This window comes from Cibotium barometz, chromosome 56 (genome assembly GCF_041138505.1).
Source record: "Cibotium barometz isolate CiBa-2024 chromosome 56, ASM4113850v1, whole genome shotgun sequence".
NCBI classification, from domain to species: domain Eukaryota; kingdom Viridiplantae; phylum Streptophyta; class Polypodiopsida; order Cyatheales; family Cibotiaceae; genus Cibotium; species Cibotium barometz.
The window spans coordinates 22,924,039-23,068,217 of NC_141101.1; the positions used below are offsets into that span (position 1 = coordinate 22,924,039).

A 144,179-nucleotide genomic window follows, 5' to 3' on the forward strand; every position below is an offset into this window, starting at 1 on the left:
TGTGCGCAGCCTATGGGCATGGAAGAGCGCTGCTATGTTTTTTATAGTGAGGGAGGGAGAGCGTAGCTCTAAGGTTTTCATAAGAGCTGCATTGCATTCTCTATTAGTGTGTATAAGGCTCTCAGTGTTTTCAAAGTTTGTAAGGGAGAGCTGCGCAGTACATGTGCGCCGCTCATTGAGTAGGGAAGTGGTAGTGTAGCTGTAGCGCCAGAGTGGGTGTGGGGGAGAATACATTATTCTAAGTTCAGAGAGGTTGCTTAACAAGTGGTAAGGGAGAGCAATTGTTCTGGTTTCTCTCGAAAAGCTGCGCTGCACTCTTTCTTGGTGTATAGGAGGGGAGCTGTAACCTTCAGAATGAGTAAAGGGAGAATTCGCCATTCTTATGCGCAGTCCATGTGCGCAGCCAGGTGTGTAGATAGCTTATATAGCCAGTGTGATAGCGAGAGCTCGACTCTCTGATGCTCTCAGGGGGTGCGCAGCCCATGTAAGTAAGGAAGGGCGTAGATACACATAGCTGGGCGCAGCAGAGGGCGTGAGAAAAGCGCTGCACTCTCCACGAGTGTAAAAAGGAGCACTCTCCACGTGTGTAGAGGGGGAGCTGCAGTCCACGTATGCAGAGGAGGATTGCGTAATTGTGAGGTTCTAAAAAAGCTGCGCAATCCAGGTTTATAAGGGTGTGAGAGAGCTCGTGTGTGAAAGGGAGCTGTAATTCTAATGTTCTTTGATGGCAGCCCATGTGGGTAAGGGGACACGTGCAGCCATTGTGTGAGAAGGCACCGTCTTCAAGGTGTGAAAGCCCGGGTGTTTTTTCCTTGTATGTGAGAAGCTGCTCTCTTTGTGTTTAAGGGAGGAAGGAGATAAGCTCGTTTCCTTTGAAGAGAAGTATCCTCAGGACAGCACACGGCACTCCAGTCTTGGTGGGGAGGAGAAGCTGCAACGCTACTTGTATGAATCAAGAGAAGGTGCCACGCCTTGAGAGTGCGGATCTCTGTCATGATGACAGCCCATGCAATGTAAGTGACGGCTGGCCAGCTCTTGTGTTCCCTTTTCTTTTGTGAAATAACTCCTATATATATGAGGAATCACCAGTTTGTGGCATTGGAAAACCATGTACATGATAACCAAGTCTCTGATTTTGTGGAAAGCTCATGTGTATGAGAAATACAGCCTTCTGGTTTTGTTTGAGAGAACATGTATGAACGGTGGTGTGCTTCTTCAACAAACAGACTGAAGACCATAAAGTGATTGTGTCTCCAGCCACACACTACTTGCCAGGTTGGGAGAATTGAAGTTACTTACTGATGTTGTCTTTTCTTGGGAAACTGAAGTATTGCAGAAAGCTCATACTTGATGGAATGTAACCTTGTCATGTCAAGTGGTTCTCTCATCATTTCTCTGTGGTGTTCATTTTGTTTATGGCTGTGAGCCTATTTCATAATAAGGGTGCACCCCTATATGCATATGTATCAATTGAGTAAAGGGTGGCAGATGTTGATGTGCCCATCTCCCCTTGCATGTCTTGATCAAATGTATATAGGCTTCCCCCAGTTGCTTGAAAAAAATTGAATGAGGGTAGAGACAAAGTCTCATGCTTGAAGTGTAAATGTTGTGTCAGCTCATTGAGAAGTTGACTGGTGCCCCTTTCTCTTGATGTTGGTGTGTATTCCAAACTGTGGAAAGGCATTGCTATAGAGGTGTTCCGTGTTTCTCCGCCTCCCTTCACAACGCGTGTATAGACACAGGTATAAACGCGTCTGAGACATTTGAACTGAACAGGACGCGGCTATACACCCGTGTATAAGCGCGTCTAAAATAAGAAAAAGCGTGTATAGCCGCATGTATCAACGCGTCTGTAAAAAGAACGCGGCTACACACCCGTGTATACGCGCGTCTGAGAGGTGCTATACACGCGCTTTTATACGCATGTCTCTGGCCGCACTGATACACGGGCCCGCTACTTTTTTTCACAAGTCATTTTTAGCGGCTAGGAGCGCGGGTATGAGCCCGATCCCTTGTAGTGTAAAAAATGATGTGGGAGTTTCTCCATGTAGTTGGTCGCCTTTTATAGGATGATGGTGAGGTTAAGAAAAAACCTCCTACAAAAAAATCCAAATCTAGGATATCTTTTCATAGAAGAAGTAGTGACAATATGTAGGCTCATAAATCCTTGAAAGATGACGAGTGAGATGGTTGGAAGTAAGGGTCCTACTTTTATAGGTTATAGAACTCTAAACTAGATCATATTATTTCATGTGTGGCATATAAGTTGGTTCAATTATAAAAGAAAGAGATGCATTGGCATATAAATTTGAGTAATGTGGTTTGGTCAACCACATAATCCTCCATTCACGTTGTTCCCTCACTCTGGACAACTCTATCTTGCTTGATGATTTTGTACCCTCCTCTATTCTTTGGGTGGTGTTCTCTTCTCAATCTTTTATAGAATCTTTGAATAATGAAAGTTACCATCCATATCTCAAGGAGATCCGCAAGATCAAGGTTGGAGACATTAGTGTTAAATGCTACTATGTCGCAGAGTGCCTTTTCTCTTGATGATGGCCATAATTCCATTGTGTCACTTGGTAACTTGGGCATGCTGCACAAGCCAAGAGAATCCATTGGACATCATCCTTTGGGAGGACTAGTTTTCTTAGAGGATCATATAGAGAAGAATCTACCTTGCCACCTTATACCAAAGATTTGGTCTTGTGTGGATTTTTCCTTTGATGATAAAGACATATTCCCATGACTCAATGCTATCAAAGATATCTACATTACTATGTTGAAGCACTACTTTTCATCTCTGTGACATATGTCTTTTTGGCTTGTGGAATCCGACTTAGTTTTTTCTAAAGATTCATCTATAGTATCACAGGAAGGGGTTTCTAGAACATCCTAAGTGTCCTTCCAAGTGTTATCATCGATTTCATCATCTTCCTTTGAGTATTCTTGTTCATCCTATAGCTTGTGATCCTTATATGCAATGTCCTGTGAAATCAAGAAAGGAAAGATTAATGAGAATAAGTTAGTTGGTGTAGCCTTCTTTCTAATTATGTCAAGTTTCACTCTTTCAATCATCCAAAAATATAGGTTTTCCTCTATGCTTTTTCTTTCTCTTGAACTTGTGGGGTAGTTGACATGGTCTTCATTGAAGTTGCAGCTTGAGCTTTGTATTACCTGGAAGGAAACACTGAATAATAATGTAGTGAGGCTTTAAAATTCCTAGTGATAGATATAGTGGGGAATCCCTTGAATCAAGATAAAAGTGTGTAGAACACCATATTCGTGAGTTTGGGAATCTCCCAAGTCCCATTTTTGTAATACTAAAAAGGTGAGACCCGATTAACATGTCTATAAGTTTCTCAAAACCCTATCATGTGACCTATCATTGGAAAGCGCTTGAAAAGAGGGATCTATTAAGCTCTAAAGCGCACAATTTGGAGTAATGGTGTTCAAGTTATGGCAAATCCAAAGTTTTAACCATGAAATTCCCATATTCCCCAATATGGTGTTGTAGCCTATGCTTCTAAGGTTCCTAAAGTCCACATACATGCTAAGTTGTTCTACTATTATGGTATAGTAAGTTTACGCATCTCCTCATCATTTAAGAATACATTCAATTTCATAAGCAATAGAGCACATGCTAAAAAATTCAACACTCTGAGATGTGGGTCAAGAGTGGCCACCACCAGGTCATGTGGATTTTACAAGAATATCTCATCATGTACAAAGGTAGGGTAAGCATACCAAGTGAGTACATGAGTCAGTTTGGGAAAGTCGGTGGAACATTAGTGTATTTTGAAGAGCAACCTTTTGTTGAATGAGTGAGAGTTTCAGAGTTGAGGTCATTATAATCCATGGGGTGGTTAGGGAATGGGATCAAATCGGGAAGAGAAGCAGCATGATCATTGATTGCATCTAAGGCTAAATCGTTGATCTTCCTATTTTGTATCTATTCTTTCATTTCTTTAGGTCACCCTTACGTAAGGTCCTTCCTTTCTTATGCCAATGTGCATGTTGTTTTGTATTGGTCCCTCTCCTCTATCAAGTGGTGTATGGAGTCGCATTTCATGTTGTTCTTTGAGTGATCTACCTTTCAACTCTTGATACTTTGCCTCTAATTTTTGTATAGTGATGTTTCAATCTCTTCTATCAGCTTTTGATTTCTACTAAGTAGATCTTCTCCTTATCCTCTAGGGTCTTTAAGTCTTCAGTAGTTCACCTTTCAATTCTCATGTGAGTGAGAAAACCATCTTGATTTGTGAGCTTATTTTTAAGAGATCCTTCCTTTTTTTGGTGATCCTATTTCATAGTCTCTAGTTTTTTCTGGAGGTTGGTGGGATACTCTCTCCATTTCAACTCCTTTTTCAGCTTCCTTTTGTACAATGGTTGCCTTGCTATTGGCCTCATGGATATTGTTCAAGAGTTGAAGTGAATTTGTCACCTCCAATAAGAGTTTTTTATAGTTGGGAAAGAGGTACTTTATGAGGCATGAGAGAATTCATCTTGTGGAACTTAAGAATTGGCATGTCTAGATGGAGTTCTTAATTGATAGAGCCGAATCTAGGCCACTTTCTCTTTTAGATGTAGGACTCCATGGTAGGATCTATGGTGGTAGAGGGTCTGGCAGAAGAGGTGAGTTGTGTGGAATGAGTGGTAGGAGATGTGCATAAGGGAGTCAGAGTAGAAAGATATGGTGGTGAAGTGGATAGTGGGGTGGAAAATGTGGGTAGGGATTTGGGTGAAGAGAGTGGTGTGAGGTTGCTAATAGGGGGTGGCATGGCTACCAAGGACGAAGTCTGTAGCACCAAGTTTGGAACCACATTTTGTTGACATGTTTCATCATGGAGAAAGATTTTTTTGATTAACAATGTAAGATTCCTCCCTCCAACGTTTGAGGTGTAAAGGTGGATAGTGGGGTGGAAAATGTGGGTAGGGATTTGGGTGAAGAGAGTGGTGTGAGGTTGCTAATAGGGGGTGGCATGGCTACCAAGGACGAAGTCTGTAGCACCAAGTTTGGAACCACATTTTGTTGACATGTTTCATCATGGAGAAAGATTTTTTTGATTAACAATGTAAGATTCCTCCCTCCAACGTTTGAGGTGTAAAGGTGTAAGAACCTCCCCTTCTAATCTTGTAATTATTCCCCTCTCTGAAGTAGAAGAAAGATCTTGTTTTACCCTATTTTGGCCTAGAGAGAGAAAAAGTCTAAAGAGAGATAATCCTAAATTAAGATATCTTTGGATATAAAAAATCCTCATAGGGTCTAAAATGGATTACTCTGAAACAAAAATTCAAAAAGAACTTTTCAATGTGCATTTGGAATTAATTGAAAATGTGTATAAAGGACCTTAGCCTAAGGGTCTACATTTTTAAAAAATTTCACCCACCATAGTGCTCCCCCGAGGCTGATGCTGTCAGCCTCAGACAATTGAATAATAGGTAGCATTGCCAGATCGAATTGATCAGGTCTGTTAGGAACAAAGTGAAAACCTCTCGGTCTGTTAGGAACTCAATCCTCGGCATGAACCCTCATGCCGAGGAAGGGAGAAGCAAAAAAGGTTTTGTTCTCATCAAGCAATTCTGCAAGCGGAAAAAGGGACCGGGGTATTGAGGCAACCTTGACTCCTTGTTGACTAATTAAGGCTCCAATGGGGTCAATTGGATTAATCCAAGTGTTGGGATGAGATAAATATAAAGAATAAAAGAAAACACCCAAAAATGAGTAAATGCTCACATAAGATGAAGAGTTCACTGAGTACAAGGTTTATTAGTTAAAAACTATGAGATATTACTAAAAAAACGAGATATTTTGGATTAATGATGCATTTCTAACACCTTGGTAAGGAGAGGGGGACTCTTGAGGTAGGAACCTAATTCACACATGTGAATGAGTTTTTAATTTAAAAAAATTATGATATTTTTATCTCTCCTCTCTCCTGGATCAAACCAAATAAAAAAGGGAGCCAAAGTTATCCAATTCTTGTCCAAAAATTGAGCCAAACTGAACTTAGAAAATTCTAGAACCCAGTTGGACTTGGTTAGTGGACTCCCTCACCTACTATAAATAGATCCTTAGTCTTTTGTAAAAAAATACGTGAACTATACCATGCCAGTATTACATGAAAATAATGATATTTTCTATTATCTCTTAAAAATCCTCTTCTTTTGGAGAGATTGGAGCTTCTCTCTCTTTTCAACAATCCTTGGAGCTTCTTCTCAACATAATAAACCAATTGATTGGTTGGGGGCTTCCTTTTAAGATAAGGAAGCAAGCCAAATCAAGAAGTAAGACGTAATTTTATGGTTTTTGATTATATTGTCAATGATTTCACTTCGCAACCCCTCTCAAGCTTGAGAAGTTTCAAATTAATTGTTTTCAATGCAAATCAAACTCTCTATAAGAATTCTAATGATTAATCACAAAAAAGTTAGTTTTTATACTTGATTAGGATGCTTTTTATGTATATCTCTCTCTCCCCAAAAGAATAGTCATTCCTATGACTAAGTCTTCATCAAATGGATGCTTCTCATTTATAAATTCTCAGTTCAAAAATCAAACTCTATGCTAGTTAAGCTAGAGGTTAAGAAAATGGCTTTTTATACTTTTATGCTAATAACATTATGGTAAACTTATGATTTAATTTCATAAATTGGATTTTAGTCTAAAAGATAGTTATTCTATCATAATTGTATTACAAACTCTTATTCTTTCTAGAAATATTTAAAACTATTAGTAATAGCAGCGAAGCTATGGAAAAAAAATTAAAAACTAATACATAACTCATTTTTATGCATAATGTGAAAAGAGGACTTCCTACCATATTCTAGGATTGCTCATCCTATGCTAAAAGAACGATTTTCATCAAATTTATGGGAAACTATTTTTAATTAAAGAAAAGAGAATTTTTTGGTATTTTTATGTATATGCAAAAAGAGAAATTCCCATGATAATGGAGATCCATGTAATTAAATGGAAAAATAAAAATTTTGGTATATTAAAATAATGATTTTTTTTAAAATTTTATGCATGAGAAAATTTGAAAGATAAAAGAGGAATTTCCATGACATTTGGAATTCAATCATTAAAATAGAAAAAGTGAAATTCTTGGCACAATTGAAATAATGGATATTTTAATTAAAGAAAAGAGGAATTTTAGATAAATTTATTTTATGATAAAAGAGGAATTCCCATGACATTTGGAATTCAATCATTTCAATGCAAAAAGAGGAATTCCCATTATAATTGAGAACCAAGATATTAAATGGAAAAAGAGAAATTTTTAGCATAATTTGAATTATGAGTATTTATCAAAAGTAGAATTTGGAGCATTATTAACTTTATTGGGAAATATGGGTAGAATTGATTTTTGTAAATACCATGAATCTTTTACTCAAAATAAGAATATTGAATATATTTCACTTGAGAAATTTGAGAAAGAATATGAAAATATGCATCGAGAAAAAGTATAATTGGCAGAGATTTAGAAAAAGTCCCATCATCGGTATATCGAAGTAGAAAAAGCTACTAAATATGAGTAGATGTGATAAGATGTGAGTAAATGTGATAAGATGTGAATGAAATGTGATAAGATGTGAGTAGATGGGATAAGATGTGAGTGGATGCAATGAGAAGTGGATGGGATGTGATGTGATGTAAATGGATGTGGATGTGGATGTGAAGAGATGAGGATGAGATGTGATGTGATGTAAATGGATATGGATGTGGATGTGAAGAGATGTGGATGAGATGTGATGTTATGTAAAGGGATGTGGATGTGATGAGATGTGGATGGGATGTGATGTAATGTAAATGGATGTGGATGTGAAGAGATGGGGATGGGATGTGATGTAATGTAAATGGATGTGGATGTGAAGAGATGGGGATGGGATGTGATGTGATGTAAATAGATGAAAATGAGATGTGGACGTGATGTAATGTGGATGGGATGTATGTGATGTGATGTGGATGTAATGAATGAGATGGATCTGAATCGATGCGATGAGATGTGAATTCATGACATGTGGATGTAATGTAAATAGATGTGAATGGATGTGAATGTGATGTGATGAAAGTAGATGTGAATGGATGTGATGTGAAGTGAATGGATGTGATGTAATGTGAAATGGATGTGATGTGAATCGGGATAGATGAGAATGAATGAGATGTGAAGTGAATTGGATGTGATGTGATGTAATGTGAATCGGGATAGATGTGAATGAATGAGATGTGATGTGAAATGGATGTGATGTGATGTGATGTGAATTGGGATAGATGTGAATGGGTGAGATGTGATGTGATGTGGATCGGGATAGATGTGAATGGATGAGATGTGATGTGAATGGATGTGATGTGATGTGATATGGGTAGATGTGAATGAATGAGATGTGATGAGATGTAATATGATGTGATGAGATGTAATATGATGTGATTGGATGAGAATGGATGAAGACGTGTAGAATACGTATGATTGGATGTGGAAAAAACAATGTGACTTGATGTAGAAGAACGTGGAATAATGAGAAATGATGTGGAACAGTGTGGAAAGATGAGAGTTCAGTAGAAATTGTATTTATGACCTATTTTTAAATGACTTTTTTATGTCAAGAATGCGGGGGAAGAATTTTGACCATCTCGTGAAGAATGAGGTTGTGGAGACCTAAGTGATAAAGTTGCAAACAGCTGATAGAGAGTCAACGGAGGATGTCTCGCATAGCACAATCGGCTAAGGTCAGCCTCGGTTTGATTGAAATGGTGAGCTTCTGGTACGGTTGATGAGGGACCAAGGAAGCAGCCTATGAGTGAATCGCTGGGTAACCTAGTAAGGATCCTAGAGGGTGCTATACGGTGCTCGGGCTTTGGGTCATCGAAGGTACCCACGCGTGTGTCGGGGAAGAAAATAGAACAAGGTGTTAGAGTTGTTTTCTGAACTCGGGCATGGATCTCGTTGTTTGACCTTGCTGGTCCTCAACAACAGATGAGTCCATGGCTCTTTTATATGGATGTGTTGGTTGATCTTATACTGATCGTTTGACGGAGAGTCCATCTAGATTTTCATAAGTGAATATATTTCTGGGTACTATGAGCTAGGAACTATTGAAAAGGCCCCTGAGTGGATAGGTGGTGAGCGTTCTCATTGCCAATGATGCCATAGGTACACCATTGAACATAATGATTAGAAATTAGAATTCCATCGGATATTTTGAGGGATTATGATCAGTCATACTATGATTTCATTAAAAGATTATTTTAAAGTCAACTGAATCTGTGAAACAGGCAATTTCATATTGGGTGTGTAAGTGGTGTGACTATCTTGAAGTTTGCATGAAGCACTGGCCAGGCGGCCTAGGAACTCTTTTGCCTCATACTTGGGGCAAAACATAACCAAATTCCCAAAATGGATCCTATCACTATAGTGGTTGGGGGCGGTTGGCTAACCCATGGGACTGGATGGGGTTAGGCTAGACTAATGGATCCCTATAATGAGACTCAATTCTGTTATGGTATGACAGATGAAGTAAATTCTTGATAGTTCTTGTTCTATGAAAAAGAATCAACGACTGTGCCTCTCCATGAGGAAAAAAGCATTGGTCTCTATGATCCAAGTGCAAGTATCTTCCCTGATCTGACCATGTGACTTACAGTCTCGGTCAGATTAGTTTGGTTAGTTAAGGCTCTTGACTACGTTAGAATAAAAATATCCTAAAGGAATCGCTCGTGCTTTATGGGAGAGGGAAGTTTTTCCAGGTTCGGTTTTGGGAAACAACCGAGGGATTAGTCCCTTGTCCGGGTCCGGATATCCATGGGTGAGGCCCCAAGTGAGAGGCTCTACCCTACGCAAGAAATGCTACTTCCACTAACTAGCACCCCATAATTCGTTGCGCGGAGGGGGCAGAGATCTTTTAGCTGGTATGAGAGCAAATTGGCTAAAGTGGATCAACCGAGAATCAAGAAATGTCAAAAATTTATGAAGTACCATTAAAAAGATTGTATTTATGTGATGAAATTCATACAAATTGATATTCAAAATAAAAATTCATAAATTGGTAATTGGGTGTTCATATGGAAGTACCATAATTGTATGGAATCCCTGACTTGCTTGAGGCCTAGATATGATGGTATTTACCTTATAGTTCCAAGGACCGTGACTACGTGTATATACTGATGGTATAAGTGTAGCTCTTTATTGATAATATATACGAGTAAATCCAAGATCTTGAAATGATAAAGCAAAAATGCTATCCAGATGATGAATTCGAATGCTGGATGATATGATTTTAGAATTTTCGTTGACAATTGATGAGTTGATTTGGATTCTGATTGAAAGAAGATGATTCCTGAACTCTGGTTGAAAGAAGATAAGTTTAACAAAGCCATAATGAGGATGAATGGAACAAATCCCAGTGATGATATTGGTAACTAGAATGACGATTATGAGATCAGCAAATCACTATGATATTAGTGGATTGTGCTGATAGATTGTTGCTGTTAACCCTTGACCCAGTGGATCTAATTAAGGGACGACAAATTAAAAACCTGCATAACTAAAATTCCCGTGGAGGAATAATCAGATGGAATTTTTGGTCTGATGGACCATTACTGTGTTAAGAAGATGAAGGATTTATTCTCTGATAATGAGTTCTGTATGTTCTTGTGTTAGAAGGGATCTTTATCTCATGACCAATCTAAAGAACCCCATAATCAGTTGGATCTAAAGTCGGATTTGAACTATGAATAAAGGAACTTAACAAGAATTTTCATATTAATAGGATCATGGATCGAGGTCGTCGTGGTAGGATTGATAAACCCCAACTCGATGAGGAAGAGCTTGACTCGGATGTTCGTAAAACTCTTCATAGATCGTAGCCTGGACCTTTCAAGGGGGTGAAGGGGAAAACTTGGGCAAGGCTATGGAGAAGTGGATCGAAGTAATGGAAGAATACTTCGATGTCACTAGGTATAATGAGAAGAGTAAAATGGAAGAATACTTCGATGTCACTAGGTATAATGAGAAGAGTAAAATGGCTCCTGTAAGGCTGAAGATAGTAAATGGCTCTTGCAAAGCTGTGGAGAAGTGGATCGAAGCAATGGAGGAATACTTCGATGTCACTAGGTATAATGAGAAGAGTAAAATGGCTCTTGCAAGGCTGAAGATAGTAGAAATAGCCAGAGTGGCATGGAGAAACCACTGCGAGACAAACCGTCTGGATCGGAACACCCAAACATGGAATGATCTCAAAATTTACCTAAGGAAGAGATTCTATCCTCTTGGCTTTTTGGAAACTAAGATGAACTAATTCTTAGAGTTAACCCAGGGGAGCAGAACTATTGAAGTGTATCACCAAGCGTTTGCTCTCCTCCTCAAGTACTCGCCACCACACTCGATGAAGATTAGCTGATGGCTAGGTTCATTCACGGATTGAATGAACCTTTGAATATCCTAGTGAAGAATGCCAAGCCAGTTTTCATGGCCAAAGCAGTGTGGATAGCAAAGGATTTCGCCAAGGCCTTTGATGTCAAGGTCGTGCCAAAGCCAGCACCATCATCTTTCAAAAGATTTCTAGCTCTAGAAGGTGATTCCAACCTTCCACCACTTAAGAGACAAAAAGGTCAAGCTCAAGATATGGGAAGTTCCAGAATGGAAGAAAGGTCCTTTTCCCAAAACCAATCCCCTGGAATTAAATTTCAGAAGATCCACCCTTGAACAAAGAAGTGAAATGCTGTAACTCTCGAGGATTTGGACATCGCATTATGGATTGCCCAACTCACTACAAGGGATTGGGCTCATACCCGCGCTCCTAGCCGCTAAAAATGACTTGTGAAAAAAAGTAGCGGACCCGTGTATCAGCGCGTGTATCATCGCGGCCACAGACATGTGTGTAAAAGCGCGTGTATAGGACTGCGCAGACGCGCTCATACACGGGCGTACAGACGCGTTCTATCAGTTCAGATGCATTTAGACGCGTTGATACAAGCGTCTATACACGCGTTTTGGGAATTTAGATGCGCTTATACACGCGTATTTCTCAGGTTTGACGCGTTTATACACGCGTGCTTTACAGATTTTTCGCGTATCACGCGAGTTTTAGGAGTTCTGACGCGTTTATACACGCGAACAGAGAGCAAAAAAAAAAACCCAGAGAGTGCTATTTGGTGCCTAAATGCTATTCCAGCATTCCAGCACCCAATAACACTCTCTGGATTTTTTTTTTTGTGCATTAGACCATCCACGAAGAACATATCCACGAGGAAGATTAAGACAAGAACGACATGAATGCATACATTGTCAATACACGATTCAAGACAGACATGAATGTAATACTATTGATTCACGATTCAATATTACTATCAAAATTTCACACATATATACAAGGGAGTCCATATCTCGAAGTAGCCCATGGCTTCAGTTTACAAAAAAAAATATACAACCACATCCTCAATATGGAATGTGATACTATAAGTCTGAGTACTACTCAGACCCAGATGATGACTCGGTGCTCCCTCCATGCTCAGATGAGCTCACATCGGTCAGAATGTCTGATGAGTAGTGCTCACGTCCACCCTCTGCAGTGGCGGCGGGTGGATCATCAGCAGCTTGTGCCTGTTCAAGTAATATATAGTATATAAGTATATATATATATGTAATTCAATAAACCAAAATCATTCGTTTAGAATTTTCAAGTACCTGTCGACCGTATGGTCTCATGGCTATCTCAAACTACGCATCCGTAATACGTCCCTCGGCTCTGAAGATGGCCCACGTGTCACGTCTGCTATGCCGGCGAGCATACGCAGTATCGTGGGTTGTGGGCTTCCTCCCCGTAACCCGTCTCGCTGTATCATAATCAACACAATTTGTAAGATTAAAACAATCATAGAATCAATGAATTAAGTAAACAATCAAATAAAGTGGCAAGATACTTACGAACTCTGCCTCCCATGACTCGACGCCGCCAGATCCAAAATGCAAAGATCCAATGGTCTCCATCTGGATCCGTCGTGCCTCCACATGCTGCCTGCTCTTCACGCCACCCTCTGCTCGTTTCTTTGCCTCCTTCCACTCACGTTTGTGCGCAGTGGTGGCAGGTTTCTCGGCAAGATAGCCACCCGCAGCTACATTTAGCCGGTCATCGTACGCGAGTTTTTTAAGGTGAGATCTTTTATTACTTAAGATCTCCCTTATTCACGTCCTTCCCCATACACCTGAGAATGTAGCATGTGGGGGATTGGGGTACCGACTATGTACAGCCTCTATCACCTCCCCAACTAATCGGCTATTTTGATCTTTAAATTTAATAAAACAATTTCTATACAAGTTTGATACTACCCCACGCATGTACTCCATCACTATCCCCCCCCCTCGCATCCATCACTATCCCGCTCCTATCTGTCACATCATAGCAGATCACTCTCTCTACCTCTCTCATCTCCTCCTCTTCCGAACTGTCTCCTCTAACTCTTCTCCCTCTATCTCCTCTCTCACCCCGTGCCCTACTACCTCCCCCACCACCTCCCCCACCACCTCCCCCGCCGCATCCTCCACTCCCACTCTTCCTACTGCTGCGGGTGGAGTCACGACTGGGGGATTGTCTACGTGACGGTGGCTGTGAGCCCTGACGTGACGGTGGCTCTGAGGGAGCACGTGATGGTGGCTGTGAGGGTGTGCGTGAGTGTGTCTGGGACGAGGTATGTCTCCTCGGTGGACGTGGAAGAGGAGAAGCTGCATGCCGTCTCGTTGGACTCATAGGCATAGACGGCACTGGAGTGCCCTGGATACTCACGGTAGGGGTATAGACACCAGGCATGGAAGGAGGGGGATGGGCATACATGTACTCTGTAAGCTCAACTAGACCAGGATGGCGCCCAAAATGATTTAGCATCTCCATCAGCCAATTGCTGTATGCAAATGGATCGGATGAAGAACCTGGAATATCCATAAAGAATCTGCAAAAATAATCCTCATGTACATCATGGGCTGTCTCTTGACTCACACAAATATCATCATTCAAGTCACCTATCAGCCTGCAAACCATAGAAACAGGAAACGCAGCGTCCAGAATTGCGTGTATACACCAGTCAAAAAACGCATGTATACACCCGTCCAGAAACGCGTGTATATCCACGTGAACAGACTGTGCAGACAGGATACACGCGCTTTTACACGCGTTTCTACATGCGACCTACGCAAAAAAAATTTTGAAAGGGACCGACTCTGACAATGTGTCCTTATAAAAGGTCCACTGTCGCCCCTGTCAGAATCGTTCACCCAAAATTGTGTGCACAGAAGCAAAAGGACGGAGACAAACCCAAAAAGCAAAGAGAAAATAGCATAAACAAATCTGAGGAAGGAGACAAGGCAAAGGACAAACTGACTCACCTCTGAAAAAGTGAGTCTTCTTTCTTGGTCGGCTTCCTCCCGTGTGTGCTCCTTCTCTTCTCCCTCCTTGCACTTAGGTTTCGTTTCTGTTGGAAGAGGCGAAAAAGAAAAAGAACAGTATTGTTAGTTCAAAATCTTTATTTGGGGAAGGCGGACAATTTTTAGTTTAAACAGAGCATCGCGTTTATAAACGCGTTTATAAACGCGTGTATGTTCGTGTGTATGAGAATTTAGCTGCGTTTATACACGCGTTTATACAAGAGTTACCCGCGTTAATACACGCAATTTTTAGGAAATAGCCATGTTAATTAATACACATAATGTTTAGGAAACAGCCGCGTTAATACACGCGATTTTTATACTTTCATTAAAAACATATTATGATTTTGTGTTTTCTGGTTTGTACATAGGATGTCATCAACCTCCTCAAGCAGTTCTGGGGAAGATGAGACAATGCGTCATCGTAATTGCGATGTGTGGTTGGGACAACGGATCAAATGTATGTGTAATCGATGTCAAGGATGCATTGTACGAGCACGTCAAATTACCTTGAATCACATCTCCATGTATGGAGAATGGAATCAAACAGGTTTAGAGGTGAGTAGATGTAAATTGATGGTATTCAAATGACTCATGGTATCCAAATTAAATTAATAGAGTTGTAATATATAAACTCTAATTGAAGTAGGATACAGTACCACACCCTAACATGGTGCCCTACGCACGACGAGAGCACGCAAAGCGTCAACGAGATGATACTGGAGCGTCGGGATCTATTGTCAGAGATGAGTGGGAAAGGAATGACAATAGCCCTGCACCCCATGAAGTTGTGGAAGAGGAAGTACTTGATGATATGGTGCGGAATCTTTTTAAGGATGATCCCAAAGGTATGGACGACGATGATATGGAACAAGAGCATCTTTACAAGGCTTCATCGACACCGGTTTTTGAAGGGTGCACATTCTCTATTTTACGTGCTTCACTTGAACTACTCAATATACAAACAGTTTATGGATGGAGCAATGCAAGTCTTGACGCATTATTGAAGTAAGCATTCTAACTTACAAATTTGAATTAGTGGTTTAAGGTTTAGGATTTAAGACTAATTATAATTGATGATATTGGATGCAGGCTATTATCAAACATGCTTCCAAACGGAAATAGACTACCCACCTCAAGAGACATAGCGAGGCGCTATGTGACATCTCTTGGAGGATTGGATTATGATCACATACATGCATGCGTCAATGATTGCATTCTCTTTCGTGGGACGCATAAGGAGGCTCGACATTGTCCCACTTGCGTTAATACACGCGATTTTTATACTTTCATTAAAAACATATTATGATTTTGTGTTTTCTGGTTTGTACATAGGATGTCATCAACCTCCTCAAGCAGTTCTGGGGAAGGTGAGACAATGCGTCATCGTAATCGCGATGTGTTGTTGGGACAACGGATCAAATGTATGTGTAATCGATGTCAAGGATGCATTGTACGAGCACGTCGAATTACCTTGAATCACATCTCCATGTATGGAGAATGGAATCAAACAGGTTTAGAGGTGAGTAGATGTAAATTGATGGTATTCAAATGACTCATGGTATCCAAATTAAATTAATAGAGTTGTAATATATAAACTCTAATTGAAGCAGGATGCAGTACCACACCCTAACATGGTGCCCTACGCGCGACGAGAGCACGCAAAGCATCAACGAGATGATGCTGGAGCTTCGGGATCTATTGTCAGAGATGAGTGGGAAAGGGATGACAATAGCCCTGCACCCCACGAAGTTGTGGAAGAGGAAGTGCTGATGATATGGTGCAGAATCTTTTTAAGGATGATCCCAAAGATATGGACGACGATGATATGCAACAAGAGCATCTTTACAAGGCTTCATCGACACCGGTTTTTGAAGGGTGCACATTCTCTATTTTACGTGCTTCACTTGAACTACTCAATATACAAACAGTTTATGGATGGAGCAATGCAAGTCTTGACGCATTATTGAAGTAAGCATTCTAACTTACAAATTTGAATTAGTGGTTTAAGGTTTAGGATTTAAGACTAATTATAATTGATGATATTGGATGTAGGCTATTATCAAACATGCTTCCAAATGGAAATAGACTACCCACCTCAAGAGACATAGCGAGGCGCTATGTGACATCTCTTGGAGGATTGGATTATGATCGCATACATGCATGTGTCAATGATTGCATTCTCTTTCGTGGGACGCATAAGGAGGCTCGACATTGTCCCACTTGTGGTGAAGCAAGGTATAGAACAGATCTGAAGAGTTTTGATGTACCTCGTAAAGTCTTGCGACACTTTCCTATAATTCCTTGCATCAAACACATGTTCAAGTGCAAATCCATAGCAGAGCTCATGTCATGGCATTCCTCACATCGATCGGATGATGGCATGTGGAGAATTCCTGCAGACACTCCTGCTTGGAAGCATATTGAAGATGAGTGGCCCAGCTTTAAAACAGAGCCCAGAAACTTGAGACTTGGCCTAGGTATGGATGGAGTGAATCCATTTGGTTTCAAAAGCACCGCATACAGCGTGTGGCCAGTTGTGTTGGTGAATTACAACCTTCCACCATCAATGGCGATCAAGAAGGGACATCTTATGTTATCCCTTCTAATTCCAGGGAAACATAAAGTCAAGCATATGGATGTTTATCTTGAACCGTTGATTGATGAGTTGGAGGAACTATGGAGAGGTGTTGCGGTGGTGGACATTAGTAGGCCTCCCTCCTCTCGACACTTCGACTTAAAAGCAGTGTTGATGTGGACAATGCATGACTTTCCAGGATACAGCGATTGTTCTGGTAAGAATTCTAATTACCTCCCTACTCTAATACTATTGGCTATATATATTAATTATACATATTGACTTTATTATTCTAACTTTTATTTATATTTTAACAGGTTTGAAAACATCGGGTAAACATGCATGTCCTGTTTGTGGCCCTTCGTTAGTACATGAGTATGCTGACGGTTTATGTAAGACCATATTCGATAATCATCATCGATTTCTTCCCTCAAATCATCCTAAATATGTTGCTAGTAAGAGTAACATTCCTCCACAAACACTTCGTGCAAAAGATTGGAAGCGTATTTGGGAGTCTACAAATATTCTTCCTCCAGATGGCATGAACAGGTATAGTAATGTTTTTTCAATCTTGTTTTGTGTAGTCTCTAATTGGATTAAAGGTCACATAGAACAATCCCTTGTGTAGGTACTCCATTTTTTTTCAGCTACCATATTGGACCCATCTTAAGATCAACCATCTTCTTGATCCCATGCACATCTTCAAGAATGTGGGATCTGGTATTTGGGAACATATTATTGGTAAACGAGACAATGTTAGCGTACGTGAGGACTTGCGGGTTGCAGGACGTATGCGTCAAGCTTGGCCACGAGAGATGGGTGGGCACGTTTGTCTTCCGCCTGCACCATGGATTATATCAAAGAAAGAGGAGAAGCAGGTAAAGCAGGCCATCACCACTTTGCGTACTCCCACTGGATGCATGAGATCATTGAAGGGAGCCTTTACAACCACTAAGAAAAGAGGCGTTGAGTAACTATATGGGTTGAAGTCCCACGATTGGCACAAGATGCTTCAAGTAAGTGTTTTCCAAGTCTTGTACGTTGAAATTAAATTTTGTAATGCTATAAACCATACATACATGTGCTCTTATGTGTGCAGTTTATACTACCTACTAGCATCGACCATTGTGCAAATAAGAGTTTGAAAAAATGTATTTATAAGATGGGCGAGCTTGTGAGGTATGTAAAACCCATGTCAGATCACCCTTCACTATACCTTGCAAAATGAACGTGCATGAGGTATAACGTACTATTTATTTATTTTTCACATATGTTAGTTCCAAAGCAATTGATCCAGCCACGTTGGATGATGCGCGTGTTATGGCAGTGGAGGTGGTTTGTTTGGTAGAGGAGACTTTTCCGCGAACCATTCTCACAAGTCAACTACATCTCATTGTGCATTTAGTGGACGAAATCGCTTTATGTGGTACTGTGCATGCACGTTGGATGTTCTTCCTAGAGCGCTTCATGAAGACCTTAAAAGACTTTGTGAGGCAAAGTGCAAGACCTGAAGGAAGCATGGCCGAGGGTTGGTTGATACAAGAGTCTCTTGTATATATTTCAGAATTTCTTGGTCAAGTGGACAGCTCTTTGCCACGACTATGGAGCAATGAAGAGGACTTGAGGATGACCTCTATTGTGCCTCAAGGAAAAGGATAGAGTAAAGTAATTGACAGAACATTCATTAGGAACTCAATGGAGTCTTCTTGGGCCCTTTTATTTGGCAGTTTAAGGGAGTCAAACCTTTTCTCTTAATAAGAAACGTTTTCTAATTTGAATTTTGGGGGAAAAATGGAATTTAAAATCTAGCGGATAAAACCATACCATGTAACATATCTATGGAAAGCTCTTGATGCGTAGATCACGGATCTGTAATCTCCGCTCAAATCGGAGCTTGTATGTAGAAGTTATGGAGGTCCGAAAATTGTAAAATTGTCCCCCCCTTTTTGGGGAGAAAAGTGTACCCTTTGACCACTCTTACACCTCTCTTAATCACCAATGGTTTTTGCTTACATGGCGGGCTCCTATTTGTCAAAAAGTTAAACGTTTCCATAACCTCATGGCAAATTAAAGGGCCCAAAAAGACTCCATTGAGTTCCTAATGGATTGATGATCTCAATTTCACTTGCATCCTTAATAGTGATGTGATGAGCAGATGGGTTACAAGATATGAGGATGCAAAGACAAAAAGGCAAGCAGAAAGAGCTCTCTTTTGGAGGCAACATGGCTCTCGTAAGGCGTACCCTAAGCATCTAGCAACACTTCCGAATGATATCCATGTTGATTGGTTGCATGAGGAAATGGAGAGAGTAGAGAGCAATGAGGGGCTGCATATCACGACGGAAGAATGGGAGTATGCACGAGGATGCATGTTAAAGGTACATAGAACTAATGTTTTGCATTAGTTGTAAGTGATTTGCTTTTAATATTTATTCACATTGCTTACACAAATATTGCTTCTATTTTGGTCCAGTGCACTATGTTCAATGCTATATGGTGTGAAGGCAAGCATTTTCGAACACAAAGAATTGATGAAAAGAGGAATACACAAGATTGCGGTGTCATTAGTAGCTTTGAGGGAGCTAATGGAAAAATGGATGATTATTGTGGCATAATCCAAGACATATTTAGGCTTGACTTTCGTCGCTTCTTTGTGTATGTTTTGGATGTCAAATAGCAAATGAACGTGGTGAAAAAAGGGCCTGATGCAATGATAAAACGCCATGCAAGTGGCTATGTAACTATTGACTCTACAAAGTTTTGGCAAACAAAGAAAGATAGGCTCGTATTGCCACAACAATGTGAGCAGGTATGCATTTTTTTACTAATGTGTTTCATGTATATATATATCTAAGCTCGCGTACCCCTTGACTTTTGATATGCTAATTAATTACTATGGTATGTGTATTTGAGTAGGTTATCTATCTACCAATGGTGCATGACATTAAATGGTGGTACGTCATCCCTATTGCACCACGTTCCAAAGTGATGTATAATACATTCACTGATATGGAGCATATGGAGGATGTAACAAGCCGCAATGAAGATGATGTCGAACATGCCATTGAAGATGTTGTGATCGATGATCAAGAAATAAGAGATGATCATGATAATGAGGATGAGCATGCCATTTCTCATGATCATGAGAATGACCCTACCATTGAGGATGATGGTGATGTTGATGAGGATGATCAGGACATCGATACCATTATCAATGGAGTACAGAATATCGATAGTGGAATAAATTTAATCGTAGCCTTACAAATTGATCAAATGGATATTGATGTTGATCGTTTGGCAAGGATGGATCTTATTGAAGATGAGATCGAACCCTAACCAATCCGTCACTGTATCGTTCTAAATTGATGACATTTCTATTGTATGTGTTGTCTTTTAATTATCATCTCATATGCATGATTTATTTTTGAATATATTTCATTGTTGTAAATGCATGTAGTGGGATTATGTAATGATATATACTGTAATGTACTATGAGATGGTTTAAAGAAAATAGTTCTTAATTTTGTAAAGAATTTCAGTTTTTCTTTGCCAAGCGTGCATTAATGCGTGTATGGCAGCGTGTATTATTGCGTGTATTTGAACGCGCTCGAATGTGGGACCCCTGTCCCGCGCGAGAAGTGCTACTTCCGCTGCTAGCACCCTGAAACTGTTGCTCGGTGGGAACAGGGATAGTGTTTATGCATCGTTACTCTACTCCACCTAAGCCAAGAACTGTGAATTCATTTAATAATTCACTAGTTTTTGGAGCTTCCCTCTTTCTTCAATCCCCATTAGTGGCTCCATCAGCATACTTAACCAATTGATTGGTTGGGGGCCTCTACCATGAACAAAGAATCAAGCAAGTTGTAAGGTAATTAGTGAATATTGATCTTTCTATAATTTCTCAATGTTTCTCTCTTCTCAACCCCTCTCAAGCTTGACAAGTTTAATTGGTATGGTTTTTTTAAATGCTCTTGAAGTTTGAATAGTAGTGAAGAGTTACATAATTTAATAAATGCTATTGAAGTTAATTTTCATTTATGTTTAAATTCTAATGATTTTTATGTAAATTCTCTCTCTCACTCAAGAAATGGTCATACTCATGACCCGTTCTCAACCCAAATGAAGCTTTTCATAAAGCTTTTCCTTAACCCAAGATTAAGCTATGCTCGAGGCCAAATTAATGGCTTTTTTCTATGCTTTTAGTTTATGTATATTGATGATTCAATCCATTATGGATTAATAATCCAATTAGAGATCATTTTAATTATTTCCTTAATGATAAACATTATCCCTTAGAAAAATTGAGATTTATCAGTCATAGCAGCGGAGCTATGGCAAAAATTTTATAAAAATTATGCATAAAATAATCTCATTCAAAGCATAAAAAGAGGACTTCCTACCATATTCTAGGAATTATCATCCTAGATTAATTGAAAGAATTTCATTACAATCATGGAGAAATTGAATTTTAATATCATGCATAAAGGATAAGTTTTTATATCAAAAGTGTTATTTTTACCATTTTTATTTCATGCATAGAAGTATGCATAATGGATAAATTTTTATATCAAAAGTGTTATTTTTACCATTTTTATTTCATGCATAGAAGTATGCTCTTTTGATATAAATTATTTTTTTAATGCATACTTCTATGCATGGAAATTAAAAATGATAAAAGTAACACTTTTGATATAAAAAATTTTCTTTTATGCATACTTCTATGCATGAAAATTAAAAATGATAAAAGTAACACTTTTGATATAAAAAATTTTCCTTTATGCATACTTCTATGCATGAAAATTAAAAATTATAAAAATAACACTTTTGATATAAAAATTTATCCATTATGCATACTTCTATGCATGAAATAAAAATGGTAAAAATAACACTTTTGATATAAAAATTTATCCATTATGCATACTTCTATGCATGAAATAAAAATGGTAAAAATAACACTTTTGATATAAAAATTTATCCATTATGCATACTTCTATGCATGAAATAAAAATGGTAAAAATAACACTTTTGATATAAAAACTTATCCTTTATGCATGATATTAAAATTCAATTTCTCCATGATTGTAATGAAATTCTTTCAATTAATCTAGGATGATAATTCCTAGAATATGGTAGGAAGTCCTCTTTTTATGCTTTGAATGAGATTATTTTATGCATAATTTTTATAAAAATTTTGCCATAGCTCCGCTGCTATGACTGATAAATCTCAATTTTTCTAAGGGATAATGCTTATCATTAAGGAAATAATTAAAATGATCTCTAATTGGATTATTAATCCATAATGAATTGAATCATCAATATACATAAACTAAAAGCATAGAAAAAAGCCATTAATTTGGCCTCAAGCATAGCTTAATCTTGGGTTAAGGAAAAGCTTTATGAAAAGCTTGATTTGGGTTGAGAACGGGTCATGAGTATGACCATTTCTTGAGTGAGAGAGAGAATTTACATAAAAATCATTAGAATTTAAACATAAATGAAAATTAACTTCAATAGCATTTATTAAATTATGTAACTCTTCACTACTATTCAAACTTCAATAGCATTTAAAAAACCCATACCAATTAAACTTCTCAAGCTTGAGAGGGGTTGAGAAGAGAGAAACATTGAGAAATTATAGAAAGATCAATATTCACTAATTACCTTACAACTTGCTTGATTCTTTGTTCACGGTAGAGGCCCCCAACCAATCAATTGGTTAAGTATGTTGATGGAGCCACTAATGGGGATTGAAGAAAGAGGGAAGCTCCAAAAACTAGTGAATTATTAAATGAATTCACAGTTCTTGGCTTAGGTGGAGTAGAGTAACGATGCATAAACACTATCTATTTTTCAACAAGGGGGAGGCTTCTATTTATAGGAAAAATTGAGCTCCTAACCAAACAAACTGATTCTAGAATTTTCTAAATCAGTTTGGTCAATATTTGACTATTTTTAGGTCAGTTAAGCTAACTTTTTGGAACTAGACTTGAATTAGGAGAGAGGAGAGATGAAATATCTCAATTTTTATGAGTTTAAAACTCATTCAAGCATGTGAAATATGCACCTCCTTTAAAAAACTCCCCTTCCTTACATATGTGTCATAATGGAATCATTTTAATATTGCTCATAGTTTTTTTACTAATAAATCTTGTACATTTTCAACTCTTCATCTTATGTGAAATATGCACCTCCTTTAAAGAACTCCCCTTTCTTACATATGTGTCATAATGGAATCATTTTAATATTGCTCATAGTTTTTTTTACTAATAAACCTTGTACATTTTCAACTCTTCATCTTATGTGAAATATGCACCTCCTTTAAAGAACTCCCCTTCCTTACATATGTGTCATAATGGAATCATTTTAATATTGCTCATAGTTTTTTTACTAATAAACCTTGTACATTTTCAACTCTTCATCTTATGTGAAATATGCACCTCCTTTAAAGAACTCCCCTTCCTTACATATGTGTCATAATGGAATCATTTTAATATTGCTCATAGTTTTTTTACTAATAAACCTTGTACATTTTCAACTCTTCATCTTATGTGAGCATTTACTCATTTTTGGGTATCTTCTTTTACAAATTGGATTTATCTCCTCCCTACACATGGATTGATGCTATTGGTCCATAGGAACCTTAATTGGACCATAATCCAAAGATTTATGAAAATCTAGACCCTTAGACTAAGGTTCTTTATACCTATTTCTCATTAATTCCAATCGCACATTGGAAAATTCTTTTTGGATTTCTGTTTCAGGGGAATTCATCTTAATTATATGAGATATTTTTCTATCCAAAAATATTCAAAATCTGAATATTCTCTCTCTAGAATATTTTCTCTCTCTAGGTTAAAACAGTTAGAAACAAGGTCTTTATATTTCTGAAGAGGGATTGATTACAGGGGAAGATACTAGACATCAAAAAGGGGTTGGGAGAGGAATCTTACATTCTACCCCACTTAAAAAACGTGAGATGTCCTCATCTCGCAGTTGGAGTATGATTTCTTTCATCATCTTCTTCTTCTTCAATCACATTCAACTTTACGCCTTGGAAGTGAACGGTCGATTTTTCACTGGTATTTTGCTGGAGTATGAATGACTTGAGAACTGTCGGTTAAGCCCTTGGTTTTTCAATTGCAGTAAAGATCTGCCCTCCTTTCCTCTTCTACTTCTTCTGAAATTGTGACTGCTCTGGCTGCTGCAGTCTGAGGTGGAATTCTTTCTCTTTGATTGCCCTTGTTCCGGAAAGGAGTTCTGAGGTTACTTTGGGTAGAGGCAGATGGTTGATTTAGAGTTCTTCTGGGGTTACCCTGGCTTGGGTGAGACGGACCCTGATTAGACTGGTATGAAGGAATTGGTCCATGAATTCGGGGTCCTAGACTTCCCTGTCCCCTTGACATGGCAGGAGTTGGGCAGTCTTTTAACTGATGACCAAAACCTTGGCATCCAAAACACCGGTTCTCACTTCTGGGCTCATTGTTCTGCATCCTTAAAATAGATGGTCCTCCTGAGAAAGTATTTTGGGGGAAGGATCTTCCTTCACTTTGGAGTCTTCCTGCATCTTGATTCTGAATCGGTCCTTGCTGCCTCTTTGGAGGTGGAAAGTTTGAAGTACCTTCCTGGGCTTGGAATCTTTTAAAGTTAGAGGGTGCAGGTTTTGGCGGGACCTTTACTACAAAGGCTTTGGCAAAATCCTTTGCCATTTTTACTGCTTCAGCCATGGACACTGGTTTGGCATTTTTGACCAGTGTGTCCAAAGGTTCGTTCATTGCCCGAATGAACCTGGCCATGAGCTGTTCTTCATCTAGAGGTGGTGAGTATTTGAGTAGAAGAGCAAAGGCCTGGTGATATTCTTCAATGGTTTTGTTCTCCTGCTTTAGTTCTAAAAATTCGTTCATTTTGGTTTCCAAAAATCCAGGGGGACAAAATCTCTTTCTCAAATAGGTTTTTAGGTCATTCCAAGATTGGGTATTTCTATTTAGACGGTTGGTGTCACAGTGGTTCCTCCATGCTACCCTGGCTGTTTCCACTATTTTGAACCGGCCAAGAGCTATTTTGCTCAGCTCATTATAACCTGTGACGTCAAAATACTCTTCCATGGCTTCCACCCATTTCTCCACAGTCTCACCCAGGTTCTCCCCTTCTCCTTTGAAGGGTCCTGGTTGAGTCCTATGAAGAGCCTTGCGAACATCAGGATCAAGTTCGTTATCTTCAGTGAGACAGGGTCTGGCTGCTGAACGGCTACGATTTCCTCGTCTCATGATTCTGTCAAAAATTTATATATTAGAGAGAGAATAGTTATAAGATTAGAGAGGAGATTCTTACTTTTGAATACCTCAAAAACTGGGGAGAATTCTTACATTCTACCCCACTTAAAAAAAGCGTGATTATTTTATTATAAAAGTTGATTATTTTATTATAAAAGTGTGACTTTTATCATAATTGAATTTCATGCATAGAGGTATGCATAAAAGTTGATTATTTTATTGTAAGAGTGTTACTTTTATCATATTGGATTTCATGCATATAGGTATGCATAAAAGATATTCTTTTTATACTAAAAGTGTGATTTTCCTCATAAATGGATTTTATGCTTAACTTAGATGCATAAGAGAAATTCTTTTATTCTAAAAGTGTAATTTCCTACCAAATTGAATTTATGCATAAGAAGATGCATAAAAGATTGATTTTAATTTCGAAAGTGTTAGTCTCCTTAAATGGAATTTATGTATAAATAAATGTGTAGAGAAATCTTATATCAAATATAAGAATTCTCTTTTTTTTTTTTTAAGATATGAAATGTGATAAGATGTGATAAGAGGTGTATGAGATGTGATAAGAATTGATAAGATGCGTATGGAAAGTGATAGGATGTGATAAGAGGTGTATGAGATGTGATAAGAATTGATAAGATGCGTATGGAAAGTGATAGGATGTGATAAGAGGTGTATGAGATGTGATAAGAATTGATAAGATGCGTATGGAAAGTGATAGGATGTGATAAGAGGTGTATGAGATGTAAAAAGATGTGATAAGATGTGCATGAGATGTGATAAGATTTGATAAGATGCATATGGAAAGTGATAGGATGTGATAAGAGGTGTATGAGATGTAAAAAGATGTGATAAGATGTGTATGAGATGTGATAGAATGTGTTAAGATGAGTTAGGATATGTTAAGATGTATATGGGATGTGTTAGGACGAGAATGAATGTAATATGGTTGTATGAATGTGATGTGGATGTATACATGTAGATGTATATGTATGAATGTGAATGTTGATGTGAATGTGGATGTGGATGTGGATGAGGATGTGGATGTGGATGTATGGATGTGGATATGGATGTGAATATATGATATGTGATGTGAAGGAATCTGAAGTGAAGAGATGGAAAATGATGCGATTGGATGAGTACACATATAAAGGGAATGTGGAATAAGTAATGTGGATTATATGAGGGATAATGTGGAAAAATGAGAGTTAATATAGAAATTGTATTTGTAAACTGTTTGTAAATGCTGTTTGTAAATGGCTGTTTTATGTCAAGAATGCTGGGAAAGCATTTTGACCGTCTTGGGATTAAGGTCGTGGAGACCTAACTGATAAAGTTGCAACTGCTGACGGAGAGTCAATGGAGGACGTCTCGCGTAGCAAGGTCGGCCGAGGTCTTGACCAGCCTCGGTTCGATTAAAATGGTGAGCTTCCGGTACGGTGGATGAGGGACCAAGGAAGCGGCCTATGAGTGAAGCGCTAGGTCACCTGCGAAGGATCCTAGAGGGTGCTGACCATACGGTGCTCGGGCTCTGGGTCGCCCAGGATACCCACGCGTGCGTCGAGGAAGATATTGGAACAAGGAGTAAGAGTTGTTTTGTGAAACCGGGCATGGATCTGGTTGATTGACCTTGCTGGTCTTCAATGGATGAGTCCATGGCTCTTTATATGGATCTGTTGGTTGATCTTGCTGATCTTCAACGAGAGTCCATCTTGATTTTTATAAGTGATTATATTGCCAAGTATTATGGGCTAGGAACTATTGAAAAGGCCCCTGTGTGGACAGGTGGTGAGCGTTCTAGTTGCCAATGATGCCATAGATACTCTGATGAAGGAATGATGGGAAATTATGAATCAACTGGATAAATTGGAAGATCGTGATCAGTGGTACTATGGTTTCATTAAAGGATTGTTTTAAAGTTAGCTGATGCTAAGAAAAAGGCAATTTCATATTGGGTGTGTAAGTGGTGTGGCTAGTTTTATGTTTGCATGAACTTCCGGCTAGGGGGCCTTGGAACTCTTTTCCTTGGTACCCGGAACAAAACCTAACCAAATTCCAAATTGGATCCCATCACTACAGTGGTTGGGCGGTTGGCTAACCCATGGGATCGGATGGGGTTAGGCTGGACTGATGGATCCGTAAATCGAGACTCAAAAATTAAGTGGTGTGGCTAGTTTTATGTTTGCATGAACTTCCGGCTAGGGGGCCTTGGAACTCTTTTCCTTGGTACCCGGGACAAAACCTAACCAAATTCCAAATTGGATCCCATCACTAGAGTGGTTGGGCGGTTGGCTAACCCATGGGATCGGCGGATGGGGTTAGGCTGGACTGATGGATCCGTAAATCGAGATTTAATTTCTATTATTACGATAGATGAAGTAAATCCCGGATAGAAATTGTTCTATGGATAGGAATCAACGGCTGTGCCTCTCTTGATGGGGAAAAAAGCATTGATCCCAATGATCCAAGTGCAAGTTTCTTCCTTGATTTGACCAAGTACCGTTAAAGGTGCAGTCAGATCAGTTGATCCGTAATGATCTTGACTACGTTAGAGTAAAGAGTTATCCTGGTGGAATCGCCAATGCTTTCCGGGTAAAGGAAGTTTTTCCGGTTTCGGTTTTGGACAAACCAACGGATTAGTCTCTTGTCCGGATATCCGTGGGCGAGGCCCCGAATGTGGGACCCCTGTCCCGCGCGAGAAGTGCTACTTCCGCTGCTAGCACCCTGAAACTGTTGCTCGGTGGGAACAGGGATCTCACAGTTGGTATCAGAGCCAATTGGTTAATAAAGATCAACTGAGAAGCCAAATATGTCAAAAATTTATCAAGAAGCACAAAAAGGTTGTAATTGTGTGATATAATTCATACAATTTGATATTCAAACTGAAATTCGTAATTTAGTAATTGGGACTTCAGATGGAAGTACCGTAATTATATAGAATCCGTGACTTGCTTGAGGCCTAGACATGATGGTATTTACCTTATAATTCCAAGGGCCATGACTACCCGTATATACCGCGAGAGTATACTGCAGCTCTTTACTGACAGTATATACGAGTAAATCTAAGACTTGAAATTATAAGCGTTAATACTATTCAGAGGATTATTTCGAATGTGGTTGATATGATTTTTAATTCTGTTTGAGAATTGATGAATTGATTTGGATTCTGATTGAAAAATGATGATCCATGAAATTTGGTTGAAATGTAATAAGCTGAGCGAAACCTCAATGAGGATGAATGGGACGAGTCCCTGTGATGATATTCATAACTGGAATGATGATAATGATTTCAACAAATCACTATGAGATTAGTGGATTGTGCTGTCAGATTGCTACTATTAATACTTGACCGTTAGATCAAGTTAAGGGATGACAAATTGAGAACTTACTTGACTTAAATTCCCGTGGAGGAATGTTTAGAAGGAAATTTTTCGGTCTAATGGACCATTATTATGTTAAAGATATGAATGATATGATCTAAATGAATTGTTGATGAGTTCTAAGGGATATTTATCCCAGTATTCTGTTGGGTTGACCACAATATAAGGAACCCCAGAATAAAATTTGGATCTTAAGAAAAAGAGTTGTTCTCTTCCTACGAGATGAGGACATCTCGCGCTTTTTTTAAGTGGGGTAGAATGTAAGAATTCTCCCCAGTTTTTGAGGTATTCAAAAGTAAGAATCTCCTCTCTAATCTTATAACTATTCTCTCTCTAATATATAAATTTTTGACAGAATCATGAGACGAGGAAATCGTAGCCGTCAGCAGCCAGACCCTGTCACTGAAGATAACGAACTTGATCCTGATGTTCGCAAGGCTCTTCATAGGACTCAACCAGGACCCTTCAAAGGAGAAGGGGAGAACCTGGGTGAGACTGTGGAGAAATGGGTGGAAGCCATGGAAGAGTATTTTGACGTCACAGGTTATAATGAGCTGAGCAAAATAGCTCTTGGCTGGTTGAAAATAGTGGAAACAGCCAGGGTAGCATGGAGGAACCACTGTGACACCAACCGTCTAAATAGAAATACCCAATCTTGGAATGACCTAAAAACCTATTTGAGAAAGAGATTTTGTCCCCCTGGATTTTTGGAAACCAAAATGAACGAATTTTTAGAACTAAAGCAGGAGAACAAAACCATTGAAGAATATCACCAGGCCTTTTCTCTTCTACTCAAATACTCACCACCTCTAGATGAAGAACAGCTCATGGCCAGGTTCATTCGGGCAATGAACGAACCTTTGGACATACTGGTCAAAAATGCCAAACCAGTGTCCATGGCTGAAGCAGTAAAAATGGCAAAGGATTTTGCCAAAGCCTTTGTAGTAAAGGTCCCGCCCAAACCTGCACCCTCTAACTTTAAAAGATTCCAAGCCCAGGAAGGTACTTCAAACTTTCCACCTCCAAAGAGGCAACAAGGACCGATTCAGAATCAAGACGCAGGAAGACTCCAAAGTGATTGGGTATACTTGCGAGATGAGGACATCTTGCACCTTTTAAGTGGGGTAGAATGTAAGATTCCTCCCCCAGCCTTAGAGGTATACAGGAGTAAGAATCTCCCTTTCTGATCTTATAATTATTCTCTCTCTAAAATAAAAGAAAGATTCTGTTTAGAACCTTTTCCCTGAATACTTCTCAAGAGTCCCACCTGTTTTAAGGATTCAGAACAATGAGTTCAGAAGTGAGAATCGATGTTTTGGATATCAAGGTTTTGGTCTTCATTCGAGTACGGCCCAAAAGAAGTTCTTTATCTCTTGGGAAGTATAAGAAGTTATCTCCCAGATATTGTGGACCAAAGAAAGTAGGTGATCTAGCTTACGAACTTCTTTTATCTCCTCATCTCAAAGTTCTGAATGCCTTCTATAGAAAAATGTGCCAAACCCAAATCATGGAAAGACGGTAAAACTTCAGTGGCAAGATACCGTTGGCTTCTAAGTTACGCTAGCTCCTTCCTTTATATAAGTCGTAACTTTTACTTGTCATTCACAGTAATCTTACTCCCATCGATCTCCTTTCTTTCTTAATCTCCTTCATGGCTTGGCAACAAGAACTAGTTTTATCCATAATGATTCCTCACCTTCAAGACGCAAGTGAGTCTGTGAAGAAGGATTTTATAGAACAGTATGAGCGCTCACTTTTCCCTCACTTGGGAACTTCTGTAGCGCAGACCAAATGGCGGACCTATCAAGACATAACTAGGGTAACACCCTGGGGTCAGCAACATTTTCGTAACAATGTCCGCTTAGCCATGGTTATTGAAGCTTTGGGTTTGGGTCCGCGATACTACTGCGTCATGAGATCAAGGCATCTTGGGTTTTCTGAGCGGGTCTTCTTACTGGCGTGTTTTCTTCCTCATGAGAAGATATGCCTTTACCCCGTTTTTGGCTTGCCTCTCAGAGGTCCTTTTTCTTCCACCATCAAGTTTCTTTGTTCCTTCTCCTTTGACCAACAATTCTTTTCAATGTAACCTACCTTGCCACATGCATCACATACAAGCTTAGGGTTGACAACATTGGGCCATTACATGCTCCATCCTTCCAATTGCTATATTTGATATTGGATTGTTAAAGAATTTAGTCTGTCCTACTGCTTGTTGAGCTTTGTTATGTACCTTTTAATTTCTTATCTTATTCAAACAAAGCAAATTCAACACTTTCAAGATTAAGATAGATTATTAAGAGTTTTTACCATTGAAGAGAACTCTTGAGGCATTCTCTTGTTGTTGATGTGGTGAATAATATTATCCTCAAGAATTAATATAATGATGGCCATGGTTTTTCTATAATTTTTTATACATGCTTTGACTTCATCGTCACTCCATTACTCACACTCATCTCCATTTACTACCCCCCAAAGGTCCTTTTGCATTAGTAGTAGATACATGACTTTTGTTTGCCATGTATGAAATCCTTTACCACTGAACTTATGCACAAGGTTTGAGTGGACATGGCTCACTGAAAAAGGGTCTTACCACAAGATTACAATCTTTCTTGGGTATTTTATACTCCCATAAAAATATTAAAAGAGATATTTGGCTCAACTTAGTCACTGATCACATTGATTAATTGCAATAATCCAATGTTAACTCCCAAAGTAATAAAGATAGATTTTGAGAAAACAATTGAAGAGGTTATGCATCCAATTGAACCAAGCCCATTTAGGAGATGAAATAGTAACAGAATAAGGTGAGATTAGGAATTTATCAATTCAGATTAGGAGTACTAATTTGGGATTATGGAGTCTTCATGAAAATCTCACCAAAAACTAGCAGTAGGTCTACATCTCTTCGAACAATACACCATTTGCAAATCCGTCTTCACCAATGTGTTCTGTGTGATAAAAAACCCCATATAGGTATGTGAAATTAGGTGTTGGTTGTGTGATCTCGTTAGTATGTTGATTTTCCCACAAAATTTTGGTGTGGGATTGTGCGTTGATTTATGTCGATGTACACCGAATCAACCCGATTCCTTTGAGTTACATGGTCGTTATGTTCTCTCATTTTCTCTAGGAAGGTTTTCCCAATGGAGGAGAGAATACTAGGGAGCCCTCCACCACAAGTTGGTTTTCTTCCACATGTTTCTACTTGGGGGGGTCACTCATAAATATGTAAGCATAGCACACGTGGGTTCAACAGAAGGGATTTTCCAAATCATTTTTTAACACATTTTTTACATACACAAGGGTACCATTTAAAGGGGGTATTCATAGGTTGAATAGAAAAAGGGTATGTTTTATTCATGAAAAATCCACAAATAAGGGATTTTTTAAATAGGCCCTGAACACACATGATATAGAAGGTTTACATATAGTGAATCCCCTTAGTGTTTCTATGGATAAGATGAGATAATTACTCACATAGGGATTTAATCTTGCTAATTTCAATATTATGGAATGATAATGAGATAAAAGGGATGACATTGGCTCTGATACCATGTTAATTGAAGTGGATTTGAAGAGAATATGAGTACATATCCAAATAAGGTGAGAGCTATGGTGGATGAAAGATGGAAGAAGACAAACTTAGAGCATAATGTTGACACTAATGAAGATAGAAAATACACGATAAGGGCTAATCACATACTCAATTTTTTTCCATACATAGGTATAGAGATCCATATTTGCAAGGTGATTGATAGATCATGTAGGAAGGTGGTGTTGAGAAACATCATAACAAGGAAGTGGTATTTGTCTCTTGCATAGACCTGTATCATCAATTAAATTTAACATTGAAAAAAAGTAAACTTACAAATTTAAAAAGAAACTTTAAAGTAGTAAATGGCACAAAGTTTATAAAACAATCTAAAAATATCAACACTTTCAAGATAAAAGAACATTATAGGAAAAAAAGATGGTTCGTATTATTAAATGCAGAAAAAGATACAAAAATCATAACTCCAATACCACAAAATTGAATCAAGATTCTACTACTGCTCAATGGGGGCACCATCAAGTCCATCCCCATTTGGTTTGCACACTCTAGTGAGGCATAAGCCTTCTTGTTCTTTTTGGCTTCCCTAATTGGTATCTTGATTCTTGTATATGGCATTGGTTTTTTTGGTCTCCATGACCAAACAATTGCATCAGTCGTTCCCACACTCGTGGATCTTCCTTTTTCTCCATCCAAAACCCCTTCCAACAATTGGCCCTAGGGCTATTTAGATGATATTTTTTGGTGAGCTTCCTATAGTGAGCTTTTTTGTATTTTGGTGAGCTTTCTTAAAGATTTTTTGGTATTTTGGTGAGCTTTCCTATACTGTGTGGTGGGGCTCGGAGATGGCCTCTACTACACCACCTACGAGCCCTTCTCTTGTTTATATGTAATTGTCTTTTATTGTTTTATACTTACCCTACTCTTGTTTGCATGTTTGTAGGATGAAGAGCAAGAGGATGATCTGGACTAGGAGCATGAAGTGGGTGGAGGAAGTGAAGATGAAGACAAAGACGATGACACACTGGAGGAATCCAATGAGGATTTCGAGTAGCCTCTTCTTCCTTGGTTTCTTTTTTGTATATGGCCAAAGGCCCAACCAATCAAGAAATATAATATACATTTGGTTCACTTGAGTTCTTCTTAGTTTTAATTTCTTTTTCAAGTTTATATTTGTATTTTAAAATTGACTATATCAATTTTAAAAAAGTGGAAGGGTAGACTGGGTAGCCTTGTGCTACAGACTCCCCAATTTGCACTAGCTTTGTTTTCCATGCAAATATATTGCTTCTCCAGTAGCAAAAATAGCAAAAAATATTACTGCTCAATAATAGAATAAGGTTGCTATTTTCACTGTTGTGTAGCGATCCCATTTGCAGCGAAAACAACAATGTTTCTAGTAGTGAAATACACCTAACATCTCCATAGCGTTCTAGTTATAAAAGTGCTACTATTTTCGCTACTAGACTTTGATTCTGTTGTAGTGAAATAACAATCTATGCTTCCTCTTACACCCTTTTAAAGAGAGCTTCAAAACCCCATTGTAATGTAAAATCATATTTATCTTGCGTAGGGAGGTAGTCGATTGCTTCAAACTATAGACATACAAATAATGAACATTGATTTTATGTTGTTATTTAAGGTACCCTTTTTTTCTTAAAAGATAAGATACAGTTTAATGCAATATACTTACAAATATTGATGGGATATCTGCTCCTCTTTCATGTTGTGTGGTGGTGGCCTCTATAACAACACCAGCAGATACATAAGAAGAAATTGTAAGAGGATCAAAACTTGGAGACAATAGGATCCCAACTCAAAAGACACTATCAGCCACCAGGATTCAAACCTTTGACCAATGGATGACACAAACAGACACCTCTACACCCGTCAATCCAAGCTGACGGTTACCTCCAACTTTTCTTCTTGGTTAGATTAAATCACCAAGACCTCTAATCTTTAGTCTAAATGCATGAGCTGGCTTTAGCTAACAAGTAGTTGATGTAAATATCTCCCATCTTCAGCTAACAAGTAGTTGGCTTCAGCTAACAAGTAGTTGACCTAAAAATCTCCCATCTTCCCTAAACAAGTAGTTAACAAGTAGCTGAAGCCAGGGCTGAAGCTAACAAGTAGTTGGCTTCAGCTAACAAGTAGTTGGCTTTAGCTAACATGTAGTTGACCTAAATATCTCCCATCTTTCCCAGACCGATCGTATATTGACTGTTATCCAAATAAGACACTAGTTGATGACCCCAAGCCAAAATTGTGTGCCTGCCAATATCAACACACTTCAAAATCTTGCTTTAGAACTCCATAGCACTTGTAAACATCCCCTTGCTGACTTGAATTCACTTTAACTCATGTAGAAATTTAAAAAAATTTCCTCCAAAATACTCCTTTTGTTTCTAGTCTAAAAAATGAGCCCTCCTGGATCATGTTCATTCCTCCCGCATTAGCTAACCTTATAGAGACTACGCCAAGGCCTTTCCCAACTATTGGTTGATCCTTTTCTCACCCCCTGATGAAAGAAAAACTAATCCAAAATTGCCTTAGATGACTGACACAAAAATGCACAAATTTTGACCGTAGTTTAGAATAGATGTCTGCACAGTAAATTCCAAATAGAAGCAGGCCTTTTTGTCCTCCAAAAGTGTCCTCCAATGATAGCCAACTATAAACACTTGATCCTAAACTTTTTAGAACCTGTTGCCTCCCTTTTTGCTCACTCTCTGTCAACACTAGTCTACCCTAACTACCTACAAACTGGCTCGGATGATTGACCCACAGAATCCAACCCCAGTATGCATCCTCCTTGGTCTTTTTGTCCTCCTAGTCTAGCTAGCCTTAATCTCTCAATCCTCGAAGCACACTAAACATCCCTGTGTGTTATGTGGAACTTCTGCTAACTCTGTGGTTATTACTGTTACCAATTATGCTTTTGGAGGCAAAACCAACTGACATAGAAACCCTAGCTGGATCAGTAACTTACTCTTTTATGTCCACCAAACCCTCCTAGCCCTTCGGCTTCTCTAACTTCAAGTAGATATGTCCTCGCAGACTTTTTACTACCCACAAATGACATACGATGGACTGATCTGATCGTTGATTGGTTGATCTGATGGCTTACTCAAGTGGAGAAGACTTTTTTAGTTCTGAGTTCTATAGACCTCTAAACCCTCTAAACACTCAAATTACAAATAGATATAACTCTATAGACACCTGCTACCTAGGCATGCTAGTAGCTCCCAACACATGTGGGGTGCTACCTTGGCATGTGGGTAGCTACTGACATACACCAGGATCTCCCCCAATGCATGTGGGGTGCGACTGAGGCATGCCAATAGCTTCCAATGTATACCAGGTGTGTGCTACCTAGGCATGCCGATCGATATCAACATACATCGAGAGCTCTCCATATATTCTGGGTGCTACCTATATGCACTATGAGCTTCCAATTCATGTCGGATGCTACCTAGGCATGCAAGTAGCTTCCAATATATGTTGGGTGCTACCTAGGCATGCCGGTAGCTTCCAATGTATGCCCACTGCTTCCTAGGCATGCCGATAGCTCCCAATACACTGTGGGTGGTGCTACTAATGCATGTGAGGTGCTACGTAGGAATGCTGGTAGCTTCTAAGGCATGTCAGGTGCTACTACCTAGGCATGATGGTAACTAGTTGTGTTGACATACACTGTGAGGTCCCAATGCAGGTCGGGTGCTACCAATGCATGCCGGTAGCTTCCAATGCATGGTGGCAGATGCTACCTAGGCATGTCAGGTGCTACTACCTAGGCATGCTAGTAGCTTCCAATGTATGATGCCAGGTGGTACTGCATGCGTTAGCTACTTACATGCACAAGGATCTCTCATTACATATTGACCTAAGCATGCATATATTTGATTTATGCATGCATAAGAGTTTTAAGTATTTATGTGTATGCATGGATAGATGGCAAAAAACTTACAGCGTGATGTTACATGTTGTGAGAGGTGCCCAAGGCTAACAAACATGGGGAGTGGAAATATATAATAAATAAATGATGATGTGTACAGAATCCAATGTGGAAAGGACATCATGGCAGGGGGAGGATAAGAGTAGGTGCAAAAAATAAAAATATAAAGCATATGGATGAGGGAAGAAGGCACAATTGTTCTAGAAAGCCCGCGAGGCGATAACAGGGAAAAAAAGGGGGAATTAAGATAATCTAGGGGAGATAGATGAGTAGACGGGGGAGAAGAGAAGTGAGAGTTACAAGAGTAAGTGAAGCACGTGAAGGATTTACAGTGAAGAAGCAACTAGATGTAGGACAAAAAGATCTTCTAGTTTTCAAAGGTTGCAAAAGTGGTGTTCATAGCAATTGTATATTCTTGACTCAAATCAGACTTTCACTAAACCTAATTCGGATACATGGAAGTAAGACTGAAATCAGAATACATATGTGGATGACAAAAATGAGTCCGAATGCCATTACAGAACGCAGACGGAACACCTTAATTCATCATATCCAAAACACAATAGTGCGGCTGATTAAAAGCCCGCATCAGTTACAAGTGGTTATAACTGCATTCCTTCATCGAAATGTCCCCAAGACATAATGAAAGTCCGACTAAGTTATTTTGCAAAAAGACTTACAAAAAGGAATTGCTAAACTTGAAAACTAAAATAAAAAGTAATTTATGGTATTGTAAGTAGAGCCCTAACAGCAATTGAGAAGAAATTGGGTGAGTCAGAGTAGAGAAGATGTCTAGGTCCAGAGAATCAATCAAGAGATGTGTACCCAGTGGTGTAAGATTCCTCCTCAGCCTGAATAATGAATAAGCCTTTACTTTAATCCCCTGTAATCATTCCCTATTTCTGAATACAAGAAAATATTATTTTTCCTTATTTTGCCTAGTGAGATGAAAATTTCTAGAGAGTGATAAATCAATATTGAGATATATTTTTGGATATATAAATTCTACAAATATCAAAAATATGTTTCCTTGAAATAGAAAATCAAAATAAATCTTTCAAGGTGTAATTGGAATTAATTAAAAATGATTTAAAAGACCTAAGCCGAAGGGTCAAGATTTTCTGAAATTTTTCGATTATGGTCCAATTAAGGTTCCTACACGGACCAATAAGATTAATCCAAGTGTTGGGATGAGATAAATCTAATGAATAAAAGAAAATACCCAAAAATGAGTAAATGCCCACATAAGATGAAGAGTTGAATAAGTACAAGATTTATTAGTTAAAAATTATGAAATATTACTAAAAAAAATAAGCTATTTTGGAGTAATCATACCATTTTGACACCTTGGTAGGAAAGGGGGAGACTTCAAGGAGGCTCATATTTCACACATGTGAAGGAGTTTTAAACTCAAAAATATTAAGATATTTTTATCTCTCCTCTCTCAGGTATCAAACCAAATAAAAAAGGGAGCCAAATTGGTCCAAATCTTGTCCAAATTCAGCCAAACTGAAGCTGGAAAATTCTATAACTTTGTTGGACTCAATTAATGGCCTCCCTCACCTATAAATAGACCCTCATTCTTTTTTATTCTCATCTCTCAACAACTAGACCATGCCAGTATTACTCTAAAAAAAAGCATATTTTCTATTATCCTCTAAAAATCCTCTACAATTTGGAGAGATTGGACCTTCTCTCTCTCTTCAACCTTCTTTGGAGATTTCCTCAACATACTAACCAATTGATTGGTTGGGGGCCTCTCCTAAGACTAAAGAATTGACAAGCAAAATAAGAGGTAAAGTGTGACTTTGTGATTTTTCTTCTTCTTTTAAATGTTTTTCACTTCTCAAAACCCCTCTCAAACTTGAGAAGTATTCAATTGAATGGTTCTTCAATGTAAATGAAACTCTGTAATGAATTTTAGTGATTAATCACATAAAGTTTATATTTATGCTTAAATTAAAATATTTTTTAAGCATATCTCTCTCTCCCCCAAAGAATGGTCATTCCTATGACCAATTCTATATTATAATGATGCTTCTCATGGATCAATTCTTAATTCTAAAAGTAAACTCTATGCTTGTCAAATTAGAGGCCAAAGAAGTGGCTTTTTAATGCTTTTATGTTACTTAATTTATGATAAACTTAGGGATTAAATCCATAAATTGAAAATTGATCCAAATGATAGTTATTCTATCATATTGTATTACTAAACCTTATGCTCTTCAAATATATTCAAAATTATCAGTAATAGTAGTAGCGGAGCTATAGTAAAAATTTTGGAAAATTAACACATAAATCATTTTCATGCATAATATGAAAAGAGGACTTCCTACCTTATTCTAGGATTGGTAATCCTAGGTTAATTGAATAATTCTCATCATCACCATGAAAAATTTCATTTTTAATGTTTATGCTTCAAATAGTTAATTAGAGAAAAAGAGAAATTTCTAGTACTTTCATTTTTATATGATTAAAGAGAAATTCCCATGATAATGGAGATCCATGTATTATTCCAATGGAGAAAGAGGAACATTGGAATTTCAAAATAATGGATATTTTATTTAAAATTAAAGAAGAATTTTAGTTAAATTTATTTTTATGCATAAATAAATTTAAATGATGAAAGAGGAATTCCCACCATATTTGGAATTCAATCATTTAAATGAGAAAAGTGGAATTCTTACTATAATGGAATTAATGGATATTTTTATCTAATTTTTAAGAAAAATTTTAGATAAACTTATTTTTTATGCATGAAATATTTAAATGATAAAAGAGGAATTCCCACCATAATTGGAATTCAATCATTTAAATGGAAAAAGTGGAATTTTTGTCATATTTGGATTAATGGACATTTTTATTCAATTTTAAGAGAAATTTTGGTTAAATTTATTTCTATGCATAGGAAAATTTGAAATGATAAAAGAGGAATTTCCATCATATTTGGAATTCAATCATTTAAACAAAAAAAAAAGAATTCTTGGTATATTGGAATATTAAATATTTTTATTTAATTTAAAGAGAAATTTTAAATAGAATTTATGATAAAAGAGGAATTACCATGATAATTGGATTGCACTCGTTAAATGAGAAAAAGAAGGATTTGAATTAATTTTTAGTGTCAAAAGATGAGTTTACACCATAATTCTACCTAGGGAATTAAGGTCGAGAAATTAAGTAATAGAAAGAATATCTTTGGATATTTTATTTGGTTAAATCACTAAATCGGTATTTACCCAAAAATAGATGTTTATCTGAAGGGAATCCTTGTTAGAGCTAAACTGAATGAATTTGGTTAGACTATGAGAGGGACGGAGAGTAAACCTACTTGTCCATCTCTCGACATGAATCAAGCAAAAACTTCGTGAGACTGATTCTAGTTCCTAAATACAAAGAATAGACTACCGTTAAACCAAACTAGTTTTCCTTTGACCGAAATCACCAAGAATCTAGTTGGACAATCAGTCAAATGATAGGTAGATTACTCTGATGAGAGATCAAGGATCCTCATATCTTGAAACTGGGAATTATGGAAAAAAGGGGTTCTCTTGAACGAATCTCAAAACTGGGAATTTTACTTGCATTGGAACCTCTGTTTTTCAGTTAAAGGACTGTTTTTACATTGGAATGTGGGAGGAAGCATTTGGCATGTGTTCTTACTGAGAGGAGGTTCGTTGCAACAGCTGGCGGTGGGGAGTCATTCAGGGATGTCGCTCGTGGCAAAGCTTGCCGAGGTCTTGACCAGCCTCGATACGGTTAAAATGGTGCGCTTCCGGTACGATGGGTGAGGACCGACGAAGCGGTTCCTGAGAGTGAAGTGCTAGAACACCCAAGGAGGATCCTACAGGGTTGTGACGAGGCGATGCACGAGCTCGTGGTTGCTAGGACACCCATGCGTGTGTCGAGGAAGATTCGGATGGTCACTCACAGTAGAGTTAAAAACTTCAACAGTTACGCTACTAAGAAATGCTGATGTGCCCCAGATGTGTTGTAGTGGGTGTGAGATCCCTGTTCCCACCGAGCAACAGTTTCAGGGTGCTAGCAGCGGAAGTAGCACTTCTCGCGCGGGACAGGGGTCCCACATTCGGGGCCTCGCCCACGGATATCCGGATAAGAGACTAATCCGTCGATTGTTCCAAAACCGAACCCGGGAAAAACTTCCTTTACCGGAAAGCACGGGCGATTCCACCAGGATAACTTTTTACTCTAACGTAGTCAAGATCATTTCTGATCGAGCTGATCCAATTGCATCTATAAGATACTTGGTCAGATCAAGGAAGAAACTTGCACTTGAATCATTGGGATCAACGCTTTTTTCCCCATTCAAGAGGCACAACCGTTGATTCCTATCCATAGAACAATTTCTATCCGGGATTTACTTTATCTATCGTAATAACAGAATTTTTGAGTCTCGATTTACGGATCCATCAGTCCAGCCTAACCCCATCCGATCCCATGGGTTAGCCAACCGCCCAACCACTGTAGTGATGGGATCCAATTTGGAATTTGGTTAGGTTTTGTCCCGGGTACCAAGGAAAAGAGTTCCAAGGCCCCCTAGCCGGAAGTTCATGCAAACATAAAACTAGCCACACCACTTACACACCCAATATGAAATTGCCTTTTTCTTAGCATCAGCTAACTTTAAAACAATCCTGTAATGAAACCATAGTACCACTGATCACAATCTTCCAATTTATCCAGTTGATTCATAATTTCCCATCATTCTCATCAGAGTATCTATGGCATCATTGGCAACTAGAACGCTCACCACTTGTCCACACAGGGGCCGTTTCCTAGTTCCTAGCCCATAATACACGGCAATATAATCACTTATCAAGATGGACTCTCGTTGAAGATCAGCAAGATGAACCAACAGATCCATATAAAGAGCCATGGACTCATCCGTTGTTGAGGACCAGCAAGGTCAGTCAACCAGATCCATGCCTGGTTTCAGAAAACAACTCTTACTCCTTGTTCCAATATCTTCCACGACGCACGTGTGGGTATCTTCGGCGACCCAGAGCCCGAGCACCGTATGGTCAGCACCCTCTAGGATCCTTCGCAGGTGACCTAGCGCTTCACTCATAGGCCGCTTCCTTGGTCCCTCATCCACCGTACCGGAAGCTCACCATTTAAATCGAACCGAGGCTGGTCAAGACCTCGGTCGACCTTGCTACGCGAGACGTCCTCCATTGACTCTCCGTCAGCAGTTGCAACTTTAACAGTTAGGTCTTCATGACCTTAATCCACAAGACGGTCAAAATGCTTCCCCAGCATTCATGACATAAAACAGTCATTTACAAACAGTCACAAAATACAGTTTCTAAATCGAACTCTCGTCTTTCCACATTATCCCTCCTTATAAGGTCCACATTACTTATTCCACATTCCATTTAATGTGTACTCATTCTCATCCATTTTCTCATATCGGCGACACATTAATTCACATACACATTCACATTCACATCCCTACATCCACATCTACATGCATACATCCATTTTTACATCCTCATTTATACATCCACATCCCATATCCACATTCATACATACACATCCATATCCACATCCATATCCACATCCATACATCCACATCCACATCCATACATCCACATCTACATGTTTACCTCCATTTTCACATCCTCATTTATACATCCACATCCCATATCCACATTCATACATACACATCCATTTTCACATCCATACATCCACATCCACATACATACATCCACTATCACGTCCTCATTCATACATCCACATCCACACACATACATCCACTTCCACATTCCCATTCATATCTATACATCCACATCTACATCCACATACATACATACATCCACATTCACATTCCATATCCATATCTACATCCACATTCACATACATCCACATCCACATTCCCATTCACATCTATACATCCACATCTACGTCCACATTCACATACATCCACATCCACATTCCCATTCACATCTATACATTCACATCTACATCCACATATATACATACATCCACATCCACATTCCACATTCACATCTACTTCCACATTCACATCTATGCATATACATCTTCATGCATACATCCATTTTCACATTCATACATCCACATGCATACATCCACTATCACGTCCTCATTCATACATCCACATCCACATACATACATACATCCACATCTACATCCACATTCGCATACATCTACATCCACATTCGCATACATCCACATCCACATTCCCATTCACATCTATACATCCACATCTACATCCACATACATACATACATCTGTATCCACATTCCCATTCACATCTATACATCCACATCTACATCCACATACATACATCCACATCCACATTTCCATTCACATCTATACATCCACATCTACATCCACATACATACATAGATCCACATCCACATTCCACATTCACATCAATACAGCCACATCTACATCCACATTCACATCTATACATCCACATCTACATCCACATTCACATACATCCACATCCACATTCCACATTCCACATATATACATACATCCACATCCACATTCCACATTCATATCTACATCCACATTCACATCTATGCATTCACATCTATGCATATACATCTTCATGCATATACATCCATTTTCACATTCATACATCCACAATCCCATCTCCACATCCACACATCCACTTACATACATCCATTTTCACATTCCCATTCATATAACCCCATATGCCTTCACATCTAATCTTTTACATCACATCCATTCTTGCCCTATCACAACCCATATACATCTTATCCTATCACATACACTTCTTACCTCATCCCATATACATCTTATCACATCTTAATTCATCTTATCACCTCCTAACTTATTTCATAAGCATCTTATCACCTCTTATCACATCTTATACACCTCTTATCACATCCTATCACATCTCATATCTATTTATAGAATACAAGAGAATTCTTATATTTGATATAAGATTTCTTTACACATTTATTTATGCATAAATTCTATTTAAGGAGATTAATACTTTCGAAGTAAAAATCAATCTTTTATGCATCTTCCTATGCATAAATTCATTTTAAATGAAAATGAGATTTTTGAATTAAAATTCAATCTTTTATGCATCTTCCTATGCATAATTTCAATTTAGATGAGAATGACACTTTTGAATCAATCTTTTATACATCTTCCTATGCATAAATTCAATTTGGTAGGAATTACACTTTTAGAATAAAAGAATTTCTCTTATGCATCTAAGTTATGCATAAAATCCATTTATAATGAAAATCACACTTTTAGTATAAAAAGAATATCTTTTATGCATACTTCTATGCATGAAATCCAAATATGATAAAAGTAACACTTTTATAATAAAATAATCAACTTTTATGCATACCTCTATGCATGAAATTCAAACATGATAAAAGTCACACTTTTATAATAAAATAATCAACTTTTATGCATACCTCTATGCATGAATTTCAATTATGCTAAAAGTAACTCTTTTATAATAAATATTCATCTCTTATGCATACCTCTATGCATGAAATTCAATTATGCTAAAAGTAACTCTTTTACAATAAAATATTCATCTCTTATGCATACCTCTATGCATGAAATTTAATTATGCTAAAAATAACACTTTTACAATAAAATATTCATCTCTTATGCATACCTCTATGCATGAAATTCAATTATGCTAAAAGTAACACTTTTATAATAAATATTCATCTCTTATGCATACCTCTATGCATGAAATTCAATTATGCTAAAAGTAACTCTTTTACAATAAAATATTCATCTCTTATGCATACCTCTATGCATGAAATTCAATTATGCTAAAAATAACACTTTTACAATAAAATATTCATCTCTTATGCATACCTCTATGCATGAAATTCAATTATGCTAAAAGTAACACTTTTACAATAAAATATTCATCTCTTATGCATACCTCTATGCATGAAATTCAATTATGCATAATATAAAAATCAATTTCTCTAGGATTACAATGAATATCTTTCAATTAATCTAGATGATAATTCCTAGAATATGGTAGGAAGTCCTCTTTTTATGCTTTGAATGAAATTATTTTATGCATAATTTTGATAAAAATTTTGCCATAGCTCCGCTGCTATGACTGATAAATCTCAATTTTTCTAAGGGATAAAGCTTATCATTAAGGAAATAATTAGAATGGTCTCTAATTGGATCATCAATTCATAATGGATTGAATCATCAATATACATAAACTATAAGCATAGAAAAAAGCCATTAATTTGGCCTCAAGCATAGCTTAATCTTGGGTTAAGGAAAAGCTTTATGAAAAGCTTGATTTGGATTGAGAATGGGTCATGAGTATGACCATTTCTTGAGTGAGAGAGAGAAATTACATAAAAACCATTAGAATTTAAACATAAATGGAAATTAACTTCAATAGCATTTATTAAATTATGTAACTCTTCACTACTATTCACCAATTAACTTCAATAGCATTTAAAAAACCATACCAATTAAGCTTCTCAAGCTTGAGAGGGGTTGAGAAGAGAGAACCATTGAGAAATTATAGAAAAGATCAATATTCACTAATTACCTTACAAATTGCTTGATTCTTTGTTCACGGTAGAGGCCCCCAACCAATCAATTAGTTAAGTATGTTGATGGAGCCACTAATGGGGATTGAAGAAAGAGGGAAGCTCCAAAAACTAGTGAATTATTAATGAATTCATAGTTCTTGGCTTAGGTGGAGTAAAGTAACGACGCATAAACACTATCTCTTTTTCAACAAGGAGGAGGCTTCTATTTATAGGAAAAATTGAGCTCCTAACCAAACAAACTGATTCTAGAATTTTCTAAATCAGTTTGGTCAATATTTGACCATTTTTAGGTTAGTTAAGCTAACTTTTTGGAACTAGACTTGAATGAGGAGAGAGGAGAGATGAAATATCTCAATTTTTATGAGTTTAAAACTCATTCAAGCATGTGAAATATGCACCTCCTTTAAAGAACTCCCCTTCCTTACATATGTGTCATAATGGAATCATTTTAATATTGCTCATAGTTTTTTACTAATAAACCTTGTACATTTTCAACTCTTCATCTTATGTGAAATATGCACCTCCTTTAAAGAACTCCCCTTCCTTACATATGTGTCATAATGGAATCATTTTAATATTGCTCATAGTTTTTTACGAATAAACCTTGTACATTTTCAACTCTTCGTCTTATGTGAAATATGCACCTCCTTTAAGGAACTCCCCTTCCTTACATATGTGTCATAATGGAATCATTTTAATATTGCTCATAGTTTTTTTACTAATAAACCTTGTACATTTTCAACTCTTCATCTTATTTGAGCATTTACTCATTTTTGGATACCTAAAATATCTCATATTTTTAATATTGCTCATAGTTTTTTACTAATAAACCTTGTACATTTTCAACTCTTCATCTTATGTGAGCATTTTACTCATTTTTGGGTATCTTATTTTACAAATTGGATTTATCTCCTCCCTACACATGGATTGATGCTATTGGCCCATAGGAACCTTAATTGGACCATAATCCAAAAATTTCTGAAAATCTAGACCCTTAGGCTAAGGTCCTTTATACACATTTCCAATTAATTCCAATTGCACATTGGAAAATTCTTTTTGAATTTCTGTTTCAGGAAAATTTATCTTAATTATAAGAGATATTTTTCTATCAAAAAAATATTCAAAATCTGAATATTCTCTCTCTAGAATATTTTATCTCTCTAGGTTAAAATAGTTAGATACAAGGTCTTTATATTTCTAAAGAGGGATTGATTTACAGGGGAAGATACTAGACATCAAAAAGGGGGTTGGGGGAGGAATCTTACATTCTAACCCACTTAAAAAATGCGAGATGTCCTCATCTCGCAAACTGGGATAATTTCGTAAGATGCACGAATATGAGACTTAGAGAAAAATTTTAATCAAGGTTAACCACCAAGAAAAGTCTTAAAGAGAGCAAGATTCAAAATAAGAACAAGATTTAAACTTTATTCATTCTCGGAACTTATACAGTAAGGATAGAAGAACTCTTTACACTTCCATAAGCCCGTCCATCATATGATCACAAAAGCAGCACTCACAAGCTGCGCAAGTATAGGGTAACTCATCTATGGGAATGATTCTGCTGGTTATTGCTGCACCTATCTCAGTGGTATGAGGTGATCTAACAAAAGGACCTCTGAGAGAGGCAAGCCAAAAACGGGGTAAAGGCATATCTTCTCATGAGGAAGAAAACACGCCAGTAAGAAGACCCGCTCAGAAAACCCAAGATGCCTTGATCTCATGACGCAGTAGTATCGCGGACCCAAACCCAAAGCTTCAATAACCATGGCTAAGCGGACATTGTTACGAAAATGTTGCTGACCCCAGGGTGTTACCCTAGTTATGTCTTGATAGGTCCGCCATTTGGTCTGCGCTACAGAAGTTCCCAAGTGAGGGAAAAGTGAGCGCTCATACTGTTCTATAAAATCCTTCTTCACAGACTCACTTGCGTCTTGAAGGTGAGGAATCATTATGGATAAAACTAGTTCTTGTTGCCAAGCCATGAAGGAGATTAAGAAAGAAAGGAGATCGATGGGAGTAAGATTACTGTGAATGACAAGTAAAAGTTACGACTTATATAAAGGAAGGAGCTAGCGTAACTTAGAAGCCAACGGTATCTTGCCACTGAAGTTTTACCGTCTTTCCATGATTTGGGTTTGGCACATTTTTCTATAGAAGGCATTCAGAACTTTGAGATGAGGAGATAAAAGAAGTTCGTAAGCTAGATCACCTACTTTCTTTGGTCCACAATATCTGGGAGATAACTTCTTATACTTCCCAAGAGATAAAGAACTTCTTTTGGGCCGTACTCGAATGAAGACCAAAACCTTGATATCCAAAACATCGATTCTCACTTCTGAACTCATTGTTCTGAATCCTTAAAACAGGTGGGACTCTTGAGAAGTATTCAGGGAAAAGGTTCTAAACAGAATCTTTCTTTTATTTTAGAGAGAGAATAATTATAAGATCAGAAAGGGAGATTCTTACTCCTGTATACCTCTAAGGCTGGGGGAGGAATCTTACATTCTACCCCACTTAAAAGGTGCAAGATGTCCTCATCTCGCAAGTAGAGGACAACTCTTTTGCTTAAGATCCAATTTATTCTAGGGTTCCTTATATTCCGGTCAACCCAACAGAATATGGGGATAAATATCCCTTATATAGAACTCATCATTAAATAACAATTCATTCAGATCATATCATTCATATCTTTAACACGATAATGGTCCATTAGACCGAAAATTTTTCTTCTGAACATTCCTCCACATGAATTTTAGTCAAGCAAGTTCTCAATTTGTCATCCCTTAACTTGATCCACCAAGTCAAGTATTAATAGTAGCAATCTGACAGCACAATCCACTAATCTCATAGTGATTTGTTGAAATCATTATCATCATTCCAGTTATGAATATCATCACAGGGACTCATCCCATTCATCCTCATTGAAGCTTATTACATTTTAACCAAATTTCAGGGATCATCATTTTTCAATCAGAATCCAAATCAATTCATCAATTCTTAAACAGAATTAAAAATCATATCAACCACATTCAAAATCATCCTCTGGATAGCATTAACGCTTATAATTTCAAGTCTTAGATTTACTCGTATATACTGTCGGTAAAGAGCTGCAGTTATACCCTCGGTATATACGGATAGTCATGATACTCGAAACTATAAGGTAAATACCATCATGTCTAGGTCTCAAGCAAGTCAAGGTTCCATACAATTGCGGTACTTCCAATTGAAGACCCAATTACTAACTTACGAATTTCAATTTGAATTAACAATTTGTATGAATTATATCAAACAATTACAATCTTTTTGTGTTTCTTGATAAATTTTTGACATATTTGTCTTCTCAGTTGATCTTTGTTAACCAAATGCTCTGATACCAACTGTGAGATCCCTGTTCCCACCGAGCAACAGTTTCAGGGTGCTAGCAGCGGAAGTAGCACTTCTCGCGCGGGACAGGGGTCCCACATTCGGGGCCTCGCCCACAGATATCCGCATAAGAGACTAATCCGTCGGTTGTTCCAAAACCGAACCCGGGAAAAACTTCCTTTACCGGAAAGCACGGGCGATTCCACCAGGATAACTTTTTACTCTAACGTAGTCAAGATCATTTCTGATCGAGCTGATCCAATTGCATCTATAAGATACTTGGTCAGATCAAGGAAGAAACTTGCACTTGGATCATTGGGATCAACGCTTTTTTCCCCATTCAAGAGGCACAGCCGTTGATTCCTATCCATAGAACAATTTCTGTCCGGGATTTACTTTATCTATCGTAATAACAGAATTTTTGAGTCTCGATTTACGGATCCATCAGTCCAGCCTAACCCCATCCGATCCCATGGGTTAGCCAACCGCCCAACCACTGTAGTGATGGGATCCAATTTGGAATTTGGTTAGGTTTTGTCCCGGGTACCAAGGAAAAGAGTTCCAAGGCCCCCTAGCCGGAAGTTCATGCAAACATAAAACTAGCCACACCACTTACACACCCAATATGAAATTGCCTTTTTCTTAGCATCAGCTAACTTTAAAACAATCCTTTAATGAAACCATAGTACCACTGATCACAATCTTCCAATTTATCCAGTTGATTCATAATTTCCCATCATTCCTTCATCAGAGTATCTATGGCATCATTGGCAACTAGAACGCTCACCACCTGTCCACACAGGGGCCGTTTCCTAGTTCCTAGCCCATAATACTCGGCAATATAATCACTTATCAAGATGGACTCTCGTTGAAGATCAGCAAGATCAACCAACAGATCCATATAAAGAGCCATGGACTCATCCGTTGAGGACCAGCAAGGTCAGTCAACCAGATCCATGCCCGATTTCAGAAAACAACTCTTACTCCTTGTTCCAATATCTTCCACGACGCACGTGTGGGTATCTTCGGCGACCCAGAGCCCGAGCACCGTATGGTCAGCACCCTCTAGGATCCTTCGCAGGTGACCTAGCGCTTCACTCATAGGCCGCTTCCTTGGTCCCTCATCCACCGTACCGGAAGCTCACCATTTAAATCGAACCGAGGCTGGTCAAGACCTCGGTCGACCTTGCTACGCGAGACGTCCTCCATTGACTCTCCGTTCAGCAGTTGCAACTTTAACAGTTAGGTCTTCATGACCTTAATCCACAAGACGGTCAAAATGCTTCCCCAGCATTCATGACATAAAACAGTCATTTACAAACAGTCACAAAATACAGTTTCTAAATCGAACTCTCGTCTTTCCACATTATCCCTCCTTATAAGGTCCACATTACTTATTCCACATTCCATTTAATGTGTACTCATTCTCATCCATTTTCTCATATCGGCGACACATTAATTCACATACACATTCACATTCACATCCCTACATCCACATCTACATGCATACATCCATTTTTACATCCTCATTTATACATCCACATCCCATATCCACATTCATACATACACATCCATATCCACATCCATACATCCACATCCACATCCATACATCCACATCTACATGTTTACCTCCATTTTCACATCCTCATTTATACATCCACATCCCATATCCACATTCATACATACACATCCATTTTCACATCCATACATCCACATCCACATACATACATCCACTATCACGTCCTCATTCATACATCCACATCCACACACATACATCCACTTCCACATTCCCATTCATATCTATACATCCACATCTACATCCACATACATACATACATCCACATTCACATTCCATATCCATATCTACATCCACATTCACATACATCCACATCCACATTCCCATTCACATCTATACATCCACATCTACGTCCACATTCACATACATCCACATCCACATTCCCATTCACATCTATACATTCACATCTACATCCACATATATACATACATCCACATCCACATTCCACATTCACATCTACTTCCACATTCACATCTACTTCCACATTCACATCTATGCATATACATCTTCATGCATACATCCATTTTCACATTCATACATCCACATGCATACATCCACTATCACGTCCTCATTCATACATCCACATCCACATACATACATACATCCACATCTACATCCACATTCGCATACATCCACATTCGCATACATCTACATCCACATTCGCATACATCCACATCCACATTCCCATTCACATCTATACATCCACATCTACATCCCCATACATACATACATCTGTATCCACATTCCCATTCACATCTATACATCCACATCTACATCCACATACATACATCCACATCCACATTTCCATTCACATCTATACATCCACATCTACATCCACATACATACATAGATCCACATCCACATTCCACATTCACATCAATACAGCCACATCTACATCCACATTCACATCTATACATCCACATTCACATACATCCACATCCACATTCCACATTCCACATATATACATACATCCACATCCACATTCCACATTCATATCTACATCCACATTCACATCTATGCATATACATCTTCATGGATATATATCCATTTTCACATTCATACATCCACAATCCCATCTCCACATCCACACATCCACATACATACATCCATTTTCACATTCCCATTCATATAACCCCATATGCCTTCACATCTAATCTTTTACATCACATCCATTCTTGCCCTATCACAACCCATATACATCTTATCCTATCACATACACTTCTTACCTCATCCCATATACATCTTATCACATCTTAATTCATCTTATCACCTCCTAAATTATTTCATAAGCATCTTATCACCTCTTATCACATCTTATACACCTCTTATCACATCCTATCACATCTCATATCTATTTATAGAATACAAGAGAATTCTTATATTTGATATAAGATTTCTTTACATATTTATTTATGCATAAATTCTATTTAAGGAGATTAATACTTTCGAAGTAAAAATCAATCTTTTATGCATCTTCCTATGCATAAATTCATTTTAAATGAAAATGAGATTTTTGAATTAAAATTCAATCTTTTATGCATCTTTCTATGCATAATTTCAATTTAGATGAGAATGACACTTTTGAATCAATCTTTTATACATCTTCCTATGCATAAATTCAATTTGGTAGGAATTACACTTTTAGAATAAAAGAATTTCTCTTATGCATCTAAGTTATGCATAAAATCCATTTATAATGAAAATCACACTTTTAGTATAAAAAGAATATCTTTTATGCATACTTCTATGCATGAAATCCAAATATGATAAAAGTAACACTTTTATAATAAAATATTCATCTCTTATGCATACCTCTATGCATGAAATTCAAACATGATAAAAGTCACACTTTTATAATAAAATAATCAACTTTTATGCATACCTCTATGCATGAATTTCAATTATGCTAAAAGTAACTCTTTTATAATAAATATTCATCTCTTATGCATACCTCTATGCATGAAATTTAATTATGCTAAAAGTAACTCTTTTACAATAAAATATTCATCTCTTATGCATACCTCTATGCATGAAATTCAATTAAGCTAAAAATAACACTTTTACAATAAAATATTCATCTCTTATGCATACCTCTATGCATGAAATTCAATTATGCTAAAAGTAACACTTTAATAATAAATATTCATCTCTTATGCATACCTCTATGCATGAAATTCAATTATGCTAAAAGTAACTCTTTTACAATAAAATATTCATCTCTTATGCATACCTCTATGCATGAAATTCAATTATGCTAAAAATAACACTTTTACAATAAAATATTCATCTCTTATGCATACCTCTATGCATGAAATTCAATTATGCTAAAAGTAACACTTTTACAATAAAATATTCATCTCTTATGCATACCTCTATGCATGAAATTCAATTATGCATAATATAAAAATCAATTTCTCTAGGATTACAATGAATATCTTTCAATTAATCTAGGATGATAATTCCTAGAATATGGTAGGAAGTCCTCTTTTTATGCTTTGAATGAAATTATTTTATGCATAATTTTTATAAAAATTTTGCCATAGCTCCGCTGCTATGACTGATAAATCTCAATTTTTCTAAGGGATAAAGCTTATCATTAAGGAAATAATTAGAATGGTCTCTAATTGGATCATCAATCCATAATGGATTGAATCATCAATATACATAAACTATAAGCATAGAAAAAAGCCATTAATTTGGCCTCAAGCATAGCTTAATCTTGGGTTAAGGAAAAGCTTTATGAAAAGCTTGATTTGGATTGAGAATGGATCATGAGTATGACCATTTCTTGAGTGAGAGAGAGAAATTACATAAAAACCATTAGAATTTAAACATAAATGGAAATTAACTTCAATAGCATTTATTAAATTATGTAACTCTTCACTACTATTCACCAATTAACTTCAATAGCATTTAAAAAACCATACCAATTAAGCTTCTCAAGCTTGAGAGGGGTTGAGAAGAGAGAACCATTGAGAAATTATAGAAAAGATCAATATTCACTAATTACCTTACAAATTGCTTGATTCTTTGTTCACGGTAGAGGCCCCCAACCAATCAATTAGTTAAGTATGTTGATGGAGCCACTAATGGGGATTGAAGAAAGAGGGAAGCTCCAGAAACTAGTGAATTATTAATGAATTCATAGTTCTTGGCTTAGGTGGAGTAGAGTAACGACGCATAAACACTATCTCTTTTTCAACAAGGAGGAGGCTTCTATTTATAGGAAAAATTGAGCTCCTAACCAAACAAACTGATTCTAGAATTTTCTAAATCAGTTTGGTCAATATTTGACCATTTTTAGGTCAGTTAAGCTAACTTTTTGGAACTAGACTTGAATGAGGAGAGAGGAGAGATGAAATATCTCAATTTTTATGAGTTTAAAACTCATTCAAGCATGTGAAATATGCACCTCCTTTAGAGAACTCCCCTTCCTTACATATGTGTCATAATGGAATCATTTTAATATTGCTCATAGTTTTTTACTAATAAACCTTGTACATTTTCAACTCTTCGTCTTATGTGAAATATGCACCTCCTTTAAAGAACTCCCCTTCCTTACATATGTGTCATAATGGAATCATTTTAATATTGCTCATAGTTTTTTTACTAATAAACCTTGTACATTTTCAACTCTTCATCTTATTTGAGCATTTACTCATTTTTGGATACCCAAAATATCTCATATTTTTAATATTGCTCATAGTTTTTTACTAATAAACCTTGTACATTTTCAACTCTTCATCTTATGTGAGCATTTTACTCATTTTTGGGTATCTTATTTTACAAATTGGATTTATCTCCTCCCTACACATGGATTGATGCTATTGGTCCATAGGAACCTTAATTGGACCATAATCCAAAAATTTCTGAAAATCTAGACCCTTAGGCTAAGGTCCTTTATACACATTTCCAATTAATTCCAATTGCACATTGGAAAATTCTTTTTGAATTTCTGTTTCAGGAAAATTTATCTTAATTATAAGAGATATTTTTCTATCAAAAAAATATTCAAAATCTGAATATTCTCTCTCTAGAATATTTTCTCTCTCTAGGTTAAAATAGTTAGAAACAAGGTCTTTATATTTCTGAAGAGGGATTGATTACAGGGGAAGATACTAGACATCAAAAAGGGGGTTGGGGGAGGAATCTTACATTCTACCCCACTTAAAAAATGCGAGATGTCCTCATCTCGCAAACTGGGATAATTTCGCAAGATGCACGAATATGAGACTTAGAGAAAAATTTTAATCAAGGTTAACCACCAAGAAAAGTCTTAAAGAGAGCAAGATTCAAAATAAGAACAAGATTTAAACTTTATTCATTCTCGGAACTTATACAGTAAGGATAGAAGAACTCTTTACACTTCCATAAGCCCGTCCATCATATGATCACAAAAGCAGCACTCACAAGCTGCGCAAGTATAGGGTAACTCATCTATGGGAATGATTCTGTTGGTTATTGCTGCACCTATCTCAGTGGTATGAGGTGATCTAACAAAAGGACCTCTGAGAGAGGCAAGCCAAAAACGGGGTAAAGGCATATCTTCTCATGAGGAAGAAAACACGCCAGTAAGAAGACCCGCTCAGAAAACCCAAGATGCCTTGATCTCATGACGCAGTAGTATCGCGGACCCAAACCCAAAGCTTCAATAACCATGGCTAAGCGGACATTGTTACGAAAATGTTGCTGACCCCAGGGTGTTACCCTAGTTATGTCTTGATAGGTCCGCCATTTGGTCTGCGCTACAGAAGTTCCCAAGTGAGGGAAAAGTGAGCGCTCATACTGTTCTATAAAATCCTTCTTCACAGACTCACTTGCGTCTTGAAGGTGAGGAATCATTATGGATAAAACTAGTTCTTGTTGCCAAGCCATGAAGGAGATTAAGAAAGAAAGGAGATTGATGGGAGTAAGATTACTGTGAATGACAAGTAAAAGTTACGACTTATATAAAGGAAGGAGCTAGCGTAACTTAGAAGCCAACGGTATCTTGCCACTGAAGTTTTACCGTCTTTCCATGATTTGGGTTTGGCACATTTTTCTATAGAAGGCATTCAGAACTTTGAGATGAGGAGATAAAAGAAGTTCGTAAGCTAGATCACCTACTTTCTTTGGTCCACAATATCTGGGAGATAACTTCTTATACTTCCCAAGAGATAAAGAACTTCTTTTGGGCCGTACTCGAATGAAGACCAAAACCTTGATATCCAAAACATCGATTCTCACTTCTGAACTCATTGTTCTGAATCCTTAAAACAGGTGGGACTCTTGAGAAGTATTCAGGGAAAAGGTTCTAAACAGAATCTTTCTTTTATTTTAGAGAGAGAATAATTATAAGATCAGAAAGGGAGATTCTTACTCCTGTATACCTCTAAGGCTGGGGGAGGAATCTTACATTCTACCCCACTTAAAAGGTGCAAGATGTCCTCATCTCGCAAGTAGAGGACAACTCTTTTGCTTAAGATCCAATTTATTCTAGGGTTCCTTATATTCCGGTCAACCCAACAGAATATGGGGATAAATATCCCTTATATAGAACTCATCATTAAATAACAATTCATTCAGATCATATCATTCATATCTTTAACACGATAATGGTCCATTAGACCGAAAAATTTTCTTCTGAACATTCCTCCACATGAATTTTAGTCAAGCAAGTTCTCAATTTGTCATCCCTTAACTTGATCCACCAAGTCAAGTATTAATAGTAGCAATCTGACAGCACAATCCACTAATCTCATAGTGATTTGCTGAAATCATTATCATCATTCCAGTTATGAATATCATCAAAGGGACTCATCCCATTCATCCTCATTGAAGCTTATTACATTTTAACCAAATTTCAGGGATCATCATTTTTCAATCAGAATCCAAATCAATTCATCAATTCTCAAACAGAATTAAAAATCATATCAACCACATTCGAAATCATCCTCTGGATAGCATTAACGCTTATAATTTCAAGTCTTAGATTTACTCGTATATACTGTCGGTAAAGAGCTGCAGTTATACCCTCGGTATATACGGATAGTCATGATACTCGAAACTATAAGGTAAATACCATCATGTCTAGGTCTCAAGCAAGTCAGGGTTCCATACAATTGCGGTACTTCCAATTGAAGACCCAATTACTAATTTACGAATTTCAATTTGAATTAACAATTTGTATGAATTATATCAAACAATTACAATCTTTTTGTGTTTCTTGATAAATTTTTGACATATTTGTCTTCTGAGTTGATCTTTGTTAACCAAATGCTCTGATACCAACTGTGAGATCCCTGTTCCCACCGAGCAAGAGTTTCAGGGTGCTAGCAGCGGAAGTAGCACTTCTCGCGCGTCCCACATTCGAGGCCTCGCCCACGGATATCCGGATAAGAGACTAATCCGTCGGTTGTTCCAAAACCGAACCCGGGAAAAACTTCCTTTACCGGAAAGCACGGGCGATTCCACCAGGATAACTTTTTACTCTAACGTAGTCAAGATCATTTCTGATCGAGCTGATCCAATTGCATCTATAAGATACTTGGTCAGATCAAGGAAGAAACTTGCACTTGAATCATTGGGATCAACGCTTTTTTCCCCATTCAAGAGGCACAGCCGTTGATTCCTATCCATAGAACAATTTCTGTCCGGGATTTACTTTATCTATCGTAATAACAGAATTTTTGAGTCTCGATTTACGGATCCATCAGTCCAGCCTAACCCCATCCGATCCCATGGGTTAGCCAACCGCCCAACCACTGTAGTGATGGGATCCAATTTGGAATTTGGTTAGGTTTTGTCCCGGGTACCAAGGAAAAGAGTTCCAAGGCCCCCTAGCCGGAAGTTCATGCAAACATAAAACTAGCCACACCACTTACACACCCAATATGAAATTGCCTTTTTCTTAGCATCAGCTAACTTTAAAACAATCCTTTAATGAAACCATAGTACCACTGATCACAATCTTCCAATTTATCCAGTTGATTCATAATTTCCCATCATTCCTTCATCAGAGTATCTATGGCATCATTGGCAACTAGAACGCTCACCACCTGTCCACACAGGGGCCGTTTCCTAGTTCCTAGCCCATAATACTCGGCAATATAATCACTTATCAAGATGGACTCTCGTTGAAGATCAGCAAGATCAACCAACAGATCCATATAAAGAGCCATGGACTCATCCGTTGAGGACCAGCAAGGTCAGTCAACCAGATCCATGCCCGGTTTCAGAAAACAACTCTTATTCCTTGTTCCAATATCTTCCACGATGCACGTGTGGGTATCTTCGGCGACCCAGAGCCCGAGCACCGTATGGTCAGCACCCTCTAGGATCGCAGGTGACCTAGCGCTTCACTCATAGGCCGCTTCCTTGGTCCCTCATCCACCGTACCAGAAGCTCACCATTTAAATCGAACCGAGGCTGGTCAAGACCTCGGTCGACCTTGCTACGCGAGACGTCCTCCATTGACTCTCCGTCAGCAGTTGCAACTTTAACAGTTAGGTCTTCATGACCTTAATCCACAAGACGGTCAAAATGCTTCCCCAGCATTCATGACATAAAACAGTCATTTACAAACAGTCACAAAATACAGTTTCTAAATCGAACTCTCGTCTTTCCACATTATCCCTCCTTATAAGGTCCACATTACTTATTCCACATTCCATTTAATGTGTGTGTATGCATGAAGATGTATATGCATAGATGTGAATGTGGAAGTAGATGTGAATGTGGAATGTGGATGTGGATGTATGTATATATGTGGATGTAGATGTGAATGTATAGATGTGAATGGGAATGTGGATGTGGATGTATGTGAATGTGGACGTAGATGTGGATGTATAGATGTGAATGGGAATGTGGATGTGGATGTATGTGAATGTGGATGTAGATATGGATATGGAATGTGAATGTGGATGTATGTATGTATGTGGATGTAGATGTGGATGTATAGATATGAATGGGAATGTGGAAGTGGATGTATGTGTGTGGATGTGGATGTATGAATGAGGACGTGATAGTGGATGTATGTATGTGGATGTGGATGTATGGATGTGAAAATGGATGTGTATGTATGAATGTGGATATGGGATGTGGATGTATAAATGAGGATGTGAAAATGGAGGTAAACATGTAGATGTGGATGTATGGATGTGGATGTGGATGTATGGATGTGGATATGGATGTGTATGTATGAATGTGGATATGGGATGTGGATGTATAAATGAGGATGTAAAAATGGATGTATGCATGTAGATGTGGATGTAGGGATGTGAATGTGAATGTGTATGTGAATTAATGTGTCGCCGATATGAGAAAATGGATGAGAATGAGTACACATTAAATGGAATGTGGAATAAGTAATGTGGACCTTATAAGGAGGGATAATGTGGAAAGACGAGAGTTCGATTTAGAAACTGTATTTTGTGACTGTTTGTAAATGACTGTTTTATGTCATGAATGCTAGGGAAGCATTTTGACCGTCTTGTGGATTAAGGTCATGAAGACCTAACTGTTAAAGTTGCAACTGCTGACGGAGAGTCAATGGAGGACGTCTCGCGTAGCAAGGTCGACCGAGGTCTTGACCAGCCTCGGTTCGATTTAAATGGTGAGCTTCCGGTACGGTGGATGAGGGACCAAGGAAGCGGCCTATGAGTGAAGCGCTAGGTCACCTGCGAAGGATCCTAGAGGGTGCTGACCATACGGTGCTCGGGCTCTGGGTCGCCGAAGATACCCACACGTGCGTCGTGGAAGATATTGGAACAAGGAGTAAGAGTTGTTTTCTGAAACCGGGCATGGATCTGGTTGAATGACCTTGCTGGTCCTCAAACGGATGAGTCCATGGCTCTTTATATGGATCTGTTGGTTGATCTTGCTGATCTTCAACGAGAGTCCATCTTGATAAGTGATTATATTGACGAGTATTATGGGCTAGGAACTAGGAAACGGCCCCTGTGTGGACAGGTGGTGAGCGTTCTAGTTGCCAATGATGCCATAGATACTCTGATGACGGAATGATGGGAAATTATGAATCAACTGGATAAATTGAAAGATTGTGATCAGTGGTACTATGGTTTCATTAAAGGATTGTTTTAAAGTTAGCTGATGCTAAGAAAAAGGCAATTTCATATTGGGTGTGTAAGTGGTGTGGCTAGTTTTATGTTTGCATGAACTTCCGGCTAGGGGGCCTTGGAACTCTTTTCCTTGGTACCCGGGACAAAACCTAACCAAATTCCAAATTGGATCCCATCACTACAGTGGTTGGGCGGTTGGCTAACCCATGGGATCGGATGGGGTTAGGCTGGACTGATGGATCCGTAAATCGAGACTCAAAAATTCTGTTATTACGATAGATAAAGTAAATCCCGGACAGAAATTGTTCTATGGATAGGAATCAACGGCTGTGCCTCTTGAATGGGGAAAAAAGCGTTGATCCCAATGATCCAAGTGCAAGTTTCTTCCTTGATCTGACCAAGTATCTTATAGATGCAATTGGATCAGCTCGATCAGAAATGATCTTGACTACGTTAGAGTAAAAAGTTATCCTGGTGGAATCGCCCGTGCTTTCCGGTAAAGGAAGTTTTTCCCGGGTTCGGTTTTGGAACAACCGACGGATTAGTCTCTTATCCGGATATCCGTGGGCGAGGCCTCGAATGTGGGACGCGCGAGAAGTGCTACTTCCGCTGCTAGCACCCTGAAACTCTTGCTCGGTGGGAACAGGGATCTCACAGTTGATACCAACTGTGAGATCCCTGTTCCCACCGAGCAACAGTTTCAGGGTGCTAGCAGCAGAAGTAGCACTTCTCGCGCGGGACAGGGGTCCCACATTCGGGGCCTCGCCCCCACGGATATCCGGACAAGAGACTAATCCGTTGGTTTGTCCAAAACCGAAACCGGAAAAACTTCCTTTACCCGGAAAGCATGGGCGATTCCACTAGGATAACTCTTTACTCTAACGTAGTCAAGATCATTACGGATCAACTGATCTGACTGCACCTTTAACGTACTTGGTCAAATCAAGGAAGAAACTTGCACTTGGATCATTGGGATCAACGCTTTTTTCCCCATCAAGAGAGGCACAGCCGTTGATTCCTATCCATAGAACAATTTCTATCCGGGATTTACTTCATCTATCGTAATAATAGAAATTAAATCTCAATTTACGGATCCATCAGTCCAGCCTAACCCCATCCGCCGATCCCATGGGTTAGCCAACCGCCCAACTAGTGTAGTGATGGGATCCAATTTGGAATTTGGTTAGGTTTTGTCCCGGGTACCAAGGAAAAGAGTTCCAAGGCCCCCTAGCCGGAAGTTCATGCAAACATAGAACTAGCCACACCACTTACACACCCAATATGAAATTACCTTTTTCTTAGCATCAGCTAACTTTAAAACAATCCTTTAATGAAACCATAGTACCACTGATCTCAATCTTCCAATTTATTCAGTTGATTCATAATTTCCCATCATTCCTTCATCAGAGTATCTATGGCATCATTGGCAACTAGAACGCTCACCACCTGTCCACACAGGGGTCTTTTCAATAGTTCCTAGCCCATAATACTTGGCAATATAATCACTTATAAAAATCAAGATGGACTCTCGTTGAAGATCAGCAAGATCAACCAACAGATCCATATAAAGAGCCATGGACTCATCCGTTGAGGACCAGCAAGGTCAGTCAACCAGATCCATGCCCGGTTTTAGAAAACAACTCTTACTCCTTGTTCCAATATCTTCCACGACGCACGTGTGGGTATCTTCGGCGACCCAGAGCCCGAGCACCGTATGGTCAGCACCCTCTAGGATCCTTCGCAGGTGACCTAGCGCTTCACTCATAGGCCGCTTCCTTGGTCCCTCATCCACCGTACCGGAAGCTCACCATTTTAATCGAACCGAGGCTGGTCAAGACCTCAGCCGACCTTGCTACGCGAGACGTCCTCCATTGACTCTCCGTCAGCAGTTGCAACTTTATCAGTTAGGTCTCCACGACCTTAATCACAAGATGGTCAAAATGCTTTCCCAGCATTCTTGACATAAAACAGCCATTTACAAACAACACAACTATGAGATCCCTGTTCCCACCGAGCAACAGTTTCAGGGTGCTAGCAGCGGAAGTAGCACTTCTCGCGCGGGACAGGGGTCCCACATTCGGGGCCTCGCCCACGGATATCCGGATAAGAGACTAATCCGTCGGTTGTTCCAAAACCGAACCCGGGAAAAACTTCCTTTACCGGAAAGCACGGGCGATTCCACCAGGATAACTTTTTACTCTAACGTAGTCAAGATCATTTCTGATCGAGCTGATCCAATTGCATCTATAAGATACTTGGTCAGATCAAGGAAGAAACTTGCACTTGGATCATTGGGATCAACGCTTTTTTCCCCATTCAAGAGGCACAGCCGTTGATTCCTATCCATAGAACAATTTCTGTCCGGGATTTACTTTATCTATCGTAATAACAGAATTTTTGAGTCTCGATTTACGGATCCATCAATCCAGCCTAACCCCATCCGATCCCATGGGTTAGCCAACCGCCCAACCACTGTAGTGATGGGATCCAATTTGGAATTTGGTTAGGTTTTGTCCCGGGTACCAAGGAAAAGATTTCCAAGGCCCCCTAGCCGGAAGTTCATGCAAACATAAAACTAGCCACACCACTTACACACCCAATATGAAATTGCCTTTTTCTTAGCATCAGCTAACTTTAAAACAATCCTTTAATGAAACCATAGTACCACTGATCACAATCTTCCAATTTATCCAGTTGATTCATAATTTCCCATCATTCCTTCATCAGAGTATCTATGGCATCATTGGCAACTAGAACGCTCACCACCTGTCCACACAGGGGCCGTTTCCTAGTTCCTAGCCCATAATACTCGGCAATATAATCACTTATCAAGATGGACTCTCGTTGAAGATCAGCAAGATCAACCAACAGATCCATATAAAGAGCCATGGACTCATCCGTTGAGGACCAGCAAGGTCAGTCAACCAGATCCATGCCCGGTTTTAGAAAACAACTCTTACTCCTTGTTCCAATATCTTCCACGACGCACGTGTGGGTATCTTCGGCGACCCAGAGCCCGAGCACCGTATGGTCAGCACCCTCTAGGATCCTTCGCAGGTGACCTAGCGCTTCACTCATAGGCCGCTTCCTTGGTCCCTCATCCACCGTACCGGAAGCTCACCATTTAAATCGAACCGAGGCTGGTCAAGACCTCGGTCGACCTTGCTACGCGAGACGTCCTCCATTGACTCTCCGTCAGCAGTTGCAACTTTAACAGTTAGGTCTTCATGACCTTAATCCACAAGACGGTCAAAATGCTTCCCCAGCATTCATGACATAAAACAGTCATTTACAAACAGTCACAAAATACAGTTTCTAAATCGAACTCTCGTCTTTCCACATTATCCCTCCTTATAAGGTCCACATTACTTATTCCACATTCCATTTAATGTGTACTCATTCTCATCCATTTTCTCATATCGGCGACACATTAATTCACATACACATTCACATTCACATCCCTACATCCACATCTACATGCATACATCCATTTTTACATCCTCATTTATACATCCACATCCCATATCCACATTCATACATACACATCCATATCCACATCCATATCCACATCCATACATCCACATCCACATCCATACATCCACATCTACATGTTTACCTCCATTTTCACATCCTCATTTATACATCCACATCCCATATCCACATTCATACATACACATCCATTTTCACATCCATACATCCACATCCACATACATACATCCACTATCACGTCCTCATTCATACATCCACATCCACACACATACATCCACTTCCACATTCCCATTCATATCTATACATCCACATCTACATCCACATACATACATACATCCACATTCACATTCCATATCCATATCTACATCCACATTCACATACATCCACATCCACATTCCCATACACATCTATACATCCACATCTACGTCCACATTCACATACATCCACATCCACATTCCCATTCACATCTATACATTCACATCTACATCCACATATATACATACATCCACATCCACATTCCACATTCACATCTACTTCCACATTCACATCTATGCATATACATCTTCATGCATACATCCATTTTCACATTCATACATCCACATGCATACATCCACTATCACGTCCTCATTCATACATCCACATCCACATACATACATACATCCACATCTACATCCACATTCGCATACATCTACATCCACACTCGCATACATCCACATCCACATTCCCATTCACATCTATACATCCACATCTACATCCACATACATACATACATCTGTATCCACATTCCCATTCACATCTATACATCCACATCTACATCCACATACATACATCCACATCCACATTTCCATGCACATCTATACATCCACATCTACATCCACATACATACATAGATCCACATCCACATTCCACATTCACATCAATACAGCCACATCTACATCCACATTCACATCTATACATCCACATCTACATCCACATTCACATACATCCACATCCACATTCCACATTCCACATATATACATACATCCACATCCACATTCCACATTCATATCTACATCCACATTCACATCTATGCATTCACATCTATGCATTCACATCTATGCATATACATCTTCATGCATATACATCCATTTTCACATTCATACATCCACAATCCCATCTCCACATCCACACATCCACATACATACATCCACTTTCACATTCCCATTCATATAACCCCATATGCCTTCACATCTAATCTTTTACATCACATCCATTCTTGCCCTATCACAACCCATATACATCTTATCCTATCACATACACTTCTTACCTCATCCCATATACATCTTATCACATCTTAATTCATCTTATCACCTCCTAACTTATTTCATAAGCATCTTATCACCTCTTATCACATCTTATACACCTCTTATCACATCCTATCACATCTCATATCTATTTATAGAATACAAGAGAATTCTTATATTTGATATAAGATTTCTTTACACATTTATTTATGCATAAATTCTATTTAACGAGATTAATACTTTCGAAGTAGAAATCAATCTTTTATGCATCTTCCTATGCATAAATTCATTTTAAATGAAAATGATATTTTTGAATTAAAATTCAATCTTTTATGCATCTTCCTATGCATAATTTCAATTTAGATGAGAATGACACTTTTGAATCAATCTTTTATACATCTTCCTATGCATAAATTCAATTTGGTAGGAATTACACTTTTAGAATAAAAGAATTTCTCTTATGCATCTAAGTTATGCATAAAATCCATTTATAATGAAAATCACACTTTTAGTATAAAAAGAATATCTTTTATGCATACTTCTATGCATGAAATCCAAATATGATAAAAGTAATACTTTTATAATAAAATAATCAACTTTTATGCATACCTCTATGCATGAAATTCAAACATGATAAAAGTCACACTTTTACAATAAAATAATCAACTTTTATGCATACCTCTATGCATGAATTTCAATTATGCTAAAAGTAACTCTTTTATAATAAATATTCATCTCTTATGCATATCTCTATGCATGAAATTCAATTATGCTAAAAGCAACTCTTTTACAATAAAATATTCATCTCTTATGCATACCTCTATGCATGAAATTCAATTATGCTAAAAATAACACTTTTACAATAAAATATTCATCTCTTATGCATACCTCTATGCATGAAATTCAATTATGCTAAAAGTAACACTTTTATAATAAATATTCATCTCTTATGCATACCTCTATGCATGAAATTCAATTATGCTAAAAGTAACTCTTTTACAATAAAATATTCATCTCTTATGCATACCTCTATGCATGAAATTCAATTATGCTAAAAATAACACTTTTACAATAAAATATTCATCTCTTATGCATACCTCTATGCATGAAATTCAATTATGCTAAAAGTAACACTTTTACAATAAAATATTTATCTCTTATGCATACCTCTATGCATGAAATTCAATTATGCATAATATAAAAATCAATTTCTCTAGGATTACAATGAATATCTTTCAATTAATCTAGGATGATAATTCCTAGAATATGGTAGGAAGTCCTCTTTTTATGCTTTGAATGAAATTATTTTATGCATAATTTTTATAAAAATTTTGCCATAGCTCCGCTGCTATGACTGATAAATCTCAATTTTTCTAAGGGATAAAGCTTATCATTAAGGAAATAATTAGAATGGTCTCTAATTGGATCATCAATCCATAATGGATTGAATCATCAATATACATAAACTATAAGCATAGAAAAAAGCCATTAATTTGGCCTCAAGCATAGCTTAATCTTGGGTTAAGGAAAAGCTTTATGAAAAGCTTGATTTGGATTGAGAATGGGTCATGAGTATGACCATTTCTTGAGTGAGAGAGAGAAATTACATAAAAACCATTAGAATTTAAACATAAATGGAAATTAACTTCAATAGCATTTATTAAATTATGTAACTCTTCACTACTATTCACCAATTAACTTCAATAGCATTTAAAAAACCATACCAATTAAGCTTCTCAAGCTTGAGAGGGGTTGAGAAGAGAGAACCATTGAGAAATTATAGAAAAGATCAATATTCACTAATTACCTTACAAATTGCTTGATTCTTTGTTCACGGTAGAGGCCCCCAACCAATCAATTAGTTAAGTATGTTGATGGAGCCACTAATGGGGATTGAAGAAAGAGGGAAGCTCCAAAAACTAGTGAATTATTAATGAATTCATAGTTCTTGGCTTAGGTGGAGTAGAGTAACGACGCATAAACACTATCTCTTTTTCAACAAGGGGGAGGCTTCTATTTATAGGAAAAATTGAGCTCCTAACCAAACAAACTGATTCTAGAATTTTCTAAATCAGTTTGGTCAATATTTGACCATTTTTAGGTCAGTTAAGCTAACTTTTTGGAACTAGACTTGAATGAGGAGAGAGGAGAGATGAAATATCTCAATTTTTATGAGTTTAAAACTCATTCAAGCATGTGTCATAATGGAATCATTTTAATATTGCTCATAGTTTTTTACTAATAAACCTTGTACATTTTCAACTCTTCATCTTATGTGAAATATGCACCTCCTTTAAAGAACTCCCCTTCCTTACATATGTGTCATAATGGAATCATTTTAATATTGCTCATAGTTTTTTACTAATAAACCTTGTACATTTTCAACTCTTCGTCTTATGTGAAATATGCACCTCCTTTAAAGAACTCCCCTTCCTTACATATGTGTCATAATGGAATCATTTGAATATTGCTCATAGTTTTTTTACTAATAAACCTTGTACATTTTCAACTCTTCATCTTATTTGAGCATTTACTCATTTTTGGATACCCAAAATATCTCATATTTTTAATATTGCTCATAGTTTTTTACTAATAAACCTTGTACATTTTCAACTCTTCATCTTATGTGAGCATTTTACTCATTTTTGGGTATCTTATTTTACAAATTGGATTTATCTCCTCCCTACACATGGATTGATGCTATTGGCCCATAGGAACCTTAATTGGACCATAATCCAAAAATTTCTGAAAATCTAGACCCTTAGGCTAAGGTCCTTTATACACATTTCCAATTAATTCCAATTGCACATTGGAAAATTCTTTTTGAATTTCTGTTTCAGGGGAATTTATCTTAATTATAAGAGATATTTTTCTATCAAAAAATATTCAAAATCTGAATATTCTCTCTCTAGAATATTTTCTCTCTCTAGGTTAAAATAGTTAAAAACAAGGTCTTTATATTTCTAAAGAGGGATTTGGGGGAGGAATCTTACATTCTACCCCACTTAAAAAATGCGAGATGTCCTCATCTCGCAAACTGGGATAATTTCGCAAGATGCACGAATATGAGACTTAGAGAAAAATTTTAATCAAGGTTAACCACCAAGAAAAGTCTTAAAGAGAGCAAGATTCAAAATAAGAACAAGATTTAAACTTTATTCATTCTCGGAACTTATACAGTAAGGATAGAAGAACTCTTTACACTTCCATAAGCCCGTCCATCATATGATCACAAAAGCAGCACTCACAAGCTGCGCAAGTATAGGGTAACTCATCTATGGGAATGATTCTGCTGGTTATTGCTGCACCTATCTCAGTGGTATGAGGTGATCTAACATGAGGATTCTCCACAAGAACACCTTTTCTAGGTGTAATGATGAATGTGATATCATGTCTTATGTTGATGTCAACCTTGGGATTGAAAAATCCTTGCTGAAAATGTACCCATATGTATGTGGATGTGATGATTTTTATGTTCATGTCCATGATGTCATGTCATGTTGATGTAATTACCTCTAGCCCACCGATGATGTAGGATAAATAATGTATGTGTGTGTCTCCATTAAGGGGGGAAAATGTCATGTCTCTGTATGTCACATTAACTTCTTGGGATGAGACCCATTTGGACACTGAGGGAGGGTGTTGAAATATGGTTCCTATTATGTCATGTATGGGGCACATGTATGTCAGATCAAGGTAGATGGATATTAGGATGTCATCAAATTAGAATGGATGAAGGCTAAGGTATTTAGAGGATGTGAATGGATTAATATAAAAGGGAGTCAATGTTCAAAAAGTAGGCACATGGAAAGTGTAAGGGTGCAAAAGGCATGTGGTCATTTCTGAACACATGGAAGGCACTAGGATGCATGGAGCATATGGATGAGAGCTCTATCAGAGAGATAAATGAATGTAACAAACTCATTCTCTTAATGCAAAAAAATGGGTATGTGATTAGCCCTAATTCTTATCTTATTTAGCTTCATTAGTAAATCTTCTTCCATCTTTCATCCACCATAGCTCTCACCTTATTTGGTTGTGCACTCATGTTCTCTTCCAATCCACTTCAATTAACATATTTTTCGTAGTTGTCATTGATGTGCTAACGCTAGTGAATGAATGTAGGAATGATGAGAATGGATGTGAATGAATGTAGGAATGATGAGAACCGATGTGAATGAATGTAAGAATGATGAGAATGGATGTGAATGAATATAGGAATGATGAGAATGGATGTGAATGAATGTAGGAATGATGAGAATGGATGTGAACTAATGTAAATGAATGTAGGAATGATGAGAATGGATGTAAACAGATGTGAATGAATGTAGAAATGATGAGAATGGATGTGAATGAATGTAGGAATGATGAGAATGGATGTGAATGGCTGTAAGAATGATGTGAATAGATGAGAATGGATGTGAGTGGATGTAAGAATGATGTGAACGGATGAGAATGGATGTGAACAGATGTGAATGAATGTAGGAATGATGTGAATGGATGTGAGTTGATGTAGAAAATCTGGGATAATGAGAAATGACGTGGAATAATGAGAAATGACGTGGAATGGGATGATGAGAAATGATGTGGAATGACAAGATATAAATAGGAATAATGTGAAAGGATGTGGGATGATGAGGAAAGATGGGAATTTTGCTTGGAACTGTATTTGTAGATGAAACCTATTTTTTTAAGATTGTTTTATGTTAAGAATATTGGGGAAGCATTTTGACCATCTTGTGAATGAGGTTGTGGGGACCTAAGTGAAAAACTTGCAATAGTTAACATAGATTCAATGAAGGACGTCTCGCGTGGCAAGGTCGCGGTCGAGGTCTTGACCAGCCTTGGTGCGATTAAAATGGTGAGCTTCCACCGATAGAGTGGATGAGGGACCAAGGAAGCAGCCTATGCATGAAGCACTAGGTAAGCTGCTGCTAAGGAACCTAGAGGGTACTTACCATACGCTGCTCGGGCTTTGGGTCACCCGGATACCCACGCGTGCATCTATGTAAGATTCCTCCCCCACCCCCTTTTTGATGTCTAGTATCTTCCCCTGTAATCAATCCCTCTTCAGAAATATAATGACCTTGTTTCTAACTATTTTAACCTAGAGAGAGAAAATATTCTAGAGAGAGAATATTCAGATTTTGAATATTTTTGGATAGAAAAATATCTCTTATAATTAAGATAAATTTCCCTGAAACAGAAATTCAAAAAGAATTTTCCAATGTGCAATTGGAATTAATTGGAAATGGGTATAAAGGACCTTAGCCTAAGGGTCTAGATTTTCAGAAATTTTTGGATTATGGTCCAATTAAGGTTCCTATGGGCCAATAGCATCAATCCATGTGTAGGGAGAAGATAAATCCAATTTGTAAAAGAAGATACCCAAAAATGAGTAAATGCTCACATAAGATAAAGAGTTGAAAATGTACAAGGTTTATTAGTAAAAAAGTATGAGCAATATTAAAAATATGAGATATTTTGGGTATCCAAAAATGAGTAAATGCTCACATAAGATGAAGAGTTGAAAATGTACAAGGTTTATTAGTAAAAAACTATGAGCAATATTAAAATGATTCCATTATGACACATATGTAAGGAAGGGGAGTTCTTTAAAGGAGGTGCATATTTCACATAAGATGAAGAGTTGAAAATGTACAAGGTTTATTAGTAAAAAACTATGAGCAATATTAAAATGATTCCATTATGACACATATGTAAGGAAGGGGAGTTCTTTAAAGGAGGTGCATATTTCACATGCTTGAATGAGTTTTAAACTCATAAAAATTGAGATATTTCATCTCTCCTCTCTCCTCATTCAAGTCTAGTTCCAAAAAGTTAGCTTAACTGACCTAAAAATGGTCAAATATTGACCAAACTGATTTAGAAAATCCTAGAATCAGTTTGTTTGGTTAGGAGCTCAATTTTTCCTATAAATAGAAGCCTCCCCCTTGTTGAAAAATAGATAGTGTTTATGCGTCGTTACTCTACTCCACCTAAGCCAAGAACTATGAATTCATTAATAATTCACTAGGTTTTGGAGCTTCCCTCTTTCTTCAATCCCCATTAGTGGCTCCATCAACATACTTAACCAATTGATTGGTTGGGGGCCTCTACCATGAACAAAGAGTCAAGCAATTTGTAAGGTAATTAGTGAATATTGATCTTTTCTATAATTTCTCAATGTTTCTCTCTTCTCAACCCCTCTCAAGCTTGAGAAGCTTAATTGGTATGGTTTTTTAAATGCTATTGAAGTTAATTGGTGAATACTAGTGAAGAGTTACATAATTTAATAAATGCTATTGAAGTTAATTCCCATTTATGTTTAAATTCTAATGGTTTTTATGTAATTTCTATCTCTCACTCAAGAAATGGTCATACTCATGACCCTTTCTCAATCTAAATCAAGCTTTTCATAAAGCTTTTCCTTAACCCAAGATTAAGCTATGCTTGAAGCCAAATTAATGACTTTTTTCTATGCTTTTAGTTTATGTATATTGATGATTCAATCCATTATGGATTAATGATCCAATTAGAGATCATTTTAATTAATTCCTTAATGATAAGCTTTATCCCTTAGAAAAATTGAGATTTATCAGTCATAGCAGCGGAGCTATGGTAAAATTTTTATAAAAACTATGCATAAAACAATTTCATTCAAAGCATAAAAAGAGGACTTCCTACCATATTCTAGGAATTATCATCCTAGATTAATTGAAAGAATTTCATTATAATCATGAAAAAATTGAATTTTAACATCATGCATAAAGGATAAGTTTTTATATCAAAAGTGTTATTTTTATCATTTTTATTTTCATGCATAGAAGTATGCATAATGGATAAATTTTTATATCAAAAGTATTACTTTTACCATTAAAAATTTTTATATCAAAAGTGTTATTTTTACCATTTTTATTTTCATGCATAGAAGTATGCATAATGGATAAATTTTTATATCAAAAGTATTACTTTTACCATTAAAAATTTTTATATCAAAAGTGTTATTTTTACCATTTTTATTTTCATGCATAGAAGTATGCATAATGGATAAATTTTTATATCAAAAGTGTTACTTTGATCATATTTGGATTTCATGCATAGAGGTATGCATAAAAGTTGATTATTTTATTATAAAAGTGTTACTTTTATCACAATTGAATTTCATGCATAGAAGTATGCATAAGAGGTGATTATTTTATTATAAAAGTGTTACTTTTATCATAATTGGATTTCATGCATAGAAGTATGCATAAAAGATATTCTTTTTATACTAAAAGTGTGATTTTCATCATAAATGGATTTTATGCATAACTTAGATGCATAAGAGAAATTCTTTTATTCTAAAAGTGTAATTCCTAGCAAATTGAATTTATGCATAAGAAGATGCATAAAAGATTGATTTTTACTTCGAAAGTATTAATGTCCTTGAATAGAATTTATGCATAAATAAATGTGTAAAGAAATCTTATATCAAATATAAGAATTCTCTTGTATTCTATAAATAGATATGAGATGTGATAGGATGTGATAAGAGGTGTATAAGATGTGATAAGAGGTGATAAGATGCTTATGAAATAAGTTATGAGGTGATAAGATGAATTAAGATTTGATAAGATGTGTATGGGATGAGGTAAGAAGTGTATGTGATAGGATAAGATGTATATGGGTTGTGATAGGGCGAGAATGGATGTGACGTAAAAGATTAGATGTGAAGGCATATGGGGTTATGTGAATGGGAATGTGGAAATGGATGTATGTATGTGGATGTGTGGATGTGGAGATGGGAGTGTGGATGTATGAATGTGTGAGTGTGGAGATGGGAGTGTGGATGTGGAGATGGGTGTGTGAGTGTGGAGATGGGAGTGTGGATGTGTGGATGGGAGTGTGGATGTATGAATGTGGAAAGGGATGTATGCATGAAGATGTTTATGCATAGATGTGAATGTGGATGTAGATGTGGCTGTATAGATGTGAATGTGAAATGTGGATGTGGATGTATGTATGTATGTGGATGTAGATGAGGATGTATAGATGTGAATGGGAAGGTGGATGTGGATGTATGTGAATGTGGATGTAGATGTGGATGTATAGATGTGAATGTGGATGTAGATGTGGCTGTATAGATGTGAATGTGGAATGTGGATGTGGATGTATGTATGTATGTGGATGTAGATGTGGCTGTATAGATGTGAATGGAAATGTGGATGTGGATGTATGTATGTGGATGTAGATGTGGATGTATAGATGTGAATGGGAATGTGGATATAGATGTATGTATGTATGTGGATGTAGATGTGGATGTATAGATGTGAATGGGAATGTGGATATAGATGTATGTATGTATGTGGATGTAGATGTGGATGTATAGATGTGAATGGGAATGTGGATGTGGATGTATGCGAATGTGGATGTAGATGTATGCGAATGTGGATGTATGCGAATGTGGATGTAGATGTGGATGTATGTATGTATGTGGATGTGGATGTATGAATGAGGACGTGATAGTGGATGTATGCATGTGGATGTATGGATGTGGATGTGGATGTATGGATGTGGATATGGATGTGTATGTATGAATGTGGATATGGGATGTGGATGTATAAATGAGGATGTGAAAATGGAGGTAAGCATGTAGATGTGGATGTATGGATGTGAATGTGGATGTGGATGTGGATGTATGGATGTGGATATGGATGTGAAATTATGATATGTGATATGAAGGAATCTGAAGTGAAGAGATGGAAAATGATGGGATTGGATGAGTACACATATAAATGGAATGTGGAATAAGTAATGTGGATTAATGAGGATTAATGTGGAAAAATGAGAGTTAATATAGAGATTGTGTTTGTAAATGGCTGTTTGTAAATGGTTGTTTTATGTCAAGAATGCTGGGGAAGCATTTTGACCATCTTGTGATTAAGGTCGTGGAGACCTAACTGATAAAGTTGCAACTGCTGAGACGGAGAGTCAATGGAGGACGTCTCGCGTAGCAAGGTCGGCCGAGGTCTTGACCAGCCTCGGTTCGATTAAAATGGTGAGCTTCCGGTATGGTGGATGAGGGACCAAGGAAGCGGCCTATGAGTGAAGCGCTAGGTCACCTGCGAAGGATCCTAGAGGGTGCTGACCATACGGTGCTCGGGCTCTGGGTCGCCTAGGATACCCACGCGTGCGTCGAGGAAGATATTGGAACAAGGAGTAAGAGTTGTTTTGTGAAACCGGGCATGGATCTGGTTGATTGACCTTGCTGGTTTTCAATGGATGAGTCCATGGCTCTTTATATGGATCTGTTGGTTGATCTTGCTTATCTTCAATGAGAGTCCATCTTGATTTTTATAAGTGATTATATTGCCAAGTATTATGGGCTAGGAACTATTGAAAAGGCCCCTGTGTAGACAGGTGGTGAGCGTTCTAGTTGCCAATGATGCCATAGATACTCTGATGAAGGAATGATGGGAAATTATGAATCAACTGGATAAATTGGAAGATTGTGATCAGTGGTACTATGGTTTCATTAAAGGATTGTTTTAAAGTTAGCTGATGCTAAGAAAAAGGCAATTTCATATTGGGTGTGTAAGTGGTGTGGCTAGTTTTATGTTTGCATGAACTTCCGGCTAGGGGGCCTTGGAACTCTTTTCCTTGGTACCCGGGATAAAACCTAACCAAATTCCAAATTGGATCCCATCACTACAGTGGTTGGGTGGTTGGCTAACCCATGGGATCGGATGGGGTTAGACTGGACTGATGGATCCGTAAATCGAGATTTAAATTCTATTATTATGATAGATGAAGTAAATCCCGGATAGAAATTGTTCTATGGATAGGAATCAACGGCTGTGCCTCTTGATGGGGAAAAAAGCGTTGATCCCAATGATCCAAGTGCAAGTTTCTTCCTTGATTTGACCAAGTACCGTTAAAGGTGCAGTCAGATCAGTTGATCCGTAATGATCTTGACTACGTTAGAGTAAAGAGTTATCCTGGTGGAATCGCCCATGCTTTCCGGGTAAAGGAAGTTTTTCCGGTTTCGGTTTTGGACAAACCGACGGATTAGTCTCTTGTCGGGATATCGGTGGGCGAGGCCCCGACGAGTGTGAGACCCCTACCCACGCATGATGTGCTACTTCCGCTGCTAGTACCCCGAATCCGTTGCGCGGTGGAGAACGGGATCTCACAGTTGGTATCAGAGCATTTGGTTAATGAGGATCAACCGAGAAGCCAAATATGTCAAAAATTTATCAAGAATCACAAAAAGGTTGTAATTGTGTGATATAATTCATACAATTTGATATTCAAATTGAGATTCGTAATTTGGTAATTGGGTCTTCAGATGGAAGTACCGCAGTTATACAGAATCCCTGACTTGCTTGAGGCCTAGACATGATGGTATTTACCCTATAATTCCAAGGGCCGTGACTACCCGTATATACCGAGAGTATACTGCAGCTCTTTACTGACAGTATATACGAGTAAATCTAAGACTTGAAATTATAAGCGTTAATGCTATCCAGAGGATGATTTCGAATGTGGTTGATATGATTTTTAATTCTGTTTGAGAATTGATGAATTGATTTGGATTCTGATTGAAAAATGATGATCCCTGAAATTTAGTTGAAATGTAATAAGCTGAGCGAAGCCTCAATGAGGATGAATGGGACGAGTCCCTGTGATGATATTCATAACTGGAATGATGATAATGATTTCAGCAAATCACTATGAGATTAGTGGATTGTGCTATCGAATTACTATGGTTAACACTTGACTCGGTAGATCAATTTAAGGGATGACAAATTGAGAACTTGCTTAACTGAAATTTCCGTGGAGGAATGTTCGGCAGGGAATTATTCGGTCTAATGGACCATTATCGTGTTAAAGATATGAATGATATGATTTCAATGAATTATGAGTTCTATTTAAGGGATAATTATTTTCGTATTCTGTTGGGTTGACCAGAATATAAAGAACTTCAGAATAACTTGGATCTTAAGAAAAAGAGTTGTCCTCTACTTTACGAGATGAGGACATCTCGTAAAGTAAGAGATGAGGAAATCTCACACTTTTTAAGTGGGGTAGAATGTAAGATTCCTCCCCAACCTTCGAGGTATGCACGAGTAAGAACCTCCCTTTCTGATCTTATAATTATTCTCTCTAAAATAAAAGAAAGATTCTGTTTAAAAAAGGAAGAACCTTTTCCCTGGATACTTCTCAAGAGTCCCACCTGTTTTAAGGATTCAGAACAATGAGTTCAGAAGTGAGAATCAATGTTTTGGATATCAAGATTTTGGTCTTCATTCGAGTACGGCCCAAAAGAAGTTCTTTATCTCTTGGGAAGTATAAGAAGTTATCGCCCAGATATTGTGGACCAAAGAAGGTAGGTAACTTAGCCTACGAACCTCTTTTATCTCCTCATCTCAAGGTTCTTAATGCTTTCTATAGAATTATGTGCCAAACCCAAATCATAGAATGACGGTAAAACTTCAGTGGGCAAGATACCGTTGGCTTCTAAGTTACGCTAGCTCCTTCCTTTATATAAGTCGTAACTTTTACTTGTCGCTCACAGTAATCTTACTTCCATCGATCTCCTTTCTTTCTTAATCTCCTTCATGGCTTGGCAACAAGAACTAGTTTTATCCATAATGATTCCTCACCTTCAAGATGCAAGTGAGTCTGCGAAGAAGGATTTTATAGAACAGTATGAGCGCTCACTTTTCCCTCACTTGGGAACTTCTGTAGCACAGACCAAATGGCGGACCTATCAAGACATAACTAGGGTAACACCCTGGGGTCAGCAACATTTTCGTAACAATATCCACTTAGCCATGGTTATTGAAGCTTTGGGTTTGGGTCCCCGATACTACTGCGTCATGAGATCAAGGCATCTTGGATTTTCTGAGTGGGTCTTCTTACTGGCGTGTTTTCTTCCTCATGAGAAGATATGCCTTTACCCCGTTTTTGGCTTGCCTCTCAGAGGTCCTTTTGTTAGATCACCTCATACCACTGAGATAGGTGCGGCAATAGCCAACAGAATTATTCCCATAGATGAGTTACCTTATACTTGTGCAGCTTGTGAGTGCTGCTTTTGTGACCATATGATGGACGGGCTTATGGAAGTGTAAAGAGTAATTCTTCTATCTTTACTGTATAAGTTTCGAGAATGAATAAAGTTTAAATCTTGTTCTTATCTTGCTCTCTTTGAGACTTTTCTTGGTGGTTAATCTTGATTAAAATTTTCTCTAAGTCTCATATTCGTGCATCTTGCGAAATTACCCTAGTTTGCGAGATGAGGACATCTCGCATTTTTTAAGTGGGGTAGAATGTAAGATTCCTCCCCCACCCCCTTTTTGATGTCTAGTATCTTCCCCTGTAATCAATCCCTCTTCAGAAATATAAAGACCTTGTTTCTAACTATTTTAACCTAGAGAGAGAAAATATTCTAGAGAGAGAATATTGAGATTTTGAATATTTTTGGATAGAAAAATATCTCTTATAATTAAGATAAATTTCCCTGAAACAGAAATTCAAAAAGAATTTTCCAATGTGCAAATTGAATTAATTGGAAATGGGTATAAAGGACCTTAGCCTAAGGGTCTAGATTTTCAGAAATTTTTGGATTATGGTCCAATTAAGGTTCTTATGGGCCAATAGCATCAATCCATGTGTAGGGAGGAGATAAATCCAATTTGTAAAAGAAGATACCCAAAAATGAGTAAATTCTCACATAAGATAAAGAGTTGAAAATGTACAAGGTTTATTAGTAAAAAAGTATGAGCAATATTAAAAATATGAGATATTTTGGGTATCCAAAAATGAGTAAATGCTCACATAAGATGAAGAGTTGAAAATGTACAAGGTTTATTAGTAAAAAACTATGAGCAATATTAAAATGATTCCATTATGACACATATGTAAGGAAGGGGAGTTCTTTAAAGGAGGTGCATATTTCACATAAGATGAAGAGTTGAAAATGTACAAGGTTTATTAGTAAAAAACTATGAGCAATATTAAAATGATTCCATTATGACACATATGTAAGGAAGGGGAGTTCTTTAAAGGAGGTGCATATTTCACATGCTTGAATGAGTTTTAAACTCATAAAAATTGAGATATTTCATCTCTCCTCTCTCCTCATTCAAGTCTAGTTCCAAAAAGTTAGCTTAACTGACCTAAAAATGGTCAAATATTGACCAAACTGATTTAGAAAATTCTAGAATCAGTTTGTTTGGTTAGGAGCTCAATTTTTCCTATAAATAGAAGCCTCCCCCTTGTTGAACAATAGATAGTGTTTATGCGTCGTTACTCTACTCCACCTAAGCCAAGAACTATGAATTCATTAATAATTCACTAGTTTTTGGAGCTTCCCTCTTTCTTCAATCCCCATTAGTGGCTTCATCAACATACTTAACCAATTGATTGGTTGGGGGCCTCTACCGTGAACAAAGAGTCAAGCAATTTGTAAGGTAATTAGTGAATATTGATCTTTTCTATAATTTCTCAATGTTTCTCTCTTCTCAACCCCTCTCAAGCTTGAGAAGCTTAATTGGTATGGTTTTTTAAATGCTATTGAAGTTAATTGGTGAATACTAGTGAAGAGTTACATAATTTAATAAATGCTATTGAAGTTAATTTCCATTTATGTTTAAATTCTAATGGTTTTTATGTAATTTCTATCTCTCACTCAAGAAATGGTCATACTCATGACCCTTTCTCAATCCAAATCAAGCTTTTCATAAAGCTTTTCCTTAACCCAAGATTAAGCTATGCTTGAAGACAAATTAATGACTTTTTTCTATGCTTTTAGTTTATGTATATTGATGATTCAATCCATTATGGATTAATGATCCAATTAGAGATCATTTTAATTAATTCCTTAATGATAAGCTTTATCCCTTAGAAAAATTGAGATTTATCAGTCATAGCAGCGGAGCTATGGTAAAATTTTTATAAAAACTATGCATAAAACAATTTCATTCAAAGCATAAAAAGAGGACTTCCTACCATATTCTAGGAATTATCATCCTAGATTAATTGAAAGAATTTCATTATAATCATGGAGAAATTGAATTTTAATATCATGCATAAAGGATAAGTTTTTATATCAAAAGTGTTATTTTTATCATTTTTATTTTCATGCATAGAAGTATGCATAATGGATAAATTTTTATATCAAAAGTATTACTTTTACCATTAAAAATTTTTATATCAAAAGTGTTATTTTTACCATTTTTATTTTCATGCATAGAAGTATGCATAATGGATAAATTTTTATATCAAAAGTATTACTTTTACCATTAAAAATTTTTATATCAAAAGTGTTATTTTTACCATTTTTATTTTCATGCATAGAAGTATGCATAATGGATAAATTTTTATATCAAAAGTGTTACTTTGATCATATTTGGATTTCATGCATAGAGGTATGCATAAAAGTTGATTATTTTATTATAAAAGTGTTACTTTTATCACAATTGAATTTCATGCATAGAAGTATGCATAAGAGGTGAATATTTTATTATAAAAGTGTTACTTTTATCATAATTGGATTTCATGCATAGAAGTATGCATAAAAGATATTCTTTTTATACTAAAAGTGTGATTTTCATCATAAATGGATTTTATGCATAACTTAGATGCATAAGAGAAATTCTTTTATTCTAAAAGTGTAATTCCTACCAAATTGAATTTATGCATAAGAAGATGCATAAAAGATTGATTTTTACTTCGAAAGTATTAATGTCCTTGAATAGAATTTATGCATAAATAAATGTGTAAAGAAATCTTATATCAAATATAAGAATTCTCTTGTATTCTATAAATAGATATGAGATGTGATAGGATGTGATAAGAGGTGTATAAGATGTGATAAGAGGTGATAAGATGCTTATGAAATAAGTTATGAGGTGATAAGATGAATTAAGATTTGATAAGATGTGTATGGGATGAGGTAAGAAGTGTATGTGATAGGATAAGATGTATATGGGTTGTGATAGGGCGAGAATGGATGTGACGTAAAAGATTAGATGTGAAGGCATATGGGGTTATGTGAATGGGAATGTGGAAATGGATGTATGTATGTGGATGTGTGGATGTATGTATGTGGATGTGTGGATGTGGAGATGGGAGTGTGGATGTATGAATGTGTGAGTGTGGAGATGGGAGTGTGGATGTGGAGATGGGTGTGTGAGTGTGGAGATGGGAGTATGGATGTGTGGATGGGAGTGTGGATGTATGAATGTGGAAAGGGATGTATGCATGAAGATGTTTATGCATAGATGTGAATGTGGATGTAGATGTGGCTGTATAGATGTGAATGTGGAATGTGGATGTGGATGTATGTATGTATGTGGATGTAGATGAGGATGTATAGATGTGAATGGGAAGGTGGATGTGGATGTATGTGAATGTGGATGTAGATGTGGATGTATAGATGTGAATGTGGATGTAGATGTGGCTGTATAGATGTGAATGTGGAATGTGGATGTGGATGTATGTATGTATGTGGATGTAGATGTGGCTGTATAGATGTGAATGGAAATGTGGATGTGGATGTATGTATGTGGATGTAGATGTAGATGTATAGATGTGAATGGGAATGTGGATATAGATGTATGTATGTATGTGGATGTAGATGTGGATGTATAGATGTGAATGGGAATGTGGATGTGGATGTATGCGAATGTGGATGTAGATGTATGCGAATGTGGATGTATGCGAATGTGGATGTAGATATGGATGTATGTATGTATGTGGATGTGGATGTATGTATGTATGTGGATGTGGATGTATGAATGAGGACGTGATAGTGGATGTATGCATGTGGATGTATGGATGTGGATGTGGATGTATGGATGTGGATATGGATGTGTATGTATGAATGTGGATATGGGATGTGGATGTATAAATGAGGATGTGAAAATGGAGGTAAGCATGTAGATGTGGATGTATGGATGTGAATGTGGATGTGGATGTGGATGTATGGATGTGGATATGGATGTGAAATTATGATATGTGATATGAAGGAATCTGAAGTGAAGAGATGGAAAATGATGGGATTGGATGAGTACACATATAAATGGAATGTGGAATAAGTAATGTGGATTAATGAGGATTAATGTGGAAAAATGAGAGTTAATATAGAGATTGTATTTGTAAATGCTGTTTGTAAATGGCTATTTTATGTCAAGAATGCTGGGGAAGCATTTTGACCATCTTGTGATTAAGGTCGTGGAGACCTAACTGATAAAGTTGCAACTGCTGACGGAGAGTCAATGGAGGACGTCTCGCGTAGCAAGGTCGGTCGAGGTCTTGACCAGCCTCGGTTCGATTAAAATGGTGAGCTTCCGGTACGGTGGATGAGGGACTAAGGAAGCGGCCTATGAGTGAAGCGCTAGGTCACCTGCGAAGGATCCTAGAGGGTGCTGACCATACGGTGCTCGGGCTCTGGGTCGCCTAGGATACCCACGCGTGCGTCGAGGAAGATATTGGAACAAGGAGTAAGAGTTGTTTTGTGAAACCGGACATGGATCTGGTTGATTGACCTTGCTGGTCTTCAATGGATGAGTCCATGGCTCTTTATATGGATCTGTTGGTTGATCTTGCTGATCTTCAACGAGAGTCCATCTTGATTTTTATAAGTGATTATATTGCCAAGTATTATGGGCTAGGAACTATTGAAAAGGCCCCTGTGTAGACAGGTGGTGAGCGTTCTAGTTGCCAATGATGCCATAGATACTCTGATGAAGGAATGATGGGAAATTATGAATCAACTGGATAAATTGGAAGATTGTGATCAGTGGTACTATGGTTTCATTAAAGGATTGTTTTAAAGTTTGCTGATGCTAAGAAAAAGGCAATTTCATATTGGGTGTGTAAGTGGTGTGGCTAGTTTTATGTTTGCATGAACTTCCGGCTAGGGGGCCTTGGAACTCTTTTCCTTGGTAACCGGGACAAAACCTAACCAAATTCCAAATTGGATCCCATCACTACAATGGTTGGGTGGTTGGCTAACCCATGGGATCGGATGGGGTTAGGCTGGACTGATGGATCCGTAAATCGAGATTTAAATTCTATTATTATGATAGATGAAGTAAATCCCGGATAGAAATTGTTCTATGGATAGGAATCAACGGCTGTGCCTCTTGATGGGGAAAAAAGCATTGATCCCAATGATCCAAGTGCAAGTTTCTTCCTTGATTTGACCAAGTACCGTTAAAGGTGCAGTCAGATCAGTTGATCCGTAATGATCTTGACTACGTTAGAGTAAAGAGTTATCCTGGTGGAATCGCCCATGCTTTCCGGGTAAAGGAAGTTTTTTCGGTTTCGGTTTTGGACAAACCGACGGATTAGTCTCTTGTCCGGATATCGGTGGGCGAGGCCCCGACAAGTGTGAGACCCCTACCCACGCATGATGTGCTACTTCCGCTGCAAGTACCCCGAATCCGTTGCGCGGTGGAGAACGGGATCTCACAATCTAGGAAAAAAAATGAGTTGGAGTTTGTTTTCTGAACATGTGCATGGATGGATCTGGTTGATTGGCTTTGCTGGTCTTCAACGGATGAGTTCATGGCTCTTTTACATGGATCTTGTTGGTTGATCTTACTCATCTCCAACTGAGAGTCCATATGGTCTATATGTTATTAAACTCCTAGGTACTATGGGCTAGGAATTATTGAAAAGGTCCCTAAGTGAGCAGGTGGTGAGCATTATGGGCCGATGATGCCATAGATACGCTGAGGAAGGAATGACTGAATTTTGATTTTATGGTTGGAAAGTGGAAAAGTTGAAAATTGAATCTAGATATTTTGGAGGATTATGATTCAAAATATTATGGTTTCATTTCAAGTCTGCTTTAAAGGTAGTTGAATCTATCATATTGGGTGCATAAGTGGTATGTCTAAATTGTATTGTGCAAGAGTGCCGGCTAAGGGGCCTGGGAACTCTTTTCCCTAGTACCCGGGACAAAACATAACCAAATTTCTAAATGGATCCTATCAATACAGTGGTTGGGTGGTTGGCTAATCCATGGGATTGGATGGGGTTAGGCTACACTAATAGATCCCTATAATTAAAATTCAATTCTGTTCAAAACACCATATTGGGGAATATGGGAATTTCCCATAAGTTTGGGACATGTGGTCAAATCTTTGGATTAATCATAACTTGAACACCGTTACTCCAAATTGAGCGCTCTATAGCTCACTAGATTCCATTTTCCAAGCGCTTTCCAACAATAGGTCACATGATATGGTTTTGAAAAACTTATAGGCATGTTATCCAGGTCCCACCTTTTTAGTATTCAAAAAATGGGAGTTGAAAAATTTCCAAACTCACGAATATAGTGTTTCAAGTTATGATAGTTGAAGTAAATCATCAATGATCCTTGTTCCATGGAAAAGAATCGATGACTGTGCCTTTGCGTTGGTCTCTATAATCCAAGTGCAAGTTCCTCCCTTGATTCGGCCATGTGATCCGCGGGTCCGATCGGAATGAATAAGGGAAGTTAAGGCCCTTGACTACGTTAGAATAATTCTCCTGGAGGAATCGCCTATGCTTTCTGGGCGAGGGAAGTTTTTTTCCCGGTTTGGTTTTGGAAAAACCGAGGGATTAGTCTCTTGTACGGACATTCATGGGTGGGCAGCAAGGCCTCGAATGGGAAACTCTGCCCTGTGTGCAAGGTTGCTACTTCCGCTGCTAGCTCCCCAGATTTCGGTGCGCAGAGGGGGCAGGGGTCTCACAAAGTTTGATTTGGGCTCGAATTAAAGAGAGGATTCATAATGTTCTTACAATACCTTGGGAAGCATTTGCAGATGAGTAGCGTAAAACAGAGATTGCTTTTCTTAAGGAGTAGATTACAACTTTGGAGGAGGAATTCCTGAAGTTGCAGATGAAACAATGTGCTAGCCACCTAGAGTCTCTTCAAGTGAAACCCTCTGAAAAGTCAATGCGGGAGGATCCTTTGTACTCCCTCAAGGGCTATCGTGGTTTCGAAGAAGATTTTTGTGATGATAGTCAGAGGTCTTTTAAGTTTGAAAGTGATTTTGTAGGAAAAGGCACTTTTGATGGAATGAAGAAGCAAGATATGGAGGTGGATAGTATGAAGGTTATTACACTTGTACCTAATGTTGCAGAACAGAATGTTGAAAGTTCAGGGATTGTTGCTAAAAAGATTTTAGATGTTGCTGAGAAGATTTCAAATGTTCAAGTGGATCAAATTGAACCTGTGAACCAGATACTTCAAGCAGATATAAGGACAATGTCATGAAGGAAACTGAAGGCAATGATGCAGAGATGGAGACTATAACTGAAAAGTAATCTACATACTTTTTAATAAAGTAACGTTTTAGGAGTGGGTTCAAGTCTGAAATTTTTTTGACAAAACTTTTATCTACCAGGTGTGCAAGGTGTAAAACCTGAAGTTTTACATAGTTTCCTTTAAAATACTTTGAACCTTAGTCTTTTACCTCAGATTTCAGGCAACAACATTTTAGAACTTGTATATAGATGTAACCGTCTTGACTCCTGCATTATTATACACAGTTAGAAACTAAATTCGAAGCGCCTTTGCAATTGTCTTGTTCTTATGTAGGTTTGATGAGAATGGATGTTAATGAATGTAGGAATTATGAGAATGGATAAGAATGGATGTAAATGAATGTAGGAATGATGAGAATGGATGTGAACGAAATTGAATGAATGTAGGAATAAAGAGAATGGATGTGATTGAATGTAGGAATGAGGTGAATGGATGTGAATGAATGTAGGAATGATGAGAATGGATGTGAACGGATGTGATTGAATGTAGAAATGATGAGAATGGATGTGAATGAATGTAGAAATGATGAGAATGGATGTCAATGGATGTGAATGAATGTAGGAATGATGAGACTGGATGTAAGAATGATGTAAATGGATGTGAGTGGATGTAAGAATGATGTGAATGGATGAGAATGGATGTGAATAGATGTGAATGAATGTAGGAATGATGTGAATGGATGTGAGTTGATGTAGAAAATGTGGGATAATGAGAAATGACATGGAATAATAAGAAATGACGTGGGTAATGAGACGATGGGAAATGATTTGGAATGACGAGATATGATGAGGAATAATGTGAAACGATGTGGGATGATGAGGAAAGATGGGAATTTTATTTGAAACTCTGTTTGTAGATGAAACCTATTTTTTAAAGATTGTTTTATGTCAAGAATGCTGGGAAGCATTTTGACTATCTTGTAAATGAAATCGTGGGGACCTAAGTGAAAAAGTTGCAACAGCTAATGGAGAGTCAATGAAGGACGTCTCGCGTAGGAAGGTTGGCCGAGGTCTTGACCAACCTCTGTTCGATTAAAATGGTGAGCGTCTGCTATGGTGGATGAGGGACCAAGGAAGCGGCCTATGAGTGAAGTGCTAGGTCACTTGTTGCTAAAAGGAACCTAGAGGGTTCTTACCATATGGTGCTCAGGCTCTGGCTCATTGCCCAAGATACCCACGCGTGCGTCTAGGAAGAAAAATAAGTTGGAGTTTGTTTTCTGAACATAGGCATGGATATGGTTGATTGGTCTTGCTAATCTTCAACGGATGAGTTCATGGCTCTTTTACATGGATCTTGTTGATCTCCAACTGAGAGTCCATATGGTTTATATGTGATTAAACTTTTAGGCACTATGGACTATTGAAAAGGCCCCCGAGTGAGCAGGTGGTGAGCGTTATAGTTGCCAATGATACCATAGGTACGTTGAGGAAGGAATGACCAAAATTGGATTTTACGGTTGGAAAGTGGAAAAGTTGGAAATTGGATCTGGATATTTTGGAGGATTATGATTTGAAATACTATGGTTTCATTTCAAGTCTACTTTAAAGACAACTAAATATGTAAAAGGCAATTTCATATTGGGTGCATAAGTGGTATGTCTGAATTATATTATGCATGAGTGCCGGCTAGGGTTTTTGGGAACTCTTTTCCTCCCTAGTAGCCGGGACAAAACATAACCAAATTTCTAAATGGATTCTATCAATACAGTGGTTGGGCAGTTGGCTAATCCATGGGATTAGATAGGGTTAGGTTGGACTAATGGATCCCTATTAAAATTCAATTATGTTCAAGTTACTATAGTTGAAGTAAATCATGGATAATCCTTGTTCAATGGAAAAGAATCGATGGCTATGCCTCTTTGACGAGGAAAAAAGCATTGGTCTCTATGATCCAAGTCCAAGTTCCTCCCTTGATCCGGCCATGTGATCCGCGGATCCGGTCAAAATGAATAAGGGAAATTAAGGCCCTTGACTAAGTTAGAATAATTCTCCTGGAGGAATTTCCTATGCTTTCTGGGAAAGGGAAGTTTTTTTTTGGGTTCGGTTTTCAAAAAGTTGAGGGATTAGTCTCTTGTCCGGACATTCATGGGTGAGGCCTCGAGTGGGAAACTCTGCCCTGCATGCAAGGTTGCTACTTCTGCTGCTAGCTCCCTGGATTCTAATGCGTGGAGGGGGCAGGGGTCTCATAGCTGGTATCAAAGCATTGTTGAAAGCTCAAGAAGAAGAAGAAAAAATTTACTCACAAAAAGAGCATTTACATGTTGTATTTTGATTCCTTAAGCTTCATTTACATGTTGTATTTTGATTCCTTAAGCTTCATTAATGAATACTTTTAGTTGATGAATTGGGTTTTAGATGGAACTAAAATAATTGTGTGGAATTCCTGACTTGCTTGAGTCGTAGACATGATGGAATTTACCTTTTATAGCCCCAAGGACCATGATTACCGGTATATACCGTGGGTATAACTATAGCTCTTTACTGAGAATATATATGAGTGAATCTAATACCTTGAAGCTATAAGCAAAAATGCTATCCCAAATGATGATTTCAAATGCTGGTTGATATGATTTTAGAATTACGGTTGAGAATTGATGAATTGATTTCAATTCTGATTGAAAGATGATGATTTCTAAATTCTGGTTGAAAGAAGATAAGTTGAATAAAGCCACAATGAGGATGAATGGAGAGAATCCCAGTAATGATGTTGGTAACTGGGAAGATGATCAAGTCTTTAAGTAGATCACTATGAGATTAGTGGATTGTGCTGACGCAGCTTGAACTTTGGCCCAATAGACCTAATTGTGGAATGACAAATTAAGAACGTGTATAACTGAAATTCCCATGGAGAATGTCTAGATTATAATTGGAAAGTACTGGTTTGATGGACCATTTTTGTGTTAAGGATATGAATGAACTATTTTCTGATGATGAGTTTTGTATGTTTCTTCTTGTAGAAGGGATCTTTGTCCCATGATTCTATGAGGGTTGACTAGACTTTAAGGAACCCTAGAATTAGTTGGATCTAAAGTCTAACTCCTTTCAGATTTGAAGTGATCTTTTCACCTGAGCGTCTTGGTTCAGTTGGAAAAAAGGGACTTAACAAAGAATTTTTGTATTGATAGGATCATAAATCGAGGTCATCGTGGTAGGAATGTTAACCCTCAACTCGATGAGGAAGAGCTCAATCCAGTGTTTGCAAAGCTCTTCATAGAGCTCAATCCAGTGTTCGCAAAGCTCTTCATAGATCTCAGCCCGGACCTTTCAAAGGTAAAGGGGAGCACTTGGGAGAAACAATAGAGAAGTGGATCGAAGCAATGGAAGAATACTTCAATGTCACTGGATATAATGAGAGGAGTAAAGTGGCTCTTGTAAGGCTGAAGATAGTAGAAACAACTAGAGTAGCATGGAGAAACCACTGTGAGAGCAACCATTTGGATCGGAACACCCAAACATGGAATGATCTCAAAGCTTATCTAAGGAAGAGATTCTGTCCTCCCGGATTCCTTGAGAGTAAAATGAATGAATTCCTGGAGTTAACCCAAGGAAGTCGAACCACAGAGGAATATCACCAGGTGTTCGCTCTCCTCAAATACTCACCACCGCTAGATGAAGAACAATTGATGGGGCGAGGTTCATTCGGGGAATGAACGAACATTTGAATACCCTGGTGAAGAATGCCAAGCCAGTTTCTATGGCTGAAGCCATACAGATGGCGAAGGATTTTGCCAAGGCCTTTGTTGTCAAGGTCTCGCCAAAGCCAGCATCATCATCTTTCAAAATATTCCTAGCTCCAAAAGGTGATTCCAACTTTCCGCCTCCTAAGAGACAACAAGGTCAAACTTAGGATGTGGGAAGTTCCAGAATGAAAGAAAGTTCTTTTTCCTAAAACACAATTCCCTGGAATTCAACTTTCAGAAGTTCCACCCTTGAATAAAGAAGTTAAATGCTTTAACTATCAAGGATACGGACATCGTAGTACTTATCAAGGTTTTCGGGGCAGGGAAGTTAGGGACCAAGATTCCAGACTCTAGCTCCTTCCTTCTAGAGTAATTAGGGTTAGATTTTCGCTGTTAAGATCAAGGAAACCCTACAGGTATACCCTCTAACCAACCCTCAATCTAAATGCAAAGTAGTGCAAGACCTCAATCTAAGAATTGGGGAAATCAAATAGAGAAGTTCCCAAACTAGCCGTCCACTTCCAAGGCAATAATGTTGGAAGCGATAGAAGAAGAAAGAGATGAAAGAGATTATCCTACAGCTATGAGATAAGGACATATCGCATTTTTTTAAGTGGGGTAGGATGTAGGATTCCTCCCTCTAGCTTTTGAGATCTAAAGGTGTAAGAACCGCCCCTTCAGTCTCTTGTAATCATCCCCCCCTCAAAAATGGAAAACGATCTTGTTTTACCTTGTTTTGACCTTGAGAGAGAAAATGTCTAGACAAAGGTAATTCAAAATTGAGACATCTTTGGATACAAAAATTCCCCTAATATCCAATATAAATTCCCCTGAAATAGAAGCTCAAAATGAATTTTTGAATTAAATATGTGTATAACAGACCTTAGCCTAAGGGTCCACATTTTCCAGAAATTTTTAGATTAAGGTCCAAATAACGTTCCAAAGAGCCAATTGGATTAATCCAAGTGTTGGGATGACAAAAATGCAAAGAATAAAATAAAACACCTCAAAAATAAGTAAATGCTCACATAAGATGAAGAGTTGACTGAGTAATGGATTTATTAGTTAAAAATTGGGATATTTTAAGTAAAATGATGAATTTTTGACACCTCAGGGAGAGCCTCATCAATTATGCAACTTTTTTTATCATCATTGCTTGAAATTTTTAATTCAAAAAATCAAGATATTTCATCTCTCCTCTCTCCTGGTGTAAACTGGATCAAAAAGGGAGCCAAACTCATCCAAAACTTGTCCAAATTGGGCAAAACTGAAGCTGGAAGGCTCTAGAACCCAGTTGGACTTGGTAAGTGACCTCTGTGAGATCCCTGTTTCCACCGAGCAACAGTTTCAGGGTGCTAGAGTGGAAGTAGCACTTCTCGCGCGGGACAGGGGTCCCACATTCGGGGCCTCGCCCACGGATATCCGGATAAGAGACTAATCCGTCGGTTGTTCCAAAACCGAACCCGAAAAAACTTCCTTTACCGGAAAGCACGGGCGATTCCACCAGGATAACTTTTTACTCTAACGTAGTCAAGATCATTTCTGATCGAGCTGATCCCATTGCATCTATAAGATACTTGGTCAGATCAAGGAAGATACTTGCACTTGGATCATTAGGATCAACGCTTTTTTCCCCATTCAAGAGGCACAGCCGTTGATTCCTATCCATAGAACAATTTCTGTCCGGGATTTACTTTAAAAGTCAATATTAGGTAATTTGGAAAAAATCTCACATTTTGGGAATCAATTACTCCATATAGTTTTGGACATATCTTAAACATACTAACTCCAAATTTGTCGGAGATCATAGATTTAGATTCTACTCTTCAAGATCTTTCCGATGATATGTCACATGAGGGGGTTTTGACAAACTTTTGGACAAGTTCACCATGCTCCCATTTTTCAAATGGGAATGGGATTTTTCCCAAATGATCTAATATGGTGTTTTATCTATCGTAATAACAGAATTTTTGAGTCTCGATTTACGGATCCATCAGTCCAGCCTAACCCCATCCGATCCCATGGGTTAGCCAACCGCCCAACCACTGTAGTGATGGGATCCAATTTGGAATTTGGTTAGGTTTTGTCCCGGGTACCAAGGAAAAGAGTTCCAAGGCCCCCTAGCCGGAAGTTCATGCAAACATAAAACTAGCCACACCACTTACACACCCAATATGAAATTGCCTTTTTCTTAGCATCAGCTAACTTTAAAACAATCCTTTAATAAAACCATAGTACCACTGATCACAATCTTCCAATTTATCCAGTTGATTCATAATTTCCCATCATTCCTTCATCAGAGTATCTATGGCATCATTGGCAACTAGAACGCTCACCACCTGTCCACACAAGGGCCTTTTCAATAGTTCCTAGCCCATAATACTTGGCAATATAATCACTTATAAAAATCAAGATGGACTCTCGTTGAAGATCAACAAGATCAACCAACAGATCCATATAAAGAGCCATGGACTCATCCATTGAAGACCAGCAAGGTCAATCAACCAGATCCATGCCCGGTTTCACAAAACAACTCTTACTCCTTGTTCCAATATCTTCCACGACGCACGTGTGGGTATCTTCGGCGACCCAGAGCCCGAGCACCGTATGGTCAGCACCCTCTAGGATCCTTTGCAGGTGACCTAGCGCTTCACTCATAGGCCGCTTCCTTGGTCCCTCATCCACCGTACCGGAAGCTCACCATTTAAATCGAACCGAGGCTGGTCAAGACCTTGGTCGACCTTGCTACGCGAGACGTCCTCCATTGACTCTCCGTCAGCAGTTGCAACTTTAACAGTTAGGTCTTCATGACCTTAATCCACAAGACGGTCAAAATGCTTCCCCAGCATTCATGACATAAAACAGTCATTTACAAACAGTCACAAAATACAGTTTCTAAATCGAACTCTCGTCTTTCCACATTATCCCTCCTTAGTCTACATTACTTATTCCACATTCCATTTAATGTGTACTCATTCTCATCCATTTCCTCATATCGGCGACACATTAATTCACATACACATTCACATTCACATCTCTACATCCACCTCTACATGCATACATCCATTCTTACATCCTCATTTATACATCCACATCCCATATCCACATTCATACATACACATCCATATCCACATCCATACATCCACATCCACATCCACATCCACATCCACATCCATACATCCACATCTACATGTTTACCTCCATTTTCACATCCTCATTTATACATCCACATCCCATATCCACATTCATACATACACATCCATTTTCACATCCATACATCCACATCCACATGCATACATCCACTATCACGTCCTCATTCATACATCCACATCCACACACATACATCCGCATCCACATTCCCATTCATATCTATACATCCACATCTACATCCACATACATACATACATCCACATTCACATTCCATATCCATATCTACATCCACATTCACATACATCCACATCCACATTCACATCTATACACCCACATCCACATCCACATTCCCATTCACATCTATACACCCACATCTACATCCACATACATATATACATCCACATCCACATTCCACATTCCACATTCACATCTATACATCCACATCTACGTCCACATTCACATACATCCACATCCACATTCCCATTCACATCTATACATCCACATCTACATCCACATATATACATACATCCACATCCACATTCCACATCAATATCTACATCCACATTCACATCTATGCATATACATCTTCATGCATACATCCATTTTCACATTCATACATCCACACTCCCATCTTCACATCCACACATCCACATACATCCATTTTCACATTCCCATTCATATAACCCCATATGCCTTCACATCTAATCTTTTACATCACATCCATTCTTGTCCTATCACAACCCATATACATCTTATCCTATCACATACACTTCTTACCTCATCTCATACACATCTTATCACATCTTAATTCATCTTATCACCTGCTAACTTATTTCATAAGCATCTTATCACCTGCTAACTTATTTCATAAGCATCTTATCACCTCTTATCACATCTTATATACCTCTTATCACATCCCATCACATCTCATATCTGTGTATAGAATACAAGAGAATTCTTATATTTGATATAAGATTTCTTTACACATTTATTTATGCATAAATTTCATTTAAGGAGATTAATACTTTTGAAGTAAAAATCAATCTTTTATGCATCTTCCTATACATAAATTTATGACATTTTTGAATTAGAATTCAATCTTTTATGCATCTTCCTATGCATAATTTCAATTTAGATGAAAATGACACTTTTGAATCAATCTTTTATGCTTCTTCCTATGCATAAATTCAATTTAATAGGAATTACACTTTTAGAATAAAAGAATTTCTCTTATGCATCTAAGTTATGCATAAAATCCATTTATGATGAAAATCACACTTTTAGTATAAAAAGAATATCTTTTATGCATACTTCTATGCATGAAATCCAAATATGATAAAAGTAACACTTTTATAATAAAATAATCACCTCTTATGCATACTTCTATGCATGAAATTCAATTGTGATAAAAGTAACACTTTTATAATAAAATAATCAACTTTTATGCATACCTCTATGCATGAAATCCAAATATGATAAAAGTAACACTTTTATAATAAAATAATCAACTCATGCATACTTCTATGCATGAAATTCAATTGTGATAAAAGTAACACTTTTATAATAAAATAATCAACTTTTATGCATACCTCTATGCATGAAATCCAATTATGATAAAAATAACACTTTTATAATAAAATAATCATCTCTTATGCATACTTCTATGCATGAAATCCAATATAATAAAAGACACACTTTTATAATAAAATAATCAACTTTTATACATACCTTTATGCATGAAATTCAAATATGATAAAAGTAACACTTTTGATATAAAAATTTATCCATTATGCATACTTCTATGCATGAAAATAAAAATGGTAAAAGTAACACTTTTGATATAAAAATTTATCCATTATGCATACTTCTATGCATGAAAATAAAACTGGTAAGAGTAACACTTTTGATATAAAAACTTATCCTTTATGCATACTTCTATGCATGAAAATAAAATTGATAAAAATAACACTTTTGATATAAAAATTTATCCATTATGCATACTTCTATGCATGAAAATAAAAATGGTAAAAATAACACTTTTGATATAAAAATTTATCTATTATGCATACTTCTATGCATGAAAACAAAATTGATAAAAATAACACTTTTGATATAAAAATTTTTCCATTATGCATACTTCTATGCATGAAAATAAAAATGGTAAAAATAACACTTTTGATATAAAAACTTATCCTTTATGCATACTTCTATGCATGAAAATAAAATTGATAAAAATAACACTTTTGATATAAAAATTTATCCATTATGCATACTTCTATGCATGAAAATAAAAATGGTAAAAGTAACACTTTTGATATAAAAACTTATCCATTATGCATACTTCTATGCATGAAAATAAAAATGGTAAGAGTAACACTTTTGATATAAAAACTTATCCTTTATGCATACTTCTATGCATGAAAATAAAATTGATAAAAATAACACTTTTGATATAAAAATTTATCCATTATGCATACTTCTATGCATGAAAATAAAAATGGTAAAAATAACACTTTTGATATAAAAATTTATCTATTATGCATACTTCTATGCATGAAAATAAAATTGATAAAAATAACACTTTTGATATAAAATTTTTTCCATTATGCATACTTCTATGCATGAAAATAAAAATGGTAAAAATAACACTTTTGATATAAAAACTTATCCTTTATGCATACTTCTATGCATGAAAATAAAATTGATAAAAATAACACTTTTGATATAAAAATTTATCCATTATGCATACTTCTATGCATGAAAATAAAAATGGTAAAAATAACACTTTTGATATAAAAACTTATTCTTTGTGCATGATATTAAAATTCAATTTCTCCATGATTATAATGAAATTCTTTCAATTAATCTAGGATGATAATTCCTAGAATATGGTAGGAAGTCCTCTTTTTATGCTTTGAATGAAATTATTTTATGCATAATTTTTATAAAAATTTTACCATAGCTCCGCTGCTATGACTGATAAATCTCAATTTTTCTAAGGGATAAAGCTTATCGTTAAGGAAATTATTAAAATGATCTCTAATTGGATCATTAATCCATAATGGATTGAATCATCAATATACATAAACTAAAAGCATAGAAAAAAGCCATTAATTTGGCCTCAAGCATAACTTAATCTTGGGTTAAGAAAAAGCTTTATGAAAAGCTTGATTTGGATTGAGAATGGGTCATGAGTATGACCATTTCTTGAGTGAGAGAGAGAAATTACATAAAAACCATTAGAATTTAAACATAAATGAAAATTAACTTCAATAGCATTTATTAAATTATGTAACTCTTCACTACTATTCACCAATTAACTTCAATAGCATTTAAAAAACCATACCAATTAAGCTTCTCAAGCTTGAGAGGGGTTGAGAAGAGAGAAACATTGAGAAATTATAGAAAAGATCAATATTCACTAATTACCTTACAAATTGCTTGATTCTTTGTTCACGGTAGAGGTCCCCAACCAATCAATTGGTTAAGTATGTTGATGGAGCCACTAATGGGAATTGAAGAAAGAGGGAAGCTCCAAAAACTAGTGAATTATTAATGAATTCATAGTTCTTGGCTTAGGTGGAGTAGAGTAACGACGCATAAACACTATATATTTTTCAACAAGGGGGAGGCTTCTATTTATAGGGAAAATTGAGCTCCTAAGCAAACAAACTGATTCTAGAATTTTCTAAATCAGTTTGGTCAATATTTGACCATTTTTAGGTCAGTTAAGCTAACTTTTTGGAACTAGACTTGAATGAGGAGAGAGGAGAGATGAAATATCTCAATTTTTATGAGTTTAAAACTCATTCAAGCATGTGAAATATGCACCTCCTTTAAAGAAATCCCCTTTCTTACATATGTGTCATAATGGAATCATTTTAATATTGCTCATAGTTTTTTTTTACTAATAAACCTTGTACATTTTCAACTCTTCATCTTATGTGAAATATGCACCTCCTTTAAAGAACTCCCCTTCCTTACATATGTGTCATAATGGAATCATTTTAATATTGCTCATAATTTTTTACTAATAAACCTTGTACATTTTCAACTCTTCATCTTATGTGAAATATGCACCTCCTTTAAAGAACTCCCCTTCCTTACATATGTGTCATAATGGAATCATTTTAATATTGCTTATAATTTTTTACTAATAAACCTTGTACATTTTCAACTCTTCATCTTATGTGAGCATTTACTCATTTTTGGATACCCAAAATATCTCATATTTTTAATATTGCTCATAGTTTTTTACTAATAAACCTTGTACATTTTCAACTCTTCATCTTATGTGAGCATTTACTCATTTTTGGATACCCAAAATATCTCATATTTTTAATATTGCTCATAGTTTTTTACTAATAAACCTTGTACATTTTCAACTCTTCATCTTATGTGAGCATTTACTCATTTTTGGGTATCTTCTTTTACAAATTGGATTTATCTCCTCCCTACACATGGATTGATGCTATTGGCCCATAGGCACCTTAATTGGACCATAATCCAAAAATTTCTGAAAATCTAGACCCTTAGGCTAAGGTCCTTTATACCCATTTCCAATTAATTCCAATTGCACATTGGAAAATTCTTTTTGAATTTCTGTTTCAGGGAAATTTATCTTAATTATAAGAGATATTTTTCTATCCAAAAATATTCAAAATCTGAATATTCTCTCTCTAGAATATTTTCTCTCTCTAGGATAGTTAGAAACAAGGTCTTTATATTTCTGAAGAGGGATTGATTACAGGGGAAGATACTAGACATCAAAAAGGGGATGGGGGAGGAATCTTACATTCTACCCCACTTAAAAAACGCGAGATGTCCTCATCTCGCAAACTAGGGTAATTTCGCAAGATGCACGAATATGAGACTTAGAGAAAAATTTTAATCAAGATTAAACACCAAGAAAAGTCTCAAAGAGAGCAAGATAAGAACAAGATTTAAACTTTATTCATTCTCGAAACTTATACAGTAAAGATAGAAGAATTACTCTTTACACTTCCATAAGCCCGTCCATCATATGGTCACAAAAGCAGCACTCACAAGCTGTGCACGTATAAGGTAACTCATCTATGGGAATGATTCTGTTGGTTATTGCCGCGCCTATCTCAGTGGTATGAGGTGTTCTAACAAAAGGACCTCTGAGAGGCAAGCCAAAAATGGGGTAAAGGCATATCTTCTCATGAGGAAAAAAACACGCCAGTAAGAAGACCCGCTCAGAAAACCCAAGATGCCTTGATCTCATGACGCAGTATTATCGGGGACCCAAACCCAAAGCTTCAATAACCATGGCTAAGCGGACATTGTTACGAAAATGTTGCTGACCCCAGGGTGTTACCCTAGTTATGTCTTGATAGGTCCGCCATTTGGTCTGCGCTACAGAAGTTCCCAAGTGAGGGAAAAGTGAGCGCTCATACTGTTCTAAAAAATTCTTCTTCACAGACTCACTTGCGTCTTGAAGGTGAGGAATCATTATGGATAAAACTAATTCTTGTTGCCAAGCCATGAAGGAGATTAAGAAAGAAAGGAGATCGATGGGAGTAAGATTACTGTGAATGACAAGTAAAAGTTATGACTTATATAAAGGAAGGAGCTAGCGTAACTTAGAAGCCAACGGTAACTTGCCACTGAAGTTTTACCGTCTTTCCATGATTTTGGTTTGGCACATATTTCTATGAAATACATTAAGAACTTTGAGATGAGGAGGTAAAAGAAGCTTGTAGGCTGTCACCTACTTTCTTTGAATTCAGATAAGGCTCACAATATCTGGGGGATAACTTCTTATACTCCCCAAGAGATAACGAACTTCTTTTGGGCCGTACTCGAATGAAAACCAAAACCTTGGTATCCAAAACACCGATTTTCACTTCTGAACTCATTGTTCTGAATCCTTAAAACAGTGTGACTCTTGAGAAGTATTCAGGGAAAAGATTCTAAACAGAATCTTTCTTTTATTCTAGAGAGATAATAATTATAAGATCAGAAAGGGAGATTCTTACTCCTGTATACCTCGAAGGGCTGGGGGAGAATCTTACATTCTACCCCACTTGAAAAGTGCGAGATGCCCTCATCTCGTAAGGTAGAGGACAACTCTTTTCTTAAGATCCAATTTATTCTGGGGTTCCTTATATTCTGGTCAACCCAACAGAATACGGGGGTAATTATCCCTTATATAGAACTCATCATTAAATAACAATTCATTCAGATCATATCATTCATATCTTTAACACGATAATGGTCCATTAGACTGAAAATTTTCCTTCTGAACATTCCTTCACAGGAATTTTAGTCAAGCAAGTTCTCAATTTGTCATCCCTTAACTTGATCCACCAAGTCAAGTATTAATAGTAGCAATCTGATAGCACAATCCACTAATCTCATAGTGATTTGCTGAAATCATTATCATCATTCCAGTTATGAATATCATCACAGGGACTCATCCCATTCATCCTCATTGATGTTTCGCTCAGCTTATTACATTTCAACCAATTTCAGGGATCATCATTTTTCAATCAGAATCCAAATCAATTCATCAATTCTCAAACAGAATTAAAAATCATATCAACCACATTCAAAATCATCCTCTGGATAGCATTAACGCTTATAATTTCAAGTCTTAGATTTACTCGTATATACTGTCAGTAAAGAGCTGCAGTATACTCTCGGTATATACGGGTAGTCACGGCCCTTGGAATTATAAGGTAAATACCATCATGTCTAGGCCTCAAGCAAGTCAGGGATTCTGTATAATTGCGGTACTTCCATTTGAAGACCCAATTACCAAATTATGAATTTCAGTTTGAATATCAAATTGTATGAATTATATCACGCAATTATAATCTTTTTGTGTTTCTTGATAAATTTTTGACATATTTGTCTTCTCAGTTGATCTTTGTTAACCAAATGCTCTGATACCAACTGTGAGATCCCTGTTTCCACCGAGCAAAAGTTTCAGGGTGCTAGCAGCGGAAGTAGCACTTCTCGCACGGGACAGGGGTCCCACATTCGGGGCCTCGCCCACGGATATCCGGATAAGAGACTAATCCGTCGGTCCAGCCTAGCCCTATCCGATCCCATGGGTTAGCCAACCGCCCAACCACTGTAGTGATGGGATCCAATTTGGAATTTGGTTAGGTTTTGTCCCGGGTACCAAGGAAAAGAGTTCCAAGGCCCCCTAGCCGGAAGTTCATGCAAACATAAAACTAGCCACACCACTTACACACCCAATATGAAATTGCCTTTTTCTTAGCATCAGCTAACTTTAAAACAATCCTTTAATGAAACCATAGTACCACTGATCACAATCTTCCAATTTATCCAGTTGATTCATAATTTCCCATCATTCCTTCATCAGAGTATCTATGGCATCATTGGCAACTAGAACGCTCACCACCTGTCCACACAGGGGCCTTTTCAATAGTTCCTAGCCCATAATACTTGGCAATATAATCACTTATAAAAATCAAGATGGACTCTCGTTGAAGATCAGCAAGATCAACCAACAGATCCATATAAAGAGCCATGGACTCATCCATTGAAGACCAGCAAGGTCAATCAACCAGATCCATGCCCGGTTTCACAAAACAACTCTTACTCCTTGTTCCAATATCTTCCACGACGCACGTGTGGGTATCTTCGGCGACCCAGAGCCCGAGCACCGTATGGTCAGCACCCTCTAGGATCCTTTGCAGGTGACCTAGCGCTTCACTCATAGGCCGCTTCCTTGGTCCCTCATCCACCGTACCGGAAGCTCACCATTTAAATCGAACCGAGGCTGGTCAAGACCTTGGTCGACCTTGCTACGCGAGACGTCCTCCATTGACTCTCCGTCAGCAGTTGCAACTTTAACAGTTAGGTCTTCATGACCTTAATCCACAAGACGGTCAAAATGCTTCCCCAGCATTCATGACATAAAACAGTCATTTACAAACAGTCACAAAATACAGTTTCTAAATCGAACTCTCGTCTTTCCACATTATCCCTCCTTAGTCTACATTACTTATTCCACATTCCATTTAATGTGTACTCATTCTCATCCATTTCCTCATATCGGCGACACATTAATTCACATACACATTCACATTCACATCTCTACATCCACCTCTACATGCATACATCCATTCTTACATCCTCATTTATACATCCACATCCCATATCCACATTCATACATACACATCCATATCCACATCCATACATCCACATCCACATCCACATCCATACATCCACATCTACATGTTTACCTCCATTTTCACATCCTCATTTATACATCCACATCCCATATCCACATTCATACATACACATCCATTTTCACATCCATACATCCACATCCACATGCATACATCCACTATCACGTCCTCATTCATACATCCACATCCACACACATACATCCGCATCCACATTCCCATTCATATCTATACATCCACATCTACATCCACATACATACATACATCCACATTCACATTCCATATCCATATCTACATCCACATTCACATACATCCACATCCACATTCCCATTCACATCTATACACCCACATCTATACACCCACATCTACATCCACATACATATATACATCCACATCCACATTCCACATTCCACATTCACATCTATACATCCACATCTACGTCCACATTCACATCTATACATCCACATCTACGTCCACATTCACATACATCCACATCCACATTCCCATTCACATCTATACATCCACATCTACATCCACATATATACATACATCCACATCCACATTCCACATCAACATCTACATCCACATTCACATCTATGCATATACATCTTCATGCATACATCCATTTTCACATTCATACATCCACACTCCCATCTCCACATCCACACATCCACATACATACATTTTCACATTCCCATTCATCCATACATACATCCACACTCCCATCTCCACATCCACACATCCACATACATCCATTTTCACATTCCCATTCATATAACCCCATATGCCTTCACATCTAATCTTTTACATCACATCCATTCTTGTCCTATCACAACCCATATACATCTTATCCTATCACATACACTTCTTACCTCATCTCATACACATCTTATCACATCTTAATTCATCTTATCACCTGCTAACTTATTTCATAAGCATCTTATCACCTGCTAACTTATTTCATAAGCATCTTATCACCTCTTATCACATCTTATATACCTCTTATCACATCCCATCACATCTCATATCTGTGTATAGAATACAAGAGAATTCTTATATTTGATATAAGATTTCTTTACACATTTATTTATGCATAAATTTCATTTAAGGAGATTAATACTTTTGAAGTAAAAATCAATCTTTTATGCATCTTCCTATACATAAATTTATGACATTTTTGAATTAGAATTCAATCTTTTATGCATCTTCCTATGCATAATTTCAATTTAGATGAAAATGACACTTTTGAATCAATCTTTTATGCTTCTTCCTATGCATAAATTCAATTTAATAGGAATTACACTTTTAGAATAAAAGAATTTCTCTTATGCATCTAAGTTATGCATAAAATCCATTTATGATGAAAATCACACTTTTAGTATAAAAAGAATATCTTTTATGCATACTTCTATGCATGAAATCCAAATATGATAAAAGTAACACTTTTATAATAAAATAATCACCTCTTATGCATACTTCTATGCATGAAATTCAATTGTGATAAAAGTAACACTTTTATAATAAAATAATCAACTTTTATGCATACCTCTATGCATGAAATCCAAATATGATAAAAGTAACACTTTTATAATAAAATAATCAACTCTTATGCATACTTCTATGCATGAAATTCAATTGTGATAAAAGTAACACTTTTATAATAAAATAATCAACTTTTATGCATACCTCTATGCATGAAATCCAATTATGATAAAAATAACACTTTTATAATAAAATAATCATCTCTTATGCATACTTCTATGCATGAAATCCAATATAATAAAAGACACACTTTTATAATAAAATAATCAACTTTTATACATACCTTTATGCATGAAATTCAAATATGATAAAAGTAACACTTTTGATATAAAAATTTATCCATTATGCATACTTCTATGCATGAAAATAAAAATGGTAAAAGTAACACTTTTGATATAAAAATTTATCCATTATGCATACTTCTATGCATGAAAATAAAACTGGTAAGAGTAACACTTTTGATATAAAAACTTATCCTTTATGCATACTTCTATGCATGAAAATAAAATTGATAAAAATAACACTTTTGATATAAAAATTTATCCATTATGCATACTTCTATGCATGAAAATAAAAATGGTAAATATAACACTTTTGATATAAAAATTTATCTATTATGCATACTTCTATGCATGAAAATAAAATTGATAAAAATAACACTTTTGATATAAAATTTTTTCCATTATGCATACTTCTATGCATGAAAATAAAAATGGTAAAAATAACACTTTTGATATAAAAACTTATCCTTTATGCATACTTCTATGCATGAAAATAAAATTGATAAAAATAACACTTTTGATATAAAAATTTATCCATTATGCATACTTCTATGCATGAAAATAAAAATGGTAAAAGTAACACTTTTGATATAAAAACTTATCCATTATGCATACTTCTATGCATGAAAATAAAATGGTAAGAGTAACACTTTTGATATAAAAACTTATCCTTTATGCATACTTCTATGCATGAAAATAAAATTAATAAAAATAACACTTTTGATATAAAAATTTATCCATTATTCATACTTCTACGCATGAAAATAAAAATGGTAAAAATAACACTTTTGATATAAAAATTTATCTATTATGCATACTTCTATGCATGAAAATAAAATTGATAAAAATAACACTTTTGATATAAAAATTTTTCCATTATGCATACTTCTATGCATGAAAATAAAAATGGTAAAAATAACACTTTTGATATAAAAACTTATCCTTTATGCATACTTCTATGCATGAAAATAAAATTGATAAAAATAACACTTTTGATATAAAAATTTATCCATTATGCATACTTCTATGCATGAAAATAAAAATGGTAAAAATAACACTTTTGATATAAAAACTTATCCTTTATGCATGATATTAAAATTTAATTTCTCCATGATTATAATGAAATTCTTTCAATTAATCTAGGATGATAATTCCTAGAATATGGTAGGAAGTCCTCTTTTTATGCTTTGAATGAAATTATTTTATGCATAATTTTTATAAAAATTTTGCCATAGCTCCGCTGCTATGACTGATAAATCTCAATTTTTCTAAGGGATAAAGTTTATCATTAAGAAAATTATTAAAATGATCTCTAATTGGATCATTAATCCATAATGGATTGAATCATCAATATACATAAACTAAAAGCATAGAAAAAAGCCATTAATTTGGCCTCAAGCATAACTTAATCTTGGGTTAAGGAAAAGCTTTATGAAAAGCTTGATTTGGATTGAGAATGAGTCATGAGTATGACCATTTCTTGAGTGAGAGAGAGAAATTACATAAAAACCATTAGAATTTAAACATAAATGGAAATTAACTTCAATAGCATTTATTAAATTATGTAACTCTTCACTACTATTCACCAATTAACTTCAATAGCATTTAAAAAACCATACCAATTAAGCTTCTCAAGCTTGAGAGGGGTTGAGAAGAGAGAAACATTGAGAAATTATAGAAAAGATCAATATTGACTAATTACCTTACAAATTGCTTGATTCTTTGTTCACGGTAGAGGCCCCCAACCAATCAATTGGTTAAGTATGTTGATGGAGCCACTAATGGGAATTGAAGAAAGAGGGAAGCTCCAAAAACTAGTGAATTATTAATGAATTCATTGTTCTTGGCTTAGGTGGAGTAGAGTAACGACGCATAAACACTATATATTTTTCAACAAGGGGGAGGCTTCTATTTATAGGAAAAATTGAGCTCCTAACCAAACAAACTGATTCTAGAATTTTCTAAATCAGTTTGGTCAATATTTGACCATTTTTAGGTCAGTTAAGCTAACTTTTTGGAACTAGACTTGAATGAGGAGAGAGGAGAGATGAAATATCTCAATTTTTATGAGTTTAAAACTCATTCAAGCATGTGAAATATCCACCTCCTTTAAAGAAATCCCCTTCCTTACATATGTGTCATAATGGAATCATTTTAATATTGCTCATAGTTTTTTTTTTACTAATAAACCTTGTACATTTTCAACTCTTCATCTTATGTGAAATATGCACCTCCTTTAAAGAACTCCCCTTCCTTACATATGTGTCATAATGGAATCATTTTAATATTGCTCATAATTTTTTACTAATAAACCTTGTACATTTTCAACTCTTCATCTTATGTGAAATATGCACCTCCTTTAAAGAACTCCCCTTCCTTACATATGTGTCATAATGGAATCATTTTAATATTGCTCATAATTTTTTACTAATAAACCTTGTACATTTTCAACTCTTCATCTTATGTGAGCATTTACTCATTTTTGGATACCCAAAATATCTCATATTTTTAATATTGCTCGGGTTGTTGCAAGATCAGGGTGTCCAGTTTTATCCAGTTTATGCTGGACTGGGACAATGCTTGGAGAGCAAATTTTGGGGGGCAAGGTACTTAAAATGAGATCAAGAAAATAATAGACAATATGCTTGCCCTTAAATTAACCCAATATAACTTAAATTAATATAAATTAGTCTAATTAATCAAAGTTAATCAAAAATATGATGAAATGATAAACAAATAAACTTTCCATACTTAGAGTGATCCAATTTATTTTTTCATAGATGCACCATTACAAGTACACTAGTCCCTATAGGTTTTAGATGATTCACATCAAAAATGTAATTTTACTAATTAGATTATTTATATTTGCAGGCCTTCTGATAGTCTGGAAGAATTTTGAAAGAGAGATCATTAAAAATCCAACCATTGGATTTGTAATTTTTACTAACCACCACATTCTACTAATGTCTCAGTATCTACCCACTCTTTTGATCTACAAGATTGAGGATTTTAAGTGGTAGCTATTGAGGGTACAAAAAGTGGCGTATATTATAACACTTTAAAGACCTTGAAATATTTAAAGAAAATAAGCAAATATCTTAAAATTTTCTCAAAAAATCAAGTTAAGCTCCATATTATGTGAAGATCTAAGGTACAAAGTGGGAATCTCATATGATTTTATATGTAAAAGATATTAGCATTTTATGGAATCAGTTCAAATTTGGGACAGGGTGTATACATTGACTTTGTACCTAAGAAAATGAGGACTTTTGACTATCTAATGCTTAATCAAATTATGCAACTATATTTCCAACTTTGAATATGATGTTCCAACAAAAGAACTTGAAACGAAATTCCTTCATTTACTAGGAGAGATTAGCCACTAAAGGTAAACAAATGCCTATTTTTTTACTGTTTACAGGGTGCCTGAGTGGACAAAACTGGGCACCCTGATCTTGCAACCACCCGCTCATAGTTTTTTACTAATAAACCTTGTACATTTTCAACTCTTCATCTTATGTGAGCATTTACTCATTTTTGGGTATCTTCTTTTACAAATTGGATTTATCTCCTCCCTACACATGGATTGATGCTATTGGCCCATAGGCACCTTAATTGGACCATAATCCAAAAATTTCTGAAAATCTAGACCCTTAGGCTAAGGTCCTTTATACCCATTTCCAATTAATTCCAATTGCACATTGGAAAATTCTTTTTGAATTTCTGTTTCAGGGAAATTTATCTTAATTATAAGAGATATTTTTCTATCCAAAAATATTCAAAATCTGAATATTCTCTCTCTAGAATATTTTCTCTCTCTAGGATAGTTAGAAACAAGGTCTTTATATTTCTGAAGAGGGATTGATTACAGGGGAAGATACTAGACATCAAAAAGGGGGTGGGGGAGGAATCTTACAACCTCCATCACCTATAAGTAGATCCTCATTCCTTTGTATTTTCATCTTTGTGAATTTACATGCCATTATTATCTTCATTTTAGTGTAATTTCTATTATCTCTCTATTTTTCTCTTCTCTTGGGAGCGTTGGAGCAGAATTCTCTATTCTCCATCCTCTCTTGGAGATTAACCTCCCCCTCTTGGTGGCCAAGGACTTGCTTGAGGGCTTCACTTCTATCCAAAGAATCAAGCCAAAAATAAAATGTAAGCTCTAATTTAATGGTCTTTTCTATTCCTCTCAATGATTTTCCTCTTCTCAACCCCTCTAAAGCTTGAGAAGCTTTCAATGGAATGGTTTTCTCTTGAAATCAAGTTTTCCAATGATTCATAAAATTTAATTAGAATAATACTAGTCTTTATGCATAATTATAATGTTTCCTTTAAGAAAATCTCTCTTTTGAAAAGATTAATCATCTTTATTGATTAGATTCTTGTTAGAAGGATGATTCTCAATAATAATCTAGGCTTGATAAGCTACAGAAAGAGATTAGTTAACTCATTATAAATTGAAAGAGGGTTATGCTAACATTTTTAGAAATGAGAAATGGTTATTTTAGAATAATCAACAGATTTATTCATAATTATGCTTATAATTATGTTATATATGCATAATTTAATTTTTGTCTAAAAGAAGAGTTTCTATCATATTTCCATTACAAGTATTCATTTTAAAATAGAAAATTGTACATTCTCAGTTACAATGAAGCTATGGTAAAATTTTTCAGAAAAAAGATCAATCTTAATTTTATGCATAATTTTAATAAAGCAAAAAGAGGAATTCCTATCATATTCTATGCATCGATGATTTTATGCTAAAAGAGAAGTTTTGAGCATTATTCTCAACAGTCAGAAAAATAAAAAAGGTTATGCACAAATTTCATAGAATCATTCCATTTATGAGAATTATGGAAATAATTCATTTAGATAAATGGATTAGTGTTTATACTAAATGAAACAAACATGGGTATAATTGATTTTGTAAATCCCATGAATCTTTTATTCAAAAAGAAGAATATTGAGCGTATTTTATTTTGAGAAAATTGAGAAAGAATGTGAAAATATTGAATGGATGTGAAGGTATATAGGAATGATGTGAATGAATGTAGGAATGATGAGATTGGATGTGAATGAATGTAGGAATGATGAGAACGGATGTGAATGAATATAAGAATGATAAGAATGGATGTGAATGAATATAGGAATGATGAGAATGGATGTGAATGAATGTAGGAATGATGAGAATGGATGTGAACCGATGTGAATGAATGTAGGAATGATGAGAATGGATGTAAACAGATATGAATGAATGTAGAGATGATGAGAATGGATGTGAATGTAGGAATGATGAGAATGAATGTGAATGGCTATAAGAATGATGTGAATGAATGAGAATGGATGTGAGTGGATGTAAGAATGATGTGAACGGATGAGAATGGATGTGAGCAGATGTGAATGAATGTAGGAATGATGTGAATGGATGTGAGTTGATGTAGAAAATTTGGGATACTGAGAAATGACGTGGAATAATGAGAAATGATGTGGAATGGGATGATGAGAAATGATGTGGAATGACGAGATATGATTAGGAATAATGTGAAAGGATGTGGGATGATGAGGAAAGATGGGAATTTTACTTGGAACTGTATTTGTAGATAAAACCTATTTTTTAAAGATTGTTTTATGTTAAGAATGCTCGGGAAGCATTTGACCATCTTGTGATCCTTTGTACTCCCTCAAGAAGAAGATTTTTGTGATGATAGTCAGAGGTCTTTTAAGTTTGCAAGTGATTTTGTAGGAAAAGGCACTTTTGATGGAATGAAGAAGCAAGATATGGAGGTGGATAGTATGAAAGTTATTACACTTGTACCTAATGTTGCAGAACAGAATGTTGAAAGTGCAGGGATTGCTACTAAAAAGACTTTAGATGTTGCTGAGAAGATTTCAAATGTTCAAGTGGATCAAATTGAACCTGTGGAGCAGATACTTCAAGCAGATATAAGGACAATGTCATGAAGGAAACTGAAGGTAATGATGTAGAGATGGAGACTATAACTGAAAAGTAATCTACATACTTTTTAATAAAGTAACATTTTGGGAGTGGGTTCAAGTTTGAAAATTTTTTGACAAAACTTTTATCCACCGGGTGTGCGAGGTGTAAAACCTGGAGTTTTACATAGTTTCCTTTAAAATACTTTGAACCTTAGTCTTTTACCTGAGATTTCAGGCAACAACATTTTAGAACTTGTATATAGATGTAACCATCTTGAATCCTGCATTATTATGCACAGTTAGAAACTGAATTCGGAGCGCCTTTGCAATTGTCTTGTTCTTATGTAGGTTTATCTTATTTTTCAATAGTTTGTTTTCCTAATATAATGTAATGCTTAATTACATAACTTATGATGAAGATAGTTAGTTTGTGTTTATCTTTGTGACTTGAAATGATGATGGTGTGTGGGAAGTGTTTAAAGCTTGTTTCCTATAATGTCAAGTGTTTGTGTGATGATTATTTGGGGTTGAGTTTAGACTCCACACCTTTAAGATAGTCCACTAGGTCTAACTTGGGATAATTTCCTTCTGATTGAAACCTTGATCATGTACGATACACGAATATGATTAGTAGGTAAGACCTAGTTCTATCCCGCAAGGGGAGCGCATGGTATTTCTAAGGGATTTCTAAAATTAGACCACTCATAGAGTGATTGACCTTAACTCACACAACCTCTATTCTTGACTTCTAGAAACAACGCTTGCAAGGCACAACTACCGCTGACCTAGTCCTCTAGAGTAGGATTGCCTAGGGACTTACTTATCTAATGTGGAGATTCAATTAATTTATTGGAAAGCTACCTGACTAATCGGGTCCACCTGTCTATAGGATGTCGCACCATCAAGGCATTCCATCCTCCCACTTTCCACCTAACTCACATGTCAATTTGTTTTCTAATTAATCCTACCACACTGTTTGACATAAATAAGCAAGTTTCGCCTTACGCATTGTTTGTGTAAACAATCTTTATCAATGATACAGCAATGCTTAAAAACAAAGGATTTCAAAAAACATAGATACAATGTTCAAAATTATTCATAGCCAAATCTAGGAGCTTTACTTTATTCTACCGATGATCTAGAATTTGGTCTTCTAGCCTCTATAGACTCAACAATCCCTATGGGACCATACACCTCATCATTGGCACAGCTAGAAAGAACTCAAACTGGCCTATCACCTTCTCAGGCTCCATCGCTTGTTCCTCCCGCTCCTCAAAGGGATGTCTACGTGCTAAGGGGGGCTTATTCACCGCACTAGCCTAGGCCCGTAGAACTAGGTAGCATCATAATACTCGCCTCCATTGGCGAAATCTCATCTCTCCCAATGGTATGAGGGATGCCTTGTGTCGACTGCGGGCCTCGGTAATGTCGCGTCAGCTACACAAGCACGAAAATGGCATTAGCATTGAGACAGGGAGAAGATGTACATGTACTTCTGAACTCAATCAAGATAACAATTTATAATCTAAGCCACAAAATATGATAGATATCATTACTTTCTTGAGAAAACAACAATTTCACAGAAAATTTGGTACAAAGAAAAGTCGCATCTCCTTTCTAATTTCTTAAAGTTAACATTAAAGATTAATCAAAAATATCTTTTTAAATGATGATCAAGCTAAGTTGGTCATTAATTCCTTGTGGGGCTCCCAACAAGGAGAGAGATGGGGTGTCATTTCGAATAACTTCTCTAGACTCCTTGTTGTGCGCGTCTCTCGAGGTGATATTTTGGCGCTTTCATGAAGGATCCATTCTTCCTACCTTCTTGTAGCCTACGTTGCCACAAATCCATCGCTTTAGTTAGATCACAAATCGGAGCTCATTTTCTCAAGTTATGAGAAAAAAACTCCTCGGTGTGAACCACCTCTCATAGCCTAAAAACCCTTACTAAATTCACCCCACTAATGGTGGGGGAAGGTGTCCTTAAACTAGATTTGTAGGGGAGAAGGATGCACCTAGAGGGAGAGAAGACGGATTCCTCACTTCAGTCTATTCACACGACAGGGTGGGGGGGGGAGAGGAGCTAAGCACACTCTACCCTTTTTGCAAGGGTGAGAGGAGGCAAAAAATGTTATGCAGAGGGCTTACTTAGAGATGGGCAAAAATGGCTTGTTGTAAGAGGGGTACTGAGGGTTGTCGGGTAGTACAGTCCCACATAGAGTGTCGGGTGTAGACTGACAAGTACGATTGTTGTGCAATGTGTTAGGCACGGGCAGAGTAGGGTGTTGGGTGTCTCGACCCACGGGGTGCTGGGGGGTTTATAAATGTGCGAGGACGGGTACAGGCGCATGGAAAGGGAGAGAAAAGCGTGGGTGCAAAGGACATTCTATGGTGAAAGTACACCGATGCATGGGCCTGGGGAAAGGAATGGTACCTATGCGTGGGCAAAAGCTATGGTACACATGTATCTTTTGGGTCAGAGGTAGCATGGGCATCCATGTGGCGGTCTGTGTGGACCGTACGCTAGGACTATTAAACCCAGTACTCAGTCAACTCTTCATCTTATGTGAGCATTTAATTATTTTAGGGGTATATTCTTTTATTCTTTACATTTTTGTCATCCCAACACTTGGATTAATCCAATTGGCCCTTTGGAACCTTATTTGGACACCTTAATCTAAATTTTTTTGAAAATGTGGACCCTTAGGCTAAGGTCTCTTATACACATATTTTATTAATTCTTAATGCACATTGGAAAATTCATTTTGAACTTCTGTTTTAGGGAAATTTATCTTAGATATTAGGGAAATTTTTGCTTTTAAAGATATCTCAATTTTGAATTACCTCTCTCTAGACATTTTCTCTCTCAAGGCCAAAATAGGGTAAAAGAAGATCTTTTTCCATTTATGAGGGGGGGATGATTACAAGAGACTGAAGGGGTAGCTCTTACACCTTTAAATCTCAAAAGCTAGAGGGATGAATCTTACAAATTTTCCCCTTCATTGTTGCAAAATTCGTGCTGCTCATGAAGACCCCATCTACACCAATCTGTAAATAATCACCATTTTTGACTGATTTTTTGCTTTAGCCTTCTCTTGCCACTTAGCCAAGTTTGATTCATATTCTTCTTTCATCTTCAAATACAGCTCCTCTTGAGCCCTAACTTTTCCCTCCACTTCCTTCACTTCCTGAGTTTTGACATCCTGTTTGGTTAACTGTTGTTCCTCTACACTTTATTTTCTACCTCCCTCGGACTCCTTTTATCATTACGAGCATTGCTCCGCTGCTGTAGCAAAAAATTATCCTTTACAAGCTTTCTTTACCTTTGCAATAGTAATTTCTTGTGGTATGTCTAAAGTCTAAAACCCCAAAACTTTAGGCCTTCCTGAAACTATAGCATCTTCCTTCTTGGTTAACTTTGCCTTGTTCATTTTCAACTTCAATCCCTTCTTTTGAGCTGAACCGGGTGATGCACTCACTTCTTTTTCTGATGCCCCCTATGCAAAAGGTGATGGAAACAAAGGGTCTGTAAGCACCTTATGACTCTTTGTCACCGTGCTAGATTCTTGTGCTGAATATCCAGCATCCATAAGATGTGTTGCCAGTTTATTACTATCCACCACTATAAGGGGATCTATCTTCAAATTCTTGCTTTTGATGCTGGGTGGTTCACCTTCTAAGCTGATATACTGACCTCTTTGCAGCTCTACTATATGGCTTTATCTTTGCTAGAAACTTCTGGATCCCCATGTATATACTCCAAATTCTTCACTCTCTAAAAAATCATAGCCAAAATAGGCCCTAATCTTCAAGTCTTATCCACTTTTCTTTTGTCCTTTTCCTTGATTTCTGACATGATTTTTTGATGTAGAATGTTTGCCCATGCTACAGTCTTATCCTTCTCTACAGTATGCAAATATCCATAGTTCTTGTCAGACATGTATTATGACTTGATCAGCAACAAACATTCTCTAGAAACCATTCTAGCTAAAGCCTTCTACTTGGAAAGACTTACTTTGCAGATGTCGTCGAGAATGCTTCACACTATAATTAACTAGACTTGTGTACAATTTCACCTCATTTGAATCCTTAATGAAATTTACTCACCCTTTATATAAGACATTCTTTATCATACCGACTAGAATTATTAAGTGAAAACCAATTTCCCTTTCAACTGGACTAGGCCCAAAAATTTCTTAAGCCTAAAACCATTAACTGGTTTTTGAAATTGATTTCCTAACAAGTCAGACAGCAAGAAAGTGCCCTGGTCCAACACTTGAGTAATAAAAAATGGGCCCACATACCTCAATTTCAGCTTCCCTGGATTGGGCCTAACTTTGAATTATACAGCATGACCAGATCTCCCTCCTTGAACAGCTTGAATTTTATATTCCTATTAACCCAAGCCTGTCTTCTTTTCTGAATCACTTCTAGAATGTAGGATGACTGTATTCTGTCTTGCTCCAACTCCAAAAGCTTTTCCAATCTATAATCTAATGATTCTTTAGGTGAGAGCTTGTATGTTACTGTAACTCACTCTAGGTCTTGCCTATATATATGTGACTTGTGACTAATATGATACCATATTGAGAGAGGGAGAGAGATGGGACAAGAGACACCACATATGCTCCACAAGAAAGAATCATATTAGTCACAAGTCACATATATATAGGCAAGACCTAGAGTGAGTTAGGGCTAGCTATATATAGCTCCAACACCCCCACTCAAATAAAGGTCTCCACCTACGAGTAAAAAAACCCTTGGGAGCACAAGGGAAAAACCCGAGCTCCTACATATAAATGTACAATGCCACCTAAAAGTCCATGTGCAATGTGCTTCTATATACAAAGTACAAAGAATAAATGTGCATGATGTGAAGTAATGTGTGAAGTGTCCTAAAGTCTATAGGCTATGTACAAGTCTAGACAAAATTGACATGACGTGAGATGTGCTAATCTCCAAAAAGAGAGACTGCCGCAACTCCAAGTTTTGATCGCAAAAGTGTAAACCGAGCTTCATGGAGTCCTTTGGAAGAAGGAAAAAAAGACGTACTCCGAAAATCCTAATCTATTCAAGCAACAAAGAGAAGCAACACGAGTATGCATGCATAAAAGAGGGCTTCTTGCAATCATTTGATCAGTTGGACAATGTTCTACCAGTATTGCTCCTTTCCTTACTTCATGTCGAACATAGTGATAATGAACTACAATATGCTTGGACTTGCTATGTTGCACGTAGTCCTTGGCTAGACTAATAGCACTTTGGTTGTCACATCTAAGAGGAGTGATTGAGGAAGGAGAATGACCAATATTAACAAAAGCAATTGTCCAAGCCAAACCAATTCACGAGCTTCTAAAGATGCAGTTACATATTTAGACTCTTTAGTAGAAATTGCAATACAGCGTTGTTTCTTGCTAATCCAAGATACCAAATAGCCATTGATAAAGAAGCAATTACCACTGGTGGATCGCATGGACAAGTTAGAGTTTGCCCAATCAGCATCTGAATAACCCAAAAGATTAAGAGAAGTTGATGAAGATATGTCTTTTTGATGATGATATACAAGTTCGAAATTTGCAATGCCCTTCAAGTACTTCAAAACACGTTTAGCTTGAGACCAATGTCTTGTAGATGGAGAGGACAAGTATTGTCCTAACAGATTTGCTGCAAACAGAATATCAAGACGAGTGCTCATGCCCACAAATTGAAGACAACCAACAAGATTAGCATAGGGTTGATTTAAAGCTTATGATTCAGCCTCAATATTCGCAGAAGTAATCCTAGTAGAGTTTGCAAGACAAGGAGTTTTTGCCAAATGTGCAGTAGCCAATCCAAACTTTTGAACAATATCTTGGATAAACTTTGTTTGAAAAAGAAGCAAATACCATTGTGACGATATCTTTGAGCTTGAATACCAAGGCATAAATGGATTTTGCCAAGATCCACCATATCAAAGACTGAGGATAAAACCTTTTTTTCTTTGTTGCATGAAAGATAGATTATTAGACACAAGTATAGTGTCATCAACATAAAGGGCCAATATCACAAAATGGTTATCCACATTGCGCTTGATATAAAGATTTGGATCAGAAAAGCAAGAAACAAACCCTTGAGATATGAGAAATTGATCAATCTTGATGTACCATGATCGTGAAGCTTGTTTTAGTCCATACAAAGCATGGTGGAGTTGGCATACAAGATGTTCCTTTCCGGGAATTGTAAATCCTTTAGGTTTCTCCATATATATTTCCTCCTTTAAGTCTCCATTAAGAAAAGCCGTCTTAACATCCATTTGATGTATTTCCAAATCAAACTGAGTTGCAAAAGCTAGTAGTACTCGAATGCTTGTACTACGAACTACGGGTGAAAAAGTGTTATGATAGTCAATCCCTGCAATTTGTGAGTATACCTTTTGCAACTAAACGAGCTTTGAATTTATCAAAGGATCCATCTACCTTTGTTTTAGTCTCTTGTAAACCCACTTACATTTGATAGGAGTATGATCAGAAGGTAGATTCGTAAGAACCCATGTACCTTTCGAGATCAAAGACTCATATTCAACTTTCATGGCTTCCTTCCATTCTCCTTTTGTGAAGAGGACATAGTTTCTGCATAAGTTGAAGGATCTTCACAAATAGCCAATACGTGATTAAAGGTTTCAAGATCATCATCATATACATGATTTGCACCATTCTCAAGTTCAATAGGAAGATCAACATAGATATCAAGATCTGTAGCAGTCTCCTTTGAAACCATAGGATGAAATAGACTTGTCTCCAATATCCATCAAATCAAAAGAGTGTTGTCATCATGCAATATCATTGTCCAAAAGCAGAAAAGGAAAAGAAGTGAGTAATGTTTTGGTATCATCAACATCATCTGTGGACCACAAACCTCCCATCAATTGAATATAGCATCTTGACTAACAATTGCCTTTTGAGAACTTGGATCGTAAAACTTGTAACCCTTTGAGTTGTCAGAATAACCAATAAAAATAACCTTCAAACGTAAAGGTTCTAGCTTGTGTCGTGTCTCTTTTGGGACATGAATATAAGCAATACATCTAAAGACTTTGAAATGTGCAACAGGAGGAGTTTAGCCTGTCCAAGGTGTGAGATTGGAATTGTGAGATCCTTGTTCCCACCACGCAATGGATTCGGGGTACTAGCAGCGGAAGTAGCACTTCATGCGCGAGGCAGGGTCCCACACTCGGGGCCTCGTCCACAGATATCCGGACAAAAGACTAATCCGTCGGTTTTTCCAAAATCGAACCCGGAAAAACTTCCCTTATCCGGAAAGCACGGGCGATTCCTCCAGGATAACTTTTACTCTAACGTAGTCAAGACCATTAGTGATCAAACTGATCCGACTGTACCTATAAGGATACTCGGTCAAATCAAGGAGAAACTTGCACTTGGATCATTGGGATCAACGCTTTTTTCCCCATCAAGAGGCACAACCGTTGATTCCTATCCATAGAACAATTACTATCCGGGATTTACTTTATCTATCGTAGTAACAGAAATTGAGTCTCGATTTACGGATCCATCAGTCCAGCCTAACCCCATCCGATCCCATGGGTTAGCCAACCGCCCAACCACTGTAGTGATGGGATCCAATTTGGAATTTGGTTAGGTTTTGTCCCGGGTACCAAGGTAAAGAGTTCCAAGGCCCCCTAGCCGGAAGTTCATACAAATATAAAACTAGCCACACCACTTACACACCCAATATGAAATTGCCTTTTTCTTAGCATCAGCTAACTTTAAAACAATCCTTTAATGAAACCATAGTACCACTGATCACAATCTTCCAATTTATCCGATTGATTCATAATTTCCCATCATTCCTTCATCAGAGTATCTATGGCATCATTGGCAACTAGAACGCTCACCACCTGTCCACTCAGGGGTCTTTTCAATAGTTTCTAGCCCATAATACTCGGCAATATAATCACTTATAAAAATCAAGCTGGACTCTCGTTGAAGATCAGCAAGATCAACCAACAGATCCATAAAAAGAGACATGGACTCATCCATTGAAGACCAGCAAGTTCAATCAACCAGATCCATGCCCGGTTTCAGAAAACAACTCTTACTCCTTGTTCCAATATCTTCCTCGACGCACGTGTGGGTATCCTTGGCGACCCTGAGCCCGAGCACTGTATAGTCAGCACCTAGCGCTTCACTCATAGGCCGCTTCCTTGGTCCCTCATACACCGTACCGGAAGCTAACCATTTTAATCGAACCGAGGCTGGTTAAGACCTCGGCCGACCTTGCTACGCGAGACGTCCTCCATTGACTCTCCGTCTTAGTAGTTGCAACTTTAACAGTTAGGTCTTCATGACCTTAATCCACAAGATGGTCAAAATGCTTCCCCAGCATTCTTGACATAAAACAGTCATTTACAAACAGTCACAAAATACAGTTTCTAAATCGAACTCTCATCTTTCTACATTATTCCTTCTTAGTCCACATTACTTATTCCACATTCCATTGAATGTGTACTCATTCTCATCCATTTCCTCATATCGACGACACATTAATTCACATACACATTCACATTCACATCCATACATCCTCATCTACATGCATACATCAATTTTCACATCTTCATTTATACATCCACATCCCATATCCACATTCATACATACACATCCATATCCACATCCATACATCCACATCCACATCCACATTCACATTCATACATCCACATCCACATTCCCATTCACATCTATACATCCACATCTACATCCACATACATACATACATCCACATCCGTATCTACATCCATACATCCACATCCACATCCACATTCACATTCACATTCACATCCATATGTCCACATCTACATGCATACATCCATTATCACGTCCTCATTCATATATCCACATCCACATACATACATATATCCACATCCACATTCCGATTCACATCTACATCCACATACATACATACATCCACATCCGTATTCCCATTCACATCTATACATCCACACACATACATACATCCACATTCACATCTACGCATATACATCTTCATGCATACATCCATTTTCACATTCATACATCGACATCCACATCCACATCCACATTCACATTCATACATCCACATTTCCATTCACATCTATACATCCACATCTACATCCACATACATACATACATCCACATCCGTATCTACATCCATACATCCACATCCACATCCACATTCACATTCACATTCACATCCATATATCCACATCTACATGCATACATCCATTATCACGTCCTCATTCATATATCCACATCCACATACATACATACATCCAAATCCACATTCCCATTCACATCTATACATTCACATCTACATCCACATACATATATACATCCACATCCGCATTCCCATTCACATCTATACATCTACACGCATACATACATCCACATCTACATCCACATTCACATCTACGCATATACATCTTCATGCATACATCCATTTTCACATTCATACATCCACATTTTCATTCATACATCCACATCCACATTCCCATTCACATCTATGCATCCACATCTACATCCACATATATACATACATCCACATCCGTATCTACATCCATACATCCACATCCACATCCACATCCACATTCACATTCACATCCATATATCCACATCTACATGCATACATCCATTATCACGTCCTCATTCATATATCCACATCCACATACATACATACATCCACATCCACATTCCCATTCACATCTACATCCACATACATACATACATCCACATCCGCATTCCCATTCACATCTATATATCCACACACATACATACATCCACATCTACATCCACATTCACATCTACGCATATACATCTTCATGCATATATCCATTTTCACATTCATACATCCACACTCCCATCTCCACATTCACACATCCACATACATACATCCATTTCCACATTCCCATTCATATATCCCCATATGCCTTCACATCTAATCTTTTACATCACATCCATTCTTGCCCTATCACGACCCATATACATCTTATCCTATCACATACACTTCTTACCTCATCTCATACACATCTTATCACATCTTAATTCATCTTATCACACCTGCTAACTTATTTCATAAGCATCTTATCACCTCTTATCACATCTTATACACCTCTTATCACATCCTATCACATCTCATATCTATTTATAGAATATAAGAGAATTCTTATATTTGATATAAGATTTCTTTACACATTTATTTATGCATAAATTCCATTTAAGGAGATTAATACTTTCGAAGTAAAAATCAATCTTTTATGCATCTTCCTATGCATAAATTCATTTTAAATGAAAATGACACTTTTGAATTAAAATTCAATCTTTTATGCATCTTCCTATGCATGAATTCAATTTAGATGAGAATGACACTTTTGAATCAATCTTTTATGCATCTTCCTATGCATAAATTCAATTTGGTAGGAATTACACTTTTAGAATAAAAGAATTTCTCTTATGCATATAAGTTATGCATAAAATCCCTTTATGATGAAAATCACACTTTTAGTATAAAAAGAATATCTTTTATGCATACTTCTATGCATGAAATCCAAATATGATAAAAGCAATACTTTTATAATAAAATAATCAACTCTTATGTATACTTCTATGCATGAAATTCAATTGTGATATAAGTAACACTTTTATAATAAAATAATCAACTTTTATGCATACCTCTGCATACTTCTATGCATGAAATTCAATTGTGATATAAGTAACACTTTTATGTTAAAATAATAATCTTTTATGCATACCTCTATGCATGAAAATCAATTATGCATAATATAAAAATCAATTTCTCTATGATTACAATGAATATCTTTCAATTAATGTAGGATGATAATTCCTAGAATATGGTAGGAAGTCCTCTTTTCATGCTTTGAATGAAATTATTTTATGTGTAATTTTTATAAAAATTTTGCCATAGCTCCGCTGCTATGACTGATAAATCTCAAATTATTTTGAAGGATAAAGCTTATCATTAAGGAAATGATTAGAATGATCCCTAATTGGATCATTAACCCATAATGGATTGAATCATCAATATTCAAGAAATACATAAACTAAAAGCATAGAAAAAAGCCATTAATTTGGCCTCAAGCATAGATTAAAATCTTAAATTAGGGAAAAGCTTTATGAAAAGCTTCACTTGGATTGAGAATAGGTCATGAGAATGACCATTCTTTGAGTGAGAGAGAGAAATTACATAAAAACCATTAGAATTAAGCATAAATAAAAATTTATGTAATTCTTTACTATCTTTCATCAATTAACTTCAATAACATTCATCAATTTATGTAATTCAAGTACTACCATTCATCAATTAACTTTAATAGCATTCAAAAACCATTCCAATGAAGTTTCTCAAGCTTGAGAGGGGTTGAGAAGAGAGAAACATTGAGAAATTATAGAAAATGATCAAAATTCACTAATTACCTTACAAATTGCTTGATTCTTTGTTCACGGTAGAGGTCCCCAACCAATCAATTGGTTTAGTATGTTGATGGAGCCACCAATGGGGATTGAAGAAAGAAGGAAGTGTCAAAAACTAGTGAATTATTAATGAATTCACAGTTCTTGGCTTAGGTGAAGTAGAGTAACAATGCATTAAACATTGTTCAGTTTCAACAAAGGGGAAGGCCTCTATTTATAGGAAAAAGTGAGCTCCTAACCAAACAAACTGATTCTAGAATTTTTCAACTCAATTTGGTCAATTTTTGACCATTTTTAGGTCAGTTGAGCTAACTTTTTGCAACTAGACTTGAATTAGGAGAGAGGAGAGATGAAATATCTCAATTTTTATGAGTTTAAAACTCATTCAAGCATGTGAAATATGCACCTCCTTTAATGGACTCCCCTTCCTTACATATGTGTCAAAATGGGATCATTATACCCAAAATATCTCATATTTTTAATATTGCTCATAGTTTTTTTACTAATAAACCTTGTACATTTTCAACTCTTCATCTTATGTGAGCGTTTACTCATTTTTGGATACCCAAAAAATCTCATATTTTTAATATTGCTCATAGTTTTTTACTAACAAACCTTGTACATTTTCAACTCTTCATCTTATGTGAGCATTTACTCATTTTTGGATACCCAAAATATCTCATATTTTTAATATTGCTCATAGTTTCTTACTAATAAACCTTGTACATTTTCAACTCTTCATCTTATGTGAGTATTGAAGGGACTCCCGTTCCTTACATATGTGTCAAAATGAAATCATTATACCCAAATATCTCATACTATTAAAATTACTCATAGTTTCTTACTAATAAACTTTGTACATAGTCAACTCTTCATCTTATGTGAGCATTTACTCATTTTTTTGGTATCTTCTTTTACAAAATTGGATTTATCTCCTTCGCACACATGGATTGATGCTATTGGCCCATAGGAACCTTAATTGGACCATAATCCAAAAATTTTTGAAAATCTAGACCCTTAGGCTAAGGTCCTTTATACCCATTTCTAATTAATTCCAATTGCACATTGGAAAGTTCTTTTTGAATTTCTGTTTCAGGGGAGTTCATTTTAATAAGATGACATATTTTTTATCCAAAAATATTAAAAATCTTAATATTCTCTCTCTAGAATATTTTCTCTCTCTATGTCAAAATAGGCAGAGACAAGATCTTTTATATTTCTGAAGAGGGGATTGATTACAGGGGAAGATGCTGGACATCTTGAGAGGCTGGGGAGGAATCTTACATTCTCTCCCACTTGAAAAATGCGAGATGCCCTCATCTCGCAAACTGGGGGTAATTTCGCAAGATGCACGAATATGAGACTGAGAGAAATTTTTTAATTAAGATTAACCACCAAGAAAAGTCTCAAAGAGAGCAAGACTCAAGACAAGAACAAAGATTTCAACTTTCTTCATTCTTGGAACATATACAGTAAAGATAGAAGAACTTTTTACACTTCCATAAGCCCGTCCATGGTCACAAAAGCAGCACTCACAAGCTGCACACGTATAAGGTAATTCATCTATGGGAATAATTCGGCCGGTTATTGCAGCACCTATCTCATTGGTATGAGGTGACCTATTAAAAGGACCTCTGAGAGGCAAGCCAAAAACGGGATAAAGGCATATCTTTTGGTGAGGAAGAAAACATGCTAGTAAGAAGACCCGCTCAGAAAATCCACCATGCCTTGATCTCATCACACAGTAGTATCGGGGACCCAAACCCAAGGCTTCAATAACCATCGCCAAGCAGACATTGTTACGAAAGTGCTGTCGCCCCCACGGTGTTACCCTAGTTATATCTCAACAGGTCCGCCATTTGGTCTGAGCTACAGAAGTTCCCAAGTGAGGGAAAAGTGAGCGCTCATACAGTTCTATAAAATCCTTTTTCACAGACTCACTTGCATCTTGAAGGTGAGAAATCATCATGGATTAAACTAATTCCTATTGCCAAGCCATGAAGGAGATTAAGAAAGAAAGGAGATCGATGGGAGTAAGATTACTGCGAGCGGCAAGTAAAAGTTACGACTTATATAAAGGAAGGAGCTAGTGTAACTTAGAAGCCAACGGTATCTTGTCACTGAAGTTTTACCATCTTTCCATGATTTGGGTTTGGCACATATTTCTATAGAAGGTTCACATGAAATACATTATGAACTTTGAGATGATGAGGTAGAAAAAGCTCGTAGGCTAAGTCACCTACTTTCATTGAAATCCGATATGGCCCACAATATCTGGGGGATAAATTCTTATACTTCCTAAGAGATAAAGAACTTCTTTTGGGCCGTATTCAAATGAAGACCATATCTACTTCTTTGAATTCTCTGACTATCCTCTTTTTATCTGCATACTGCTTCTGTCGATCCTGGGCAGTCTTTTAATTGATGACCAAAACCTTGGCATCCAAAACACCGGTTCTCACTTCCGAACTCATCGTTCATAATCCTTAAAACAGGTGGGACTTTTGAGAAGTATTCTGGGAAAAGGTCTTCCTTTTTTAAACAGAATCTTTCTTTTATTTAGAGAGGGAATAAATTATAAGATCAGAAAGGGAGGTTCTTACTCCTGCATACCTCGAAGGCTGGGGAGGAATCTTACATTCTAACCCACTTAAAAAGTGCGAGGTGTCCTCATCTCGTAAAGTAGAGGACAACTCTTTTTCTTAAGATCCAATTTATTCTAGGGTTTCTTATATTCTGGTCAACCCAACAAAATACGGGAATAAATATCCCTTATATAGAACTCATCATTAAATAACAATTCATTTCAGATCATATCATTCATATCTTTAACACGATAATGGTCCATTAGATCAAAAAATTTTCTTTCTGAACATTCCTCCACGGGAATTTCAGTCAAGCAAGTTCTCAATTTGTCATCCCTTAACTTGATATACCGAGTCAAGTGTTAACAGTAGCAATTTGACAGCACAATCCACTAATTTCATAGTGATTTGCTGAAATCATTATCATCATTCCAGTTATGAATATCATCATAGGGACTTGTCCCATTCATCCTCATTGAGGTTTCGCTCAGCTTATTACATTTCAACCGAATTTCAGGGATCATCATTTTTCAATCAGAATCCAAATCAATTCATTAGTTCTCAAACAGAATTAAAAATCATATCAACCACATTCGAAATCATCATCTGGATAGCATTAATGCTTATAATTTCAAGTCTTAGATTTACTCGTATATACTGTCGGTAAAGAGCTGCAGTTATACCCTCGGTATATACGGGTCGTCATAATACTTGGAACTATAAGGTAAATACCATCATGTCTAGGCCTCAAGCAAGTCAGGGATTCTATATAATTGCGGTACTTCCATCTGAAGACCCAATTACCAAATTACGAATTTCAGTTTGAATATCAAATTGTATGAATTATATCACACAATTACAATCTTTTTGTACTTCTTGATAAATTTTTGACATATTTGGCTTCTCAGTTAATCTTTATTAGCCAACCTGGCTCTGATACCAACTGTGAGATCCCTATTCATACCACGCAATGGATTCGGGGTACTAGCAGCAGAAGTAGCACTTCATGCGCGAGGGAGGGTCCCACACTCGGGGCCTCGTCCACCACGGATATCCGGACAAAAGACTAATCCGTCGATTTTTCCAAAACCAAACTCGGAAAAACTTCCCTTATCCGGAAAGCACGGCGATTCCTCCAAGATAACTTTTACTCTAACGTAGTCAAGACCATTAGTGATCAAACTGATCCGACTGCACCTATAAGGATACTCGGTCAGATCAAGGAGAAACTTGCACTTGGATCATTGGGATCAATGCTTTTTTCCCCATTAAGAGGCACAACTGTTGATTCCTATCCGTAGAACAATTACTATCCGGGATTTACTTTATCTATCGTAGTAACAGAAATTGAGTCTCGATTTATGGATCCATCAGTCCAGCCTAGCCCTATCCGATCCCATGGGTTAGCCAACCGCCCAACCACTGTAGTGATGGGATCCAATTTGGAATTTGGTTAGGTTTTGTCCCGGGTACCAAGGAAAAGAGTTCCAAGGCCCCCTAGCCGGAAGTTCATACAAATATAAAACTAGCCACACCACTTACACACCCAATATGAAATTGCCTTTTTCTTAGCATCAGCTAACTTTAAAACAATCCTTTAATGAAACCATAGTACCACTGATCACAATCTTCCAATTTATTTGATTGATTCATAATTTTCTATCATTCCTTCATCATCAGAGTATCTATGGCATCATTGGCAACTAGAACGCTCACCACCTGTCCACTCAGGGGCCTTTTCAATAGTTCCTAGCCCATAATACTCGGCAATATAATCACTTATAAAAATCAAGATGGACTCTCGTTGAAGATCAGCAAGATCAACCAACAGATCCATAAAAAGAGCCATGGACTCATCCATTGAAGACTAGCAAGGTCAATCAGCCAGATCCATGCTCGGTTTCAGAAAACAACTCTTACTCCTTGTTCCAATATCTTCCTCGACGCACGTGTGGGTATCCTAGGCGACCCAGAGCCCGAGCACTGTATGGTCAGCACCCTCTAGGATCCTTCGCAGGTGACCTAGCGCTTCACTCATAGGCCGCTTCCTTGGTCCCTCATCCACCGTCACCATTTTAATCGAACCGAGGCTGGTCAAGACCTCGGCCGACCTTGTTACGCGAGACGTCCTCCATTGACTCTCTGTCAGCAGTTGCAACTTTAACAGTTAGGTCTTCATGACCTTAATCCACAAGACGGTCAAAATGCTTCCCCAGCATTCATGACATAAAACAGTCATTTACAAATAGTCACAAAATACAGTTTCTAAATCGAACTCTCGTCTTTCCACATTATCCCTCCTTATAAGGTCCACATTACTTATTCCACATTCCATTTAATGTGTACTCATTCTCATCCATTTCCTCATATCGACGACACATTAATTCACATACACATTCACATTCACATCCATACATCCTCATCTACATGCATACATCCATTTTCACATCTTCATTTATACATCCACATCCCATATCCACACTCATACATACACATCCATATCCACATCCATACATCCACATCCACATCCACATTCACACTCATACATCCACATCCACATCCCCATTCACATCTATACATCCACATCTACATCCACATACATACATACATCCACATCTGTATCTACATCCATACACCCACATCCACATCCACATCCACATCCACATTCACATCCATATGTCCACATCTACATGCATACATCCATTATCACGTCCTCATTCATATATCCACATCCACATACATACATACATCCACATCCACATTCCCATTCACATCTATACATTCACATCTACATCCACATACATACATACAGCCACATCCGCATTCCCATTCACATCTATATATCCACACACATACATACATCCACATCTACATCCACATTCACATCTATGCATATACATCTTCATGCATACATCCATTTTCACATTCATACATCCACATCCACATCCACATTCACATTCATACATCCACATCCACATTTCCAATCACATCTATACATCCACATCTACATCCACATACATACATACATCCACATCCGTATCTACATCCATACATCCACATCCACATCCACATCCACATTCACATTCACATTTACATCCATATATCCACATCTACATGCATACATCCATTATCACGTCCTCATTCATATATCCACATCCACATACATACATACATCCACATCCACATTCCCATTCACATCTACATCCACATACATACATACATCCACATCCGCATTCCCAGTCACATCTATACATCCACACACATACATACATCCACATCTACATCCACATTCACATCTACGCATATACATCTTCATGCATACATCCATTTTCACATTCATACATCCACATCCACATCCACATTCACATTCATACATCCACATCCACATTCCCATTCACATCTATACATCCACATCTACATCCACATACATACATACATCCACATCTGTATCTACATCCATACATCCACATCCACATCCACATCCACATTCACATTCACATCCATATATCCACATCTACATGCATACATCCATTATCACGTCCTCATTCATATATCCACATCCACATACATACATACATCCACATCCACATTCCCATCTACATCCACATACATACATACATCCACATCTGCATTCCCATTCACATCTATACATCCACACACATACATACATCCACATCTCCACATTCACATCTACGCATATACATCTTCATGCATACATCCATTTTCACATTCATACATCCACATCCACATCCACATTCACATTCATACATCCACATTCCCATTCACATCTATACATCCACATCTACATCCACATACATACATACATCCACATCCATATCTACATCCATACATCCACATCCACATCCACATCCACATTCACATTCACATTTACATCCATATATCCACATCTACATGCATACATCCATTATCACGTCCTCATTCATATATCCACATCCACATACATACATACATCCACATCCACATTCCCATTCACATCTATACATTCACATCTACATCCACATACATACATACATCCACATCCGCATTCCCAGTCACATCTATACATCCACACACATACATACATCCTTATCTACATCCACATTCACATCTACGCATATACATCTTCATGCATACATCCATTTTCACATTCATACATCCACACTCCCATCTCCACATTCACACATCCACATACATACATCCATTTTCACATTCTCATTCATATATCCCCATATGCCTTCACATCTAATCTTTTACATCACATCCATTCTTGCCCTATCACGACCCATATACATCTTATCCTATCACATACACTTCTTACCTCATCTCATACACATCTTATCACATCTTAATTCATCTTATCACACCTGCTAACTTATTTCATAAGCATCTTATCACCTCTTATCACATCTTATACACCTCTTATCACATCCTATCGCATCTCATATCTATTTATAGAATACAAGAGAATTCTTATATTTGATACAAGATTTCTTTACACATTTATTTATGCATAAAATCTATTTAAGGAGATTAATACTTTCGAAGTAAAAATCAATCTTTTATGCATCTTCCTATGCATAAATTCATTTTAAATAAAAATGACACTTTTGAATTAAAATTCAATCTTTTATGCATCTTCCTATGCATGAATTCAATTTAGATGAGAATAGCACTTTTGAATCAATCTTTTATGTATCTTCCTATGCATAAATTCAATTTGGTAGGAATTACACTTTTAGAATAAAAGAATTTCTCTTATGCATCTAAGTTATGCATAAAATCCCTTTATGATGAAAATCACACTTTTAGTATAAAAAGAATATCTTTTATGCATACTTCTATGCATGAAATCCAAATATGATAAAAGTAACACTTTTATATTAAAATAATCAACTCTTATGCATACTTCTATGCATGAAATTCAATTGTGATATAAGTAACACTTTTATAATAAAATAATCAACTTTTATGCATACCTCTATGCATGAAATCCAATTATGATAAAAGTAACACTTTTATGTTAAAATAATAATCTTTTATGCATACCTCTATGCATGAAATTCAATTATGATAAAAGTAACACTTTTATGTTAAAATAATAATCTTTTATGCATACCTCTATGCATGAAAATCAATTATGCATAATATAAAAATCAATTTCTCTATGATTACAATGAATATCTTTCAATTAATCTAGGATGATAATTCCTAGAATATGGTAGGAAGTCCTCTTTTCATGCTTTGAATGAAATTATTTTATGTGTAATTTTTATAAAAATTTTGCCATAGCTCCGCTGCTATGACTGATAAATCTCAAATTATTTTGAAGGATAAAGCTTATCATTAAGGGAATGATTAGAATGATCCCTAATTGGATCATTAATCCATAATGGATTGAATCATCAATATTCAAGAAATACATAAACTAAAAGCATAGAAAAAAGCCATTAATTTGGCCTCAAGCATAGATTAATCTTAAATTAGGGAAAAGCTTTATGAAAAGCTTCACTTGGATTGAGAATAGGTCATGAGAATGACCATTCTTTGAGTGAGAGAGAGAAATTACATAAAAACCATTAGAATTAAGCATAAATGAAAATTTATGTAATTCTTTACTATCTTTCATCAATTAACTTCAATAACATTCATCAATTTATGTAATTCAAGTACTACCATTCATCAATTAACTTTAATAGCATTCAAAAACCATTCCAATTAAGCTTCTCAAGCTTGAGAGGGGTTGAGAAGAGAGAAACATTGAGAAATTATAGAAAATGATCAAAATTCACTAATTACCTTACAAATTGCCTGATTCTTTGTTCACGGTAGAGGCCCCCAACCAATCAATTGGTTTAGTATGTTGATGTAGCCACCAATGGGGATTGAAGAAAGAAGGAAGTGTCAAAAACTAGTGAATTATTAATGAATTCACAGTTCCTTGGCTTAGGTGAAGTAGAGTAACAATGCATTAAACATTGTTGAGTTTCAACAATGGGGAAGGCCTCTATTTATAGGAAAAAGTGAGCTCCTAACCAAACAAACTGATTCTAGAATTTTCTAACTCAGTTTGGTCAGTTTTTGATCATTTTTAGGTCAGTTGAGCTAACTTTGTGCAACTAGACTTGAATTAGGAGAGAGGAGAGATGAAATATCTCAATTTTTATGAGTTTAAAACTCATTCAAGCATGTGAAATATGCACCTCGTTTAATGGACTCCCCTTTCTTACATATGTGTCAAAATGGGATCATTATACCCAAAATATCTCATATTTTTAATATTGCTCATAGCTTTTTTACTAATAAACCTTGTACATTTTCAACTCTTCATCTTATGTGAGCATTTACTCATTTTTGGATACCCAAAATATCTCATATTTTTAATATTGCTCATAGTTTTTTACTAATAAACCTTGTACATTTTCAACTCTTCATCTTATGTGAGCATTTACTCATTTTTGGATACCCAAAATATCTCATATTTTTAATATTGCTCATAGTTTCTTACTAATAAACCTTGTACATTTTCAACTCTTCATCTTATGTGAGTATTGAAGGGACTCCCCTTCCTTAAATATGTGTCAAAATGAGATCATTATACCCAAATATCTCATACTATTAAAATTACTCATAGTTTCTTACTAATAAACTTTGTACATAGTCAACTCTTCATCTTATGTGAGCATTTACTCATTTTTTTGGTATCTTTTTTTACAAAATTGGATTTATCTCCTTCCCACACATGGATTGATGCTATTGGCCCATAGAAACCTTAATTGGACCATAATCCAAAAATTTCTAAAAATCTAGACCCTTAGGCTAAGGTCCTTTATACCCATTTCTAATTAATTCCAATTGCACATTGGAAAGTTCTTTTTGAATTTCTATTTCAGGGGAATTCATTTTAATAAGATGAGATATTTTTCTATCCAAAACTATTAAAAGTCTGAATATACTCTCTCTAGAATATTTTCTCTCTCTATGTCAAAATAGGCAGAGACAAGATCTTTTATATTTCTAAAGAGGGGATTGATTACAGGGGAAGATGCTGGGGAGGAATCTTACAGGAATATTACCAAAAGGTGCCGTAGTAAGATGATTTTGAAAAAAAACGGCTGTAAATACTGCTTCTTCCCAAAAAGAGCGAGATAATCTAGAATGAATAAGCATGCATCTGATTGCATCCAAAATTGTATGATTCTTTCGCTCTGCAACTCCATTCTGTTGGAAAGAATATGGAATGGTATACTCATGGTGGATGCCATGGTTGATGCAATGATCATGAAATAAGTTGGAAATATATTCACCACCATTATCACTTCAAAGATTTTTTACTCTTCGACTAGTGTGATTCTCCATAGATATTTGGTACCTCTTAAATGTGTCCAATGCTTCTGATTTATGTCATAGCAAAAAGACATTTGTATACCGTGAATAGTCATCAATAAAAGTAATGAAGTAATAACGGTAGCAAGACTTGGATGGAGGAAAGGGTCCACAAATATCAATATGAATGAGATCCAAAAGATCATTTGAATGAATATTTGTAGACATTGGAAATGGCTCACGACGATGATGTTTGCCTAGAGCACAATATTCACATATCCCCATATGTGGGTGAGATTTGAGGTCCATAACTCTCACAAGATTATGACGATGAATATCAAGAAGCTTTGAGAAATATGAGTGAGCAAACTGATGATGCCATAGCTTACAATCCAGATCTCCTAAAGCTATAACAACATTTGCAACATCCTCATTCAATGAAAGTTCAAAGAGATTACCATGTCGAGGAGCAATCGCAATAGTGGTGCCATCCTTTTCGATGCGACACTTTGTATTATCAAATCCAACAAATAGACCAAGATCCACAAGCTGTGCAATAGAAAGTAAGTTTCTTTGTAAATCAGGAATATATAAAACTCCTCGCAGTATTTTGGTTGAGGAAGAAGATCCAATACAAGTCACCAATACCCATTACTTGTTGGCAAGTTGTATTATCAGCAAAATAAACCACTTTCTTGATAGGAATTGGATGATAATTGTGTAACCATTGCAAATGATATGTCATGTTGCCAGTAGCACCAGAATCAACAATAAAGAGAGAACCATCGTGAACATGTAGTACCTTTTTTGGAGAGACATTATAATGAACCAAATTTGCCTCTTGATGAACGTTGTCTTCATCATCATGAGGATTTTGTTGAGTAACATAAGCTTGATTTCAAGCTTCATCTCATAACGCCTCTTGAAGCATTGACTGGATGAATGCCTTGTGCTCCCACAATACTCACACATTGCAAAAGAAGAGAAAGAACCCCTTAAATGAGGTTGCTTATTTGTAATACCATGTTCTTCATCGTACTCTTGTGCCCAACATTCAGATACCAAGTGACCAGTTTTGTCACAACAATAAAAACAACTCTTTTGAGAAAATCTCAAACAAGAAGAATTACCTCCTCTTTGAAAGCCACGAGATTGGGAGGAGGAAGAAGGGCGTTGCTGAAATTGACATCTTTGGACAGCAAAGGTTGTCTCTGATTCTGTGTACTCTTGGGAAATCATGACACACACATAATAGTGTACGATTCAAGACGGTTACATCCATATATAAGTTCCAAAATGTTATCACCTGAAATCTCAAGTAAAAGACTAAGGTTCAAAGTATTTTAAAGGAAACTATGTAAAATTCTAGGTTTTACAAAAGGTTATCCCTATTTAGGAAGGGGGGACCTTACAAAAAAGACTGACCACCATCAAAGCATCAGATACCTTCTTAGTCAGTCCTTGATCTCCAAGCATCATATTAAATAGGCCTCATTCATTCAAAGATTTCACCTAGGAAGCCATTTCACCATAGAAAGAACATAGGGACAAACTAATGTCACGGGGAGTTTCCAACCACACTCGAGAGCACAAACAACTCAACCAAAAACCAAATTCCTATGGCGGCCTAGCACACAAATTCAAAGTTCGAATGTGTCGCTCACCATGCAATTGCACTTGAAAGCTCGACTCCGCATCCCCACCACCACCGCAAGCCAAAGGAAGTTGGACCCTACTCACAACTTAATGTCTTATGCTCAATCTCTCACATTGTGTAAGTAAGCAAGTACATATAAGAGCTCAAATAAGGAAGTGAGAAAGAAAGAAATAGCATAAGATAATAGATCGAGAAGAAGAACACCAGACTATTGAATTAGCATAAAAGAATGAGTTGTGAGAGTTACATTTTGCCTTTTAAATTTGACTGGTAGGATTTACACTCTTGGTTGGCCTAAGTTAAAATTAGGACCTAGGGCTCATTTGGCCACTCTAGCTTGTGTAACACCTAATCCACAAATAGTACTCTCTAACTAAAATCCCATGGTGCACCTTGAATAGACAAGTGGGCAAGGACAGACATAAAATATACAATACATGGTTTTCAACTAAATTCCACACATTCATTTGTCCCAAAGGTAGTGAAGAGTGTTCCACGGGAACACTCACGGGAACACGGATTATGGAAGGAGGCCGGAAGAAATTAATGCGAGAGAGCGGGATTGTAGCCATGGGAACATAAAGACGCACATAATTTTTCCATATTTTTGTGCCGAAGTGCAATGTAAATTGTTTTAGGCCAATGTGGGTTCGAAATGAGAGTTCTAAGTGTATTAAGCAAGGCTCACTTATGGGGTTGTCCGCCCATGTGTGAAAGAGGCCTAGGGTAAGGGTTAGTGACATCTTTATAAAAGAGATGTTAGCTAAAGAAGGGGGATGTTTTTGGCCATTCTCATAAGCTATTGAGTGAAGCTCTTGAGCTCTCAAGCTATGGAAACTCTCTAACTCTCTCTCTATTGTACTCTAATGAGCATCAAGCTCCAATGAGTATAGCTCCACTTCTTTCTCTTAATCTGTTTTAGCATCATTGAAGTAGATTAATCTATGATTAGTTGAATGCTTCTTTCTTTCTCTTGTGTATGTTGCATGCTTGTAGTGTGTGTGTGTGTAGTCCATTGATGCAAGCTCTTGCCTACTTCACTGGCAATGAGTTATTCATGGATAGACTCTCTCTATGAGCTTGTGGGTTTGTGAATGTTACTTCTATGCTTGCTTAAGCTTGTGGGTAGTAGATGCATGCTTATGGATTTGCTGGCATTAGGGAAAGCTAAGATTTAATCAATGTTTGAATGGGATTAAGAGATTGCCATGCATTGCTTGTTCTCTTGATTAGTGTAGTGGGTTTAAGAGATTGAGAGATTGATTGAGGTGTTGAATGGTTGAATCGTCAAGTGGTGGTTCGTGTATGTGAGCTCTCCCGCCAGGGATAAGCCTTCATGCACTAATCCGGTTGAGTCCTCGGCGGATTGACATTGTGTTTCTCAACACATTTGTTGATCGGTAGTACTCTATGAGCACTATATTGCACGATAGAGAGAACTGCTCTACAATGGCACCGCTACCGGTAAAAGAGTGCCTACATTAGTTGAGCACCATACATACACTACCACTCCTTGTTAAGCTCCAATCGGTTGCAAAACCGTTGGATAGGAGAGCAGGCTTTGGGACTAATTTTGGTACTTATTTAAGACTAATCTGTTGTTAAATTCTCTCTATTGTCTTGTAATTTTAGTGCGATTGGCTAGCCACGCCTCTCCCTTGAGGTCAGGACAAGGATTCAACACACGGGAAGGATTAGAGATAGGCGCTAAACCTGCCAGTTCAATTTGTGTGCGAAAGAGATAGGCCTGTTTTGCATTTCTGTCATTCTGTTTGAGGATAATTTTTGCTATCTGAGGTTAATTTTTATAGTTCCAATTTTTTGCATGTTCGTTGTATTTTCTGTTCTTAGCTTAGTTTGGTTTTCTGCATCTTTAATTTTGTGCATTTTAGTTCTCTGTGAAACCTGCATTTTAGTTCTCTGTTAAACCTGCACCTGTAGAGAAACTAAAATCTGTACACACACATGAAGATTGAACAGTTCGAATTTGCTGCAAATCTCAGAATTGCATACGCATTGAGTTCCCTGCACACGCATTGAGTTTCGCTGCAAATCTCACAGCTGCACACGCATTTAGTTCACTGCACACCCACTTCAAAAAAATAATAATAAAAGAAGGCGGTTATGTGTGAACAGCGCACCGTGCGGAGAGACCCACACACCGCACCATAAAGAACGCCACCGCTCTACAATGGCAGTTCTCTCTACCGTGCAATATAGTGCTCATAGAGTACTACCGATCAACAAATGTGTTGAGAAACACAATGTCAATCCGAGCACTCGACCCGATTAGTGCATGAAGGCTTATCCCTTACGGGAGAGCTCACATACACGAACCACCACTTGACGATTCAACCATTCAACACCTGTAATAGCAGTGGAGCTATGGAAAAATTTATGTAAAATAAACACATAAAACATTTTCATTCATAATATGAAAAGAAGACTTTCTACCATATTCTAGGAATTATCATCCTAGATTAATTGAATGATTCTCATTGTAATCGTGTAGAAATTTATCTTTATGATTATGCATAATTAGTAAATTAGAAAAAAGAGAAAGTTTCGATAATTAATGAGTAAATGCTCACATAAGATGAAGAGTTGACTATGTACAAGGTTTATTAGTAAGAAACTATGAGTAATATAAAAAATATGAGATATTTTGGGTATCCAAAAATGAGTAAATTCTTACATAAGATGAAGAGTTGAAAATGTACAAGGTTTATTAGTAGGAAACTATGAGTAATATCAAAAATATGAGATATTTTGGGTATCCAAAAATGAGTAAATTCTCACATAAGATGAAGAGTTGAAAATGTAAGCGTGCATCTACTAACCCACAAGCTTAAGCAAGAATAGAATGTAACATTCACAAACCCACAAGCTCATAGAGAGAGTCTATCCATGATAACTCATTGCCAATGAAGTGGGCAAGAGCTTGCATCAATGGAGACTACACACACACACTACAAGCATGCAGCATACACAAGAGAAAGAAAGAAGCATTCAACTAATCATAGATTAATCTACTTCAATGATGCTAAAATAGATTAACAGAAAGAAGTGGAGCTCCTAACCAAACAAACTGATTCTAGAATTTTTCAACTCAATTTGGTCAATTTTTGACCATTTTTAGGTCAGTTGAGCTAACTTTTTGCAACTAGACTTGAATTAGGAGAGAGGAGAGATGAAATATCTCAATTTTTATGAGTTTAAAACTCATTCAAGCATGTGAAATATGCACCTCCTTTAATGGACTCCCCTTCCTTACATATGTGTCAAAATGGGATCATTATACCCAAAATATCTCATATTTTTAATATTGCTCATAGTTTTTTACTAATAAACCTTGTACATTTTCAACTCTTCATCTTATGTGAGCGTTTACTCATTTTTGGATACCCAAAATATCTCATATTTTTAATATTGCTCATAGTTTTTTACTAACAAACCTTGTACATTTTCAACTCTTCATCTTATGTGAGCATTTACTCATTTTTGGATACCCAAAATATCTCATATTTTTAATATTGCTCATAGTTTCTTACTAATAAACCTTGTACATTTTCAACTCTTCATCCTATGTGAGTATTGAAGGGACTCCCGTTCCTTACATATGTGTCAAAATGAAATCATTATACCTAAATATCTCATACTATTAAAATTACTCATAGTTTCTTACTAATAAACTTTGTACATAGTCAACTCTTCATCTTATGTGAGCATTTACTCATTTTTTTGGTATCTTCTTTTACAAAATTGGATTTATCTCCTTCGCACACATGGATTGATGCTATTGGCCCATAGGAACCTTAATTGGACCATAATCCAAAAATTTCTGAAAATCTAGACCCTTAGGCTAAGGTCCTTTATACCCATTTCTATTTAATTCCAATTGCACATTGGAAAGTTCTTTTTGAATTTCTGTTTCAGGGGAGTTCATTTTAATAAGATGACATATTTTTTATCCAAAAATATTAAAAATCTTAATATTCTCTCTCTAGAATATTTTCTCTCTCTATGTCAAAATAGGCAGAGACAAGATCTTTTATATTTCTGAAGAGGGGATTGATTACAGGGGAAGATGCTGGACATCTTGAGAGGCTCGGGAGGAATCTTACATTCTCTCCCACTTGAAAAATGCGAGATGTCCTCATCTCGCAAACTGGGGGTAATTTCGCAAGATGCACGAATATGAGACATGAGAGAAATTTTTTAATTAAGATTAACCACCAAGAAAAGTCTCAAAGAGAGCAAGACTCAAGACAAGAACAAAGATTTCAACTTTCTTCATTCTTGGAACATATACAGTAAAGATAGAAGAACTTTTTACACTTCCATAAGCCCGTCCATGGTCACAAAAGCAGCACTCACAAGCTGCACACGTATAAGGTAATTCATCTATGGGAATAATTCGGCCGGTTATTGCAGCACCTATCTCATTGGTATGAGGTGACCTATTAAAAGGACCTCTGAGAGGCAAGCCAAAAACGGGATAAAGGCATATCTTTTGGTGAGGAAGAAAACATGCTAGTAAGAAGACCCGCTCAGAAAATCCACCATGCCTTGATCTCATCACACAGTAGTATCGGGGACCCAAACCCAAGGCTTCAATAACCATTGCCAAGCAAACATTGTTACGAAAGTGCTGTCGCCCCCACGGTGTTACCCTAGTTATATCTCAACAGGTCCGCCATTTGGTATGAGCTACAGAAGTTCCCAAGTGAGGGAAAAGTGAGCGCTCATACAGTTCTATAAAATCCTTTTTCACAGACTCACTTGCATCTTGAAGGTGAGAAATCATCATGGATTAAACTAATTCCTATTGCCAAGCCATGAAGGAGATTAAGAAAGAAAGGAGATCGATGGGAGTAAGATTACTGCGAGCGGCAAGTAAAAGTTACGACTTATATAAAGGAAGGAGCTAGTGTAACTTAGAAGCCAACGGTATCTTGTCACTGAAGTTTTACCATCTTTCCATGATTTGGGTTTGGCACATATTTCTATAGAAGGTTCACATGAAATACATTATGAACTTTGAGATGATGAGGTAGAAAAAGCTCGTAGGCTAAGTCACCTACTTTCATTGAAATCCGATATGGCCCACAATATCTGGGGGATAACTTCTTATACTTCCTAAGAGATAAAGAACTTCTTTTGGGCCGTATTCAAATGAAGACCATATCTACTTCTTTGAATTCTCTGACTATCCTCTTTTTATCTGCATACTGCTTCTGTCGATCGTGGGCAGTCTTTTAATTGATGACCAAAACCTTGGCATCCAAAACACCGGTTCTCACTTCCGAACTCATCGTTCATAATCCTTAAAACAGGTGGGACTTTTGAGAAGTATTCTGGGAAAAGGTCTTCCTTTTTTAAACAGAATCTTTCTTTTATTTAGAGAGGGAATAAATTATAAGATCAGAAAGGGAGGTTCTTACTCCTGCATACCTCGAAGGCTGGGGAGGAATCTTACATTCTAACCCACTTAAAAAGTGCGAGGTGTCCTCATCTCGTAAAGTAGAGGACAACTTTTTTTCTTAAGATCCAATTTATTCTGGGGTTTCTTATATTCTGGTCAACCCAACAAAATACGGGAATAAATATCCCTTATATAGAACTCATCATTAAATAACAATTCATTTCAGATCATATCATTCATATCTTTAACACGATAATGGTCCATTAGATCAAAAAATTTTCTTTCTGAACATTCCTCCAGGGGAATTTCAGTCAAGCAAGTTCTCAATTTGTCATCCCTTAACTTGATATACCGAGTCAAGTGTTAACAGTAGCAATTTGACAGCACAATCCACTAATTTCATAGTGATTTGCTGAAATCATTATCATCATTCCAGTTATGAATATCATCATAGGGACTCGTCCCATTCATCCTCATTGAGGTTTCGCTCAGCTTATTACATTTCAACCGAATTTCAGGGATCATCATTTTTCAATCAGAATCCAAATCAATTCATTAGTTCTCAAACAGAATTAAAAATCATATCAACCACATTCGAAATCATCATCTGGATAGCATTAATGCTTATAATTTCAAGTCTTAGATTTACTCGTATATACTGTCGGTAAAGAGCTGCAGTTATACCCTCGGTATATACGGGTCGTCATAATACTTGGAACTATAAGGTAAATACCATCATGTCTAGGCCTCAAGCAAGTCAGGGATTCTATATAATTGCGGTACTTCCATCTGAAGACCCAATTACCAAATTACGAATTTCAGTTTGAATATCAAATTGTATGAATTATATCACACAATTACAATCTTTTTGTACTTCTTGATAAATTTTTGACATATTTGGCTTCTCAGTTAATCTTTATTAGCCAACCTGGCTCTGATACCAACTGTGAGATCCCTGTTCCTACCACGCAATGGATTCAGGGTACTAGCAGCGGAAGTAGCACTTCATGCGCGAGGGAGGGTCCCACACTCGGGGCCTCGTCCACCACGGATATCCGGACAAAAGACTAATCCGTCGATTTTTCCAAAACCAAACTCGGAAAAACTTCCCTTATCCGGAAAGCACGGCGATTCCTCCAAGATAACTTTTACTCTAACGTAGTCAAGACCATTAGTGATCAAACTGATCCGACTGCACCTATAAGGATACTCGGTCAGATCAAGGAGAAACTTGCACTTGGATCATTGGGATCAATGCTTTTTTCCCCATTAAGAGGCACAACTGTTGATTCCTATCCGTAGAACAATTACTATCCGGGATTTACTTTATCTATCGTAGTAACAGAAATTGAGTCTCGATTTATGGATCCATCAGTCCAGCCTAGCCCTATCCGATCCCATGGGTTAGCCAACCGCCCAACCACTGTAGTGATGGGATCCAATTTGGAATTTGGTTAGGTTTTGTCCCGGGTACCAAGGAAAAGAGTTCCAAGGCCCCCTAGCCGGAAGTTCATACAAATATAAAACTAGCCACACCACTTACACACCCAATATGAAATTGCCTTTTTCTTAGCATCAGCTAACTTTAAAACAATCCTTTAATGAAACCATAGTACCACTGATCACAATCTTCCAATTTATCTGATTGATTCATAATTTTCTATCATTCCTTCATCATCAGAGTATCTATGGCATCATTGGCAACTAGAACGCTCACCACCTGTCCACTCAGGGGCCTTTTCAATAGTTCCTAGCCCATAATACTCGGCAATATAATCACTTATAAAAATCAAGATGGACTCTCGTTGAAGATCAGCAAGATCAACCAACAGATCCATAAAAAGAGCCATGGACTCATCCATTGAAGACCAGCAAGGTCAATCAGCCAGATCCATGCTCGGTTTCAGAAAACAACTCTTACTCCTTGTTCCAATATCTTCCTCGACGCACGTGTGGGTATCCTAGGCGACCCAGAGCCCGAGCACTGTATGGTCAGCACCCTCTAGGATCCTTCGCAGGTGACCTAGCGCTTCACTCATAGGCCGCTTCCTTGGTCCCTCATCCACCGTCACCATTTTAATCGAACCGAGGCTGGTCAAGACCTCGGCCGACCTTGTTACGCGAGACGTCCTCCATTGACTCTCCGTCAGCAGTTGCAACTTTAACAGTTAGGTCTTCATGACCTTAATCCACAAGATGGTCAAAATGCTTCCCCAGCATTCTTGACATAAAACAGTCATTTACAAACAGTCACAAAATACGGTTTCTAAATCGAACTCTCGTCTTTCCACATTATCCCTTCTTAGTCCACATTACTTATTCCACATTCCATTGAATGTGTACTCATTCTCATCCATTTCCTCATATCGACGACACATTAATTCACATACACATTCACATTCACATCCATACATCCTCATCTACATGCATACATCCATTTTCACATCTTCATTTATACATCCACATCCCATATCCACACTCATACATACACATCCATATCCACATCCATACATCCACATCCACATCCACATTCACATTCATACATCCACATCCACATTCCCATTCACATCTATACATCCACATCTACATCCACATATACATACATACATCCACATCTGTATCTACATCCATACACCCACATCCACATCCACATCCACATCCACATTCACATCCATATGTCCACATCTACATGCATACATCCATTATCACGTCCTCATTCATATATCCACATCCACATACATACATACATCCACATCCACATTCCCATTCACATCTATACATTCACATCTACATCCACATACATACATACAGCCACATCCGCATTCCCATTCACATCTATATATCCACACACATACATACATCCACATCTACATCCACATTCACATCTATGCATATACATCTTCATGCATACATCCATTTTCACATTCATACATCCACATCCACATCCACATTCACATTCATACATCCACATCCACATTTCCAATCACATCTATACATCCACATCTACATCCACATACATACATACATCCACATCCGTATCTACATCCATACATCCACATCCACATCCACATCCACATTCACATTCACATTTACATCCATATATCCACATCTACATGCATACATCCATTATCACGTCCTCATTCATATATCCACATCCACATACATACATACATCCACATCCACATTCCCATTCACATCTACATCCACATACATACATACATCCACATCCGCATTCCCATTCACATCTATACATCCACACACATACATACATCCACATCTACATCCACATTCACATCTACGCATATACATCTTCATGCATACATCCATTTTCACATTCATACATCCACATCCACATCCACATTCACATTCATACATCCACATCCACATTCCCATTCACATCTATACATCCACATCTACATCCACATACATACATACATCCACATCTGTATCTACATCCATACATCCACATCCACATCCACATCCACATTCACATTCACATCCATATATCCACATCTACATGCATACATCCATTATCACGTCCTCATTCATATATCCACATCCACATACATACATACATCCACATCCACATTCCCATCTACATCCACATACATACATACATCCACATCTGCATTCCCATTCACATCTATACATCCACACACATACATACATCCACATCTCCACATTCACATCTACGCATATACATCTTCATGCATACATCCATTTTCACATTCATACATCCACATCCACATCCACATTCACATTCATACATCCACATTCCCATTCACATCTATACATCCACATCTACATCCACATACATACATACATCCACATCCATATCTACATCCATACATCCACATCCACATTCACATTCACATTTACATCCATATATCCACATCTACATGCATACATCCATTATCACGTCCTCATTCATATATCCACATCCACATACATACATACATCCACATCCACATTCCCATTCACATCTATACATTCACATCTACATCCACATACATACATACATCCACATCCGCATTCCCAGTCACATCTATACATCCACACACATACATACATCCACATCTACATCCACATTCACATCTACACATATACATCTTCATGCATACATCCATTTTCACATTCATACATCCACACTCCCATCTCCACATTCACACATCCACATACATACATCCATTTTCACATTCTCATTCATATATCCCCATATGCCTTCACATCTAATCTTTTACATCACATCCATTCTTGCCCTATCACGACCCATATACATCTTATCCTATCACATACACTTCTTACCTCATCTCATACACATCTTAGCACATCTTAATTCATCTTATCACACCTGCTAACTGATTTCGTAAGCATCTTATCACCTCTTATCACATCTTATACACCTCTTATCACATCCTATCGCATCTCATATCTATTTATAGAATACAAGAGAATTCTTATATTTGATATAAGATTTCTTTACACATTTATTTATGCATAAATTCTATTTAAGGAGATTAATACTTTCGAAGTAAAAATCAATCTTTTATGCATCTTCCTATGCATAAATTCATTTTAAATGAAAATGACACTTTTGAATTAAAATTCAATCTTTTATGCATCTTCCTATGCATGAATTCAATTTAGATGAGAATAGCACTTTTGAATCAATCTTTTATGCATCTTCCTATGCATAAATTCAATTTGGTAGGAATTACACTTTTAGAATAAAAGAATTTCTCTTATGCATCTAAGTTATGCATAAAATCCCTTTATGATGAAAATCACACTTTTAGTATAAAAAGAATATCTTTTATGCATACTTCTATGCATGAAATCCAAATATGATAAAAGTAACACTTTTATAATAAAATAATCAACTCTTATGCATACTTCTATGCATGAAATTCAATTGTGATATAAGTAACACTTTTATAATAAAATAATCAACTTTTATGCATACCTCTATGCATGAAATCCAATTATGATAAAAGTAACACTGTTATGTTAAAATAATAATCTTTTATGCATACCTCTATGCATGAAATCCAATTATGATAAAAGTAACACTTTTATGTTAAAATAATAATCTTTTATGCATACCTCTATGCATGAAAATCAATTATGCATAATATAAAAATCAATTTCTCTATGATTACAATGAATATCTTTCAATTAATCTAGGATGATAATTCCTAGAATATGGTAGGAAGTCCTCTTTTCATGCTTTGAATGAAATTATTTTATGTGTAATTTTTATAAAAATTTTGCCATAGCTCCGCTGCTATGATTGATAAATCTCAAATTATTTTGAAGGATAAAGCTTATCATTAAGGGAATGATTAGAATGATCCCTAATTGGATCATTAATCCATAATGGATTGAATCATCAATATTCAAGAAATACATAAACTAAAAGCATAGAAAAAAGCCATTAATTTGGCCTCAAGCATAGATTAATCTTAAATTAGGGAAAAGCTTTATGAAAAGCTTCACTTGGATTGAGAATAGGTCATGAGAATGACCATTCTTTGAGTGAGAGAGAGAAATTACATAAAAATCATTAGAATTAAGCATAAATGAAAATTTATGTAATTCTTTACTATCTTTCATCAATTAACTTCAATAACATTCATCAATTTATGTAATTCAAGTACTACCATTTATCAATTAACTTTAATAGCATTCAAAAACCATTCCAATTAAGCTTCTCAAGCTTGAGAGGGGTTGAGAAGAGAGAAACATTGAGAAATTATAGAAAATGATCAAAATTCACTAATTACCTTACAAATTGCCTGATTCTTTGTTCACGGTAGAGGCCCCCAACCAATCAATTGGTTTAGTATGTTGATGTAGCCACCAATGGGGATTGAAGAAAGAAGGAAGTGTCAAAAACTAGTGAATTATTAATGAATTCACAGTTCCTTGGCTTAGGTGAAGTAGAGTAACAATGCATTAAACATTGTTGAGTTTCAACAATGGGGAAGGCCTCTATTTATAGGAAAAAGTGAGCTCCTAACCAAACAAACTGATTCTAGAATTTTCTAACTCAGTTTGGTCAGTTTTTGATCATTTTTAGGTCAGTTGAGCTAACTTTGTGCAACTAGACTTGAATTAGGAGAGAGGAGAGATGAAATATCTCAATTTTTATGAGTTTAAAACTCATTCAAGCATGTGAAATATGCACCTCGTTTAATGGACTCCCCTTTCTTACATATGTGTCAAAATGGGATCATTATACCCAAAATATCTCATATTTTTAATATTGCTCATAGCTTTTTTACTAATAAACCTTGTACATTTTCAACTCTTCATCTTATGTGAGCATTTACTCATTTTTGGATACCCAAAATATCTCATATTTTTAATACTGCTCATAGTTTTTTACTAATAAACCTTGTACATTTTCAACTCTTCATCTTATGTGAGCATTTACTCATTTTTGAATACCCAAAATATCTCATATTTTTAATATTGCTCATAGTTTCTTACTAATAAACCTTGTACATTTTCAACTCTTCATCTTATGTGAGTATTGAAGGGACTCCCCTTCCTTAAATATGTGTCAAAATGAAATCATTATACCCAAATATCTCATACTATTAAAATTACTCATAGTTTCTTACTAATAAACTTTGTACATAGTCAACTCTTCATCTTATGTGAGCATTTACTCATTTTTTTGGTATCTTTTTTTACAAAATTGGATTTATCTCCTTCCCACACATGGATTGATGCTATTGGCCCATAGAAACCTTAATTGGACCATAATCCAAAAATTTCTAAAAATCTAGACCCTTAGGCTAAGGTCCTTTATACCCATTTCTAATTAATTCCAATTGCACATTGGAAAGTTCTTTTTGAATTTCTATTTCAGGGGAATTCATTTTAATAAGATGAGATATTTTTCTATCCAAAACTATTAAAAGTCTGAATATACTCTCTCTAGAATATTTTCTCTCTCTATGTCAAAATAGGCAGAGACAAGATCTTTTATATTTCTAAAGAGGGGATTGATTACAGGGGAAGATGCTGGGGAGGAATCTTACAGGAATCTTACCAAAAGGTGCCGTAGTAAGATGATTTTGAAAAAAAACGGCTGTAAATACTGCTTCTTCCCAAAAAGAGCGAGATAATCTAGAATGAATAAGCATGCATCTGATTGCATCCAAAATTGTATGATTCTTTCGCTCTGCAACTCCATTCTGTTGGAAAGAATATGGAATGGTATACTCATGGTGGATGCCATGGTTGATGCAATGATCATGAAATAAGTTGGAAATATATTCACCACCATTATCACTTCAAAGATTTTTTACTCTTCGACTAGTGTGATTCTCCATAGATATTTGGTACCTCTTAAATGTGTCCAATGCTTCTGATTTATGTCATAGCAAAAAGACATTTGTATACCGTGAATAGTCATCAATAAAAGTAATGAAGTAATAACGGTAGCAAGACTTGGATGGAGGAAAGGGTCCACAAATATCAATATGAATGAGATCCAAAAGATCATTTGAATGAATATTTGTAGACATTGGAAATGGCTCACGACGATGATGTTTGCCTAGAGCACAATATTCACATATCCCCATATGTGGGTGAGATTTGAGGTCCATAACTCTCACAAGATTATGACGATGAATATCAAGAAGCTTTGAGAAATTTGAGTGAGCAAACTGATGATGCCATAGCTTACAATCCAGATCTCCTAAAGCTATAACAACATTTGCAACATCCTCATTCAATGAAAGTTCAAAGAGATTACCATGTCGAGGAGCAATCGCAATAGTGGTGCCATCCTTTTCGATGCGACACTTTGTATTATCAAATCCAACAAATAGACCAAGATCCACAAGCTGTGCAATAGAAAGTAAGTTTCTTTGTAAATCAGGAATATATAAAACTCCTCGCAGTATTTTGGTTGAGGAAGAAGATCCAATACAAGTCACCAATACCCATTACTTGTTGGCAAGTTGTATTATCAGCAAAATAAACCACTTTCTTGATAGGAATTGGATGATAATTGTGTAACCATTGCAAATGATATGTCATGTTGCCAGTAGCACCAGAATCAACAATAAAGAGAGAACCATCGTGAACATGTAGTACCTTTTTTGGAGAGACATTATAATGAACCAAATTTGCCTCTTGATGAACGTTGTCTTCATCATCATGAGGATTTTGTTGAGTAACATAAGCTTGATTTCAAGCTTCATCTCATAACGCCTCTTGAAGCATTGACTGGATGAATGCCTTGTGCTCCCACAATACTCACACATTGCAAAAGAAGAGAAAGAACCCCTTAAATGAGGTTGCTTATTTGTAATACCATGTTCTTCATCGTACTCTTGTGCCCAACATTCAGATACCAAGTGACCAGTTTTGTCACAACAATAAAAACAACTCTTTTGAGAAAATCTCAAACAAGAAGAATTACCTCCTCTTTGAAAGCCACGAGATTGGGAGGAGGAAGAAGGGCGTTGCTGAAATTGACATCTTTGGACAGCAAAGGTTGTCTCTGATTCTGTGTACTCTTGGGCAATCATGACACACACATAATAGTGTACGATTCAAGACGGTTACATCCATATATAAGTTCCAAAATGTTATCACCTGAAATCTCAAGTAAAAGACTAAGGTTCAAAGTATTTTAAAGGAAACTATGTAAAATTCTAGGTTTTACAAAAGGTTATCCCTATTTAGGAAGGGGGGACCTTACAAAAAAGACTGACCACCATCAAAGCATCAGATACCTTCTTAGTCAGTCCTTGATCTCCAAGCATCATATTAAATAGGCCTCATTCATTCAAAGATTTCACCTAGGAAGCCATTTCACCATAGAAAGAACATAGGGACAAACTAATGTCACGGGGAGTTTCCAACCACACTCGAGAGCACAAACAACTCAACCAAAAACCAAATTCCTATGGCGGCCTAGCACACAAATTCAAAGTTCGAATGTGTCGCTCACCATGCAATTGCACTTGAAAGCTCGACTCCGCATCCCCACCACCACCGCAAGCCAAAGGAAGTTGGACCCTACTCACAACTTAATGTCTTATGCTCAATCTCTCACATTGTGTAAGTAAGCAAGTACATATAAGAGCTCAAATAAGGAAGTGAGAAAGAAATAAATAGCATAAGATAATAGATCGAGAAGAAGAACACCAGACTATTGAATTAGCATAAAAGAATGAGTTGTGAGAGTTACATTTTGCCTTTTAAATTTGACTGGTAGGATTTACACTCTTGGTTGGCCTAAGTTAAAATTAGGACCTAGGGCTCATTTGGCCACTCTAGCTTGTGTAACACCTAATCCACAAATAGTACTCTCTAACTAAAATCCCATGGTGCACCTTGAATAGACAAGTGGGCAAGGACAGACATAAAATATACAATACATGGTTTTCAACTAAATTCCACACATTCATTTGTCCCAAAGGTAGTGAAGAGTGTTCCACGGGAACACTCACGGGAACACGGATTATGGAAGGAGGCCGGAAGAAATTAATGCGAGAGAGCGGGATTGTAGCCATGGGAACATAAAGACGCACATAATTTTTCCATATTTTTGTGCCGAAGTGCAATGTAAATTGTTTTAGGCCAATGTGGGTTCGAAATGAGAGTTCTAAGTGTATTAAGCAAGGCTCACTTATGGGGTTGTCCGCCCATGTGTGAAAGAGGCCTAGGGTAAGGGTTAGTGACATCTTTATAAAAGAGATGTTAGCTAAAGAAGGGGGATGTTTTTGGCCATTCTCATAAGCTATTGAGTGAAGCTCTTGAGCTCTCAAGCTATGGAAACTCTCTAACTCTCTCTCTATTGTACTCTAATGAGCATCAAGCTCCAATGAGTATAGCTCCACTTCTTTCTCTTAATCTGTTTTAGCATCATTGAAGTAGATTAATCTATGATTAGTTGAATGCTTCTTTCTTTCTCTTGTGTATGCTGCATGCTTGTAGTGTGTGTGTGTGTAGTCCATTGATGCAAGCTCTTGCCTACTTCACTGGCAATGAGTTATTCATGGATAGACTCTCTCTATGAGCTTGTGGGCTTGTGAATGTTACTTCTATGCTTGCTTAAGCTTGTGGGTAGTAGATGCATGCTTATGGATTTGCTGGCATTAGG

General features: G+C 36.8%; 1 protein-coding gene across 1 annotated transcript; it reads left to right on the forward strand.

Annotated features, from left to right (window-relative positions):
- The first annotated feature begins 16,891 nt into the window (after positions 1-16,891).
- LOC147607034 (uncharacterized) lies at positions 16,892-82,769 on the forward strand. The gene is made up of 3 exons (XM_086791481.1): positions 16,892-17,212; positions 17,313-17,450; positions 82,552-82,769. Exons 1-3 carry the CDS (start codon positions 16,900-16,902, stop codon positions 82,767-82,769), a joined length of 669 nt encoding a protein of 222 aa, XP_086647607.1. The 5' UTR covers positions 16,892-16,899.
- The last annotated feature ends 61,410 nt before the right edge of the window (positions 82,770-144,179 follow it).

What these genes read in the sequence shown, in the direction of transcription:
- LOC147607034 (XM_086791481.1), top strand. Translation starts at nt 16,900, where the DNA reads ATGGATGGAGTGAATCCATTTGGTTTCAAAAGCACCGCATACAGCGTG. An exon ending in AGGATACAGCGATTGTTCTG is followed by an intron (nt 17,213 to 17,312) that starts GTAAGAATTCTA and finishes ATATTTTAACAG; the next exon opens with GTTTGAAAACATCGGGTAAA. An exon ending in TCATCCTAAATATGTTGCTA is followed by an intron (nt 17,451 to 82,551) that starts GTAAGAGTAACA and finishes GTGATTTTGTAG; the next exon opens with GAAAAGGCACTTTTGATGGA.